Source organism: Scatophagus argus, chromosome 17, assembly GCF_020382885.2.
Source record: "Scatophagus argus isolate fScaArg1 chromosome 17, fScaArg1.pri, whole genome shotgun sequence".
In the NCBI taxonomy this organism is placed as follows: domain Eukaryota; kingdom Metazoa; phylum Chordata; class Actinopteri; family Scatophagidae; genus Scatophagus; species Scatophagus argus.
In genome coordinates, this window is record NC_058509.1 from 16,562,101 (window position 1) to 16,689,318 (window position 127,218).

At 40.5% G+C, this 127,218-nt stretch overlaps 6 protein-coding genes across 12 annotated transcripts; 2 read left to right on the forward strand and 4 right to left on the reverse strand.

Annotated features, from left to right (window-relative positions):
• Positions 1–19,407: 19,407 nt before the first annotated feature.
• e2f3 (E2F transcription factor 3) lies at positions 19,408–23,581 on the reverse strand. Of its 4 annotated transcripts, none has more exons than XM_046418572.1 (8): positions 23,165–23,579; positions 22,273–22,379; positions 21,740–21,851; positions 21,282–21,522; positions 20,915–21,046; positions 20,568–20,682; positions 20,261–20,447; positions 19,408–20,135 (listed from the first exon to the last, which is right to left on the reverse strand). In XM_046418572.1, exons 3-8 carry the CDS (start codon positions 21,768–21,770, stop codon positions 19,858–19,860), a joined length of 984 nt encoding a protein of 327 aa, XP_046274528.1. In that variant the 5' UTR covers positions 21,771–21,851; positions 22,273–22,379; positions 23,165–23,579; the 3' UTR covers positions 19,408–19,857. The 4 variants fall into 4 exon arrangements, with proteins under 4 accessions (XP_046274528.1, XP_046274529.1, XP_046274527.1 ...); XM_046418573.1 differs by lacking the exon at positions 23,165–23,579 and adding an exon at positions 22,742–22,766; XM_046418571.1 differs by lacking the exon at positions 22,273–22,379 and having other exon boundaries at positions 23,062–23,581.
• A 228-nt stretch (positions 23,582–23,809) lies between these two features.
• Positions 23,810–26,756, reverse strand: srfbp1 (serum response factor binding protein 1). 2 transcript variants are annotated; one of them, XM_046418569.1, is made up of 3 exons: positions 26,626–26,756; positions 25,680–26,129; positions 23,810–25,518 (listed from the first exon to the last, which is right to left on the reverse strand). In XM_046418569.1, the coding sequence occupies exons 1-3, from the start codon at positions 26,626–26,628 to the stop codon at positions 24,259–24,261; spliced, it is 1,713 nt and encodes a 570-aa protein (XP_046274525.1). In that variant the 5' UTR covers positions 26,629–26,756; the 3' UTR covers positions 23,810–24,258. The 2 variants fall into 2 exon arrangements, with proteins under 2 accessions (XP_046274525.1, XP_046274526.1); XM_046418570.1 differs by having other exon boundaries at positions 25,680–26,126; positions 26,626–26,752.
• Positions 26,757–26,777: 21 nt separating this feature from the next.
• maco1a (macoilin 1a) lies at positions 26,778–36,784 on the forward strand. The gene is made up of 11 exons (XM_046418568.1): positions 26,778–27,001; positions 28,010–28,151; positions 28,426–28,552; positions 28,702–28,825; positions 29,003–29,181; positions 30,344–30,881; positions 31,008–31,166; positions 32,948–33,130; positions 33,268–33,388; positions 33,710–33,884; positions 34,572–36,784. Exons 1-11 carry the CDS (start codon positions 26,922–26,924, stop codon positions 34,772–34,774), a joined length of 2,031 nt encoding a protein of 676 aa, XP_046274524.1. The 5' UTR covers positions 26,778–26,921; the 3' UTR covers positions 34,775–36,784.
• Positions 36,785–37,509: 725 nt separating this feature from the next.
• ldlrap1a (low density lipoprotein receptor adaptor protein 1a) lies at positions 37,510–49,636 on the forward strand. 2 transcript variants are annotated; one of them, XR_006845916.1, is made up of 10 exons: positions 37,510–37,722; positions 43,880–44,022; positions 44,573–44,685; positions 44,860–44,974; positions 45,602–45,674; positions 45,879–45,974; positions 46,583–46,710; positions 47,003–47,037; positions 48,259–48,412; positions 48,577–48,702. XR_006845916.1 is itself a non-coding variant. In XM_046418044.1 (9 exons), exons 1-9 carry the CDS (start codon positions 37,638–37,640, stop codon positions 48,851–48,853), a joined length of 933 nt encoding a protein of 310 aa, XP_046274000.1. In that variant the 5' UTR covers positions 37,511–37,637; the 3' UTR covers positions 48,854–49,636. The 2 variants fall into 2 exon arrangements, 1 of the variants encoding a protein (XP_046274000.1); XM_046418044.1 differs by lacking the exons at positions 48,259–48,412; positions 48,577–48,702 and adding an exon at positions 48,709–49,636 and having other exon boundaries at positions 37,511–37,722.
• Positions 49,637–57,172: 7,536 nt separating this feature from the next.
• On the reverse strand, positions 57,173–71,930 carry fndc5b (fibronectin type III domain containing 5b). Of its 2 annotated transcripts, XM_046418373.1 has the most exons (7): positions 71,683–71,930; positions 71,476–71,585; positions 68,486–68,604; positions 67,022–67,220; positions 63,061–63,150; positions 60,511–60,703; positions 57,173–59,593 (listed from the first exon to the last, which is right to left on the reverse strand). In XM_046418373.1, the coding sequence occupies exons 2-6, from the start codon at positions 71,552–71,554 to the stop codon at positions 60,564–60,566; spliced, it is 627 nt and encodes a 208-aa protein (XP_046274329.1). In that variant the 5' UTR covers positions 71,555–71,585; positions 71,683–71,930; the 3' UTR covers positions 57,173–59,593; positions 60,511–60,563. The 2 variants fall into 2 exon arrangements, with proteins under 2 accessions (XP_046274329.1, XP_046274328.1); XM_046418372.1 differs by having other exon boundaries at positions 71,476–71,930.
• A 15,590-nt stretch (positions 71,931–87,520) lies between these two features.
• On the reverse strand, positions 87,521–91,134 carry LOC124074674 (macrophage mannose receptor 1-like). The gene is made up of 6 exons (XM_046417840.1): positions 90,753–91,134; positions 90,529–90,560; positions 89,876–90,253; positions 88,822–89,252; positions 88,317–88,422; positions 87,521–88,076 (listed from the first exon to the last, which is right to left on the reverse strand). The coding sequence occupies exons 2-5, from the start codon at positions 90,557–90,559 to the stop codon at positions 88,321–88,323; spliced, it is 942 nt and encodes a 313-aa protein (XP_046273796.1). The 5' UTR covers position 90,560; positions 90,753–91,134; the 3' UTR covers positions 87,521–88,076; positions 88,317–88,320.
• Positions 91,135–127,218: the final 36,084 nt, after the last annotated feature.

Consider the following 127,218-nt stretch of genomic DNA (forward strand, 5'->3'; position numbering starts at 1 on the left):
GTGTGTGTGGGGAGGGGTGGACGCCTGCAGTTGTGCACACAAGCTACTTAAATACACACACACACACTTCCTTCCACATTTCAGACTTAAAAATGATGCTGTCTGCATCAGATATGATGATGTGTGCTTCACAGGCAGCGTTCATCTCTCTGTTGATACAAACTTCCAGTGCTTTCTCTCACTTTGTCTTGTCTCCGTCCCTTTGTCTGGGCCGACTGTGCATCGCATCTCTGTCGGAGTGAGTGAGTGAAAGCGCCTATTGTCTGGTGAGGCACACAAATGAACTGCCGCTCAACAGCCTCCTAGCAAGGCTAACTCTTTTAATTCCTCAAAGAAAAGGACAAGAGGCGAGAGATGGCATGAGGACTCGGGGTGAGAATGTGGTGAAAGTTATGCATTGTGAAATCTGTATGTACTGTGTGCTGAAGGCATTAAGAGAATTGAATGACTTTATATGCACACCAGACTTTTGAGGTATACCTTCATTAGTTTCCACATTTCTGAGGGACTTGAATCTGCTTGACAGAATTCTTGACTAGAAAGTGTGGTATGTAAACCCCTCATCCTCAAGGTCTCTGACTGTTCTCTGTCATGTACACAGGTGTTTCCTCAACTAGTTACAGTCAAGATTATGTGGCAAAACAAAGAAATCTGACAGAAGTCAAGCACAGGACGCACTGTACGATCTTGATTTCTAATGATATTAGAATGGCTGTATCATAGTAAAATGCAGTTTACATGTTGCTGTTTCATGCAAATAGCAGCACGTGCACAAAGACAAATTATCAAGGAGGATTAATTTACAAAATAAACCAAAAACAAGACAGAATGTGTAAAATTAACAAAAAATGTATGTGTATAAATGAATAAATGAATAAATGAAATCTATTTATCTACAACAGGGTAAGTGTAACTATGATTTGTTCCATAAACAGTAAGAATAAGAAGGATTTACAGTGTAAAATTGAAGTGCTTTAAGAACAAAGGCAAAACTACAAACTGGGATGCTTGAGTCCACGTGAATATACTAATTTATCATCAATAAGTAACATTGGCTCAGACGATTGCCTGATGGCAGTGGTTCCCAAACGCCTTGGCTTGTGACCGCATTAAAATGTGGCCAACTTATTCTCGTCACAGGTCATCAGATGCCAACATTTGTCACTCATTGTTTGCCTCACAAAGATGCACAAAATCTACTTGGTTATAAGATTAGAAAAACCTAACCAATACAGGGTGGGAAACCTCAAGTCTGTTTGGCTTTACACACAATGTGAAACCAAATTCCGATCTTCTGGTTTAAAGTCATATGTGTGACCCATCATTCAATCCCAACCTCCAACCCTTTTGGGAAGTTCTTTCTTTCTTTCTTGCTACATCGCGTCATGGAATTGCTCTGATTGATTTGATTGCTTTGGACGTACATTAAACCTGGTGTATCTCGTCCAGATGCAGAAGAGAACCTTCCGGGTCTTTTTGGCATGTCAAGGGATGTGCCAAAATGGCACCATTCGACACCCGTGGAATGAGACCGGCTTCTATGGCTTCTTGTATGAGTTAGTTTGTACCTCTAAGAAGTTCAATCAAATAATAATTTTCTTTCTTGGATTTGTTACATTTAAATGATAAAAGTGATCCTGCAGATTTTTTTTTCTTTTTTACAATTGCTAAAGTTATGTTAATATTGTCTTTCTTGCTAAAACTCACTGAGTGAAACCTTGAAGTCTAGCAAATATGCCGAAATGATTTTGCTTGAAAATATAAACTGAATTTTATATGACAGCAATGCTGTTCCTTAAGAATTATCTCAGGAGCCCTTACAGACATCAGGATCCCAGGATAGTTTGGAAATAATTGCTGTAGGGCACAAAACAAAAATAGGGAAATAAAAGTTAAGCTTTCAGCATTTGAAGCAATCAAAAACATAAAAAAGTCTGTCTTCACTTTAAATACATGCTCTCTAGAGAAATCCAATGTGATGCGACACCCAAGAGCGTGACAAGCAGCAACATGCTGAGGCAGCAACAGAGTTTTCTGGAAATGTGGTCATGAGATTAAGAAACACTTGCACTAACAGAGCCATTGTTGGAAATGAAGGCAACAGCGACAGCCCTGGTCTTACTTGGCCAAGATGCAGACATCTTTTCAATGAGGAAAAAAAAAATAATAATAAAACCACACCACACATTCTTGTCTCTGAGTTTTAGGCTGGTGATCATTTTGCCATTTGGTATCCTGGGGTGATGAAAGCCTTTGAAGATCAGACAAAAATAAAAGGAAAAAAGGCAGGGAGTGTGAGACAGATGACAGAAGTTGTCCATTAAGTGAGCGGAGCAGTCCTGGTGTGAATATTGCATTTCCATGTTTACCGCAATTACAGGCCTGTTCACCAGTCCACCTCCTACAGAGAGTAAAAATGGAGGAGAAAGACACTACTGTGGGATGATGAGAATAATGCCTGCCCAGTCAGGGATATGACCCATAACACAGGCTTGCTGTCATATCTCTAGTCTTTCCAAATGAGCCCAATCTGTGTCTGTGTACTACAGAGTGCTGCAAGTCATTTTGTTTGGTGTCAGCTTAAGATCTCGTTTCTCATCAAGAAAGTAGAAAATCTGCCACTGAGATTCCACAGGTTTTTAGCATTTTCTAATTTTTCTTTCTTGAATAAAGAAAGTCATTCTCTTAGCTGCAGTGACATCAGTTAAAGGTGAAACAAATAAAACCATATCTACAGATGAGATAGTTTTTGGAAACGTGGAAAACAGATTTTCAGACTCCGTCCGCATCTGTCTATCCACCGCACATAATCAGATTTCTTCCACTGCAGACAAGGACAGTCTTGCAAGGCTGACTCCTACACAAAGATTGCGTGCGGAGAGGCGGCGGAGTGAACACAATCAACATTTTTATTGTCACTGAAAAAGCAAGAAATTTGAGGACACTGACATGCAACATCCAACTAATAGGCCGTGGCCACGGGAGACTGCCGGGGTCAAAGGGCAGCCGGATGACAACTTTGAACCACGGGCCAAAAAAAATAACCTTTTCATTGCTGCTAATCTCATCTAATGATGTCCCCGTGGGCTGACATGCCTTATGCCAACCTTATTGTCATTAAAATGCTCCATTTTCCTTACTTTTACTCTTCTGTGTGACAGAATGAATGCTTCATGCCATTAGAGCTCTGTAACAGCTTCTGTTTTCCTCACATCTGCTCACAGCGATGTTTATTTCTCATTTCCACTGTGGAAAAAAGCATGACTTCACCTTCCATAGAAACACAAGGGCGATAATGTAATTAGACTTCTGTTGGCTATAGTTCAAGATTCTTATCTCCAGTTACTGTGCACAAAAAGATTAAAATCAGGGGGCGTTGGACTCTCTAACTTTAGATTGACCTATCTGAGGAGCTGAGCGTGTTAAACATGTACCATCATTTTAGATTAGTGCTCCGGCCCATTTTTATAAAGTAGCTTTCATGTAATTATCTTTTTAATTAGCCTAGCTTTGACCTTGCTTTCATGGCTGTTTCCTTACTTTTATCATTTCTACCTTGCTGTCACTGACTTTGAGCTACTGGTTTTTCAAGGTAATTTTCACTTTTGTGCTGCACAATGTGCTATGTAATCACAGCCCAGATTCCAAAAAAGGTGGGATGCTGTGTGAAACCCTGAATGCAAGGATGTGTCAATCTTTTTCAACCTACATACAATGGAATAAACTGTAAAACCAGACTATTTAATGATTAAACTTATTAACTCTACTTTGTTTTGTAAATAGACATTCATGATTGCAATAAAAAGGGGTACACCTACCACTATGTTCCTTCACCTTTTCGTCTAACACACCCTGGATATTAATTGCTGAAGTTTTTTCAGTAAAATTCTGGACTACAGGTGGGTTGGTCTAGTGTGATGTGGTGACTGTGAAGGTCATAGCATGTGAGTCTTGTACTTTCCTACTCATTGTATTCGTACTGCATTCTCACTTCTTTTACTCACTTTTTTCCCTCTAATTTTTTGCCTGTCAATATGGACATGTGTATGTGAGGATATCTGCTTTACACTGGATGTCAGTGTCCACATGATGTTTTGACTTCACATGTCAATAGGAAAGCTTGTGCATTTCATGTAGTTTGCCCCCTCAGGTCTAAAAGCAGAACATGAAGCAACAAAGTCGTAATGGTTCCGTCAAAACAACACAGAGGCGGATGTGGCAAACTCTGAGTAGTTCTTACTGTAAGATGTTTTCAGTTTGACATGACCAAAGCTGAAACCACACTTTGCCACTGGGAGCAACAAACAGGGCTTGTGCTGCGGTGATGTAGCCGGAGCTCGACCCAAGGGTGGAAGTAATAAATTTCAATTACTCTCCTTAACTGCAACTGACTGGCTTCTCTTTTTGTTTTCTGGACTTCAAGTTTGTAATTTTGCTCCTAGGTATGTTTTTGACCAAAGTATTTTTTCTTTGCTACATCTTAAAGTGACTGCAGACTCTTCATACACGCCATTAACTGTCCAGCTGCAATCATACTGAGTCAGTTGTGCTGATTCCAGTTTTGGTTGTTTATTTGGTATAGTTTGTGGTGTTGATGGAAAATCAGCCTTATGAAACTCAACCCAGAAGATAGTTCTTGTGTTGCCAAAATGCAGTCTTCTCAGAAACCAAACAGCAATGTTTGAAGATCGATAACAAGGCAGTTCTGAGCGTGTTCTAAACTTTACTATGGTGTTATCAAGCAACCGAAAAAACATCACATCCTTAAAATAAATTCAAAACATACAGATCAACACAGTCACACCATATCTCATGCTGAAGTGATAGAAATCAATGTTTATTTTGTGAAATGAGGACATTTAGATGGGAGGTCCACTGATTTTGCACATCAAAGGCTGTTTACAGGTGTTGAGGAGTAAAATTGCTCAAGTGGAAAAATGCTGTGGAAAGTCTTTTGTGGCTCCAGAGGGAGCTGTGAGAAGTCTGGGGGCTGAAGACAAAAAATATGTGGGGATAGATTAGTTAGATTAGTCTGTACGTGTGGATTGGGTTACATTTGTGCATGTTGAGAGTCTTTTCATATTTTCTCATCATGTTATGTTTAAATGCTTGTGGAAAACATACAGCTTTTTAACATATTCACTTGGAATTTCAAATTGGGGATATATACACTTTGATTCAAGTATAGTACTACTATGAACTTGGAAATACAGTATATACATCTATGTGAGGATGTATTTATTTGTAAAATTGTTTCACAAAAACAGGTTGGTTTGTTTGCATGTCACAGAATGCATTTCTGAACACAAAACTATTTGCAAATTTTCATCCGGATCATGAAACACTTGTGCTCAACAACTAAACATCCTGGTGTATACTGAAGCACATGACTTCAGTTCTAATCCCATATTATTTCACCAACGCATCACTTCAACACGAGTGGGATATTTTGGATGTGCTGCCGGTGCTCTTTCCACCCCTGCACACCAAATAACACTTGGAGGGTTCCAGCGTCACAGTGTGCTTCCAGTAAAGGAACTGGTGGTACCAGCCGCTTTCCAGTTCTCACACACACACACACAGTGTCAAACCACAACACACACATGTTGCCAGGAAGGGGTCAAATTAATGGCTGACTTTGCAACACTCGGGCAGACGCTCCAACACGCAAATACAGACTGCACTGCAGTCACACACACACACACACACACACACAATCATTTCCATTCCACTTCTCCGCCCTTCTGCTCATTGCCACCCTCTGCTTTTTTTCCTTGTTCTATCTCTAATTTGCATAATATACTCTCTGCTTGTGAAGCTCAAGATGCAAACACACACACACACACACACAGAAAGAAAGAGAGAGAGAGCTGACAGATGGCACCACTGGCTTCAGACACAGTGCAGAGCAGGAATGTGAGGGGAATGAAGGGAATAGGAGAATGTTCTGGTAAAATAAACACACACATACACACGCAATAATACCATAATTATCCTGGGCACTGGCCTTGGCACTAACCTGGGGAAAACCCTGATGTGCCAACTCACTGCACCCGATGACCTACCAAAACCAGCAGGGAAGGAACACACTGTCACACACACTCTCTTTCTCTCTCTCACACACACAGGGTTATTTATGCAAAGACATGTATGCACACACAGTCAGCAGAGGAGAAAGGAAATCTTGTGTACACAGACAAAATAAACTCATCTGCCTCATTCGTGCTGCTTAATCAATGTTTTTTCTCCTCTCTCCTCGCACTTTCAATCTATCTTTTTTTTGTTTGTTTGTTTGACAGGGTGGTGATGGTGGTTAGAGCGCGTCTATGCTGTCGGTCTGAGTTATCCTCATAAAGCTCTGGGCCTGATTATCCTGCAATGACTCATCCAGGGAGAGAGAGAGAGAGAGAGAGGTGAACTCAGTGCACAAGAACCCAACAACCAGGCCACTGGTTACATAGCTATAAACAGAGAGAGAGGGAACTGAGAGAAGTAGGCCTTGAAAGGCATCAAACAGCGCAGTGCTCAGTCTGGGTTTGTGAGAGGTCAACTAGAATGAAGAGAAGTCACACAAAAGTTCATCGCACCAGATGCACACGAACAAACAGACAGATGTCTATCATTTAACCTGTTTCCTTTCAGCTTGTTTATCCCAGCCGCGCAAGATGGCCTCTCTGGCTACCGAGTGTCGGCGTTCCCGACGCGATTCTCACCAAGCTGCACATGTCAGGTCATATAATTAACTTGCTAATGTAGTCAGTAATCACTGTGAGACAGGAAAATAACAAAAACAACAGGCTGTAGCGAACAGATCTGCAGGCCAGCAGGCTTTGTTGACATTGTGAGAGCAGCGTTCATCGGGATAAAGTTGCATAACATCGCCCGCGCCGTGCAAAGGGGTGGAGGGGGTGACATTTAGGATCGGTCAGACAGGGGGTCCGGAGCGACCACAAAGACATGTCGTCATGCACACACATATCTTCACACACACAATTTCCCACATAAGCATTTCAACTTTGTAATAAAGCTCCTCTAAGTAATTGTATTTGGATAGGCTTGCAGTATTTCTAATATTTCCGGAGAAGTTTTACTTTTGCACACATTTCCCATTCAGGTCCTATGACTGCATTACAAGTTTATAACTTGAGTGGGTTTTTGTGTACACTTCCTACTCAGGCACATGATACATTCACAGAATATATAGTGACAAACATATGCAAACACCCACAAGAATGTCAAGCCATTTTCAACAGTCAGAGTTTGTTTTATTTCACTTTACAGGCCTGTAGCGTTTCAAAAGTTCTCTGCTCTCCTTTCACGTCCTTGGAATTCTTTTGTTGTTTTACTTAAACATTAATTCCAACTTCTGGTCAACTTAAATTTTACCAGAGTAATGTTTGCTCTATTTGAGCTGAATATATCAGAGGGCCTGCCAATTTATGGACATGCACAAACTCACACATTTACACACATATCTGTTGAGCCTGATTGAACGGGACTAGGCAGCATTCTCACAGCACTAACTGTCACCACAGTGAGAGGTCAAACAGAAACACAGCTTATATAAGTCACAATAACAGGAGCTGGGGGGGTGTGTTTGTGTGTGCATGAGTGTGTGTAAAGTACTGAGAAACTGATTTTGTGTTTTTCTCAGTAATTGTCTCAGTAACTAAGTGCAGTAAACTATTTCATAATATTTAATTTTAAACACATTTTAGATTTAAAATCAAACCTAAATTGTGGAAAGAGCTTCTAAGCTTCAAGCCTTTGGGTTGGTGCTTCCTATAGCAGCAGCCAAATGACATTTGAGAAAAGGCATTGCTAAAACATTGTATAGTCTACAAACATTGATCAGAGTTGCCAAGTCTGTTTAGGATTTAATAGATTTATTTTATTTATTTATTTATTAAATTATTTATACACCAAACTTATCTGACCATGTCTGTACGGACTTTGCTTTGTGCACTGGGACACAGTCATGCTGGAATAGAAAAGGACCTTCACCAAACTGTTGCCACAAAGTAGGAAGCATAGCATTGTCCAAAATGTCTTGGTATGCTGAAGCATTAAGATTTCCCTTCAGTGGAAGTAAGGGGCTGAGCCCAAGTCCTGAAAATAGAGGTGTGTCTCAATACCTTTGTCTATACAGTGTGTCAGAAAAATCTGCATCATATCAATCATGTTGTAGCTTAACTAAGTTCAGAGTTTAGTTGAAACAGGGTGAAACGTTCTGAAATGTCGTGAAACGTCTTGACTGACAGCTGAGCACTGCTCACAATTGGGTCAGACCGGGTGGAAACCATCACCCAATCACTACAGCACAGACTGCGTCTCCATGACATCATCAGTGCAAGATGGCAGTACTGGTAGCTTTATATGTCAATGGTCAAAACTCTCAAGAACAGATATTGTGTGTAACCTCAGCGGTCATTAAGCAGCTGACATAGGGAGTTATGGAGTAGAGGAGGGAACATTTGCAGATGGGACTAATCAACAATTAAAGGCTGAGTGCTCAAACAGAACAGGGCCAGGTTTTTGTCACATCAGGCACACACACACAGACACAGACAGACTTCTGTCATTTAAAATGCTTTTTTTCATCTTTATCATAGCCATGCAAGACAGACTCTCTGGCTATCCATTGCTGGTGCTCCTGATGCACTTTCACCCAAGTGGTACATGTAAGGTTGTATAATTAGCTTGCTTATATAGATGGTAATAACACAGAGAGAGGAAAATCGAAGAAAAAAAAAATCATTAAACGTTGCTCATAAATTATGTAATTGCTGTTGACTGTGAAAGAAACTGAACAGGATAAACAGACAGGACATTCATAATCTCAGCATGACTTAAGAAAGCTACATTTAGGTTGAAAGGTGTTATGAAAGGAAGAGAAAAAAACCAAAACAGAATCTGGAAAGTCCAAGACTGATTTAGAAAGACAGTCTAGATGGGAGGGGCAGAGGGTGTAACGTCACATCACAAGGAGACTGAAGGCCAGCGGGGTGGGGTGGGGGGGATTTTCTATAAGCAGAAGCTAAAGAGGTCAGACTGTTAGTGTCTGGGTCAGAGCGCATTAAACAAGCAGCCGTACTGAGCCTTCGTCCACGGCCCTGTGGCGACACAGCAATGTCGACAGGCTTCTACCAACTGTGACCACACATTAGGCACTTACTGCAAGCCATACAGATACTGCTCAGGGCGTCAACACATAAAGTTGCCCTTTACAGTAATCCACCGCATAAAAAGGGACACACACACACACACACACACAGACCTACATCTAAGAAGCTGGCAGTGGGATGTGTGCACTGACTGACACGAATGTTCACCTTAACTCTCATCAGCGATGGTCCCAGGAACACCGCTGAGGGCGTAAACATTGGGAAGTAACACGTACAGGACATGGTATGGAATATATATGACATGAGAGTGATTTTCAACTGCCGCTGAGTTGTCAGCGGGGCATACTGTTTGAACCAGTTTATGTTCATGGCACATTCCTGAGGTTGGCTAGCCTGCGAGTCTTCTGAGAAGTATACTGGAATTTTGCCATTTGCGCTTTGATGGTAAAAATGTAGCCCAATCACAATTATACTCAGTGGAAGACAATCATACAGGAAAGAATGACACGTTTAAGGTCCTTTCTAAACTGTCCCCATTAAAAATGAAACATACCGAGGTTGATGTTTTAAAGGAGCATTCTAAAGAATCACATACACAGCTCTGTTGGACTACATAGAGGAGGATGCAACAGGCAACAAGGACTGATGTCCACACTTACCAAATGCAGTCCTGTGCATCACGCATGCTGACAAGCTGAGCCAACTTCTTGTTGGAAGGGTGGTTCAAAATAGAAATAAGAGCACGTAAATGTACAAGTACAGAAGGGAACCACTTTGGAAACATCTCCCAACGACACCTGTACACATTCAGTTGCATGCAACACAGAAGCATGCTGCACGCATCAGGTTATCATGCAGTAAGCAGCCTTCTGATCTTCTCAATCTGAATTCCTCTAATGTGGCATCTTTAGATTTTCATACCAAAGTGGATGGTGTGTGAGGACTCTGGAAATTGGAAATTTTTCTTGTTTCAGTTTTACAAAACAATTCCAACTTAAAGTTCACTAACAAGCTTCTACAGTAGATTTTACCCATATCTCAGCCTTCAGGATCACAAGATGACACACAAGCTTAGTAGCTGTTAAGCTTTCATTCATACCACTCTTAGGCCAAGTTGTCTTAAAGTCAAGTAAGTAAGTAAGTAAGTCAAAGTTAACACTTTTACTATTATTTTCATCAAAAGAAAGTGGCTTATTTGGGTTTGCGTTAGATTTGGGAAAATGAAACACATCTACTGGATCTACTGAGAAATGTGTCTTGTTGCAGTGTAATACAGTTTAACTCTTTTAAATCACTTTACTGCTAATACAGTTTACTGATTTACTGTTTATTTACTGTGATACTGATTTAATATGATTAAAATTTTAATGGCTCAACTACCTTTTGACTACTCATGGATAACATCTGTTCATTTGCTAACACAGGCCAAATGTAACGGCTGTTTGGATGGCAGCTACTGAACATGCCACTTTCACCTCTTCCATAATATAAGCTCTGAATAAAGAGCCAAAATATGACTTGGAAAAAAAGAAAAATAATCGCTCAAGGACAAATAATAGACCCAACTGAACTGAATGCAGCAATTAGACAAAAAAGACGAGAGAGCAAGAGAAAAAGGCAAATATCTTTCCAATTATCAGCTCTGGAGCATGTTCTTAAGAGCGAGCTGAAAGGACAGGTTATTAAGCTTTAATGCATCACAGCATAGGAACCATTCAAGGCCTTCTCCCTCATTATACCTACCACCAGCCTCACAGAGTGTGTGTGTACGTATGTGCATGTGCACGAGTACACACTCATGGCTAAGCACCTCACACAACACTAAACACTTAAACACTTGTAATGAGTGTGTGAGCACTGGCTAGTTCTCTTACAGAAGGAATAATTGCAGATTCAGCCAACAAGGGCATTTTCTTTTCCCTGTACAAATGGGATTAGCACACATACAGAAAACAGAGTCACATTTTCCTAATAAAATCAGTCAACAGGAGAGAAAATGCTGCTGGAATTGTGCCCAAAGAATGTACAGAATATGTATGAAAGCATATGATAAATCTAATGATGTTTTCTGGGTGTAACAATCTTCTCATGGAAAATACAGAGGTAGACCTGGAGGTAATGCTTATTGAAGAATTCTATTGAACATTGGCACAACAGTTCCTTATGGAATATACAGGCCTGATTTCTGACTTCCATTCCTTGCCTTTTGCTTTTCAGAGCAAACAAACATGATGAAATTTCTGTGGATGATATATTGCCCTGGTTCATGTCTGTGTATTAGTTTGTAGTGTGGGTTGATTCCACAAACAAAGCCAGAATTGATCTTCGTTATTGAAATCCACAAAGTAATATCTGAGGGAATCCATCCGCCCATAACGCTTTCTTTCTCTCTATAAGTAAAAGAACCAAGAGAAAACAACGGCACGGAAGTCGAGAAAGGAAGAGGGAAAACAGCAGCCTCTCTGGGAAAGGAGGCAAAACTTAAACGATCTGGCACGTGTGTGAAGCCACCCAGCATACTGGGATGTTTACGCAAGCTGGGGCAGCCATATGAACACATTAGCAGGACAAAACACCGTCTAACATCCAATCCAAGTCCCTAGGATCAATGAAGAAGTATTGGCTGTGGTGCTTCTGCTCAGTCAGCCACTAACTCTCCTTCTGTCCACTCCTGCATCCAGTGATCATCACCATGTGTGCACACTGTGGCCCCGAGTCTGATGAGGATGATTTTACGTAGATAGAATGATTAATGTGCCTGTTCTAAGATGCTGAGTGAGATTGATGCTGCCCGCTATCCCCTCCATGCCTAATCTTTCATCCTTACAGTAAATATGACACAATGTCCATATGCACTCGAAAACAGCCTGATTACAAACAGCTTGCAAACCCCTGTCCCTTTTTAATGATTACATCCAAAGGCACTCTCTCACTCAAACGGCTGTTTCCCTTAATGAAATTAGCCAGTCGCACTATCTTCCTCTTCTTCACACGAGGTAAAGAGTTTCCACAGGGGTCACCCGGCTAAGTAACCCTCGTTAAGCAACTCTAATGCAAATGAAATGCAAATCTGGCTAAAATGGAACACTGGTTAATTTGGCCTCCTGACACTGCAAACAGTCATGGGGGATCCAATGCAAATTACATGCAAATGACAACTGACGGTCTTTGTCTCTATTGGCTACAAGGTAAGAGCCTGTGGGTTTGGGTTCATGTCTGATTTTGTCTAGGCAAATATTTGATGTATCCAAGTGGAACTAAAGAAAGTAAATAGCCAGTGGAGAGAGGGGTGGAGGTTCACAACAGGTCAGGCTGTCACCACAACAGCTGAACCATTATACACCCACACCGAGCAGCCTGGTGCAAGAGAGGAAAAAAAATAGACCTCAAACCAGAGAACAAGAGGGAAGTAGATATTACATTTAAACCGCTCTACTTTTACCAAAGCCAGGACTCAGCTGTGTGTGATCCAGCCAACTCCTACATCATCTGGAGCCATGCCTCATATGTTCACTTCTGGGACAGTGCTGTACGGAGCCCACGTATAAATATGACAATCTGGTCAACATTGTTTTAAGACTTGACAGAGGGGGTATCTAAACCGTAAGCCCCCCCTGCAAAGAGGTCAAGGCCCATTGTATAGACAAGCCCCTAAAGCCCATGTGACAGCAGAAATCACTTTCTCTAATGCTCAGTCCATACCCTGACGGTACTGTATGGATTCTTGCAGACAGAGTACTTAATTGATCCTTCTCTGTCCTCACTCAACCATCAACAGGGGTGGAAAGAAACACGTGCCAGGTTCTGCTATGGACATTTTTAGAGGAACTACTGCTTTTACTGTTTTGTGTGTAGATTCAAATCCTTCACTTCCCTCATACTTTCTATACCTACTTATCTTTCCCATGTCAGGTTCCACCACCAAGGGAGGGGACATGCAGTGACATTATAGTGAATCCTCCCACTGGGGAGGAGGTGCTGTCTCAGCCTACTTCAGTTCTCTGAAGGCCAACCCCTGAAGTGGTAAAGCCGAAGAATGAATCATGTGGATGTCACCTTAGATAACTTGTACTGCCCTGAACTTGTTGTTTGTGTGTACTTAGAAAAGGAAAAATCCACAAACTTTGGCCTTAAGTGACCTCAGTTCCAGAGCATGAGAGTAAGAAGATGACAGGCTTTGAGAAGAAGATACAAAAAAAGGAGACTTTATGAGGTCCTTTCAGAACCATGTATTTTGTATTTGTGAATTACCTGATGCCAGCTCATGCTAGCATTTACACTGACAAAATGAAGCTGTGAAATAAATTTATTATCAGTGGAATCTCTAATTTTCTTGTCATGTTCACCTTTGGTAAACTTTACCATGAGAATCTGTGCCTTTGACCAACAGCACATTATCTTGACAGCACTGACCTTTGAGGAAATGAAGAACTCAAAATGGAGGAGCTTAGAGCTGAGTTGTACTATTCACTTCAAAGTGTTGGAGTATAAACTTATTCACGAAAGCTTGGCATAGCATAGTGACTCTTAAATGACATGGAATACAATCCTGTGAACTGAAGGCCAGAGGGATGTTAACAAACCAGTACAGAGAAAACAGAAGCTTGGATAGCTATTGTGACTAGCACAAGCATGTTCCCAGTTTGGGTATGTGTGAGTCATTAGCGCAACAATTTCAAAAGTTCACCAACTAACCCTGCAAATAGTCCCAGTCATCATCAACATGGATGGCACATGGATGCCACTTTCTGGTACAACTAGTCTTTAATGGAGCAACTTTTCTTCAGATTATTTTTAGACACATTGCCACAGTTAGGGTTTGACAGTAAAGAAAAACAAGAAGCTTAGTAAAAAAGCAAAGGGGATGAAAGCTCCAAAACAACCCAGCAGAGAGGGAGAGACTAACTCTATGCTCTTAAAACATGAACTGTTCTGAATGCGTACACTGGGTTTTGGCCCCAAAAAAAACTTAATGAAGACATTAAATCTAGAATAGTTTTGTGTATACTTTTCCTATATGTCAGCTCACATATAATAATATTACCTGTCTGGATGTTATATTGTCAGCTTGGAGTGATCTGTTTACAGACATTGTGTTAGACTCTTTCACTATGTCAGACATAGTAGATATATAAACCAACAGAGGTGCGTCTATTGTTTAGTATGTGCAAAGGTCATCTAGCCTGAGTCCTTTATTGGAGTACAAATCACTGGAAGTAAATGTATAGTACTACCTTTCTTTTGTACCTTTTGTATGTGAAGTCTTGAATATTTCTATTTATCACAATCTGTAAGAAGGGCTGTAACGTTTGTTACTACTTTAGTGGCAGCAACTTACATGTGATGTCAAATGGTTTGGGGTTATTTAGGTTGGAGGCTATGTATCAGAGGCAGTCTGAGGAAGCCTTGGGCTTAATTTGGAGTGATCGAAAAGAGCACTACCTTGTCTTATGTTTTGGGGGTCTAGAGGACAAGACAATGTCACAGAGGTTTTTGTCTGGAGGTCACAAGTTGCTCGCTTTTTTTTCTGGACAAAATTCAAGAACTGCTGTTGACACGACAGACTGGAAGCAGAATCATCTGATGGTATAATAACATGGGTATAAATACAGTATACTATTGCAACTGAAGAAGTGGTTCCTCTACATCCCCGTCCATCTGTGCTGAACAGGCCCCAGGTTTGTACTGAAATATTTACCATTTAGACCGAAATCACCCGCTTACTAAAGACAGATGGAGATGTGCCTGTAGGTGCTTTTCACATGTATGGTCCTAGTCATCTGTTGATCTCTCTCAATATATCCAGAGGCCATCTTAGTCAGACTGCAGAGTAAACAAGCGCACCTATCTCTGCACACCACAAGCTACGGGTGATGAATCAAACTATTCCTGTCCTGCTCTCTCACTATTCATTTCATTCATAAACCCAAAATATTGCTAAAGCAGCTGATTGGCTGGGAGCACGCAACACAAAAAGACGGCGTGCTCGATAGCCAATGAGAGGCGAGTAGTATGCTCTCTCCCTCTCTCTCATGCTCCCTCTTTAACCCTCTCTCATTTTTTGTTCTCTCTCTCTCTCCTCTCAGTGCATCACAGCAGTCAAAACAACACTCTGGCTGAAGAGAGCACAGTGTAGAAACAAGTACTATATTTTAGGGTAAGGGGACAGCTGGACAAGACTATCAGTCTTCTCTTCCAGAGTGGACTGCACTTGCTCCGAGTCACTCCTTAACTCCCTAAGGGACAGTGTCTTAAGCAGTGACTTAGTCCATCTCGCCCTTTAAGCCCAGCCATCTGTGTATTTTATTCTGCCCTTTGAAATCTCCAACTGTATGTCATTTGCTTGTAGGTGACAGGGAAAAGCACTAAAAATGAAACTTTATTGACTAATTGATCAGCTGATTGACAGCCATATTGACTGATCTTTAACAGTGCCCTCTTGAGATGGGAGCGGGCTGACGTCAGGCCTAAATCGATATGACCCAATTCAATATTCACTTTGTTTTTTTGTTTTTCATGTGCAAATCTTTGTGGCACAGTAAGGACAAAAAAAAAACAACAGAAACACACATGAATCAATAATAGCAGTGATCCAGTGACTCTCCATGAACTCAAAGTATGTGTGCCACAGTTTTGGTGAACTGGGTTGACAGGGTTCAAATGCAGCTCTGAGGTACAACACTGCCATCTATGGGTATGTCTGAGTGCTGCAGGCTCCTGATGGATTACATCATCACGTTAAGGGCACTGATGTGTTTTTCTCAGATGCTGTGGCTCAGACAAAGAGAAGCGGGGACAGTTCTTTTATACACTGGAAAGACACAGGAGAAAGTTTAAAAGTTCACATAAACGTATATGGAAAATTGCAGCCGTTCTGATGGCTCACATCTGCATGACCTCAGTTAAATCTGGTTTGGTCATCCGACAACAAGTAAGCTAATGCAGCTAATTTCTTAAAAACTACCAGTCTTGTGCTGACTAACTATGTATACCAGCCTACCTGACAACCAAACAAACAAGCCAGTCTTGTCACGTACAACAAACAGCCTAGATGGTTAGTAATCAGATCAGTAGAGGCAGTGATGTCAGTAAAGTCTGGGTTTTAAACATTTTTCAAGCATTCTTCTAATTAGTTTATCTAATACTGTTTAACCGGCGATATGTGTATTAACACAATGTCTTTAAGAAACTTTTATGAAAGCATTTTTCATTTAGTAGGTAAACCTAAACTTTTGCTTCAAAATGCAATTTATCACCAGTGATGCCTGAAAAGTTCAGACTTCAAAGGGAAGTCAAACTGCCATGTGACAACGTCAGTGTGTCTGTCCTGCCGCAGCCCTACGACCTCAGGAGGTGATGCTTTTTTGCTGTACAGATGGTAGTTCAATCTGAAGGGCCTATGTTCTTCGAAACTTTCTCCACCAACGAGTTTGTCATATTCTGTCATGGCAGCCAAACAGACCACCACTGAGTTTCACATCTGCACCTGAAGTGACATCTGTTCATGTAAACTCCAAGAAAGACACGGGCAACACAGTTTGAAAACATCCCAGCCCTGTTATTAAAACAGGGATTGTGTGGGATCACACTGCCTCCTAGTGTCTAAATATGTGTTATTACTGAATAGTGGATTGAGTGAACACACAAATGAAAAGTGTGATGACTGTTCCTTTCTTGTAGCAGGCCAGTGACAAAGGGAACTTCAAGCTGCTACATCTCACAGTTAGGGATCCAAAATAACCTAGCTAATATTGTTTATTAGCTAGACATATTAAGTCCTGGTCAACACATAGAAAAACAAATCGCTGAAACATTTCTTTTGCTAGGTGGAATAACTGATGTTCCTCTTTGTGTGAGGCCTAAGGAAGAATGTCCACATCTTAAAAACAAAGCAACCCCAAAACCTGGAACAACACTTGGATGAATTAACTTTGTGATTTGGTGATACCATATTATGTATGTATGTTTAGGAACTATTCATTAAAAACCTTAAGTTACTATTAAAATACCTTTATGCAAAATTATTCAAAAAAATATTCCTTTTGAATGCATAAAAAACCCAGAAATGATTAAAGAACTATGGATGTGGGAAAGACTACGTTAAGTGAACATGTAGCATATGAGCTCATGTAATCAGGCATGGCTGTATTTATTTCAGTATGTTACACCAAGAGGTTTGTCAAGTAAAGCAGAATGCTTCAGGTAAAGACAATACACTGAATACAACAAGGAATGCTATGATCTAAAGCTCTGAACAGATCTTAAAGACAATGCCATCAAAAGTCTTGATCAGGGTTCAATTTTGAAGAATGTTCATGGCAATCAGCCCCAGACTCCTCTCAACAGCAACAACAACAAAAAAGTTGTTGTTGAATGAAGGGAAACTTAAAAACCTTTGCATAACGCTACAACAAATTCTTTACACTTTGTGCCCTCTTGTAAATTAATGGTTTGGTTTGTATTTACACCTAACAAAGATTGAAACACAGCGTGAACCAGACCATTTCCAGATGGTAGAGCACATTCAGATCGACACATTTACACCTCTGTGTCCAAATACAATTTGCATTTTAATACCACATGTAAATGAAATCTAAATGGTACTTGGAATGCCAAGGTGTAAAACGTCTGAGCAGACTGCCCTGATTTGTGTTAAACAGGACCACACCGGGATGTTTAAAGATGCTGTTCAGTGCCTTGCAGTTGAATTTCACCGTGCAGCAAAAGAGAGCAAATGCAAAGTTTAAAGAAGAAATTGTAAGATAGACAAACAAGAGAGAAGAACAAAATTGTTGTCACTATTCATTTTTAAGTTTTAGGTTTATTTTCCACAGTAGTTTTAGTGCCGTCATAGTTTCAGTATTCACTTATTTGAGATACTCAAAGAGCATGTAAGTTTTCACACCACCACATCCTTAACACACACAGACCCAAACTGTCAGAAACCTGAGGGGTATACTGTAAAGCAAGTCCAACATAGCCTGGCTTTCTTGGTATAAGCTGGCTCAACAAAACCTAAAACCCAAATCAAAGACAACGAGTATCACAACGGTTGTTGTCAACCATCTTTCACAACGCAGGCTTTCTGATTCAAACTCTGCGATGTTAGAGGCAAAAAGGGGCCCACTTCAGTCGAGAAGAACCAGCTGTAATAATGGAGGGCAATGAGGACTATAAAATTTATGTTGTATATATCACAGCAAAAAAAACAACACTGTTGCTGCAAATAATGATGGCAGAAAAATGCTGGTCATATAAATTCATAAAATATTTTACCATCAAATGCACTCTTAATATCCTGTTTATTAACATCACAGCTGCACATAAACTTAAACTTTAAAGCGGATACAGCATATTTAAACATAATACCCCAAAAATAGCATTCAGCTCTTATAGAAATCACTTCGGTTTTGAGAATTAACTAAAGGTTAATGCTTATTTATTGCAGATTTTAATCGATAATCGATACCTCCTCCAAGTTAAGTGTGCAGCATAAGTTACCATGGTTAACTAACCATATTAGAAGAATTCCATCTTTGTGACACTGAAAACACTGGCTTCAGACTCAATACACCTCCCTAACTCATCAATGTTGCATTGTTGAACACTCCATAGAATGCCATTAAAGTTCTCTGCAATCAAGGATGGGTTTTTAGTATGGAAAAGTTAACATTTTCTAACTGTAAAGAAAGGGCAAGTCAGTGCTTTCATTGTGTTCAGTGTCAGTTCCAATGTTGATCGTCAGGAAGCTTAAACAGATGCACATAACATGATCATTTGAGAGTTGATTAATTTCCCTAATAATCAGTACTGCAACAATCTAGACAAACCATTCCCAACCACAGAGAAATTGAAGAAATGGAAAGCTTTGGGCAGGAGGGCAAGAAGAATCTATGACACCAAAACTGGATTCACCTAACCGGTCAAAAGAGATGATGTGCGAGTATCAATACTGGCCCAATACTGACCTTGATGCCATGGTGAGACCTGTGGCAGTAAATTCTACAATGACACCGTCAATATCATAAAATTCAGTATATCTAACTCAGTCATGTCTGGCCACCAAGTTTTATAGCTGCAGTAATCCCTGGCTTCATCTCTCCTCAAATAAAAATGGAAGTCAGAGAGGTAAGCAGATTTTATACTTTCAAACGCTACAGCTGAGGAATAAGATTGGTTCTTAGTTTCAGCAGACACCAGTGTAATGGTACTGTAATCAGTATCTCAGGGGCTCGCATCATTCCATAGCTCATAGCAGAAACAATACAACACATCTGGGTTCTTTATATTTTTAATGCCTTTAATCAAAACCTCTTAATGCAAACTAGGCATCTAAATTATTATGATACAAAAATGTTATCCACTATGGCTTTCAAGATTATCACTACAAGATGTTGTGACATAACTGCTCCAAAAATAAGCCCGGTGTATAGACTTTAGAGAAGGACACTTGAGAAGGCCACAGAGACATTAAAAGTCTGAAACAAACTGTTTTGTCTGACAACATGCAGGTCAAGTCAAGTCCAAGCACTCAAGATAATAAAGGAAGCCAAATACAAAGCTATTCCAAGACCACTCCAATGTGTTGTGTTTGGGGAAGTACCTGTCCGACATACCTGAGTGTCAGTAAATCCCAGTCACATCGGCCAGGACTGTCAAATGTAAATTATATATATACATATATAAAATACATATATATCCTCCAAAGCTGTTGTTTGTCCAAAACAGCTGTTCAGGCGGACACATCGAGAGGCAACTGGTCCAGGTCAGCAGAGGAGAAGAGGTCAGTGATGCCCTCATCCTCAGCCAGGCTCAGGAGATACTTGTCCCCCTCAAGAGAAAAGGCCAGAGGTGGAGTCAGGGTGACAAAACTCTGTTGATCTTCAGAGGAGATTTGGGGGGAAGTGGAAGTGGGTGAGACAGGGGTGGTGGTAGCTGCTGATGAGTGTTGTGTCGGCTCGGCCAGTGTGTTGGAAGTACTACTGATTCCAGAGGTATGGCTAGCATTATCTGGAAAGATAAAGGGAGTGGTGATAAAGAGACCAAAAGATAAGCGGTCAAAGTTAAAAACCAAAGTGGAGCCAACAGTCTAAAAGAAAAGTCAGAGCTAAATAACCTTACAAAGGAAGACTCACCTTTGGAATACCCCTGGCAGAAAGATGAGTGAGGCGAAGGGCGGGCAGAGTCGTTCTCTTTGGTGGACAAGTTTAAGCGGCTGCCACTTGCCGCACAGCTGTCTGTGGCGTCCATCGGGATGGGGTCATCAGAGCACAGGAACACCTCAATGGGCCCCTGTGTGCTACTGAGGTGGACCTGGAAGCTCTGAGCACAGAGGAAACACAAGATATCAGAAACAGTGTCTTCAGAGAATCTACCAAAAATTATGTAAATAAATAAATAAATAAAATACTGAAAAAAAATATATAATCGAAAAAAATGTACCTCTTCTGGGTGCGGCACCTCCAGCTTTGTCTCTGCAGGGGCTTTGATCACAATCACAGTCTGCTCTTTCAAGCTGGGAATCCTTTGGATATCATCATAAGTCAAATAGGCAAATGTAATCCTCATGGTTAAGGAACATGCTCAGCCTCAAATGATGTTGGTGTACACAGAGGAACACACTCAGGACCAAATTCAAATCATATGAGACATCTGTCCAATCCACACCTAAACAAAAAAATTGTTGGTTTGGACAAGCCTTTACACCAACCATCAATGATCATTTTCAATTAATATTTGGGGGTAAACCTATTTGAATTTGTTAGTCTGACACTGCAGTCAAAGGATATCTCTGATTATGCTGGTTCGCACAAATCTCATGAACCTGCCACAAACAGGTTTGAATCAACTCATCCAGCTTCCTCTCCTCCTCAATGAGAGCACTTAGCTCTTGATCTGCATGTTCATTCACAGGACGACCCCTGTGCACCAATAACATGACCACAATTAAACTTCAGACATCGAACTTTACCAGTCATGAGGAAATTAAGAAAAAGACAAATAGTAAGAACTAAGACAAACAATAACCCTAGCTATGAATGGAATAATCTACTCTGATGTTAACTGGTAGTCTTAAAAATATATACAGTAACATACAGATTCACCTACATTTGTTAAATACTTAATTATTCTCTTTTTCAAAATTCTAATACTTACAACCACTCGATGCAGTTTTTATACTTCTTTTTGATGAGCTGGATCCCTTCTAGGACATTGGTGACATCGTAGACACGTCTCTTAGGAGCGTTGAGCGCCTTGGCAACTAAGTTTAGGTCCAACACCCCATCAGTGGAGTGCTTCAGCAGATCAGCAAACTTCCGCGTCAATATACCAAGCGAGGTGTCATTGCGCGACTTCAAATACAAGGACTTGTGTGCTATGGGACTGGGGGCGAGAGCTGGAACAATGGGTCAGGGTTGAGAAATTCTCAATTTGAGGTTCCTTAAATGATACTTTAATTACATTAATCTGAGTATGTGTTTATTTGCTGTTTGAACATCATGGTTTGAGCATTTGACACAAAAAAAATGTAAAGGCTCAGGTAGGCATCTATCACTTCTACCACCTCACACCTGAAAACTAGCTATTGAAAAACCCACAGTACAAAGTCTTACTCGTTCTTCCAGTGTGGGACAGAGAGGCCATTGGCTTCTCAGCTTTGGAAGCCCCATCACCATCCTTAAGGTCCAGGGGGTCACCGGCTTCTTGCTCCAGCCTTCTCTTTGCCTGAGTAAAAAAAAGCAGCATGGCAGTTTAAAATGTTTAATATTACAATATCATGCAACTTAGACTTTTAGTTTGAAAACATCTCATTTAATACTGTAGTTCACAAGGCAGCCATTTTGGGAAGGAATACAGTATAAACTAGTCATGAATCCACTGTATTCACTTGTGACTGAAACTGCATGTAATTAGAAACAGTGAATATGTCTCTACCTGAAATGTTAAGTTCACCCTGTCAACTGAAGTAGGCTAAGTCTTTGAGGATCATGACCCTGGGGTTAGGGCAGAAGCTAGCTTTCCTACCAGTATGTTTAGCTAGTTGGAGCAACATCTCCCCATCCCCCTCTCATGCTTACCCCAGGCCTGAACACTAGTTCGGTTCAAGCAATAATGAACACCTAACAATTTAAAATCACATCCTTACCTGTGTATTCCTACAGAAACGCGGTTGTTAAAGAGCGCTTTCAGCGTATGCAGCACTCGAAGACCAAAGTCTGCGAAACTATGTTCCCACAAGGCGCGGTATGATGCCTGATCCAAAGGTAAAACAAGTGTAAAGTTGCCGGAAATACACAAACGTTGCCGAGACGCCACAATTGTGTCTTCAAAATAAAAGCATACTTGTCCTTTTTCGCTCAACAATGACAATCCACATCAGTAAATTGATAATATATTTGCATTCGTAGCACAAAATTCAAAGACAGTGTTATACAATGAGATACAGTGGTCAATGCTGTAATGTATCAATGAATATTTTTCTGTCCAAATTCCAGGTAGCATTTGATTGACATCTAAGACACGTGCTAGAGTTTCTTTTTATGTTAAAGAACACTATTTTGCCAGCTTTACATTCATTACTGTACATTGTGCCCAACAAAAACTACCACCTTTACCTTTGTTACGTGTACTGACAATTTGTCTTTGTTCAGAAGAAAAATTTAGCTTCCGTTAAGAACCATCGTAACCTTCGCGAACTTGACACAGCTGAGCAAAGTCGCATTCAGAGTTACCAACGGGTTTAATGTCACAGGAAATACATTGCTCCCGGGTATGTAGCTTATTTGACAAACCGCACAAGTAGCTAGGTATGTTAGCTGGTATAGTACACATTTTGAAAAAAAGAGAATATATCATGATCGACAAACCTAATCGTTAATACAGAGTAATCGCGTTGTTGTGTCTAAACAAACAGCAAACCAAACTACTCACGGACCGATGTGATATGGGAGTTCATCCAGCAATCACATGGCATATTGTCATCCCGTGTCCTATCCAACTTGACTCAGTTACTCCAGCATTTTGCGAGGTTAATGTACCTGAACTGTCCTGGTTATTGAGGCTTGTCCAGAGGGTGTGCCGTGCTTGAGGCGGTCACTTGACTCGGACTTCCACTTTTACGTGCTTCCCAGACAACGTGAGACAGATCGAGCTACTCCCGGAACACCACCCGTGAATATCATCAAAGCCCTTTGACACAGTGGAAAACTCTCTTCTAATCTTATGGTGTATTGACCGTGGCCACTCTGACAAAGTATTGTAACGTCCCTGCAAGAATGTTCAGTGCTGTTACCGCTTGTACAGTATAAACGGGGTGGACTGCATGTAATTTTATCTAATTAAATTAGGTCGATTAATAATACTGATAATTATCTTTCCAGGTGACGGACAGCCAGCCTGATATAAAACGACGATAACCTACGCACGAAACTCACCATTCCCCGCGACATTTTTAAACGAGATTTGCATGTTAACTATTATTGGCCAAAAGTCTGTGTACGCACAGCATTACGCGTGACGCAGCTGGAGCCGACCAATGGTTACAGAGCTCCGCAACAAAGTGGATTATTTTTCTTTTTAAACAGTCAAATTGTCAACTTTGTGTTTCAATTCTGATTTTATGATGAAATAACATTTTAGAATGCATTAAATTTTTTTCTTGGAATAAAGATAACACATCAAAGTACATTAAAATCCTAAGTATAATATAAACGTTATGTTGTTTGCATACAGTGAGGGTCACTTACTACACAACAACTGAACCACATTTACCATTTTGGACAAAGTGGTTAAACTGTATACAAGTGAATGCATAAAAAATATTACTTTTTTTAAAAAGTAAATTTCTTACAAAATTGCCATTCTTACAATTTCCTTTGTTCCTCAAACTGTTAACTGGTAAACCTCAAAAAAAAAATTATCATATTCAGAAATAAAACAATTTTGACATATTTTTCTACTGATGCTTTGTACAAACTATACTAAGATCACCACTGGTAATGAACATCCATCAGAATAAGAGACAACCTTTACACTTCACTGGTGCGCCAGATGACAAAAATCATGGCATGGATGAAACTTAACTGAAGGTATGCAACATTAATAAACACTAATGACAACAGAAACAACAGTTTCAGTCATCATCGTCAAACTTAATTTTCTTCCCCTGAAAGGCCAGGATCTGTCCCAGCTGCTCCTTCCTTTTCTTGCTGGCCTCCCAGGATGGATGGAGTGCCTGCTGTGGAGCCTGATGGGAGAACACACCTCCACCCCTGCGATCCTTCTGCCTAGTAACATCACCTCTGCCTCGCCCCCTTCCCCTGCCGCCAGATGGAAAGCTCTTTTCTGATGGCTCTGGCTTGCTGTACTTGGACCCTGAATTTATTTCTGTTCCTTTTTCCTGCTTTTGGAACTTGGATTGTTTACTGAAATCTCTTTTAATAGCACCTCCCCCCCTTGGTTTCCCATGGCCTCTAAATTTATCGCCACCTCCCCCCCTGCCCCCACGAGGCTTAGACCCAGAGAGGGAAGAACAAAAAACAGACTGTAGTGAGGTTGCTTTAGCCTTCAGTCTGGACTCAAGCTCATCGAGTTGACTCTGGACCTGGTCTGTTGAGTCCACTTTGACTTCATGCCCCTTCTCTTCTTCTGCACTTTTCGTCTTCTTCTTCTTCTTCTTGAATTTGCTCACTTTTCCAACAAAGAAGTCGTCATCGTCGTCGCTCTCTTCAGACTGGGAGGACTGCTTGTGGAAACGTTCCTCTGTGCTGTCATCAAAGTACACTTTCTCTTCATCTTCTGATGACTCTAAATCACTCTCTTCCTCATCTTTATTTTTCTCTAGCACTTCAGGTGCTGATTCCAAATAGGGTTTCTTCTCTGCATGTTTACTTTGAGGTCTATTTTTCACAATGTCCTTTACTTTACAATGTTTTAATGACTCTGGTCTTACATCCTTGGACTCTGGCATTTTTTTCCTTTGACAAACAGCATTATCAGATGAATCACTGGCTTTCCCTCTTTTGTTTTCAGGTTCTGCAATATTTGTATCTATAGTGTCTTTAAGGATACCATCTCCTTCCTCAGCATCTACGATTCCCCTTTCCTCCACTGTAATGTCCACTTCTTTCACACTCTTTTTTTCTCCCTTTTTGTCTGGTGCCGGTGGAGTAAACTTTACAGCTTTATTTTGAACATTTTCTTTCACTGCTTGCTTTCCACCCTTCATCCGCTCCTCTTTGAATGCTTTCACAGCAGTTTTGATGTCCTCAATCTTCTTGGAGAATTGAGGGTGGGTGGCGATGCGTGCTATGGCCCGGTTGGAAGCAGTGGACATGGGGTTTTTACACTCCTGTTCAAAGTTGAGATTCTTCTGTAAGGCTGTTTTGGTCACCTGGAAACAGGGAAAACAATTTTACATTTAACAAAATGTATCACATTAAAAAAAAAAAAGCATAATGATTCTTTTTTCTACAATTTTCATAACTACTACAAATACTGAGGAACAATATACTCCAAAAATGATGAATAAACAGACATTTTTATAAAACCTACCAGGTCTGGTGAGAGGGTCTTCATGACATGGATCTCCTCCAGCAGTCTGGAGACTCTCCTCTGATTCCTCTCAATTTCTGCCTCTTTCCCCTTCTTCTTCTTCAAGGTGCCAATCTGTCGTGTCAGCTTCCTGATGATCAAAGCCCTTACTCTCTTCACTTCTTTCCTCATCCTCACTACCTCATTGTTGAGGTTCAGACCTTCAGTCTGTTTTTTCTCTCTGGGTTGTACAGGCAATTGAATATTTTCCTTGATTTTATCTGCACCCTGTGGCATCACTTCTTCTTCATTTTCCTCCTTACCATGTCTATCTTCATCTCTATCTTCCTCTTCTTCCTCATCTCCACTGTCATCATCTTCTTCCTCAGTCTCTTCCTCCTCCTTCTCCACTTCTTCTTCCTCAGTAGATGGCACCATTTTCTTAACCTCGTCTTCCATAGCTATCACCTGCTGAAACATAAAACCACTGTACATTGATAACTGACGGTATTTATTCTTACGGGTAACGATCACATTAATTGACAAAAACAAACACAAAAACACAATGAATATATAGTTACATCTATATTGTGCATTTTCATTACCAGGAAAGCACAATTCTAAAATCTTCATTGATTTTCATCACTGCAGGATTGGGTCCATGCCTTTTTCACCACAAACTCCCCGAAATGCATTCGTATTACACCCCGAACTGCTTTGTTGTGAGATTGTTTAACAACTGAGTAACAGGATAGACTAGATACAAAATACATTTCTGCCGAGAGCAAAGAAAGTGGATTATTGCCTATCCAACGTTGCAAAACAAACGTGGAGTCGGCATGGATAACTTTTACCATGCAACGTCACGTGTTTGTAGGCTTACTTTACCCACCAGTTGCGTTAAGATAACAAACGGCAGTGTATAAAGTCAAGCAAATTGGCTATAGTCCGTCACCATCACACTTACCATTCAGAAACGAATATTAAACATTTAAAACCAAGAGAAAAGTCTCCACTTGTAGGGAGCAGCCATGTTTCTTACGCCTCCAACGACGGGATGACGTCAAACGTTAGCAAGGAGACGCAGCGTGTCGTGAAAAGGGGAGGGCCTTCCGCGGACTGTTTTTATTTATTTCTTTGTTTCATGTGCATAAAACAACAACAATGGTGGATAATTGAACAAGTGTGAATATTAGGATGAGCGAATGACATTTCCAGTTCCTTTTATCAGACCGCTATCACAAGTGAATCAACAGGGGGAGGATGAAGCGGCGCAATGCGGACTGCAGCAAACTCCGACGGCCGTTAAAACGGAACCGAATCACCGAGGGTATATATAGCAGGTACAAAAAAGGGGCTGGAGGGACGTTATTGTGTAACAATGGCGCCTCTCTGCATATGTCAAGAAGGGGCTGCCAGCCCCTGTTACATTCATATTTAAGCACGCTTTGTTTTCCGGCTGCAGAAGGAGCTAATTGAACATACCCGTGCATTGTTAAAATTATAGGCCTAACGTTACTTGTGTGGCATTTTGTACAAGATTTGTCCCTGACTGGCTAGTTATTTTCAAAATTTGACTAAATTAAAATGAAAGTTGACCTCGGAAGACTGTGGGCATTGAATAGGAATTGTAACGCATTCGGCTCAGTGGAAATCTTCTCTGCTAAAACAAAGGTAGCGTGAACTTGCGTTGATACTTAAGCTTTAGCTCGAGATGACAGCAGCAATGTCAGAGGCGCTCGTTTGATGCCGACGGCGGGGGTCTCACCTGTGCTTTGTGCTTTGTCTGGCAGAGGGCTAAAATACGCCAGTGAAACAATAATCACGAAAGTAATCAGGTCAACCTGGAACATGTATAGGACGCACATTATTTTATGAGATGCATTTTCAAAATTGCATGCCTTTTCCTATAGACTGATTGATGCAAAACAGCTGTGCTTTAAATAACATGTCCAGACATGACATTGTAAACATACAGGCTCTCTCTTTCTCGCATCCTACCAGGCTTCTTCTTCTTCTCCTCACTTCTTTGGATATCTCTCGTTATTATCACCGTTATTATCTAATTCAGTATCCTTGATAGTATAACGTTAGTGGGGATATCTAGAATTGTATTCACGCAGGGGTTTACACTGTTGAATTATTTTGCCTTCAAACCTAGTGGATCTAATCTTGAGGTAACCCTGTGTGCGGTCACTCTGGAGATGTTGTCCTTAAAAACATTAGTCTGTTGCATAAATCCGATGCCCAAATTCTTGTCATGATACCATCTAAATCCATGGTGAACCTTGTCTCTTTCGTGAGTCTTTCTTTTTAACATCTTTATTTGTGCATCTTGTCTTCTCCTGCAGCACATTCCTGTACCTGAAATTCCTGGTGGTGTGGGTGTTAGTTCTGCTGGCTGACTTTGTGCTGGAGTTCAGGTTCGAGTACCTGTGGCCCTTCTGGCTTTTCATTCGAAGTGTCTACGACTCCTTCAGATATCAGGGACTGGTAAGAGCTTTGTTTGTATGACCCTGACCAATACTTTCCACCTGGCATTAATGTGCGTGCTATTACCCAAGCTAGAGGGGGTCTGGAGCACATTTTGATAGATTAAGTAACAAAGCACAGCATAGAACCACTCAAATAGGATAAAGGTAGCTAAAGTAATATCATACTTGTAAAACTTGTTACTGGTGTTTGACAACCATCAGGACAATTTGAGTGGATTTCTGCACTGTTGTTATGGCATGTTTAACTGTCTGCCTGTTTCTCCCGCCTTTAGGCATTCTCTGTCTTCTTCGTATGTGTGGCGTTTACATCAGACATCATCTGCCTCCTCTTCATCCCTGTCCAATGGCTGTTTTTTGCTGCCAGCACCTACGTATGGGTCCAGTATGTCTGGCACACGGGTTAGTCCAAGTTTTCTGCTGACTGTTTTTACCTCTGCCAGCCAACAGCCACTTTCACCTCAAAGACTCGCCGCAAAAGAAATTCACAGCTGCCAAGTTTCTCCAAGAGTACAGATTTTTTTTTCCCTTCGTCTCTTACTTTCTTGCAGAGAGAGGAGTCTGTCTACCTACTGTGTCACTGTGGATCTTGTTTGTGTACATCGAAGCTGCCATACGGTTCAAAGATCTGAAGAACTTTCATGTAGACCTATGTCGACCCTTTGCTGCTCACTGGTAAACGTCATTTTAAAGTCTTTGGTCAATGCCTTATAATTTTATTTATTTTACTTTTTTCATTGTCAATGATGAATAGTAAACACCATGAAACATAGTAGATCTTTATGTACTGACTAAGTGTATCACGATACCCTTATTTTAAAAGCCGGCTCTCTGTCTGTCCTCACCTCCCAGTATCGGCTATCCAGTGGTGACTCTGGGCTTCGGTTTTAAGAGCTACGTTAGCTACAAGATGCGACTGAGGAAACAGAAGGAAGTGCAGAAGGAGAACGAATTCTACATGCAGCTTCTACAGCAGGCTTTACCTCCGGAGCAACAGATGCTGCAGAGACAAGAGAGGGAAGCAGAGGAGGGTGAGATGCTGCCACACACAGGAAACATAAAACTCATTCTAAAACTTATTACTAAAATTAAACACAATAGTTTGAACAAGCAAAAATGACAGTAGAAATGCTGAATCAAAATTGTACAGTCAGGACACCCATAAGCAGGGAGCAATGATGGCATTGTCCATTGTCAGCATTATGGGATGTTTATATTACCCAGTTGAAGTAATTTAAGTTCAAACCAAGAAGGTGGAATACGTGATATTTAAACTGTACTGGATTGTATTAGTCTGTATACAGTAGATGTACCTCATAAAGTGGCCACAGCATGAATATATTTGTCTAACTTTTATTTTTCAATGTAATTTTAAATTTAACGTGCTTTTACACCCGTATTTCCATCTATTTGGTGCAGACCAATGGGGGGATTAGGTAACAATTAGGGAATTAAGAGGAGTAATAAAGAAGTCACACTGACTGACAAGCATCTCGTGAACTGGTCAGTTTTGTTGATGTCATCTGGCATCAGTAGAGCTACGTGACCCAATATGCAGTGACTCGTGTTATAAAGTATAGAAATAATTGATTGTGAGCATTAATAGCACAGACCACAGCTGTGCCCCAAATAAAACATCATAAACTAAAGTGGAATGGCAGGAAGAAGAGCTGATTAGGAACGTCATAATTTGCGGAGGTTGTTACTGTACATTTTCTACATTTCACTAACTGCCAAAATACAGAAAGTCCGACATAGGTAATGTACACGTGATTACCAGGCTATATTTTATACTGATTATACTGATTGTCTTCTTAAAGATTGAGAATCAGCAGATGAAGTGAAAAGTAAATCTTTTTGATTCGTGCCACTTCTGTGACAGTCCTGTGGTAGGTCAACTGTGCTCTTCAGTGACGAACAAATAGATAAGACATAGATCTGCTTAGACCTAGACAACCTGAACCAAACAGGCAAATGCACCAAGCAGGTTAGGTGTGAAAGCACCCCCATAATTTTTCTGACTTTTGTTCTAGTTAATAGCAGATTTCTGGCACTGAGTCTGTTCACAATCTCAGTCAGTCTCAGTTCAGTCTATGTTTATGATCAGATATGTTTCCAGTTTGGTTTGGAATTTGGTTCGTCCAGTGTGTTTTTATTCAGCTTCTGACCCTGCCTGAATTTGTTGTCTTCCAGCGGCTATAGCTAAAGGGATCTCAGAGGTAGAACCCTCAGTAATATCCCAAAACGGAGCTCCTCCCGGAAAGAAAAGCACCACAGTCCTGTTACCAGAATTGGAGTACCGGGAAAAAGGGAAGGACAGTACAGGAAAAGAGCGTGAGGGCAAAAAACAAAACACAATTGGAATCAATAACAACAGTATTTTACACGCACTGGACTCCAAACTACAGGAGACAGAGTATATAGAGAACTACGCTGGGGCAAAGAGACTGAATAACGACCTGGCGGGAGAAAACACACACGCCGAAACCAACACACATTCAACTTCTAAAGAGGAAATGGGGGGCAAGAACTACAAAAATGCCAGCGGAGGCGGGGGCAACATTTCCAACTCGTCTCCACGGAATCACAGTTCTTCAAATGGCAGCGTGCCACAAGGTTCCTCAACCGGTAAGAATGAGAAGAAACAGAAGGGGTCAGGGAAGAGCCAGAAGGACCCAGTGGAGAACTGCATCCCCAACAACCAGCTGGGCAAACCAGATGCTCTTGTACGGTAAGACACACTTAGCCCCGCTTGTTTACAATACCCACTGTTGGTTTGCCCGTGTTGTCGTGATTTCCTGGGGCTGGCTGAGAACGATTTCATGGCCCTCTCCTCCTTTTTTTTCTTGTCTGAAAGACTGGAGCAGGATGTTAAGCGTCTGAAGGCAGACCTTCAGGCCAACAGGCAGTTGGAGTCAGAGCTGCGGAGTCAGCTTTCCTCTCTGAGCAGCCAGGACCGCAGCCTTCGCTCTGAACTGGGCCAACTCCGTCAGGACAACGAGCTGCTACAGAACAAGTGGGTGCATGTACAGCAACAACAACTACACTCAAGCTGTTAAACTATAAATACACTTTCCTTGATAGTATGTTGATGTCGGTAGCTGATTTTTTAAGGACTGTGTGGTGGACTTGAAACCGGAGTCAGGTACCAGGTTTGGGATAAATTTGTGGGTGTGTTGTTTTGGCAAAACCATGATCTCTACTTGACTAGAACAGGTGGAGTATTTTATTTCCCGCCTCTCTGTTTTTCTTTCATATGCCATCTGGAATTGGTCACTGCTGCTGGCCAACTTTTTAGGTAGATGACATTAAAATCTGAAATAATTACAGTGTCTCTAAGTGAATTGCAAGTATTTTATTTTCTTGGCACATTGAATCCAAGGCCTAAGTTGTGTGAGAACATTCATTTCTAGGATGGCTCTCTATTCTGACCAGAGCGCTTGTTGATTGGCCCGAACAGCACCTGACACCTCCTCCTCCCACACGTTTCCAGTCTCAGATATTTTCTGAAATTGACAGTGTGGTAAGCATGCTTACGTCATGCTTTGGCTGGCCAGTTGTGTGGATGGAAGAGAACAGGCAGTGTTTTAGTTCCCTGTTTTTCTTTCTTCACACAACAACTTCTGTTACTTCCTGTCTGTAAAACAATTCCAACACTCTGAATGCCTTCACAGAAAGACTGACAAAGTGTGCAGCAAATGTATGAACAAATCTTCAACACGGTACCTTCGAATCACCTGATATTCCAGGTGTCACCGGTTGAGCCCCCGCCCCCCCACAGGTGACTGAGCAGCATTGTCAACTCGGGCACGATTCACAGCTCGTCCTGAGAAGCTTTATCAAAGACCACAACATCCACAGAAATCATGACGTGTCTATTCTGACTGAGTTGTTAACCTCACAGCAGTGTTTGTACGGTCTAGTTTTATATTGAACAAGACAGAGTACAACAAGACTGAGGATTCATATCATAAGTCTGCCGCCTTTATCTCTTTCAGTGACTCATGAACAGAACTTGTCTCCTTCTGCAGAGGTCTCTGGCTAAGCCTTTATACATATACATATTATACATAAACATTACATTTTTCTGTTATTGTCATGTAATAGTGTGTTGTCGGTGACCAAACTTGAAGGTGAGCTGCAGTTGACACTAAAGGGGCAGAGAGGCTCTAGAAAAGGTACAGCACAGAGAGCTTTTAACAACCGTGGTCACGCCATTGACTGTAAGGTGGACAAGGTGTCTCCACTTCCTCCCACTGTTCAAAGGTGAAGCCAAATCTTGTGATGTCATTTGGAGCCAGTCTATGCAGTAGTGATAGGATGGTAGAGCCACAGGATCGGGTTCCAGGCCATATACCTGTCTGACTCACTCCTGTAAATTAGTAGAAAAATGAATACTTGAACACACACCAGCGTGACAAGAACTACCTAAAATAACAAAAGCCATCTTAGGAATAAAGTTGCTTTGATGTGTACTCAGTTTTTAGTTTTGTCCTATGTCCTGTCTGCTTACATGGAGGAGGAGGGGTTTATAACTTATACTGCAGCAAGCCAGTCCGTCAATGGGTCGCATGATTTCACTTCAACCCAGTCAGCAACAGTAGGCAGCGTCTGGCACTATAGTACAAATGTAAATGTTGTCATTATGACTACAACCACAACCACAGGGAAGACAGAGACTGTGAGAGAATTTGATCAATTTAAAAAAAGCGATTCTTAAAAGTTAATATTGTACAAAGAAACAACCCAAATGCTCACTATATCTTTTTCCACTCTATGTTCTTCTCCACACTTTAGGCTCCACAGTGCCGTCCAAGCCAAGCAGAAAGATAAGCAGACCATCTCCCAGCTAGAGAAGCGGCTAAAGGCTGAGCAGGAGGCCCGCGCCCTCGCTGAGAAACAGCTGGCTGAGGAGAGGAAGAGGAAGAAGATGGAGGAAGCCACTGCTGCCAGAGCCGTAGCATTAGCAGCTGCCACCAGGTACACGTTACATTAGTGTGTCTTGGCCAGCTTTGCGTCATCAAAATTAATTTGACTTCACATACACAAGCAATTAATATCGATAGAAGGTTGATTGATTCGCCTTTCCCATGCTGTGCTTCTATCCTGCCCAACAGAGTGGAGTCCACTGACTCTCTGCGTGGTCGTATCCGAGAGCTGGAGACAGAGTGTAAGAAGCTTAGCATGGACATGAAACTTAAGGAGGAGCAGATTAGGGATCTGGAGGGCAAGTGTCAGGTGAGACTTTAAAAGACTGTAAAATGCCTGATTTAAATGCTGTAAATGTAACTGGGAATAAGCTCTCATCTGCTGTTAACAAGCTGCTGCAGTACTTGAATTTGAAACAAATATGATCACTTTAGTAAAATTATGCACCATTTTGGTTTGGGTAATTGGTGTAATTAAATAATTAGACCCCCTGTGCCTTCTGAGTGCACCAACCATTTAGCACAGCAGAGGCTTTTTTCAGAAAATGAGTGTTAGAAAGGCACATTTCTGGCCTAACTACTTTTATCTCATTTCCAATTCATGTTTCTTTTACTATCCTGTCACATACAGGAGCTGCGGAAGTATAAAGAGAACGAGAAGGACACAGAGGTGTTGATGTCAGCGTTGTCAGCCATGCAGGAGAAGACCCAGCACCTGGAGAACAGCCTAAGTGCTGAGACCAGGATCAAACTGGACCTCTTCTCTGCACTGGGGGATGCCAAGAGGCAGCTGGAGATAGCACAAGGTAGCTACTGACTGTAGAGATACAGCAATTTACTGAAATTACAATGACAGTGCTATATATTGTTGTTTTGGTATCATTTATTACCATGACGACTGCAACACAAAGCCACAACCACTACAGCGCTGTTTGTGTTTCTGGTTAATAGCTTGCTAGCAGCATCTTACAGCAGTTTCTTCTTTATTCTTGGCAGCTCTGTGCTGACCAGGCTGGATTTATAATTTCTTTACCAGGTTATTATTATGGTAAAGTGGTACCGTGCATATTTATTGATTGATTTACTTACTTGTTTGTTTGTTTGTATTGATGTATTGAAGAAAATCTACTATTACCACAGGACTTAATGTTCTCAGTCACCAAAAACAAAACAATGTATAAACTCTACATTAACTTACAGAACAGTGTGGTGCTGTCTGTATCTGCAGAGACTCTGTCCTCTGCCTCTGTTTCCTTATTTTCTTAGTACTTTGCTGTGCTGGGACAATTCTGGGCAGCGCTATATAGCCAATAACAATGCGAGGTCATGACTCTATAAAAACGTAGCAACCAGGTTACAGCTGTCTCCGTTGCTCCATGGTCTGTCTCCTCTTTTCTCTCGCTCTGTCATAAAGAGCCGTGGAACGAATGTCCCCCTCTTCCCTGCTCTCCGCACTGTCATTTGAATTCCTCTGTTTCCTTCGTCTCATCCAGGCCAGATCCACCAGAGGGAGCAGGAGATCGCCGAGCTGAAGCAGAAGATAGCAGAGGTGATGGCAGTAATGCCCAGCCTGTCCTACTCATCAGACAGCAGCAACCTCAGCCCCGTCACCCCACACTACTCCTCCAAGTTCATGGACAATAGTCCCTCCTCCCTGGACCCCAACGCCTCAGTCTACCAGCCCCTCAAAAAGTGACTGTGACACCCACACTTTTGTCTGACAGAACTTTCTCTTTCTTTATCTTGATGAAGCTCTCAGTTCTGGTTTGAGTTATTTTGAGTTAACCAGCCCCTGACTGTTTTTGCACTCTTACCACATAACAACACACACACACACGCACAAAAACACAAACACACTGCACACAAACCCTCCATACATATGTGTATTTGGCTTTTTTTTTGGTTCTATTATGAGAACCATTATTTTGAAAGGGGTTGTGTATTATATGATTTTTTTGAAAGGGGGGTGGATTTAGCCATTAGTCAGTATGATGTATTTGAAGGGGCAGAAAGGAACACACAATTTGTTGGCCAAATGTTTAAGAAGAGCCATCATGCATTGCTTTATGTCAGTCTTCTTTTGGTGTCAGTATAAACCTCCCCACAGCCATATTTTCTGCTATACGGAGCTGACACCCAGGCTTATAGTTTTAAATACAATTGGCTTTTCTTGATGGTTTGTGTCAAGGCAGAAGACATGTTTTCAGTTCACATTTGAGACTGAAACTCACCTGTAAAGTAAAGCCCTGTGAGATACATGAATGTAAGACAATTCATGTTTTGTTATCACCACTAACTTAAATCAGTGATTGACTGTTTTGTAACGTATCGGTTCAGTTATATGTAACAACAGTTGTCATGGTTCAGTTTCTTCTAAAATAGTGATACTGAACCAACAAACAGTTGCTGCGTTCTTCAAATATTCCAATACAGTTTGTTCTCTTGGTGCTGAAATAGTGAAGCCTCCAGGATTATCATTAAATGGATGTTCTGTCCGTAAAAAAAAATAAAAAATAAAAAAAATAAATAAATGCTACTGCTAGATTCGACCTGGCACTGCCAAATATTAACGTTCACCTGTTTGCTGCAGACTCCTTTCCTCACCCTCTGGACCAAATTAGAAACTGCTGGGTCATAATGCTCACTGGATTTAATGATGTCGAGGTAACTAGTTGTTACCATTATTTGCAGATTTTACAGTGCCTTGCAGTTTGTCTTTTCGAGATGCAAAAACCACGTACTTTGCAATCCTGGGATCTAAAAGCATCAAGCCCCCAAGTCGTGTTTCTCTCTCTAGCTCTGATTTGCCTGGTTTTCATTCAAGAGTTCTTACATTTTTTCAATTCAGTATTCAGAGACTAAAAAGTGTCACCTCAGACACACACAGTCTTTATTCCCAGCAAATTGATCTCAATATTACAGACTTAAAGGGAAATTATTACAATGGACATGGTACATTCATTTCATAGTGACACAGTCTTGGTATGCCAAACACCAACCAAACTGATTGTCTATTATCATGCCCTAGAGTTGGCATTTAGTTGTTTACAACAATGTACATTAACATACTGAGGAATGTTTTCTTTGTTTATTTCATTTCACTTCTTAAGTGCCAAGTGTTGATGTTCAGTTTCCATCCATACTTTGATCGATGTAGCTAGCATAATGTTTGCAGAAGAGTGCTGTTATTTAATTCTCTCTGTCATTAGAGCATATTCAGATGGTGTTGTGTTTACAAGGTTCTGGGCTGATCATGATGAAACAGCAGCTGGTCGGTTGGACTGATTGTGTTATTCACGCATTTATTTATTTGTTACTTTTGTTGAGTGGCACCTTCTTGATATTTCTCATCATATTCAGTTGATTTCCTATATTTCATATCAGGAAGGACTCTGTGAATGTGTTGTGTTGGGGAAAAAGTTACCCCTGAACCATTTGACCATGTTGTGCTGTCATGTTGCCTACCTGGAAAAAGTATTTTTTGTGGATCGCTCTGGTGTTGTGAATTCAGTTCTCAAGTTGCTTTTATAAGTTTGTGTAGAAGGAAGAGAATGGTTTTTTTTAAAAAAATTGCTTTGTTTTATCTTTTCATTGTTCCACTATGTTTATTTTCTTTACCCAAAGTGATGGTGGTTGTGTCACACTTTTCACTTTGGCCATCACTATTAAAGAAAGTCTTGCTGGTGGCAATGCAGGCTGTTCAGTCTGTGTGTGTTTAATGTGTCTTTCTCTGGGTCTAGTTTTTCTTTTTATGACAATAGCAAGAGCCCAAAAGTTTTACCCAGAATGAATCACAAGATTGTGTTAGTGTGGTCCATAACATTTGGGATGTCAAAACAAAACAACCTAGTGTTAGATCATCCATTAAATTACACTTACTTGCAAAAAAACAAAGCAAACACAAAAAAAATGTTATTTGCCAAACTTTTCTCAGAAAACATAAAAATTATTGACTTTCTATATCTAAAATCTTGTTGCTCTAACAATGGTCACACTCAGAAAAAATATTATTTGTCTAAGACAAACTGGTATTTGATGCTGCCTTCAGTTACTTCTTTGTTTTCTTAGTAATCCATGCCTGCACTGTTCTTTTGTCCTCCAGGTTTAATGCATGTATGTGCATGTGCCTGTGTTGTAAGGGACTGACATAAATATTAAGTAATTGTTTTCAGTTGTTAAGTCGCCCAGTTCTGGGAATATAACACAAGTCATATTCATAAAATTTGATGACAGCTGAGATATTTGAAGTTTTCTAGACTTAACTTTCTTCTTTCTTTCTTCTTCTTTCTTCTCAATTCAAAATATAGTTCCTATTAAAAACCATGCACACGAGCCAACCACCTCGACCTCTACGGGCTCTAATCTCCCATTTGACCCAAATGCAGCGTTCCTTCTCTGTTGAGCTCGTTCACGTGCGCCGACATCGTAAATAGCGGTATTTCTGACAGCACCGGAATGCACCACAAGTCCATCCTCCCCATCAGCAGTCTGGTCAACAACATTTCGACTCAGGACCCACCAGCAAACTTCACCGACTCTCTGCTTTGTAGAACACCGACATGGATGCCCTCAAGTCGGCTGGGAGAGCTATTATCCGGAGCCCAAGTATGGCGAAACAGTCCTGGAATGCTGGCAGACACAGAAGTAAGAAATAATTGTAGAAATAAGGTTTTTAACCGATAGCTACATTTTCCAGTTTTACTGTGCCGAGTTGACTTTTGCCTGCCGCTGTTCCCAGTTTACCTTGATTACTTCAGTGACGCATAGTCAACATTACATTTTTAAAATACCTTCACCCAAGTTTAGCTCTCTGTTTCAAAAGCGAAAAATAGGGAGGGGGGGTTGTCGCAACAAAGTGACGTGGATAAAGTTTGACATCTTTTTAACTTAACAATGCGCGTCTCAGTTTGCTTGACAAAGGGGCAAAATCTACTACAGAAACTACTTAAAAATAATTTAAGAAGCGATTTTCCCCCTCGTTTTCGATTCAGTTTTGGGGAAAGCAAGTAATTATTACATCCTGTGGAGATGTCAAATCTGTTCGTGCGCAATGCTGTTTATCCATTTTCAGGAATTTTCCGGAAATAAATGTTATTGTGAAACTAGGCAGAATAAAGTGGACATCAGAAGCAGGTTGAGGAAATATCATGATTTTTTTTTTTTTTTATTGGAAATATTTGACAATATCTTGCATGTTTGTTTCAAGAAAGTATTTTAAAAGAATAATATTCTCAATAGGTTTTACTTGTGTGTGGAGTGCAGAACTTTACTTAATTGCCTTGTTATTTTACCCACTACAGCTACAGTGCTCTGGATTTGTGGATAATCCCAATCTTCCAGGACCGCCTTCTCTTTCCATCCGCACCACCAGAAAACATTTAGAGGTTAGGGTCAGTGCTAGAATTTATGATGACATTTCTGTCTTGCTCAAGGGCCCTCCAGTAGTTTAGGAGCTTGCCCAAACTGCAGCATTAACATGAAACTCTTCTAAGGCACTCTGGTGCCCATTGTAGGACTCAAGGGCCACTTTGTAAGATAAATCTCTCTTGATCCTGGCTGGGGGGGGGGGGACTGACCGGCTGGCTTAAGCAGTCTGAAAGCTCCCCTGCCTGTAACCATGAGGACAAACTGAGAATGCTACAAGTCAGTCAGTGTACAGCCTGTGTTGGCTTGAGTTCAAGAAGGCCTACTTTACATTCCATCAGAAAGCCTGTTTCGTCATTAGAAAATACAGGGTGAATTACATAAATATCCTCCATTACTGCATGTAACCTTATCAGCTCACCTGCAATATAGCAGTGCCTGAGGAATTTGAGATACACTCTTCCATGCAGTCACATATCTTGCTGGCATAGTTCTCTAGTAATGGATAAGGGTTAGATGTTAATTTAAGTCGGTGCCTGTGGTTACATGGGCCAATCTCTTTGTTGGTAAATGTAAGCAGTAAACTACTCCCTGGAAAATATTTACAGTACATAACAGTTAAAGAAAGTTGACAAAGTTCTACCATGTTCTGTTTAAATGTCCCAGAGTAAACAACCAGAAGCTTCGACATGCCTAGATGCCTAAACATCTGAAGACAGTCCTGTAATAACTATGCATTTAAGTGTTAAATTTCCACACTTTTTATTGTAAAAGGTTTAAACAAGCCCACATTTAAGATAGATAGATAGAGCGATAGATGCTTTATTGATCCCGAGGGAAATTCAAGCATCCAATAGCCCATTACAGCAGTGTAGCTTAGTCAAAAAGTAAGCAAACAACCAAACAAGGCCAAACTGTTAGTAGGAAAAATAGACTAAACATATACTAAATAAACTAACATATGCTACATAAAGTACAACAGAGGGCAAAGAAAGCAGATCGACCAGATTGACTGTGTGTATAAAACAAGAGACTAAAAGGTACAGTGTAAGCATATGTAAACGGATTGCTATCCAGAAATGAGTTATAAAGTGCAGGTTAATTGTGCAAAACATATAAGGTGCATAGTGAAATAAATGTCCTGATAAATAAATGTGATTTTTACGCCTGATGTGACTCGCAGGCACAGACTGTCGCAGTGCAATAATAAGTGCAATAAAATGCCCCCAAATGGAACAGTTTATTCTGACTCAGGTGTTTGCATGAGGTGTTTTGACTTTGATTGGGCTTCGACTCTGATTGTAAATGCAGCTAGTGTGCCACTTGTTATAGAAGTAGTGTATTGTTGTATAGATTAGCAGGTCTTCTCTAGGCTGCAGGGCACACATTCCTTACCAGCGCTGACCCATATCACCAGTGCCAGTCTTCCAGTTCTGACTCTGGCCTGTGGGACCAAGCTGGGATCAACCTACATTTCTCTCTTTTAAGGGACTTAGGTTTACTTGGAGTATCAGGTGAATGCCGTTAACTGACTGGACAGAAAACCAACAGAGCTGTTGCACCTGAGGACCAGCATTTCACACAGCATTTGCTGCAATTAATGGGGCCCCATAGGCTTAACCATTCATCTTCACATATTGCGAGTGAGTTAGTGTGAGGAGAAACCTATTCAGCTGCATGGAGACTGCCCTGCTTTTAAATGGCAAAGGCCTCTCTGCTCCTTCTCCTCTGCTCTTATTGCCCTGTGTTGGTCGCCCTAGACGACCCGCATCGGCATACTGCCAGTGTCAAGGACCAGCCAGAGTGCTTGTCTGCAGCAAAGAGCCTTTTTGTGGAAACCTCCTCAAATGCAAGTATGTGATTCTGCCAGCACACAGCGATGCTCAGTGTGGCAAATCATCACCAGGATGGGAATATTTCTATCTTATAAAGTAGTTATTTCACCCAGGCGTGGCTCTCCAGTTAGCTCCTCTACTTTGATGAGGAGTCTGCTCACGGAGCCTTTTATCCCTTATGTTCCCGCTGTTAGTCTCTGCCATTACTGTCAAGGCTTTGCCACTGCTCTCGCTGGTTTGTGATGACATTAGAGACGAGAACCATGTTCACTCACAAACTACTATCGGTCAGGTACTCTGCTGGCAAGATGGTTGAGCTGCCTGCATCATACCTGCCCAGAATCAAAGAGCCGTATAAGATCAATGAACTTTTCTCTGTTTGCAGGTACAGCAGTCAGCAGTCTCTGATGTGATAAATTGGATTCAGACTCAGCAGGTCAGAGAAGGGCAACTTTGTTTTTAGTTTAGAAGTGATGGAAGGCCACCAGCTGATACAATTGAAGAACCAGGATTGTAATCTGTAATGCAGAGGGCTGAAGTTCCATGTAGGATGTGTGTGCACCTCATTATTATGATGAGGACATACCGGCTGAGTGACGGCTCCTTGACAGGGCAGTGGTCTTTATTGACACAAAGCAAAAAGTGTTTCATTTGTTTTAGGAAAAATGCACAGAATCCATCACCTATCTACTAGCAATGAGAATACACTTGAACCAAATAACTTCTGTGGAAAAAAAGTTAGACTTTCCCACCTGACTGACAGATTTTTCTCTGTGTAAGAACCTACTAGACACTCCTAAGTCAAGTGACCAGGTAAGATGGGTCTGTTTCACATTGTAACAGCTGTTTTTCTTTGAATTATGCTCAATTTTATTCTATTTTTACAGCCTGATAACTGAAGGCTAAATTCCTCTGAAATGTTTGTTTAACTTTGCATTTACCATACCAACACATCAATCACCAGATTGTGGAGCCGTGCAAAACTAGACCAGTCAAGTTGAAAGAAAAGTTAAATGGTGGCAGAAGTTGTATGGACACATTTGGTGGTTACCATAGTGATTCAGTGTTTGGTGTAGACACACAAATCAGCCAGGATGTGAATTGCCTGTCGGTTGGTCCCTTTTGGATCAGCACATTTGTTGTCCGTGTACAACAGAGGCCTTTTTTGCTCTTTGGTCCATGAAATGCATACTCGTCCATTAGTGTTGTCTTTGATAAATGACTAAGGAGCTGAAGACCATGCTCTTCTTTCTGTTTTTTCTACCTCTGTCATGTAAGACACTTCCATTTACCCTGCTGTCAGAAAACCCTAATTTCTCACATCCTGTAAACCATCTCTTGACCTTAAAAGATGCTGAGGTTGACTGTTGTTTACTGCAGGGTCACCAGATTTTGCTGTCCGTACATCTCATTTCCCTTAAATTACATCCTCATTTCCTGCACTTGCATCTTTTCCTTGTGTCTTAGTCCTTCCTACCGAGGATGCATGGAAAGATGCAAGGAAACCATGTGAGGAGGTGTGTTTAGATACCTGAGGCAGCCTTTCCTCTGAAGCGTCATGTGACGCATTGTCTTCTTCTGTTGGCGGTGGCAGCTGGTCACACCCATCAGTCAGCTTTAACAGCTGTAGAGACTTTTGATGAAGTTTGTGTACACACACGTGTGCTGTGTTAATACTAACTAATAATTAGTTACCTGTTAAACAAACACCAAGTTGCACATTGTGTTTATGCTGTGTACTGTGTCCTGCTCAGAGGCACAGGAACCATTTCTGCAGGCAGAATGCGCTTGTATTATTTCTTCATTATTTTCATCTGTATATATGACAATTCTGATAGTGAATTATGGTGTATTTTGAATACTGGAAAGAGTGTATTAGACTAAATGTCTCAGAGAAAATTGAAATTATGTAATATATAGAATCTAACACTTTGAAATTGTCAGCTCCACATGTTACTGAGTGGAAATGACAATAAATGATATAAAAAGTGTTTCTTGCTGACAAACAGACTCTCCTACTCTGCCTTTAATTGTATCAGTAATAAAAGGTCGAAGATTTTTAACTTGATGTTGAATCATAAAACAAATAAAATGTAAAACGTGTGATACACTCCAGTTTAATCTGTAATCTGTCTTCACTTCTATATGAAACCCCAGTGATGCTGTGATCCATCTGATCAGTCTTGATCAGCTGCAGTGTCCAGACAGAAACTGATATCCAATAAGGTGTGCGGTTAAAAACACTTCTGTGACAGCTGCTCTAGTGTATCTTCATTCATGGCACCGCAGAGATCCCTCCTTGCCTCTTGGAGCAGAAATGAGAGGTTTGGATTGGCGTGTAAGATGTCAGACCAGAATGACTTTGAGTTCAATGGAGGAGCAAGCAAATATTAAATAAGGGAAACTGAGATGTACCCTCAGTCTCTGTTCACACACAGCTGTTTCCTTTCAGGTTACTGTTGCACATTCTCCAGCTGAGTGGTGCCTGGTACCTTCACTGGTGTGCTTTTCTAAGTATAGACAACATTGACAGCTGCTTCTCCCACTGTTTATTGCTCTTTCAAAGCTTTTAGGGAGACATTACACAGTCAAAAACATCAACACAGATTATCCCAGTTTGGATTTCCATGATCATCAGATCAAATGTTTAAGGGTAGGACCAAATGGCTGCAAAACTGACGACATAGTATTAGTGTTGTCAGTGTGAGCGAGTAACTGTCCCTCGAGGCTTTCCCAATAGAGGACATCTTGTGTGTGTTAAATTATTTGTCATGAATTTTGTTGTGGTTAAAGTTATTGGCATGGAAACTGTTAGATTTCAGCATAATGAACTGACCCATGGTCTTTCAGCTGCAGCCCTCCTTTATTTACTGTGTGTGTGTGTGTGTGTGTGTGTGTGTGCACATGTGAGAGAACATGTGTCTGTGGTATGCCGTATGTCTCAGAGGAGGTAAATGCTCAGAGGATGAGTTTCGAGGTAATAGTGATGTTATTCCACACTTGCCTTCCCCAAGCCCTCTCCCCTCCTTTATTTCTCAGAGGTAATCTGTGTAAACACAGCCAGAAGGTCAGGGCCAGCCAGCAGCACACCAGAACTGATAAGCAACCACATGGAGAGATAGCAGCCGTTCCTTCAGCACTTACTCCTCGTTCTTCTTCAGTTACCTGATCAGCATGCTAGCTCGCCTTTTAACCCAAAAGTCGAGTCGGTAATCACAGTATGCCAGTTCACACGTTCCTAACTCTTTGCCTTTTTATTGTGAAGCCCTATGAGTTGTTGTTGGAGTTGAGATATTTACTTTACATCAGCAGAACCTCTGACCTACATACCCTGTTTTGCTTTCCCACTTCAGGCAGTGAGCAGATGAAATGGCTTGACTTAAGTTCAACATAGGCTGTTTACATATCCACTGATTTGTGTTTTTCTCAAGCTCTTTGAATATTCTCACGACTAATGTTATTTACGTTGAAATGGAAGGGAAGCGCACAGCAAATCGTCTGTGAAGCCACTATTTGATGTTTTTTAACTTGATGAATGCGGGATGTTTCCTGTGGATCAAATTATTGACCCACTTTTTGCCTGAAAATGTGTTTTTCCGCAGAGCTTCCAGAGAACTGGACTGATACACGGGAGACCATCTTGGAGGGCATGACCTTTAACCTTCGTCACCTCGGCATGACACTAGTGGACCAGCCCAAAGGAGAGGACCTGTCCGCGGCTGCAGTAAAGAGGATTGTGGCCACGGTGAGAGCTGGAGTAACTATGACGATGTCAGTCAGGGTGTCGGCATCCTACAGTCAGCAGGATTACAGCTTGCTTGCTCTTTGTACATGCTTTGATTTCTAGCACCGAATCGCTGGGACACAGCGTCTCTAAAAGATCAGTAGAATTGGGGAACAGTTTGTATTAATCCTGTCAGTCACATTTGAAAGCTCATCCTGTGGGTTTTCAGATGTTAAATAAGAGTAAGGCTTGCAGAATTTCCTAACTCATTATGGATCATGTCATTCATTGCTGTTATCGATACAGCAGCTTTTGCTTTTTGATTTTTTTTTCCTGCATGTCAGCTCATATTTTTTTTAATGTGAAAGTTGAAAATCCCCTTTAAAAACAGGTTGGAATGCGCAAAACATCAGCTATCACTAAGATGTGGTATGCTTTGGTCAATGTGACAGCTGATCACATCCATTAAGACGGATTAAAACCTCCTATATGCACGTCACACTGTACGTGATCCCATAGTTCAACACACAAGCAAACTACTCAGCAAAGCTCTCTTTTGTTTCTGTAACAGGCTAAAGCCAGTGGGAAGAAGCCTCAGAAGGTTACTCTCAAGGTTTCCCCTCAGGGAATCGTCCTGCATGACAGCCTGACCAATAAACTCCTGGAAAACGTATCCATATACAGGCATGTGGTTTCACAGATAAATGCCCAGTTAACGGTGCTGCTGCGCTTCTGAAGCTGCTAAGTGCAAGTTCACAGCCTTCTAACACCACTGCCATGTGATTAATGTGGCATGTGGTTTATTCTGTGAATCTTTTTAGTGCTCTGTTTCTCTAACCTGTCACCTCTGACTCACAGAATATCCTACTGCACAGTGGACAAACTGCATGATAAAGTATTCGCCTATATTGCTCAAAACACCCTCAATGGGACCCTGGAATGTCACGCCTACCTCTGCTCCAAGAGGAAAGTGGTGAGTTGTCTGACTACACTATCACTGTTTTGTGTTTCTGTTTGATTTTACAAGTAAAATGATAAAGTGGTTTTTTGCATCTCTTTATTATGAACTACTGCCTCCAAGAGTTCAGGGTACCTTTTTCGTTTCCCTCTCTGTGTTGTAAACTGGATTGTCAAATCTTTAGTTTCTCTCGCTTGAGTTTCTCACATTCTGATCCACTAAGAAGCAATGCAGTTTTTGTTTGCACTCAATTGCTTTTAGGAATAGACACCATTCATCCTGCTTTTCTTCTGACACCGTAGCTCTGCTTTCTACTCATCCCCCATCCTTAAGAGGAAATCCTAGAATCTCACTTCTCAAGCTGTCTGTCATCTTCCTGCACTCCTGTGTGTGTGTGCTGAAAAACAGAAGGGCACTTTTCCTCTCGTCTTACCTGGGTCCACACTCACCCCCTTCTCTCTCTCAGGATAACATGATAATACCCTGCTTCCTTAGTACCTGCCTCTCCCTCATCGATGACCTTCTGTCCAACGCCATAGCAGCTCTTCAGTTGAAAAGACCTTGCTTTCGTTTTGATGCATGTTTAACGCTAATGCATCAGCCATGTTCTTTAACAAAGTGTGTTCTCCTCTTGTTTTCCAGGCACAGGCCGTAGCCTTGACAGTAGCCCAGGCTTTCACAGTAGCATTTGAACTGTGGCAAGTAGCTAAAGAAGGTAGGCACCACAATCCTTCCCCCATCCAAGTTCTGAACACACACACAAAAGCAAGCACTATCTATGGAGGAGTTGTTTTATCAGCAACTCAGACTGCCTGTGTTTGTACTGAATCAGCCTTGATGCTCCAAGGATGTAGCTATCTGCTGTCAGGTTGCAGTAAACAAGTTTTGACCTGCTTATGTTGCATCTCATCTCCTCTAGAGAAAGGGAAAAGAGCGAAGTCTGGTTCAGCCGGAGAGGCCAGCAGCAGTTCCCATTCAGAGAGATCCAACAGCTTGGGGAGCCTGAAGGGGACAGGTGTAACACACACACGCACACACACACACACACACACACAATGCTCCGCTGAATCAAGGTGCAGCTGAGCAGTGAACATTGAACTCTTACAATCTGACACTGAGCCTGACAAGTTGTGTCATGTGTTTTTATTATTTTTGCATGTTTGTTTTGGAGAGGTGAACAGGGACGTAATTAAAAAGAAACCGAAAAGCACAGATTGTGTATACTTAAAGATGCAGTTCTGTAGGACAATAGTTGATTGTTGAGTGTTATTCCCAGGGTCGCAGCACTGATCCATGGTAATGGTGTTTGACAGTCAGCTCAATCACTCGCATTCTATTAAAAACAGAGACAAAATGTGCCAGTATGTCTCTATAGGTTCTTTATAATATGGAAATAAAAACCTTGAATTGTAGGAAATTCTAATCACAAATACAGGCCCAAAGCCAAACCTACCACTAGCACAGTTAGTTGTTTGTGATCTAGTGAGCGTCACAGCCTCTCAGGACGGCTGGAGGCATGGCTGTAAGCGCTGTCTTAACGTTACATTTTAGCCTGTGTAGACTCAGATCACTTTTGTATGCTACAACACTAATGGTTTGTGCTTTGCTCTTCCTTTCAAGCAGATGTTGCCACAGACAACCTATTGAACTTTGATGACGGTGTGAACGTGGTAGTGGAGACCAATGGGAATGTAGAGGAGGATCATCTGGATAACCGCAGGCCCTCTGAGACCAATAATAACCCTACCTGGGTAAGATCCTCTTCTTCTCTGTTGTATGTTGTGTTGTACTCATGGACAAGTGAGGCTGTTGCAACTCTCCTGCATTTTCCTTAAGTTTCCCATGTGACTCACATCCTACATGTTTCAAATTAATTTATATCTGCAAATTCAGGAAAAGTCTTATACACAGTTGAAAATAACATGAGATTTCAAAGATTAAGTCTATAAATAGGTTACATAAAATCTCCTTTAACATACATCACTGCTACATATTTATGTAATTTTTACTGGGTGAATATGGAGCCAACTCTTCTTCTTCTAGGAAATAGAAGATGGTTTGGATGAAGCTTTCTCCAGGTGAGATATTTGTCTTAACATTTCTATTATTAAGTGAAATTAATCTGAGATAATTCGCTCTGCTGCTTGTTAAAGTGTAACAGCCCATCACCAAACTCTGCTTTGTCAAATCTTCCTGTATACTGTAGTTCTTTCTCATACTGCTTGGCTTACAGCGCCACTTACTGATGATTTCTGTGTACTGCACAATCCATACCCCGCAATCTCTGATTATATAAAAAGAAGGGACAATCTCAAGAGAATACTATGTATTCACTGAGAGATAATTTGATAGCTAAACTGCCCTCAATCTGTTGTGTGTTTGTGTCTCCAGCTGTGCTCTGGATAGCTATGGTTCAGTTCCAGGTAAAGTTGAGTACCACTGTTGACTGTTAGAAGCCGTAGTGTAGTAGTCCTAATTTTACTAACCTAACTTGAATCCATGCCATTCAGTCACCACCAAACCCCAAACCACTGCTCACCGGTCCGTAATGTTAGTCACTAGTGTGTAATATCTCCTCCCAGATGGAAAATTTGTCCACTGGGTTTAGAAAAGAAAGCTGATTCAAAGTACTGAGTTTCAGTCAAAATGAAAAATGTCATCGTCCCCATCTCATCATCACCAGATTTTTTTCTTCTGATAGCCTCTTTCTTTGTAGCCTTTTTGAGTTTGTCTTTCAATGAATGGTCTGCCTGGGAGGGAATAATGTGAATCCACTACACACGAGGGCTTCGTGGTGCAGCCTGTGGTCGCTGAAAGTGGAGAAGTGGGCCACTTAAATGAACAGATGAAACCATTTTATCCCACTGCTCGAGTGAACTGAATGTCTTGAAGTAATCCTGTTGACCCAGCTTTTGTGTATATTATTATCCTAATATCCTAGAGACAAAAGGCAGTTTGTGGCCAAAGTGAGCGGCCTTAACTAGAGGAGATCGAGGCTTTAGTTACTCCAGCACGTCTGGGAGGTTGAGTTGCTGTGGAGACAGCATTGAAATCACTGATTGACCCAAACCTTTAAAGGAGGAGCTAAGGAATAGCAGCTATTCTGTCCAAGTAACATTAGGCCTGAAGTCCATTAAAGAAGAAGAGATTGCAGCTTGATTACACAAGCTGATAGGACTGTTTTTATCTATAAAGCTAGTTAACCAACTTGCTGGAATTTAGTTTTTATTTTCTTCTATTGATTGAGGAATTTTTTTTTGTTTGATCTCACCTTTTCCTGAATCCTGCCTCCCCTGCAGCTCTTACTGTGGTTACCCAGGAGAGGAGAGCTCCTCTTACTGAATATCAACAACACCAATTAGCTGTTCATGTATTCTGTGAGGAAGGAGTACAGAACATACACCTATCACCAGTTATTCAGGGTACCAGAGGTAGCAGAACCAGAGCTCATAAATCTCAAGGAAATTCAATCGAATGCAACTGGACTTAGTTATTTGTCTTTGAAGACGTTTCACCTCTCATCCAAGAGGCTTCATCAGTTCATGTACATGAATGAATTTCCTTGAGATAACCATGACCTGGATGAATGAGAATATTCACAGGCTCAGAGCTCATAAATGTTCGCAACATATTGAAATATTCCAGCTCCTGCGCTCTGGAAAAAACACCTCTGAAGTCTCAAGTCCAACACAGAGATGCAGAAGAAGCTTTTCTATTCACCCATCAATCTTTTACTCCTGTCCCCTCAGCCTGGCAGTGTCACGTACTAACCCCCAGGTCCTGGACATTGGGGTGACCCCCCAGGAGTGGCTCACTGAACCTGACGGGAACTGCACCAATGGAAACTCTCTCACCTGTCTCAGACCTTTTGAGGACGACGTCTTCCGCTTCTGACCAGCACAACACCTGCAGAGTGACAACAACGAAGGCGAGGAGGGCTGCCTTTATGTCTTCCTGTGAATTGGCATCACTTTGTGTTTAAGACAAGGCTACAGTAAGTCCATAAGGGAAAGGTGTGAGAACTGTGAGATTGTGACGTTTGGCCTCTCTTCACCTTGTTGTTGCTGCTCTCTTCACATGGACAAATCCTTCTCCTCTTTGTGGAAACACACCAAAGCAATAATATCATCCTCTTATTACACTGCGTTACAAACACATGTTCACAAAGTCTTTTATGTAAACATTTGTTATCTTTTGTTTGATTACTTGTTTCTGTTTCAGCAGTTTCTACATCATAATCAGTGTTTTGTGTATGCGTTTAGTCATAATTTATAGTTGTATAATTATTTTTTTTATGGTTGAAGAGTAGGATCTAATGAAGAAAAAATACAGACCGTATCAGCAGGCCTCAATAACAGCAGGACAATCAGCTACACTGTATCTTAAAATTTAACAATATTCCAGGGGATTCTGTCCCTCCATCACCATGGATGTAAAATGAAAATTGTTTTATGTCTAAAATCTGAAAATCAATCCAGTTGTATTTATAAGAACTCTTTCTCGCAGTGGTTCACTCCAGACATGTTGTTACAGGCATTGACTTTTTCACTGCAGTGTGACAGTGTTGTTTTGACAGAAGCCCAGATGTGTTCAAGGTTATCAGATTCCATTATGGCCATTTATGCACACTGTAATCTACCGGCATCATACAGAATTAAATATATTCATGTGTAATAACTCCGCTCTTTGGTATATTAATGCAGCTTATCACCAGTACAGCGACTACATTCACACACCGGATGGATGTAGAATGGAAATAGGGAACATATTGTTTGAACAAAGAGGTTTAAAGTTCATTATTGACATTTTTGGCAGAAGGCCACCATGATCATTTCTGAAGTCAAGTATGAACTTTGAACCTCAGGTTTTAAGGCAACATGGAAGAAAAGTCCTTTGAAACTGCTACATGAGATTTAATTAAAGGTCATTCACTAATTGAAAGCAAATTGAAATGTCTCAAACAACTGAAAGTTTAGTAAAAATAGAACAGCTCACCTGTTGGAAGAACATTGAATTACCTAACACGTATGCAGGTACACACACATGAACACCGGATTGTTGTGTTAATTGTACAGGTTTGTTTGTGCACATCAGAGAACTGGTAACATTAAAAGTTAAACAAACCAAAGTATATCACTATGTGATTCCTTAACCCTCACACTGACAGTTTTAGTTTAGTTTAGTTTCTTCCCAACACACCTGCTGTTTGATGGATGTCAGTTTGCGTTTGTTTTCTATTTAGAATGAGTTCCTCGTGTCTGAATGGACTTGTGTCAACTTGTGGCAAAGATTTATATTGTTTATTTGGTCCTTTCTCTATGATTTCTCACTTTTGGCTTCAGCTCTGTGGAAAAAGTAACTATGTTCATTTATTTAAGCACAATTCTGATCTACTTTATATGAGTATATATTATATTATATATTATATATATTATATTTATATGAGTTTTTTGCTACTTTAAACTTTGACTCCACTACATATCATATCTTATGCATGTATTTGACAGCTATAGTTACTTTTCAGATTAAGATTTTTACATGCAAATAGGAGCTTATAAAATTCATGATGTTGTTAAAGATTAAACCAGTCAGGAACAAAAAAAAGCAGTGTCAAATCATGGCTCCATGTTGTGTTTCAGGTGAGTATGAGCTGTTAAAAATTGTACCAGACAAACGCTTTCCCTCTTAAATTCACATAGCTGTTTCCTAGCTGTTGTATTAGAAAAATAATAATAACAATAATGATACAAAACAGTGTAACAGAACTTCACTGTGTGATCTCTCAAATTTATCTTGTGACTCTTCAACTCTTGTGACTCTTGGATTCAAGGTATACCTTAAATTGATGGACACAAGTGCTCCTTCCCTCACTGTCCCTCCGGTCTGAAATGAGATTCTGACTGCTGATATTGTGGTCCTTAATAGTGAAGGTGCAGTTTCTGTTTACCAGCAGCAGGGGGCAGGCCTGTACTATCCAATCAAATGAAGGATACACAGTACAGCTGAGATGAATACTGTTTGAGTCAGTATCTGATGCTGGTCGCATCTTCAGCTGTGGACCTAGACGATGATGGTATCACATCTGATTCTGTCTAATGAGCCCGTCCTCTTTCTCCTCCATTGTCCCTAATTCCAATTGACAGAATACGTCAATAATTGGGACTTTATTAGCTCTGAGAGAGCTCGTCATAAGGAGGAAGCCAATGGATGTTTCGTGTCAGACTGAGCAAGAGTACACGATGGCAGGGAAAGAGCACCCTGGGATTTCAGTCTTGCCTTGCCACCTTCTGTATTTGACCTGTGTGTGTGTGTGTGTGTGAACAGGACTCTAGAGGGCTGAAAGTCATGCAGTCCTCCCCTGCTCAGTGAGGCAGGGCCTTTTTTTTTTCTTTTTTCTTTTTTTTTTTTATTCACAATTCATCCCGACAAGCTTACTTAACCACCTGCATTATTTAACAGTCTTTCCTCAAAGGGAGCTCCAACTCTCTGTCTCTCTATGAGTTTGATGAAAGCGTGCACACGGAGATGAAGCCAGGCAAAAGTGTCCTCTCTGTCAGAAAGGCACTGTAGGCACGTGCACACTTAAATGGTCATAAGGGCTAAAGACTCGGTGTGAGTTTTGAGCATCAAGGTCAAGTGATTCAGGATGGATAAAAGCATCAAAATATGAGGTATATTTAATAGATAGATTGATATCCTTTATTAATTGCAGCCTGGGAAATTTAATATGTTATTCAATTCAATTCAGTCTGTGGAAACTGAGTACACAATTCATGTTTTTCTGCTATTCTTTCTTTTTTTCCATCTGACCTGTTAAAAGAAACATTACAAGTGAATTAAAACTGTCTATGCTACAAACCTAAATGTATTTCCCATTTAGTACACAGATATTAAATATAAACCCCTATTTTTCTAATTAAGCTAGTTTCTATCCACACAGAACACAGTGTGCACCTACTCATGGACGAGAAGCTAGCTAACAATACAGCTATGGCATCAGGTCTCACACTGCAAACACACACACACACACACAAACAGGCCTACCTGTGTGTGTAGAACCAGACATGGACATGGCTAGAAGGGGTTCTGGGTTTCACTCACTGGCTCAGTCCCATGGCTAAACAGACTCAACAGCAGTCAAAAGGTGTACAATGGTTATGTCATTAAGGATGGAAAATGATAAGTTTATAACAATGCAACACATCAGCACAACTGTTTTATTATCTCTGAGAACAGCGTGGGAACAGAGTCAAAAACAGGCTTGCATTTGTGCAGAAGCTCCATTGTTTAAGTGCTGTTTAATTTGGAACTGGTTCTCAGCTGAAACCAGTTCTCGATTGCCATCCTTATATGCACCCAAAAAACAACATCACTGGCATGTGTTGGCTGTTTATTGTTTAGCTGAGTCAAATACTGCAGTAAAACTGGCTCAGCATCAAATGAACATGTGGGCCAACTAACCTATTAGCTTCAAAGAAGATTAATCTACAGAGGCTGCAATCAATGGAATTCTTAAACATATAATAAATTCCATGCATATGTGACTGGCCAGCTTCTCATATTGGAGCAGCTGGATGGAGAAATAGCCAACATTAATTTTGCATTGTTCCTCCACCTAGATATTCAGATAACAGCGGTGGCCACAGGGAAGCAGAGGTCAAGAGGACTATAAAGATGTGGACAGGGAATAGGACCGATTTTAAAGTTCTGTTGGTGCAGAGCCATGATCGTGTGTCTCTGTCTGTGCCATGCATGTGTCTGCATGTGCTTGTCTTCATTTTTGACGTCCATGTCACATTAGACATCCAAGGCTAGAACCAAGAACATAAGCGTTTGCATCATTAGGCTCCACCAGCCTCCTCTGGCAGTCTCCTGAGTCATCATGCATCATTTCTGTTTACCCCATTGATTATACAGCAAATATCACCATTTTATTAGACACAGCACCATTAGCTTGTGTGTGTGTGTGTGGGCCGAAGTGTGTGAACACCTGCGCTTGGACGCCCTCTGGAGCCCCAGTCTAATTTATGTTTTCCGTTCCAAAGGATGCCCAGGATGGGTGGGAGTGACGGAGTGTGTGTTTGTTAGGGGTTGTTATATTGATGCACGGTGGTTGCTGATCTGGTCTCATAAACCAGCCTTGAGTTTGACGGGTTGGACCACATCCATCGCAATTTAACCTTGTCACACCCCATATGCTGGAGGCCACGTTCAGCCAACCACGCTGTTCAATTCAAAGAGATATGATCCACTCCTGCTAAACAAGTGGCTGATACGCTGAAAGAAAATGGAGATTTGAACATTTACAACTCAATGATAGGTAAGAAAAGCCCATTTGCCGATAATCTTGTGATATGACTGTAGAACAGCTACTAACTGAGCATTTTGTTCTGATTATTTTCTCGACCAGTATAGAAAAAAATATCAAAGTTGTTGATAATTACTTTTCTGTTGATCAACCAATGCACAAATCTATTGATTGTTTTAGCAATTGCACCAATCGTTTTAACGTTATAATTATCGGAATGTTTCCATAGTACAGATTCAGCGTCTTACCATGGTTTACATGGAATAAATGGTATTTCTCTAACTGATATAATGTGCAGTGAACACCAAGACACATAAATGGTGCATTGAAAATATTTTATTTCTTTCCTGTGTTAATACATAATTAGACATTTATATTTTCATAGAAATAGTATATATACCATGGGTGTGAACGATAGCAGAGTCATGCTAGCCCTCATGAACAGGTTTTATCCCATGAACATCAAAATGGTCCAAACACAGACGTCATGATTGTACATAAAACACTGACTCCATTATTCTGCTGTAAATCCATGCTTCTTGGTTATTTGCTTCGACACAAAGTACAAATATATGCCATAAGGAAACGGCCCTACTTTTCACTATGCGTAGGACCTTGGGGTGATCATTCTCAATAGTCACTCATCGACAGTACAGGCAAACCAGTGTGAATGGAATGATTTTAACCACTTTTGTAATCCTCCATTGGCACATAATGATTAGATAAGCACAGATTTGGTTTAAGCCCAGATTTACTGAGATGCTCACGGTGTTGCAGAAGAACAAATAGTACTCATGGATAATTTATTATGTTAAGATTTCTTAGTTTTCTTTCTTTCTAGTTTTATAAGTACTAAGGGCCTAAAACATCCATACAAGTGAAATAATCTCACTTTGGAGCAATTTTAAAGGCAAACAAACACTTGATTGAAAAAGTCAAGGGGTGTGAGTTCACTAAAACCAACAAATTACAATACAGTTGCCTGTGGCAAAAAACCTGCAAGGGTGCACCTTAAAGCAGTGATTGATTAGCTATTATTTGGCCATTGCGATATATGCAATTTTTGTGGTTTGGTTGATGGTTTCCAAATGCATTTCTGTCTATTTGGACCTGGATTTTTCCACAACTCATGAACACCTGTGTTAATATTCAAACATGTCTGAACTTGGCACTTTGACACTGCAAATCCCACTGGGTGTAATGATCCTCTCTCTCCTTCTGTGTCTGTCACTCCCTGTTTTATACCCTCTGATTCTTTGACTTGTCTTCCCTTCTCTCTCTCTCTCTCTCTCTCTCTCTGTGTGTCTTTAGGTCTCTCTCCCGGTCTCAATCTCCATATTCACACATGCCTCATTGGATGTTCACCTTGAGCAGCTGTTGAGTCGCCTCCTGCAGCCTCAGATAGACAGAGACAGAGCTGTCTGGGCCAGACTTGCCTTCTGCTGCTTCCCCCAGTGTGTCAGTTTGGACCGAAGCCAGTCGGTGAATGGACTGTGTGTGTGTGTATGTGGGCTTACATTAGACCACTATAGGAAAATTGCCACTTCAGGTTCTATTGTATTACAGTTACTATGCACATACATACTTTTATCACCCACTATATCAGATTAATGTTCACCAATCCAGATATTAACCCATGAATTTGGTTCAATAATAAATTTAGTCAACAAGTACATCTCGTCATTTTGATGCCAAGAACAACAACAATAGCATTTGTTTCCTTGATCAAAGTTATTCTGACATACATACAACAACTCATGCAGCTGCATCAATCACATCCTTGCTTGTTGACATATGTCATGGATGGATATAGTTAGGTAGAGATCTATCTATGTAGAAAGATGACCTGTGTTAATCCCTCCAGAGATGCTGTTAGCCTGACACAGCAACAGACCTATTCAAATTATATCACAGATGTATGCAGTGATTCTGGGATCTGGATCCACAGCACAAACACTGGAAGCAAAGGTAAACTCTTAACCTCATTCACATCAGACAAGTTCAGATGATTTGTTGTCTGATCATGTTGGAAATCATGTAAAAAGTTGTCATGAAAGGCAGTACTTGGAGTGGATTGAAAAGCAAGCCGTTATAGAAGCTGGGAGACACAACATTGTTTAAACATGGAGATAATGGTGTACATTTTCAGATAGTCTCTCTTTCAAGACATTCATAGGGCTGAACTTTCAAATTCATGTAGCTATTCAACTATTCAACAAGCAGTTCTGATGTAGTATCCTGGCCCCTTAAGGAAGTACAAGCAACGGACTTTAAACCAATGCTGTAAATAATAGAGCTGCAGAATGGAATGGTGATGTCGGCCTTTACTTAAATCTGTGTTTTATGACAACATTTTTGGGAATCTGGTCCTTGTCATGATCTGTTGACAGACAGGGACTAAAAACATGACAATTAGGAAACAGGAAGGGGGATAGTTTTAGAAACACCAAATTTACTGAATCTTGGTCCACCCGTGCACAACAACCAAGCAACCAACAACTCAGACTGGAGCTTCTAAAATGCTTCATGCTCTACCAGATACACTCCATGTGGCCAAAGCCTGACATTCAATTCCCTAGTGTCTACTTTATTGGACTTACTTGGTCTTTAATCCTGCTGTGTTTCACAGTGAAGCCACGATGCTCCACTTCTGTTAACGCTTCAGGAATCACAATCTACTCTTTCAGTTTCTTTCTCTCTGTTTCTGTGCAGGTGCTTTCCTTCTCTCAGTCATACTGAATCTCTCTACGGCCAGCACGAGTTATTAGATCACCACTTGAGTCATTTATTCATTCTACACAGTCATTCATTCCTTTAATCTCTTCTCCCTGAATGCATTTGTCTTACACTCAGTCTTATGGTTTGGGAGATTTATGTGTGAATCTGTTGGTTATTTTCACCTCAGTCCCACATTTAGGAGTAACTTATCACCAGGCTGAAAAGCAGTGATAAGCTCAGAATGCAGCAATGGTGCCCATGCAAAATAGTGCTGGGGGGTGAACCCGTTTTGGAGGATCATTTGCACGTCGGCAGGCCCTGGCATTAAAATAGCTGAATTTGCTACAGCTGCTAATTGGTTTACTTTTTTACCATGAGCGGCCCGGTTATGGTAGAAAAGGTTATGCTTTATGTTATGGTTTAGATCAATTTGGATCAATTTAGATCATGGATTGTAGTAACGATTAATCAGAATGTGATATTTTTTAGTCCACCAAAATCCACAGGAACCATCGCAAACCATTCAACTCACATGTGCTTATTAATAGTTTAAAAAGTGCTTTCTCCTTACTGTCTCTCCTTTTCCTGTCAGCTCCCTTTTTTGTTGATTCTTTCATTCTCCCTCTCCCTCTAGTCTATTTTGCCTTACTTGTTTACCAGGTAGAGCAGCCATCCTGGCCAATCTGAGACAAAAAGGTGATAAATCAGCAGAAGAGCAAGGGATAGGCAGTGGACCGAATGAGACAGAGAGAAGAGCTGATGCGGAGAGGGAGAAGGCAGCTAACGGGAGTCTGAGAGTGGATATAATGAGAAACGGGGGAGAGGCAAGCTGGGGGGGAGAGACTGAGGACAAGACTGGTGGAGTGATATATGAGAAAGAGCACTGCGACAAAGGGATAGAAAAGGGAAAGTCATAAATGGGAGAACGAAGGCGGATGAGGGTGGCTGGAGATGGAGGAAGAAAGAGAGAGGCTGATGAAGGAGGGTGAGAAATGGATAGCAGGCTGAGCGTGTACTAGCAGGACTGATGATTGAGAAAGTAAGAGCTGTCCCTCTCAGCACTGGCCAGCATTTAAATCCAGCAAGTGTGTATATGTGGTGCTGATTAACAGTCATGTCAGCCTGGAAGGCATTCACATATTCCCTCATCTCTAATATGGTTGCAAGTTCAGCTACATAAGGTTTTTTTTTTTTTTTTTATTTTGACTTTTCAGTGAACTCAACTGTTGAGAGTCAGTATTCAGGGGTTTGCTCCAGTATATTTTCAGTTATGTGGGATAGCACATCATAATTGAGCAGGAAGCCTCAAAGGAAATAATGAATCTTTATCTTTAGCTGGATAATTCTGATGAATTCCTTTGCACCTTTGCAAAACTTGATGAAGTCGTAACTATGAAAGTGGTAAGGTTATAAATAAGTATGCAATGATCTATCCTTCAATAGTACACTGTTCAAGTGTGCATAATGAGGGCTGCAAATTGTCAGGATTTTCCTCACTGATTGATCCATTCATTTTGCTTTAAAGAATTAAGGATTACTGTTGTTATTTTATATTTCTCATTTTTGTCAGCAAATCCCATTAAAAGACCAAATCCAACCACTACGGTGGCCATGTTCATGCTTTGGCAACCCAGATAACATGGACAACTGTGACAGCTGGATAAATTCATTGTTGATTTTTGGTCTTCATGACAATTTTTTTCCCCAAGAAGGAAAGTGGAGAATATTGGCCATTTTTCTTATAAAAATAATGACAAATGCCATCACAGTTATCAGACCTTTTTAAATGACTGAAATGAAATGAAATTATCTCTCATCAATTCATTTTCACATTACAAAAAAAGGATTTCTTCTTCTATTACTTATTTGATTAATTATTTCAGCACAACTGAAGCATTCACTTGCAGATTAGAACTCCCGTAACAACTGTCCCACACAATGGCAAGCATCATACCATATATATGTGGACCAGGCTGAAGAACTACAGTTAACAGTTCCCCTAAAGTAACACCATGGATTTGGACACAAACCTTGATGATTAATGCACCTGGGTTATTTTCATGACAGCATTCTTAAACAAAAATGAACAAAATAAATGAAAAGATGAGAATGTTAGCCATCAGACAATAGATTACATATTCTTGTAAATTTTAATTATACTGCCAATCTTTGAAAATACGAGATTGTGCTGGCAGTTTGGATGATCAAATCTTTGGTGCATTGTTGGTGAATTTACACCTGGCTTTTATGCCTTGTTCTCTATAGCATTAGAGAGAATGGTGAGAAGCATATTAATGACAGTTACAAAGGGGGACTGAGAGAAGACAGTTTACATTTCAAAACAGGGCTCAGTCACACAGCGGAGTGGATCATCTGTGTGCTTTTACAGCCTGCCATCACTGCTAATCTTCAGCCAAACCAGAGAGTAAAGTCAGCCAAACTTTGCCCAGTGTATACATTTCATTAGGAATAATGCCCTGGATATCTCCATTCTTATTCCCTGCACATCCCGTTACAGACCACAGGCAGCATATGGTGATGAATATGCAGTGATGAACAGTAAACCTCAATCTGAACCCAAATCAGTCATTTTACAGCCATGCCAGTCTTTTAAAAGTTCGACTCTGAAGTTAACTTCTGCATTTCAAAGCTGTAAAATTTAAGAGTGAGACACTGTTCTGATGAGAGACTGCCTGGTCGATCAATCCTTGAACTTTGTCTGAATCATGGCTGCATTCAGCTGTGATTCAGCACCATCCAACTCATATAAAGAAAATATGAGGTACTGTAAAAAATGTGTCAAATTTTATCCCTGAACTGACAAGGCTGTTATGTTTCCAGTTCAGAGAGGAGAGAGAAACAGCTGCATCATTTAACTGATGACAGAGAGAGGGGAAAAAGTCAGGAGACAAGGCTCTGTGCTATATTTCTGACCCAAAAACAAAATGATAACCTACTTAAGATTAGGATTGTGAGGCCTCAAACAATCACAACAGGAGGAGCACCAAACGGCAATGTTATTAGAGGGACATCGACACAGAAAGACGGGGAGAGGCATGAGCTGCTACACAAAGGGCTGTAAAGACGGAGCGGAGTGAATGCTTATGGAGAAAAACTAGTAAGTCCTTGGTTTAAAACAGAGCTTAGCTTGTTTAGTCGTGTGCCTGGACTCGAAGGAGCAGCTATTCTTGTGAGCCAACCAACATATCCACCATCTCTGACCAGCAGTGCAAACCTGAAGTTGAGAAAACCATTCAGACATTCATGTTGGATGATCTACTCCTGGAATTCAGTGTGCCTCTGATAAAGACTAACCAGAACTTATGCATCAAGCGGTCAAGAAGAAATGCTGTCACCCCTGGTGTGTTGATAGACAGCCATTTTACATCTTGTCTCTATAGTGGCTGTGCACTGCAGTCCAGTTTTGGTTACAACAAAAGTGAATGTAGTTTAGTCCTCTTCTGTGTCCTGTTTTCTGCCTTTTGGCAAATTCAGATGTATGTCCATTACTTTTGAACAGTTCATCATGTAGAGAAGAGTTTCTGTAATGGTTTATCGGTTCCTCAGTACAATGGTGTCTGAGAATGGCTTTCTGTTGGTCTCAGGGTCTGGAAGAAACACATTTACTGTACTTGATGAGAGACAAAGGACACTAGCAGTTCAGATACTGCAGGAGAAACTGCACAAGGCAATACAACAGTAATAATGGTGATAGATGACTCAAAATTCTTAGTCATTTTTTTTAAACAAAGGGTTCTTGATTTCAGACAGAGGTAGAAAAAAGCAGGCTTCTCATTTCCAGGCTAGAAATTTGGTCTACAGAAATGACAGCTGTTGCCAGCAGATTGTATCATAGCTACAACTAAGAACTTGGCTGAGCTGACTTATTTCAAAATGAGAAGCTTAAGAAAGGTAACTCTTCATAGCTACATACATGATATCATGCTGATACACTGATGCTAAAACATGTTCCTGACAGGAAGAAGATATGAAGGTCTCAGTATACTCTGATATAGTAGCATCTTAGCTTCCGTACAGTAGATGTACACGTCTACACGGCCTGAACAGATTTATTTCTTACAGAAACTGTAACCACACAAAATAACATAATCATGTGCTTCTTTGCATTGAAAGTAACATTACTAGTTTAAATAGTCAGTTAGTTAGCCGGACATGCTACAGACTACATTTTTAGTTTACATTACAGCAGATAATCCATAATTGATTGGCTATGATTGGACCACGATGACAGTTTGGGGGATGGGCCTGATGAATAATCAGTTTGTCAACTGTTAAAATACATAGGAATCAGAGAGGAAACCCCAACTAATGAAAGGATAGTCGCTTGAGGATAAGATGAAACTTTTGATTTGTATGGGTAATTTAAGTCATTGCAGAAGAATAACAAAATGGAACAATGAAAAAAATAATTCTATAAAGACAAAAGTGAAGTATTTAGAAGCAATATTAGATAAGATGAAGGCCTTCTGGAGAGGACTGTCAATAAAGATTTCCTGTTCCTCACCTGTCCTGAGGTTCAAGGAGTAGGTTATTGCACAAGGCTAAGCAGGGCTGGTCTTAGACGTTGCTGCGCAGTAGCCCCCCCTGTGGGTGCTCCGGAGTACTGCATTCTGAGGAGTTCTTGGCTTTGTCCTTGTTGTTGTTGGGCTCATTGTCTTTGATGATGTCATACTGACGACAAAACAGGGCGATCACCCCTGGGAGTCAAATGGACATGATAATTATTTATTGAATTATAAATAGCAGTTAAGATCCTTTTCCTTTGAGTTATTTTGCTCTCCTCTCTGGTGAAGATGGTGGAGGTCTGCTATTAGCACAAAATCTGGGACTGGAACGAGTTTGCATTATGCTAGTATAAAAAATGGAAATGGGGACACAGCTTGTCATAACATGTTATATTAGTTTCCAATTTTTATGCCAAGTGTAATTTACTGGACAGATATACGAGTGGTATTGATCTTCTCATCTAACTCTCGGCAAGAAAGCAAATAACCGTATATCTGAAGATGTAAAGCTGTTCCTCGCAGGATCAGTAATACAGGAAGGCTATATAGTAGCATCTTATCTGTATCCTACTTGCAATGCATCACATATTTTTAAATTAAACTTTTGAAAAAACAGCAGCTTTTAGTATGGAAAAAAAAAAACCTAAAAGTGCTCAGCATAATAAAATATCTTCCATCTGATGTCTGAATGAAACATATCTGCTACACATGCGAGGACCATGTCATATGAATAAAAGCTACAGAACATGTATGTCTGACAGTAAGTGGACACCGAAAGCAAATTGCTTTATCAGTTTTTACACAGTTTCTGTATTTGAAATCCTGTCAGTAAGACTAAAGGAGTACTATATAAGTAAAGTCCATTTACCATTTACTGTCAAGTTGCTTAAAATAGTCAATCTAAAATAGTTAATCTGACCTGAAGTCCAAGAGAAGCTATTGAAGCTACTACACTGCTCTTTTTTCCCCAATAAGAGTTGGTGGAAGTGATGAAATGTACTAGTTATGCATCTCCATTCATCCAAATGTCTTTTGATGTGTCAATAAAGTTGAATAAATTGAAGCAAGCGAAACTGAAACATGAACATGGTGAGACATGCACACAGAAATATGAACTTGATGATAAGCCGTGCCTTCAGTCACAAAGATTAAAAACATGGCAGAGGAGAGATAGATGTGTAGAGAGCGATATAAGAACAAACACCAAAAAGAAGAAAGAGAATAATTCAAGGCGTGGAGGAGCGTAGACAGGGTTGAGGCAGGAGGAATCTGGCCTGAATGAGCTTCAGTCTTGCTTGTTCTGCTTATGTGAGCCTCTGCTGATCTGATCACTGCAATACCAAAGGGCAAGGCGGTATATCTGACTGTGATATCCCCCAGCAAGCCCCACAGGCCCAATTAAAAGCTGAAAAACACAATTCGCCTCCTTCATTTTCAGTGTTTTTCACCATTCTGCCCTCATAATTTCCTCTTCTTGAGACTCAGTTCTCAGTTTTTCACTCTTTCCCCTCACTGCCCCCTCTCCAGCACCCTTTAAAATCTGTCTCTCTCAGACTCGTGTCCTCTCACAGGTAATTACTGAGGGAGATCTTGCTGTGACTGTATATACCACATACAGTATTTGGGCCATATTTGCATCTCATTACACATGATGAAGTGGGTTAGGATGCGGTATTTATAACTAGGTGAATCTGTAAAACACTGCTGAGATGTACGCAACGATATGTTCTGAATGTAATGTATGAGTCAGAGTTTTTGCAGGTGGTAAATAAGTAAAAGCTGTCAGAGTTTCTTGAATTTATGGGAATAAACCAAGCATTTTAACAGAGTTTACTAACAGACCTAGCATTTCCAGGTTAGTGTGATTTAATTCTGTACAGACCTTCACGGCTCCCACAGGATGAAGCCAATGACTTTGGTGGATCCCTGACTTTTTGTCTACTGCCACCGTGAAATTTACATTTTTTAGTGAAATAACAACTAACTCAACAACTTTTAGACAGATTGCCATGAAATTTGGTGCAGATATCCATGGTGCTCAGAGGATGAATCCTAATAACTCAGGAGATTCTCTGGTATTTGCTCTAGTCCTACCAAAAGGTCAAAGTTTTCGCTTAAAAATAGTGGAAAAGTTGGAGAAGAAATAGTGGAATAGAAATAGTGGACAACCCGCTTTATCTCCTGAGCCACAACCTCCCCTCAAATCAACAAATGAATTCAAATCAATACTCCTACACAAACTGATCTCAAAATCTGAGGATTTTTTTTTCCTCACTATAACACATTCTGTCTTGACTAGCGTCTGGATGAGCAGACAGATTAATTTAAACCTGGATTTGATGTGTTCTGATCACCAAAAAGTGGCTTTTGGCCAACATCACGTCATCCAAAAAGACTGTAGGGCACATAATAGTCATTGCAGAGAGGTGACACCACCAGCAGTGTGTTTGTCTCCCCATGCTTCAGTCAGAGAGCTTATTTGCCCCAAAGAAAGTGGATCCCTATAAGGTCTGCAGTGATAAATGTGCGTTGCTGAAGAGGAATATTACCTGCCCACATGATGAGCACCACTACAATGATGATGAGTTCTCCGGCCCTCAGCTGGGCAGCCTGGCCCACCTCCTCCATTGTCACCTCATCTGAAGAGAGAAGATAGACACACACAGAGTCAACAATGCGTGCCTCTAAGGACACTGTGATTTGTGGTCCCAAAGAGAAGATGTGAAATTGCTATCACTCTGAACCTCTGCGGATAAAGAATAAAATAAAACAGGGTGACAGGAGAGCAGAGAGACCGCCTGGTATAGCTTCTCCTCTCTGGTCAGAGTAATTAAAGCTAAGTAAGAGCAGAGGTCTACAGAGACAGAGAGAGCTGGGTCCCAACCCAATCACTCACTGGGTTTCACTTGCTGACAGGACTCTGGCAACTGCAGTCTAACACCAATCAGAGGGTTAAAGGTTTGAATACAGTCTGGACTACATCCTCTCACTCTCTGTTGCCAACAGCATTTCCAATGGTCAAACTGGCTCCCTCTTCCCATTGGGAGGTGATTTCATTGGAACAGCAATATATAATATCTAAAAAGTTGCTCAGATGTCATCAAGACATCACTGTCACTTAACTGCCTTTCTCCAGAACCCACTAGTTGAAGGTGGTGGCCTTGAAGGTGTAGTACACAGTACATGAAGCCTTATTTAATATGTTTATGGAATGGATAAAGCCAATAAAATGCAATTCATTGCTAATTTTGTAGTATGTTTCTGATGATATACGATGGTATTACATTTAAGGTTCTTATTACATTTTAGGAGTGATGAAACTTGACTAAAATACTGTTGTTTACTCAACAATAAAATAATGTTTTATGGCCACATAGCGCATTAATTATGATTTGCATACTTGATCTGACCCTTTTGATAAACTGCACAATTAATTCTCTCATTTAACACCTGGAAAGTAGGTTAAAACATGAACTCGGCATCAAGGCTACAGCTTGCAAACAGCACCAACAAACCACTGACACATTTTAAAAGAAGCTAAATGTTTTGAAGTAGAACCATTAAGATGTGATCGATGGAGAGCCAAAGTGAAACCAGAACTTTCAGGCTTTTTTCCAGAAGGAAAGCTCATTAGAAATCACGCTGGCGTATCTACAAATGTCAGCATGATTTCTAATGAGGTTTCCTTCTTCAAACAGAGCCTTCCCCAACAGTGTATCATGCGTTTCATGTCTTATAAATAACAGCTTTCTTTTTTGTCTTGATGAGGAAAAGAAAAGAAAGAAAAAACATAACGTTGTTCAGTCGTTGCTTAGTCAATACAAGATTTTAGCAGCTTTTGAGAATGACGGTCTCTTGTTGCCATGGTGATCCCTCTGAGCTGAAGCTGAGGCCTCAGGCTTGACAGAGAGGAGGTACGGTCTTATAAAGTTGGTAACAGCAGATCATATGTTTCTGTTGCAAAGGCGGATCTGGACAGCTTGTGTTGGGTATAACAAGAGGACGGACGTTGAGGTCTACATGTCTTCCGTACAATGTTTATAATGAGTTGTGTTTGATAGACTTGTTAGACAATAGCAGAAAAAACTGACTTTGTTAGTGTATCATTTCGTGCATTCTAGGTAAAGCAAAATAATTCCAAGAATAATGCAAAACCGTTTTGGTATTACCATAAAAAACACATTTTATTTTACTTCAATCTCTTGCCATATAGTTATTATCAAAGTAGTTTTAATCAGGCAATAATCGTAATGATTGTAACAGGAACTATTTGCTCTGTGTTAAAAGATCAAGCCAAACTCCATAAAGAATAATGTAGCAATTCACTCAGGACTGTCTCATTCACATAAATAGGCCTACATGTTTTCACCATTCACAACTGAAAAAAGTGTTTGTTGAGAAGGCAGATACTGCAGCTGTACTGGGAAGAACAGAACATTGTGGTCGTACTGGTAAAATGTGTCTCTGTGTAAATGCAAAGCAGCCTGCCTCTGCACCACTGTTAGAGATAAATTAAAGGTTGAAACAGTTCTGACAGTAAGAAGGCTCTGTAGCATTTGGCTGCTGTAAAAGACTGATTTACAAAAGTGCAGATTTCGCAGCTCCTTGCATAATATAATAACCAACATTAAACCACTATCCCTCAAGACTGGCCACCAAAGATTTCACTACATTATAAAAACCTCAGTGCACTCAAGATTTGCAATATTTTGCTGTTACTGGATATTTTCTACAGACAGTTACAGTCAGGGAGAGAGACAGATATAGAGTGAGATGAAACAGACAAACAGAAACACAGACAGGTTGCGTGTTGTGTTGCATTGTACCTGCAGATACTAAATGGTGTCAGGCTGATTAATATCCACTTACAAGGGGAGGAGAGCAGTAAAGGCTAGGAGATTTAATCAGGACAGCTAATGAATGCTGCCATAAACACACGCACACACCCACACACACAAGGAACTTCCATCAAAGTCAGAGCAAACAAAATGAGTGGGCCCTTAAACATCAAGACAAATTGTCCTGCCAAAACACGTGTCACATGACCTCACATACACTACAAAATGTCACAGTTGCAACTATTATTTATCTGGTATTGAGTCTGAAAATATTAATTCTCTGAACTGAAACCATGAATACTATTTTTATTACCACATGCATGATTAAAATGAAAAAAAATGAGCGTGGTGATTTGACCCTGTTGTAATGTCATCATATTTTAAAGCATAGGCGAAGCCCTGTATAGGTAAAGAACCCCCTGTTGGAGCCTTCACACATGATGGTGGTGACGGAATGAAGATCTGGATGAGGAAAGGTCTGTGATGAGCTCAACCTGGGCACTGGATGTGATGAACTAGAGGTGGAGGAGAGTGGGAAGCTTGACAAGTGTGAATAGACTGACAGAAGAAAAGTTACACTTTACTGCAGAAAGTTTACCTTGAATGCTGCAGTAGAGACTAAATGCATTGTTAGTGTTAGCAGCTTTACAGTGTGTATCACACATGAGCACCTCCCCCCTCCCTGGGACCTTGATAAGCTCCCCCACAATGGCGTTTGGAGGGAATACACTGCTCCCTCGTGTCCGCTGTTTCCTCCCTTATCATTTTGCTGCCTTGCTGCTGATGAGCATTTAGCATTTGCTGTGTCCCTCTGAAGCAGCTGCTCTCAGCACTGTAACTGGGTCGGACATGATAAAATTGGAAGTACTGCAAACTGCTCCAGATAACAGCAGCCTCTACATTACAGAATTAGAACAATACATCGTATGGGAGGTGGGGAGGGGTTCTCACAAAGACACTGCATTTGTTTGTTTAGATTCAAGTGTCAAAAAACCATTTTCATTGTTGTGATGAAGCATGAAAGCACAAAGAGAACATTAGTACTCTGCTCTCTTACTGCCTCTGATTAAAAGCTGTGTGCATGCATGTATCTCGTGTGTGTGTGTATGTGTGTGACTTTGTGCATGTGCATTTGCATGTGTCAGCAAGGGAAAGACGGAGAAGCTTTTGCATGCACTGAATTTTAATTATCTACTCGATGTGTGTGTGTTCATGTGTGTGCAGTGTGTGCTGTGTAGAAGTGAAAATTCACACTGTCAGTTTTAGTTCAGGCTCATTGTCATTTTTTTCTTTTGACAATTTTCATTAAAAATGCAGTTAGTTTTCCCAAGGAATACATCGCTTTAAGGGTTTTGGCACAGATTTCATGTCCCCCTGGAACCAATAGGAAACTGATCACAGCAGTTTGGACTACTGAGCTCCTAGTAACAGTGATTGAAGCTAGAATTAGAGACAAATGAGCTTCTTATTAAGCACCAGTGTCCCTTTCAGTAAATAAAAAAAAAGTGTGTTTGTGCTGTGAATTTAAATATTCCTTTCATGACCAATTTGCATGGATTTTGTTTGCGTATCGGCTAGTCTCATACTAATATACTAATACATACTAATACTCAAAAACACATAGCTTCTGGTATAACCAAACAGAAACTGAAACTAATGTTATCATGCTCACCTGGGCTCTTGGACGCCATCTTCTCTGATTCTTTGGGCGTTCTGAAGAGGACCGGCTCACTGGGGGGGCTGCTGCCCCCCATGCTGATGCTCTGAACGTGAACGATGTACTCCGTGTCCTCATCCAGATCCCACAGTGCACAGGAGCGCGTGGTGGTGTTCACCTCCTGGATGAACCTCAGCATGCGCACATCCTTCTTCTGCAGACAAGTGAGGAACAGATGAGCAGAGGCCAGCAGGTTTGATCTAATAGGATACTTTATTTATCTCTGCAGGGGAATTCTGTTTTCTTTGGCGCCAACTCTTTTACAAAGTCACAGGTCAGGGTTAAACTATTTTGGAAACACTGATCATAGTGAGTTTTGCCTGCCAAGTACAAACCTCTGGGGAAACCGCTACTTGTGATTTTTTTGACATAAAAATGTTACATTTCAAGGTTGTTTTGTAGCAAAGTGTTCTCCAATCAAATCCCTGTATTACTTTAAAGTCAGAGGTTGAGCTTCACCCTGCTTCCTCAAGGTAATGTAAGGGTTTTCTTGTTGCAAACATTCCTTGGGTGCATCAAGTGTAGATTTCTGGTAGCAAAGTCAGATTTTCCTGCTGACGATCCGGCTTGTGAAAATTCATCAAACTGCCCTCTGGTTAGGGCTGATATGGTACATATGCACACATATCTCTCTTTTTCTCATGGTTCACAGCTGAGAAAAAAAGCTGAAATAAAGCCTCTGGGGGATTTCCTCCAGTGTAATTAAGCTTAAAGAAACCCAGTGTTTCTCTGGCAATGTACACCCTGCTTGAAATGTACATTATTAGCCAGCAAGGAGCCCTTGCTGAGGTCAGTTGGTTCCTGCTAGTGTCAGTGTCTTTAGGGGCTTATTTATTTCCTGGCAATTAAAGGAGGAAATTCTTAACCTGTTTTTACAGAACGTAAACTAAATGATAACAACAAACACAAAAGAGAGATGGTCAAAAAAATACTGATAATTGCAGTATGAAAAATATTGATGGACTCTGTCACTCCTGTAATTCTTTGTCTTACTTCTATTTGGACAGCAAGCCTATACTGGTTAGCATTTTGGAAAATTGGCATGATTAAATATGCTTAGTTATCAGGAACTGACAGGTCCTGATTGCATGGAATACTTTCAATGCACAGGAAACTATCACGGGATTACCTTGATACCCAAGAAAACTTAAAGCTCCGGAGCATCTTAAATCACACCTGTGTCCAGATTTGATTGAGCTACGAGAAGGAGGATGAACTTTTGTTCCATCAGGTGTGTGTCACAGTCATTTCTGTGTTGGACAGCCCACATGCCTACCAACTCCTGCCTTCTCTCACCCTGTGTCTTTCACCTCGTGTGGATTATTTGCTCCATGTGTCTCTCGCTCCTCACAGTTTGAAAACCTCTCATCTAAACTATGTCCCAAGTTCTCGCTTTCTCGTGACATACACTGGAGGTACCTGTTGGGTGATGGCAAATCCAATGACGGGGTCCCCCTCCAAGATTTCCCACGTGACCACGGCGGAGTTGACCTCAATCTCTCTGATGGTCACATTGAGCGGAGCTGACAGCAGGGTGTCTGACACACACACGCACATTCAGCACGAAAACAAATTAGACAAGACAGGTCATGATGTCATTACACCTTGTCATACTTACAATAGATGCTCTTGCTTTACTTGCTCTCTCACCACACATTCCATAAAAAACTTCCTTCTACAAATTCATCATTCTGCTTTCATTAAAACCAAGCTAAATTACCCACACACAGATCTCTCTGCGTTTCCCTTGAAAAGTTTCTCCTTCTCATTGGTCCTCGTCTTGGTGTTTCTCTCTCTCTTTCTCTCTCTCTCTCTCTCTCACACACACACACACACACAAACAGAATCCCATCTTCACCATCTTCTCTCCCACGCACATCTCATTAAAGCATGACTCATATGATATATTTCCTCTGTCATGTTGCCAATTAATTTTAATTTCTTAATTTAAAAAGAAGAATTCAATCCAATGTTTGTTGACTGGGACATTAAGTATGATGAATTAAATTACAGTCTTGCTCAACTTTCTTCCTTCTTTAACTGTAAGGGGGGCACAGAGAAGAAAAAAAACCACACTGATAAGGTGTGTGTGCTGGTCTCAGTCAGACCTTGACACTGTACTAGAACACACATGCAGGATGCTGGACCACACAGGCAATACATTTCTTCCAGTTTAACCTTCACCCCTGGTGTGTATCATGTTTTAAAGAACCTATAATCAACATTTTCATATCAGCAATGGATCACTTGACTGAAGTCGCGTGATGGTATTTTAATGAGGGGTTGGTGGAGATCAAACCAGAGCTAAATGGTATAGCAAATATTGGCCAGAATGATGGCTCCAAATCATTGCAAATGAATGAAAATGAAGCTCCACAAATGGCCGAAAAGCACATATTGAATGTTTAAAAGAAAAGTAGTAGAACGGTAGTCGTAACCTCCGCAAACTGAGTCAGTAATTCCACAATCTGGTAGAGAAAAAGGTTTCATTTCTAACTGTTCAGCACCGCTCAATAGTTTCCCCCATTTTGTCCTAAAGGAGAGAACAACAATTTGCATGATAGTTCAAATCTGTCTGCTAGCATTAGCTAATGTTAGCCACCAAAGGCTACCGCTGAGACAAGATGGACTCGGCTGTAGCAGCAAAATACCTGAGTGTGTTGACTTGTACATTTCATTGCTTAAGAGCGCTGCTTTTTACTTGTGAGAAAAAACATGCTATTATGTCATTCAAAAGTCTGTTCTGCTGTCATGTCCAGGCACTACCTTCTACATTCCATTTAAAAGTGTGTGTCTGTGTGATCTGATTATACACTGCTGCTCCTTCTTTCTCTCTGTTTACACACCAGATTATGAGTAGTAACTGCAGTCTGTCAGTTCTTGCAAATTAGATTGTCACATTGTCTCACACCTCTGCAAATATTGAACATCCGGCCTCCGACTTGCTCAAAGAGTCAAATAATGGAATTACAGGAAGAAGAATGCACTCTCTGTTTCTCTGTCTGCCTCCTTTCTGGCCATTACTAACACAATCACAACAATAGAGCTGAGAAAACTCGAGTGTTACAAAGTGTTGCTGAAATGAATTTTTGTTGGGGGCCAAACTCTGTCAGTGGCTCCCAGAGACTCTGTGTTTGCTGATGCAGAGGAGATGTGTGTTCAAGTCTGTGTGTGATATATTGCTATGACTCTCTGTTTGACTGGCTGCTTTCCCGCTGTTTATCTTCCAGCACTCACACAGAAATAATACAATAGCAGAGAGGGATTCACATCCATTCTTCAGCCGTTTGCTGCCAAAGAGCTAAAAGCCAGATGCACAATCACAAAACTCCCTCTTAAAACTACATTCATCTCCAGCCTCAGGAAGCCAAAAATCAAATCTCTGGAGGCAGAGATAAATCCCACATGATCTTATCACCAAGATTTCTGTTTTTCAAAGGACTGTCTGTCATCTCTCAGCTTATCATCGGGATGCAATGTAACCAAGATCTTACGCCTGAGATGAATGTTCCTCTTGAATATAAGCTGCTGCAGGTTAAATAAAATGCAATATCATACAAGATAGATGAGGTACGATATCGACGACTCAATTCCTGCTTTATTTAGGGCTTTGAATAGGAATACCCCATTCTTGTTTAATCTAATATTGTTTCATATGCCTTCAGGACAGTGATGTATGCTGAAGCTTTAAGTTTTCAGACTGGGTACACTTAAAGGTAGGAACAAACAATTAACTTAAGTATTAATAATAAAGCAATTATTGAGTAGTCAACATATTCACTAGAAAATGTCAGAAAAGGCAAGAAAAATGCAGCAAACATTTCACGTTTGTGAAGCTGGAAACAGCAAAAACTTGGCTTTGTTTCCCTTGAGAACTGATTCAGATGATCGATACTTTATCAAAATGATTGCAGATATTTTTTCCTGTTGATCAACAAATTGATTAATGAACTAATTATTTTATTTTTTTGGTCTTTCAAGGAGTTTTAAAATCTTATTGTTTTGAACTGAGTGCACATTGTGCAAACGAATTCACCAGAAAAATCAAGAACATTCTTAAACCAACCACAAGCACAACAAATATGATCTTTCTTCTTTCAAAATAACACTAGAACATTCTCCAAAACGAGAAGAAAAACTTGTCCTATGAAGCAGCACACATCAGTAGACCAACTTATGTCGGCCATTTTTGGCATTACAAAGCTTATTGTTTCTACCTGGCTGATGCAAATGTTGATGCCGATCCATCCATAATGTGTCATGCCATGCTTTTCCCAAGAGATCACTATAATGTACTACATGTATGACAGTAGACAGCTCTGGTCCAAACATACTAACACTACACAGCGTGTGTTGTGTGATGCCAGTGCACTCGTGATGTTCGCCCGTTAACCTGTGGTAAAACTCACCGGCATTGACGGAGGACACCGACAGGAAGCCCAGCAGGAGCAGCAGCAGCACCGCCGCAGACAAGCTTGGTTTAGCCATCCTCCTGCTTCTTCTAGCGAGGCTTCACATCCTGCGGGGCCCATTTATAACATCCCATTTAACGGGATGGAGCAAGCATCCCGGTCGGTACCGGAGAAAGGACTTGTTGTGCCGGCGACGAAGCTCACCTGAACTTGGACGCTGCAGCAGAAGCGCAACAACAGCCAGAGGAAGAGGATGAGGTGGAGGGTTAAGAGGACAGAAGGGGGTGGTGTTCGAAACCGTGTCCGTTGGAGAGTCAGCGACGTTCCCCAAGACCACCGGCAGACTGCGTGACGGCGTGGAGGGGCTTTACTACGCGGAGAGGTGAGCGCAGCGTAAAAGGCGTGCAAGTGCTGCAGAGTGCAACGTGCAACCACAGCTAATGACTCTCTCTCTCCCCCGCTCTCTCTCTCTCTCTCTCTCTCTCTCTCTCTCTCTCTCTCTCTCTCACACACACACACACACACACACACAAAAACACACACACACACACCTACCCGCAGTACTCCTTGATTAAAGAATTACCTGCCAAACCCCCAAAAATATATATAAATACAAAAACATATACAAAAACATCAGCGCATCAGTCGTATGTCAGTATAGCTAAGGCTTACTCAAAAATATACAGCGTGAATTATGTTAATAGTGCTAATATGATTATTTGATTAGTTAGTGTTAGAGTTTGGCGTGCATTTGACAAAATTTGAATTGGTCGATTAATCATTCATCATTGTGATTTGCTGCTTTTCTTTGTTTTACATGATAGTAAGCATCTTCCGGTTGTGCAGCAATATTCAAGTAATTTGAAAATGGACATAGAGAAGTTTTTTCTATTATCTTTCATTTCCAAATAATTCATTGTTTAATTGATAAAAGTCTCAACAGACTAATTAATAACAAGAATATTACTTGAAGCCCAAGTAGTTAGTTAAACATTTGTGTAATAGATATTTGTAGTGTTTGACAAATTTGTGATATTTACGATATAAGCATGGGTAAAAGATCAGTTTACTCATCTGAAAAACAATCTTGATCACATCACCATGGACGAAAAACTTTTCAGATTTAGGAGATTGTCCTCCCTTACGACAGCATCAGTTGTTTCAGCAAGTGACCTAAAAGACAGATCTGGGTGGATGAATGGCTCCCTAGCCATATATTTATTATTATTCCCCAACCTTAAAAACAAAGTAGTCATTTTAACTCAAGGCACAATGTTCCCCCAACCTTTGTTGTGCAGTACAGCTACAAAAGAACACTCATTTGGCACCTTATTTGCAAACTGGAATGATGGCAAAGCACCAGAGGAAAACCCTGCAACAAAACATTTAATCATTTTCCTACTTTCATTGAGCACATTCTGTCTGGCCTTGGCCAACAAATATGGAATTTAACCAGGATTCCTCATGTATAAGAATCAATGGCTCAGTATCTGTTCCATAAAACATGAAATATCAGCTGTGTAAAGAAAAATGACAAGGCTGTACCAAGTATAAACAGGAAATCAGTCCTGAGTGTGGCCTATAAGTACAATACAGTAGTATGCTTGGAATGGAATGGCCTACGGATCCCATGTGGTTAATAAAATAAAAAAAAACACCTGTTTAATATCTGATCTAAGTATGGAGTGTGTCTCCTATATGGTGTATTAAAAGAAGATAGAAGCAATAGGTATAGTCAATGAAAAGGAAACAGGGGTCGAACAGTACATATGCACCTTATTAAGGATGAAATAGGGCCGATGTTTCTCCTGCAGTGTGGAACAATGACATTCATTGCCCACACATATAGGGGCCCAGGGACAAGAGTTGACCATAGATTACGCAGATCGATATGAGATTAACATTCCTAACAGAAGCCTCTTAATGTCTCTTTCATTTCAATGAGAAGAGGCAGAGGTGCCACTCTCTCTCTCTCCCTCCCCTTCTTTGCTTTCCACCGTCTTCAGCTGAAGGTTATGAGAACGGTTTCAGACGACAACAGTCATATCTCTTTGCTCCGCCACTGACAGTTTTATCACTCAACTCAGGTCGAGATGAGTAAAATCTCCTCCAGTGACCTCTGGTTTCAGCAGTTCCAGCAAAATGACTTTGCCATTTCACCCATTGTAGGTCTCATCTGTTGTTTCCACGGGCCGTGATGGTGAGAGATTTATATGTTTTGGAGAACTTCTTTTAGAGGTTAACGTGTTTGGTGCAATGATAAGAAAGTGTATGCAGATTTGCTGCAGGTGTTAGGAGAGGAGAGCAGCATCTTATAAACCACTGAAGAGATGAGGATGTTGTTTGACCTCTACACAAACTCACTCCATTCACAGAAAAAAATCCATTATTCCCATACTGTGTCTGGTCTCAGAAGTGAGTTTTGAGGAAGGATTTGATATAAAATGTATTTTTGGTGTCTTTACAATCCACTTCAGTTTCCATTATAATTTTGATGATATCCAGTATTTTGTTGTCGTGGTGATTGTGATTAAATATAGTACATGAAAGTATGTGTGAAAAATTCTGTAGCACAACAAAAATGATTTTGACGTAAAATGAATTAGGGAAAAAATCGATATAATTTTAAATGCTGGAGCACCATCAAAAGATGACAAAGAAAAATAATAACACTTAAAGAAAAAAGAAATCTTAAGTCAAGAGTCACTTAATACTAACTCAACACTGACAAATGGGCAAACTCATATGCTGAGAAAGAACAGGAGATGCTATGGAAAAATTAAAATGGGTATCTGAAAAGAACATAACTGATTCAGTTTTGTGTTTTCATCGCTCAGCTTTGAGCTCATTATCATATTATGCCAGAAGCTGAGCAGAGCATTCAGACGCAGCAGCCGGAGACAGCAGACAAGTTGAATAGTAGGACTCACTTATCAAAATCAATAAAAACAATTAAATAATTAAAAAAAAAACATCACAGACACTGAACAGATGACCTAACAAAGACTGAACTCAAAACTGGACTAAAATACAAACTAAACTGAAGAGGGAATGAGGTGCAGGTGGAGAGATGGGCAGAGACACACAGGTGAGGCGAGGAAACAAGAGGAGCTGATTGGTCATATGAGGCTGATGTGGGACAGGTGTGCTGTAAGAACAGGTGTTGGAAAGAAGGCGAGTGAAGGGAGGAGACCTCACCCACACAAACAAACAGACTGAGAGACAGAGGAACACTGGGAAACACATGAACACACAAAGGAAATGAGTGAAGACATGAACATTACAGTGAGAGATTAACACTAAATCCTTTCCTGCTGGTTTGTTCAAGGATCCAAAGAGGTTTATTGCCATATACACAGTATCAACACAGGGTCATCTAAACAATGAAATACTTGTGACTAGGCAGGCAAGCAACTCCAAGTAGACTTATAAATAAATAAAACCAAAATAAATAAGTAAAACAGAATAAAATAAGAGAAAAAAAAACAAAGTCATGCAAGATATGGTCGAGATTAACTGAGCTGAAAATACAACTTGAGCAGAATAAAGAAAAGTATTTGATACATTAACCTCAAATTGGATTTAAAAAATACATTACATTACTTCACTATCAGTGTTTATGAATTCCCATTACTTAGTGTGAGTTTGCAGTGCCCACTTGTTCTCCTCGATGGGTTTCTTTTTCCATGGGGTGTTGAGAGTTTTAGAGCTTGCTGTGGTGGAACTGAATGGGGGCCCAAACAGGCCTGAAGTGGCCTTAATCCATCTGAAGCTGCAGGCGAATGAGCGAATCTGCAGCGGCTTTGAAGTGGTGTTATCGCTCACTTATTCCTCGCCTGCTCTCCCAGCTAACCCCTAGACAGCCCCTGGAACAGTTTAATTACACTGTATGTTTGTGTGCGTGCTGGGCAGAAGAATATTTATGGTTGAGTCATGCAAATGATGAAGGAGGTTCATGGCTGAAACGACTTGAGAAGAGCCTGCACAGAACAAAAAAAAAGACTGGAGAAAAAGTTGAATAATACAGAAGTGAAAGTAGACAGAGGGAGAAAGGACAAGACTTTCAGTTCTTCACAGACAGTTTAAGTCCAGAAGAGGGAATGATGTTGGAAGAGGTGAGGAGAAGAAAAAGTGTGAAAAGTATGATAAAGAGATAATGAAAAGAGTTTCACTCCATTACCTTACTGAAGTCCCTTTCGTGCCAAACTGAACCCATTCAACTCAGCACAGTGACACCTCCGCAATGTCACACACACACACACACACACACACACACACAGGCATGTGCACATGCTCATGCCTGATTCCATCCTGAAACTGTGCTCCACCAAAGAGCTGCTGACATCATCAGTTCGTCTCTCGTTCATGAATATCTGGTCCATTCGTCCTTGGAGGCGCAATTCAATTTTAAGGTCCTTCTCATGGGACTGAAGCTGCTCACCTTTCTCATGTGCCCACTGTGCACTACTGCAGGTGAGCAGTGCAGACCCTGCAACACATTTTCATCCTAATACAGTAGGTCGAAGTCACAGAAGCGAATAAGGTTAGTGACAAAAATTGTCACCTAACCAGGAAATAGTATAATCTTAAATGACATTATTGTGAGTCTACTGTTGTGTTGTGCAATTGATTAAACTCCAAGGCTGTAATGATCCATGACTTAACAAGGAGACGCAGGCACATTCAAAATGCAACAAACAGCACGCAGTGGCATCATTGTCAGTGCTGTTGTTGCCTGTGCAGAGAAGACAACGAATGAAAACCAAAGCAACCAAAACAAAACAAGGGAACAAGAATGTGTGATTAATGTGAGTTTGTGAAAATATTTTCAGTCACCTCTCGTGGGCAATAAAGACTTGTTATTAGCTCCCATACTGCCTACTGATAAAAGTCTTTAGATTTCCTTAGGTTACTTTTTGATAAACAGCGTGGGATCATGGGAATTGCTGTCTTCCTTGTTAAACAACCACCATGGTGATAAATATCTCTCTGACGTGACTCGGGCAGAAATGTACAGTGGTTGATAGTTTTATTCAAGTTGCGTTTAGTCACGTTCACTGACTTCCTTCCTCACTGTCTGAGGCTCTCCTGCAAGTTATAGCAACTAAATGAAACACACCATGACTTTAATAAAACTTCAGATTTCTTTGGATTTGAAACATTGTTGGAAACACTGTAATACCGTAATATAACAGCGTTCGAAACTTCGAAAACTGCACCCATCAATAAACTTCAATAACCATTCAGCCACTGTTTTGCTGTAGCAGGCAATTGTTTGGCATGAAAGCTCCAATCAAGCCACTGTACACTACCTGCCCAGTATGAAATATGTTACCAATATCTTTTTAAGCATGCAAGTGCTATTGATTCTCAGTAACTGGACAATTTTGAACTGACTCCATGTAGGACCAAAGCACCCTGCTTTCCAGCATCATATAGGTAGGTCATTTTCTTGTTTGAGGACACTGCTGACACTTTCTTAGGAGGTTTGACATCCTGTTTTCAGTGTGACTCTTTTAAGTGAAAACCTCTGATGTTACTAGTAGATTAACTCAGAGGCAAGTCACACATGGAAGAATATGAGGTAGAATTTTGTGACAGTGCAAAATCAGCTGATGGTCATATTCAATGAAGAACATGGGAATGTGCACAGTTGGTTGACTAGTTGATTAAATGTTGCCACCTGCCTTGCCTGTTGATTTAATTTTAAAGCGATCAAAATAGCACCTAACACTCTAAGTAACTGCAGGCTTTACTTTATATTGTCTGTATATTTGTGAATAATGATTTTTTTTTTTAATAATGTATTTTTGGAACTATTTTAGATGAATCACCATATGCATCTTCTACTGCATCCAAATGTACAAAATTTCACCTACCACCTAGATTATATACACCTTCTAATTTGGATGTTCTCAAAGCAGTTCTGCGCCAGCGTCCATGGTCAGGCTGCAGTGTGTGACGGAGGCAGCACAGAGCAGTGGATGAATGGCAGCAGCTTATTTCCTTAAGTGGTCCCGACTGAAGTGTTGGCATCAGGTGGAAGGACTGTCTTCAGAAGGAGGGACAGAAGGAGGGGAAACACGGGGTGAGAGATACAGAAAGTGTGTGCGTGAGCAGAAGAGAGATGGAGGTAAATGGCCACTGTTCTGACGTCAGCGTCTTTTCTTAGCATCCCTCTGTGTCTCTCCTCCTGCAAGGACATGTACAGGTGCCCAGTGCTGAGGGTGCAGACACCTCTGTTACCTAACAGGAAGCACTTATATTGCAGGCATGAGTGTGGCAGTGTGAGCATGTGTGTCCATGCATAGCAGAATTAAAGTCACTTTCATCCCTGCACTTTGGCAAATGAAACTATTAGTGATTCTGTATTTCCAGTTAAAATGTGAGATATGTGGCTCAGCTTAGACCCAACGGACTCATTTGATCACATTATTAACTGAATCCCCCACATCATAATGTTATGGATGATCATTTAACATTAAATTGTAAAACTGTTTTCTATGTATGAGGCAAGATAATGGCTATGATAACAATACCTATTATGAAATCATCCTCCCTAATTCATGCACTAATGGGACATGCTCTCATGTACAAATTATTATGAAATTAAACTCTCTCATTTTGCCTGGGAACCTCTTGAGGAATCCCCTCGGTGCTGGAATCCCTCGTTATCAAACACTGTAACACTCATCTCTCCGTCTCTTCAATCCTTAAGCCGTTATTAAAGTCAACGAGGCACAGCGGGCCTGTGTGCATATAGGGCTTTGTAAGAGTGATACTTCATATATGATTTTTTTTTCCAAACTCTTTTACAAAAACCAAACGTTTTAAGAATGGATTAAATGAAAAGTTATCTGCAAATGATATCCAGCTAACCCACTTTCAGTAACACAGTATTCAAGGCCAGCATTAAACTACATTATCTTGTAGAGTAACAACAGTTTGCATGAAAATAAAATTCTCTGTTCATGTACTAGCACATTCCTTGCAAAGTACACTATGTTTTGCAGACTGCTTCTACAAACGTGTGAAAGATTGGGCAGCTCTCAGGAGCTCAGTGAATTCCAGCGTGCTACCATGATAGGATGCCAACTGTGCAACAAGTCCAGTCGTGAAATTTCGTCGCTACTAAATATTCCACAGTCAACTGGCAGTATAACAACGGGGAAGTGATTGGGAACGACAGCAACTCAGCCACGAAGTGGTAGGCCACGTAAAATGACAGAATGGGGTCAGCGGGGCGCATAGGGTGCAGAGGTCGCCAACTTTCTGCAGAGTCAGTCGCTACAGACCTCCAAACTTCATGTGGCCTTCAGATTAGCTCAAGAAAAGTGCGCAGAGAGCTTCATGGAATGGGTTTTCAAGGCCCAGCAGCTGCATCCAAGCCATACATCATCAAGTGCAATGCAAAGCGTCGGATGCAGTGGTGTAAAGCACGCCACCACTGGACTCTAGAGCAGTGGAAACGCGTTCTCTGGAGTGACGAATTACGCTTCTCCATCTGGCAATCTGATGGACGAGTCTGGGTTTGGCAGGTGCCAGGAGAACAGTACTTGTCTGACTACATTGTGCCAAGTGTGAAGTTTGGTGGAGGGGGGATTATGGTGTGGGGCTGTTTTTCAGGGTGGGAACAGTTATGGATGACCCCTTCCTGTTCCAACATGACTGTGCACCAGTGCACAAAACAAGGTCCATAAAGACATGAATGAGTGAGTTTGGTGTGGAACAACTTGACTGGCCTGTCCTGACCTCAACCCGACAGAAAATCTTTGGGATGAATTAGAGTGAAGACTGTGAGCCAGGCCTTCTCGTCCAACATCAGTGTCTGACCTCACAAATGCACTTCTGGAAGAATCATTAAAAATTTCCATAAAAACACTCTAAACAAGGTTGGGGCTTAGCAAAAGTTCAGTCACAGAGTCGTGATTCTGCTGTATATCAGTCCAAGGTAAAATTACTCTTTTACCTCTAGTATCATTGGATTACACAGAAACCACTGGACTGTGGTTATGTTATATTTTCTATACCATTCATCAACATGACAGTTTCTGCACCATCATATATGAAACATGTGAGGATAGGCTGAAGAAATGGTAAAGAAGAAGAGCAGAGAAGATGAGGGGAGAGAAGAAAGGGAGGAGAAGCTTTGATGAATAACTGCGGTACTGATGCTGACAGCACACTTCAGAAACAGACCCGGTGTGTGTGTGTGTGTGTGTGTGTGTGTGTGTGTGACCATCTCAGCCTGTCACACATGAATCCAGTATCTGTCATTTCCATTTCTGTTCGGATTTTGTTATCACAGTGCAAAATAACAGTTTCTAAACAAATTTTCTAAATTGATCCCTGAGTTTGTGATGAATGGGATTCTGCCATCATTCTGACTCTGTTCCTCCCTCCCTTCCTCCCTCTCTCCCCCTCTTTCTTTGTCTCTCTACTTTTCTCCCTCTATACAATACAATGAGCAACATCTTGAGTGAAAAAGAACAATATAACAATATAATATGTTCACCATACAGGTCTGTTTTCCAATCTATAAGACTGAATCCCCTGAGAAACATACACACACACACACACTCTCCCTCTCTCTCTCTCTCTCTTGGCTTGAGGCTGTAACATTATTGCCAGTGTGCTCTCATTAGGGGGGAATGGGGACACATTTACCATCTTTGCTGGATTGAGCGGAGCAAATACCTCGCTTTACTTTCACCGTTTTTGGGTTTGTTTTTTTTTTTTGATCGAAGACTCGATTCGTATCAACAAAACATCCAGACGCCATCATCATCATCACCATCTTCGACAGACTCCTCTCTGAGAGTCTCTATTCCTCCTGCTGCACACAATGTTTAATGATCCTGCTGTTCACTAAGCGTTACCTTCATTAGCATTGCAATAACGGTGCAGCCAGTGGGAAAAGTGTATTGATGTGCAAGTCTTATATATCATATTAAGGTGCAGTTGGTATAATTTTTCTCCCCAGGAGTACAAACCATTACCATTATATCTGCAGGGGTTGTGTATTATTGCCAGCAACTCAGCAATTACTGGCAAAACTCACAAAACTCACTTTTCAAAAAACACTGATAGGATTTTTTGCATAACCTGCATTCTTCTGAAAGAAGCTGCACTCGAATGCTCCATATAGACTTGTCAGCTGACCATTGATATGGACCCACATGAAAATAAACCATCATTCAGTTTATATGCATCAAAAAGAGCACTGCAGCAAGCAAAGCAAACACGCTCACTAATGCGTCTATTTACATTGTCTTGTTCTGCTCAGCCATTTGAGAAGATGGCTGATGAGTTGCTTTTGGCACTCTTGAGCAAAACGAGCAAAAAACAAAACAAATCAAAGTGAAACATGAAGATAAAGAGAGAACAACCCTGGATGGATGAAAGCACTGACTCACATGACTGAACGTCAATTCACAGAGCGCCCTGTCACGGCTGCCTCCACTGCGGATTTGACTGTTGACTGTGTTATGTTCAATCAGATAAATGAAGACAAGACAATCAATGACGGCCCAGAGATGCCTGGCAGCTAACTGCACACTCAGTGTATCAAGGCCCAAAGACTTAAGTGTTCTTATAAGTTGTTTTGAATTTGAAGAATGTGCTGTCCTACTACAAGTATTAGATAAAGCATCCCCTCATATTGTAAGTTTTGGTTGTAAAGTAAATATTAAGATTAACGAAAGTTACTCGTCACCACCACCACCAGTGTCTTTGCTCCCAGGGGCGAAGTCCCCTTCATGTGGAAGCATCTTGTTCGTCAGAGACACTCATAGTGATAGACTTCCTTCCAGGGTCTAAGGGTCAAAGCCTGTTCACAATAAATTCCTTTTACTTGAATTATCGCATTCATTTTTCTTTATTATTAGTCTTTCCTAATTGAAATATTACCTGTGGTAAAATGTCAGTCAGGTAAAAGCAGTTATAAATTTAATTTTATGCAACTTTAAACTTCTTACAGATTAAAACAATTATTATTATTATTATGGCAATATTATTAATATTCATTGTTATAAATATTAGCTCCATCTCAAACAGCATTTTTTTTGCGTGTACTTTTACTTATTTTTAATACTTCATTTTGCTGATGGCCATTCTTTTACTGATATATCATTTTGAGTGTATAACTGTAATTTATAGCAAATGTAATAAAAACACACAGTCATAGATTGATAAGTTTTAAAATTAAAATGTCATACCTCAGGGACCATTTTACTGTGCCCATTGGATCTCACATTTGCAGCCATGGAAGTTTCTGTCTGTTGTGAACAAAATGAGTTTGTGAAGACTGTTCAGATCCATATGCTGACATTCAGGAACTTCAAAATGTTATGTTTTGTGGTGAAAATAATAAAAAAAAGTATGTCATGGTCAGTGTCAGGAAGATAACAGATGATGGAGGAAAGAGTGTATGACTGATGAGAGAGGAGGACAAAGGAAAGAAGACACATGACAATAGTTAGTGTCTGACTGGGTGGTGAGAGTGAATGCATGCATGGCTGGAGGCAGCAAAGCCAAACCTGCATAGCCAAATCTGATGTTTAATAGAAGATCAAAACAAGTGTAACCTCAGTTCACACTGTGCTGTACATACTGTACACTGGTGGACAATGTCCAGAGGTAGAGGTCAGTGCTTATGTAATAATCCTCTTCTTTCTGCTTCTGTGCCCAATGTCTCTATATTTGGCAGAAGGCATCAAAAAGGTAAGAGCTCTGGGACTCCAGCTGGAGCCATTACTTATTCACAACAATGGCTTTGTGAGCAGTGGGAGGCCTTTGCATGTGTGCTGTCGCAAGTCACCTGACAGACACACTCACATACATACACACACAAAGTCTCTGACAAGTTCTCTTTCTTTGTCTGTTTCTCTGCACCCCTAAGCTCCCAACCAGTTTTCATTTTAGCAGTATTTTAGTGTCTGGAGAGAGGGAAGAGAAGGGCTTACTGTTTCCCCCTCATAATATAATTGTTTGAGCATTTTAGCCGGCAGGGGGCGAAGTTAGGATGGATGTGGAATAACATGAACCAAAAATAGGAAATAAACTGAATATATTCAGATGTTCCAACATGACCTGACTTACACCAGCAACTTAACTTACATCTGTGAACTTCATCCGTTATGAGCAAAGATAAATGAGAAAATATAGTCCTCAATCAGTCACACTGACTCAGATCTTTGTAAAAGAACCAATGCAACAATCTAAAAATAAATGTTACATAAGTAAACGTACCAGGGTGTTTACTGTCATTGCTGGTCAAGTTAGTTTTCAGTACTTTAGTAGTAATCTTTAGTAGGGTTCAATCGCTTTCCAGGGGTCACGTGATAAATCTCAGTGGTTGTGAGATGATTAACAGGGTAGGGAAAAACAAAAGAAAAAAGAAAACAGTTCTGCCCCAGGAAATTAACCTTTATTTCTTTGTTTTGGTGAAATGGATAATGAGAGCTTTTTGAGTCACAAACTGTAATTTCATTCAGTCTTTTTTATTGATTTTTATTATCAGCCAAGCTAAGAGGGAAACGTTAAAGACTCATAGACATGAAAGATGACAGGCTATCCAACCTGGCATTGCTCTTTGGTAAGGAGTCACAAGCTGAAAAATCTTGAAAAATCTGAAAAGATTAAGATAATATTGAGAACTATAGATGTAAAAACATGCACCATTTTCCACTGAATTACAGTGGAGTAGAAGTGAAAAGTAGCAAGGTGGTAGTACCTCAAAACAAAGCAAGTGTAAATGTACTTATGGTTCATTCCATATTCTGTCTCTGTCTACAGAAGTATACCTAAAGTCTTCAAGTTTTCTATAGTGTCCTCAAGAAGGACACCGTTTGCTAATAGTGTTCAACTGTAGGAACACCTTTGAGCTGCCTCTGGATGGGATCTGCTGAGAAAATGCTGGAAGAAGCTGAAGAAACGGAGACCTGAAGTGACCTGCTGCCAATGCATGTCTGAAAGAGGCTTGAAAACTGATAGCTGGATTACTTTTAATTCATCAAAAGCATTTAAATAATCCTTCTGTAAATCACAGCCTATTTAGTCATGCTTTTGGAATTAAACTGAAAAATGAATTCAGACTTTAACAAGGGCAAACACAGGTGCTGTAACTGATATGCAAATGTGCACCTTTAATACAAGCTACAATGAAAATACTGATAAAAAAAGCGTTGTATGCTCCTATTTGTGCCTATAATCAGCACATAAAACTCAGGAAAGAAGAAAGGACATATTATTTCCCTTTAATATGCTTTAAATATCCTCTCTGCAGCTTAAAGTCAAAACTGTAATACCCATTTAGGGAAAAATAAAAAAAGCATTCCTCGGAAATACCCCACCACCACCACCAACCCCTTGATGGTCTTTTCTTCATCAAACAGCCGGTAACTGAAAGGTGACACTAAAGCAGACTGCACACCACTTACCCATCATCAAAAGGAGTCCACAGCCTGACTTACCAACTGATGACAGAGTAGCTTCTGAAGTGCCGAGGCTGAGTGGAGTGACAGCTTCAAATAGCACTCATCAGCTGTGATTGTGTGAAACGCTGTGAAATGAAGCTTAATTGCAGTGCAGCTAATGTTTGGTAATGAACCCGGCAGTACCTGAATTTGTTTTACAGGAATTTGTCTGCACAGATGAGAGCTGAGCTTACTTTTTGTGCACATGTGACAAAGACAGAGATGGTGCAAAAGGACTAATCAGTGTTCATTTTCATATTCCATGAAGTGAAACTCAATATTTGACAGGTGGTGTGTAATTTATTCTTTTCGTTTCATTAATAATACAAACTTGCATCACTGTGATAGCACTTAATTTGTCAAAATATGAATTTTGATAGTACCAAATGCTAATCAAACTCTGAATCAAGGCATATACTCATTTATATGTACTTTCTTTTTGGTTCATCATTATCATCATCATCATCATCACTAATTACTATGGAAGGTTGCATTCAACCACGCTGGAGTCGACGTGATTTGGCAGCCCAGCACTCCCATTTTTCCTTCGGCTGACACTAATGGGTGCCAACCGACTTTTGGCAAAGTTACTTTCCGATTTACACCTTATTAACTGAACTCACTAATGAGCATGTGTGCTGAGCCAGTATTCAATTAAAGTCATAATCGGCCTCAACAGTAATGACTGAAAGTGACAATAGCAAGCCTGAATGACAATTAAACATTGTCATTAAACACACATTATGAAACACAAATGAAACAGAGACAGGGGCTAGAGAACAGCGTTTATCTAATGGTGATTGAGCTGTTGTCAACTGGAATCCATTACTGGTCCCATTAAAGGCCTTCTATTGAACTGCTTCTTGGAAGAGGGAGAAAATAGATCTGTTAGAACTTCGGAAAAGAGGGCCTGAACAGAGTTATGGTGTAAACTGAGTTAAATAAAGGAACCTTTTTTCTCCACAATAAGGCTTTATGGGAGTAATCTCACTGTGGAATAAACTGTTTTATATCTGCTTCAAATGATCACGTCCTGAGGGTCTGCAGCGTCCTGATTCCTACCCCACAAACCACACCTACTGACCGCCCGCACACTGGGGATGGAGAGGGAGCATGTTGTGTATCATCATGAATATTTCTTGCCTTTTCCTCAGTGGTTCAAATAAGCTGTTAAATTTGTCACTAGTGGCTTTTTAGAGAGTCTGCGTAGCAAGAATACTGGGGACTAATTGAACGCTGCAGTTTTGTTTGCAGTTCAGGTCTTTTATTGCTCCTCATCAACCACCTACATAGTTACATATACACAGTTAACCATGTTATATCCTTTTTCTCCCATCGAACGTATAGCCGACAGGAGTGCAGGAGACAAACTGTGATTTAGTGCGAGTGTAAACGAGAAAGCAAAGGCCTGCGGGTCTGCTTTATCAGAGGTGCTCCATCTTGCCGCAGGGGACACGAGAACTCATTTAGGGTGTTGCCGGAGATGGTCTCGTACCAGCTGATAGCACGGTTGAATTACGATTGCACTGCTACTCTTTTATTTGTGTTGGTGCCTGAAGGTGCAGCAGCAGGTGGAGACGAGCAGTGTGAGAGTGACTGCCATTTTGAATACTCTGTGGCTGCGGTAGCACTTGCAGTTATACAAGCACATGCAGTTGTACACACGTGCGCACACGTACACACACACACACAGAAACAGCCCTGGTAATGAGAAACATAAGCTGCAGACACTTTGAGAGTTTAACAAATGAAATGATGATGAAAGGGGAATCCAATTTTGACTCAAGGAGATTATTTCTGGTTTGTGCGCATGTTTCAGCATGCAAGTGTGTCTGTGTGTTTGTGTGATGCCTCATAGAGTGCTACAGTGTTTTAGGGTCACAAGAGAGACTGGTGATGTGTGGTCAGTGGTTTTGGCTGCCTGGAGTGCTGAGGATGGGTGGATGAGTGTGTGTGTGTGTGTGTGTGTGTGTGTGTGGGGGGGGGGGGGTCTGTAAGTTCTTTCATTTTAAAGTTGATGCAACCAATAAAGGTAAAACTGGCTCCTGAAAAGTTAGTATTTGCAGTTGTGAACACTTGTGTAAGGTTACTCCTTCTGGGAAGAAGTAAAATATGTGTTAGGTTTTTAGTTTGCTTGTAATACATAACAGAAGAACTGAGCTATCAGCCTGAGCAATAGAAAAAGTTACTCAGGGAACCTTGGTACATCACAGTAATTCACAGTTTGATTGTCAGGTAATCTTTAATAAGTGCCTGCTTGCACCCTCTCTCCACAGATACAAACAGCAGGAATTGTTGTGCTGGCAAAAACTTTGCTACAATGTCAGAGAGGGCATTCATGCCCTGGGCCTGATATAAAACTCTGCACTGCAAAAAATGTACATCAGACTGACAACTTTTGACCCATCCAGATGATTTCTTTTGTGTCTAGTAGATGAAGCTGCACATGTAACTGATTAATCCCACTTCTCCCAATTTTAGAAAACCCCAGATGGGCTTTCATATGCATTTTACTGAGGAGTGGCTTCTGTCTGACCACTCTACCATACAAGAAGGTCCTCCCCTCTCTACAGAGCAACACTGGAGCTCTGTCAGAGTGACCACTGGGTTGTTGGTCACCTCCCTGACTAAAGCCCTTCTACCCCGATCACTCAGCCAGCTGTAGGAAGAGTCCTGGTGTTTTCAGACTTCTTCCACTTACAGATTATGGAGGCCACTGTGCTCTTTGGGACCTTTAATGCATCAGAAATCTTTCTGTACCCTCCCCCAGATCTGTGCCTCAACACAATCCTGTCTCAGAGGTCTACAGACAATACGTTTGACTTCATGGCTTGGTTTGTGCTCTGACACGCGCTGCCAACTGTGAGGGCTTATATAGACTGGTGTGTGCCTTTCCAAATCATGCCCAATCAACTGAATTTACCACAGGTGGACTCAGCTCAAGGTGCAGAAACCTCTGAAGGATGATCAGTGGAAACAGGATGCACCTGAGCTCAGTTCTGAGTGTCATGGCAAAGTGTGTGAATACTTCACATTTTTTCTGCTGCCAATTCAACATGTTCAATCAACCAAAAAGCCACAGACAGGAGTAAACTAGTGCCAAAAGTACACACCACAAAAAACGACCACAGAGGTTTGGAGCCCTGGTGTGTCAGGGTCCTCAGGAGGAGGCAGTTTTTTTTCTTTTTCTTACACAAAATCTTACCTGAATATTTTTTACAGTGTGCTTTCTGTGGCGAAAGATCAGGCCCACCACCAGCAACACAGCTTGTTAACGCTAGACAGGAGACATATGATCACAACACACACTGCACTGTTCAGTCAAGGACATCTGAAACACAGCACAGTTTCTGCTATCTATAAACCACAAATAATACTTACTTTGTTAACATCAGTACTGAACCTGAGAGACAGACTATAATCATTTTTTTTTTATTTTCCAAATACACAGACATCTCCATTAAATAAACTGGAACTTCTAATTCTTCATTTGCACAGTCAAATGTCTTCATCAAGCCAGAGTTAAGGCTAATATGAATTATTAGACTGGTTCCTTTCTTTTCCAAAAGACTTTATATTTCATAAAATATCACACAGGCCAAACAGACCTTTTCTAAAAACAAAAGCAAAAGTATTACAATTATTTATTACTAAGATGTACAGCTGATGGTGAACTGTGATGCTCATCGTTAAGAGGCCAACACATTTCAAAATGAGGAAAAGACTAACATCTGTTAAACATTGCAGATTAAAAGATCTTAAATTTCAAGGGACTTGACAAGCACTCATAAAACATTTAAATATGACAAACAAAAACATGTTTATTTTTTTACAACTCATTTCAAGCCTCACTTGAAATCAAATTTTTTGATTTTTTTTACACAAATTAAGGTCTGTATTAATATTTTTAAGTAATAAAAATCTTTTGTCACACAGTGCAACCAAATACATTAACACATTAAAGCCATTTATTACCACAGATGGTGTGAAAAATATGTGATAAACTGAAAATAGATTTGAAACACTGAGTTAGAATAGCAGTTCAATTCCTTTTCTTTCAGAATTGCAGAGTGTTCATTTGTAAGAGTGATGACCTCCGCACAACCACCACTTAGCTGCAGTCTGAAAAACACAGAAAATTAAGTCGTATTAGTAGGTTAAGTGACAGTTCCATTAATTTTTGTGTTTTTGAATTTTTTATACCATTGTATCGGCAGATTTACATATATTCATGACTAAATAAATGCACCTGACTTTTTAAGCTACACACACACACACACACACACACACACACATAAAAACATAAAACACATAAAAAAAATATCATTCTGTATTTGTTTTGTAAAACACAAAAGGGAATACCTTCCTATGTCTTTCTCTTTTGTTCCTTATGAAAAGTCCGCCCATCTGTCTCAATCCAGCGAAGTTGAAAATCTGGTAACCCATGTTTCTCAAGCTTAGCATGCAGCTATAGGGAAACAAAAAATGAAAAACTGAATATCACATCAGTACCCTTAACTTGTCTTCCTTTACTCTTCTTCCACTGGAAGAGAATTCTTAACTGTGATTTTTACTGATTCTGGAAATGTTCGCATGGTCACCTAGCTACTAGCTATCTGACAATTTAAATCAGAAATCAGAAATATTTTATTGATCCCTTGGGGAAATTTGGTAATTTACAGGAGTCATCTAGCATTACTTCCAAACCAAGGAGAATGCCATTGATTTATGGAGTTATGCACTACAAAATTAGAAAAATCCCTGTTCAGGACCAACAAATCCAATGAGCCAGTCCTGCAAGTGAAATTTCAACTAACATTAAACTCATTACAGAACTTATTATATATGTGAACTTAGGTAGGCCTACCTGCTCTAAAATCTGCTCCTGGACAGCAGGATCATTCAGGTCATCCTCAGACTGGAACTTTAACTTAAACGTCATTTTGTGCTCAATTTGAACTTTGTGACATACAAAATAGTGCTTTTCTGTACAGTCAACATCCCACCACGTTCCTGTGGTTGTGTTGACCACAGCACATGATGCCACAGTTTCCCCACTACTGCGGGGCTGCTCTTTGTTCCAGTTAGTAAAGGTTGAGGGTCTCTGATTGGACCAATAAGCCCAGTTCTTTCTGTGGAGACCGATCCAGGTTGTTTCTGACAGCAGTGAGGAGATGTGATTATTCTCAGACATGTTCCTCACACTGACAAGGTCTGTGTACTTGGACCTACAGTATGCCCTAGCCTCATGCCAGGACATCTCAGTTGTCACCAAAATGTACTGGGAAGGACCTTGCTCTGAAAGAAAAAAGAAAGACATTCAGGAGAATTGGTTGGACCATGTATCAGCATTTTTGCCTACAATGACACTGGTTGTAAACATAATGAAAGGTATGTTTACATCTAAAATGGTATCAATAGCTAAAGCACTGACAGAGTCAAACAAAGTGACTGGATACATTAACACAATATGTCAATAAAAGCAAAAGAAAAGACCAAAGTGACCAAGGTGTCTTCATTTTTAAACAACCACTATTCTAGTTGTTTCTTGATATTTCAATGCATACATTTTATCTATAAGTAAATGCTACACTAAAGATAAATTGTATATATATATATATATATATATATATATATATATATATATATATATATATGAGACCAATGATTGTTTGTGGAACATAGTGGACACTCATAATGAAGCTTTCATAAACAGTCATTAATTGACTATAAACCTTTTATTGTATGAACAATACCGATTTTACCCACAACACAGCTACATCACATCACATAACTACATCATTTCTATGGTATTAGAATGTTTTACATCATGTAATACATTTGCACCTGTTTTTGACTGTTGGCTATTTTATTATGTGAGGGAATAATGTAGAACTGATGCCGACAAAAATTATTCTTACCGTAATAGCAGACTGCGGGACGTTGTCTCCAGCAGAAAGAAACACTCCAAAGACCATTTGGTGCCATCACTGTGCAGCTGTTAATGGCAGATTTGGTGATGGGCTGACTTGTATTCCAGTTCCTGAAATCTATATCATTTCTGAGCAGTTCATTTCCCAGTGACCACTTCCATCTGGCCAGGTCATCATAAAGCCCTATCCATGCATATGTTCCATCGCCCTGCAATACACTCAGCAACATTTTGTTGTTATCTTGATTGTCTATAGTGGCAAGGTCAGTGAACGTCTCTCTGCAGTAACTCTGAGCTTCAGCCCAGGTCTTTAATGTCTTTACATAGTGGTACTCTCTGATGGTGGTTGAAGACAGGGGAGACAGCCCTGATGGATAAAGGACTGTTATTCATTTGCACTCATATTCTAATGTAACACAATAACCATGCAACAACCATTGATAAATGTATACAATGATCAGTTTTTGGAGGCTGTCAGAGAAAATTCAGTTCTGTAAAAAACTTGATGCTGATATTGCATTAGATTGCATTGTTCTGTAAAGTAAAGTATTCATGTTACTGCATCCTCTCATTGTAAATATGTGCGTCTACTCCACGTTCTATACATATACATATGTACATACACACAAACACTTCACTGACCTGAGAGAACAAGGATTAACAGCAGTGTCATCCTGGAAAGGTAAACATGCATATTGTATGACATTTTTATACATATGACAGCTGAATTTTGTTCTCTAAGTAGCGAGGTAAAGCCATCAAGCAGTTTCAGTGCTATAACTCTCTGATTTCTGAGGCAGAGGTCATGTTATGCTAGAAGAGGAAAGCAGATAACATGAACAATGGTACAAAGTCATTAGACCTACCTTGGAAAGTTCCAGGTTTTGTTTGTTGTTTTTGTTGTTTGTTCCAACACATCTAAAACCTTTAATATGTACCCACCTACTTTTATTCAGTTTCTCCACTCCTTCTCAAAGGTAATTATGCAAACCCTATGTCATTCATTTGCTCCCGATTTCAGAAAACAGAGTGTAGCGTGACCTTTACTAGATCAATGAGAAAAAATTCTACCTAAAGACATGAAAGCAACAGGTATTAGTCTACTGAATAGTTAACCCAAATTCAAAAGTTTAGAGACTGGAAAATGTCCATCTGTAGCACATGCTTATTCTGTTCAGGACAGTGGAGGACTGCAGCCTATCCCAACATGTACTTGGTGGGGAGGTAGACAGACAAATAACCATTCAATTCATGACTGAGCTACTGAAGTAAATTTAGTAATACTGCAATGTAAAAATTACACAAATAAATGTAAAAGCCCTGCATTTAAGACTGTTTTTGCATAAAAGTACAGAACTATTAAGAACAAAATAAAGTTAAAGTATGAAAAGTAAGTGGTCACTTAAAGCATTGCATCATATTTTATAAACTGATTAAAGATTTTCTGTGCAAAAATCTGAAACTATAAATAACAACTGACTATGGTTGTCAGATTACTGCATTAGATAAATTCTGAAAACAAAGTATTGAAAGTATAAAATTGGTGCTAGCTCCACATGGAGCTTTGGGATCTAAGATGTCATCGATTCATCATTTTATCCTATTTAATTTTGTCATAAATTTGTATTTAAATTGAGTTGTGGCTAAAATTGTGATTTCTTGTGTCACAGTGGCCTTTAACCACCTAATTCTAATCAGTTCATCTTTAAGTTCAAAGCATTTGAGTTCTTGAGTTACAAATATAGTTAATGTTCAAGAATATAGTTCAAGAATTTCCCTCCAGGGATTAATAAAGGAATTCTGAATGTACTAAATTTCACCACTGATGCATTTGCAGTGTAATGTTACATAAATATAAACATGTTCTTTTCTGACAACTGTTATTTCATCATAGCAAGTTTTGTTTTGTTTTTTCTCTCTAATCAGGACCCATATTAGATAGCTATTAGTGATTAAGGAAATTATGTAGTAATTATGTAAAACCAACCTCTTCATCTCACTGGCAGCAAGAACTGAGCTTGAACTCCAATTTTCATGCACTATCAGGTGGTGAAATGGAGCATGCAACCTTATGCTCAAGGGTCATTCATGCTATTAAGCAAACTAAAGGCATAGACTGTAAAATTAATAGCGGATGGAGCCACTGTGACATCAACTGTAGGTTTCTGAAGAGCCGTATGTAAAGCCTTGTAGGCAAGCTAAGCTTTGAGTAGACAGGCGTTTCCTGTGTATTTTGAAAAGATGATTGAGCGTTTCTTTTGGAGATTGTTCTTCTTTTTAAACTCCCATTGAAAATGAAAACTTATTAGTGTGGTCAAAGCCTTAAATAAAAGAAGCTTGCCCAACCTAGAGCCTCTAGTTGTCTTGTTTTTAGCTTTCTCCGTCAACATCCTCTTTGACTCTGTTTTGGTGGCAGTAGAGTCTGTTGAGCCTGGTTCTGTTGCACATTTAATCAACTCCAGTTCTGATGTCTGCTCTAACGCACTCCCCACTGACAGTCCAGGATGAAACAGGAGCGAATTAGAGAGATGAACATTATTTTCTGATTGTTTCACAGCAGTTCTATTCTAAAGCACAAATATACCCACATCTCCACGCAACCCTCCAGATTTTGTGTGAAAACAGTGTTTGAAATGCAGGTTATATCCTCTCTGTGTGCCTAAGCTCAGCCTGCCTGTCTGTGTGAAGCTCACATAAACGCACAAACCTGCATTTCTTTATGACAGACAGAGACATCAAACTTGGTAAAGAATGAAATCCCAATGTCACACTGTTGTTGGTTGGGGTTGACTCCCAGAAATGTCCCAACACAACAAAGTACAAGGAATATAAAAATAAACAGGCAGAGGACAAGGTCTGTGCAGATACAGACACCACCACACATGTACAGGTCATAAATTATGATTGAGAGAAATTATGTATGAATATATAAATTTTTTACTGGAAACTGCAGCATATTATACTTGAAAAAGTCACAAAATTAATTTGTTCCTACTTTCTACCTGCAGGTGACTTGCCAAAACTTGGCCCACAACATCACTATGAATGTATAATAGCTGCATTTGTTTGAAGTAGAAGTCATAAATAAAGAGTCATAAGCTTCTATATTACATTTATTGCAAGCAAGAGACATCTATTTACAGACAGGTTAGGAAGACATTTAGGATATTCTATAATGAATACAAATCTGACAGCATGGAGTAAATAAGGAACAAAATATTGAAAACTAATTTCTTTATTTTAAACAAAACAAAGACCACATAGTTCATTAGAACACTGTAAACACATTTAAAAACAATCCTGTAAGGATGCCAATAGATGTTTGGCTTAGAACATTTGACCTTGGTTTGGTCTAGTCCTTATACCATTCCTGTTTTTGTCATTGCAGAGCCATATTTTTACTGAAGTTTCCAAGCATGTTATTTTAACTCATTCATTAATAACGTTACGACCCAAAGACATGAAAGCAACAGGTACTAGCATCCAGAATAGTTAACTAATATGAAAAAATAAGTCTTTAATGTTTTTGTCAGTATTAAGAAATTTTGTAAAAAGTAGCAATGTTAATACTGCCTGTCCCCGTGGACACTCGACAAGTCTGCTCAGCCTAGCCCAGGCACGCTCTGTCAGAGAAAAGTGTCCCTGGAGGAGGTTGTTTGCTTTGCAAACCACTAGTGAACCACCATTTAAAATATGCCCCTCAGAGTGGGCTGATAACATGGCCTCTGGTATTGCAGCTTGCAGCTTTCTCTAGAACCACTAATCTGACCTACTTCACACTCTCCACGGACTGCATGGGGTTAGCTGATGTCTCATTAGGTTTAACCAGTGATGGAAGTTTTCAGATATTTTATTTAAGTAAATGTGTTTACATAATGTGTTTATGTAAACTGATGTGGCAGCACAGTGGTGCAGCGGTTAGCACTGTCGCCTCATAGCAAGAGGGTTCGAGGTTCGAATCCCGATCTGGGCCCTTCTATGTGGAGTTTGCATGTTCTCCCTGTGCCTGTGTGGGTTTTTTCCGGGTACTCCGGCTTCCTCCCACAATACCAAAAACATGCACATTAGGTTAATTGGCTACTCTAAATTGCCCCTAGGTGTGAGTGTGAGAGTGTGTGGTTGTCTGTCTTTGTGTGTTGGCCCTGTGATTGACTGGCGATCAGTCCAGGGTGTACCCCGCCTCTCGCCCGTAGTCAGCTGGGATAGGCTCCAGCTCCCCCGCGACCCTGACGGATAAGTGGTATAGAAAATGGATGGATAAATGTACTGATACCGCTCTGTGAATGTACTCCACTGCAGATCAAAGCCAAACATTCAAAACTTTACTTAAAGTATAACAGTAAAAGTACTTTTCTGTCAGTGTTATACTATTATATCTTATGTTTTTGGATTAATATCACTTTGCATTAATGTGAATGCTGCATTTTATTGCTGAGTTCCTTTTAACTACTTCATATACTATTGGGTAATTTAATGTTCAACAATGCATCATATTCTATAAGCTCATATGTTTGTCCTCTGACAACCATGATTTTAAACAGTTTATGTACCCTAAGATGCAAATGATTTTCCTAACATATAAAGCAACACTTCATCCTTCAGTTTATCATAAACATTCAACATGAACAGATCAGGAGATCCATGTGTTCCGTCTCACAACTCACAACCACACAAATATAGTGGGGTAAAAAGTATAATATTTGCCTCTGAGATGTAGTGCAGTACATGTATGAAGTATTTTCAATTTACACTAAGGTACAGTACTTGAGCAAATGTGCTTACAGTGAAATTCCACCACTGTTGTGTTTGCAGTGTAACGATGAATTATGTTCTTTCATCATCATCATCACTGAAAAAAAAGATTTTGACTAGTCATTTTCCTTTTTTCTCAGAGTGGAACCCATATTTGGCTTAGGAGATCCGAAAGTAATTATGTAAAACCTAACTCTTCGTCTCATTACTACTGAGAACAAAGCTTGAACTAATTTTCATGCACTATCAGGTGGTGAAATGAAGCATGCGACCTTCTGCTCAAGGGTCATTCACGCCATTATGTAAGCAAACTAAAGGTGACAGTTTAGATCCATTGCGAGCACTGTACCAGCACCAGCCCTGATAATCCTCTACGTGTGGTAAAACTCACATCTAACTCAATATATTTGATCCTATTAAACATCTAAAAGTATATGCAAAATGTATTTTAGTTTCTTAAATCTTTTCTCCTACCCAACCTTTGATTGGTGTTTATTTCACACAGGTCCAGAGTAACACTAACCTGATCTATGTCACTGTGTCATACAGACCTGTAATATCTGTAGTTGAGCAGATGGTGAATTTCAGGGTATGACCTTTAATTCCTGGGTGTTCTCATCCATGCATCCAGTGAGTTAAAGCTGACTGATTCCAGCTATGGGTGGTCTCAATCTCAATGCTGAAGGGCATTAAACAGATCTCTCTACGGAGGAGTGGGCATCTCAGCGTGGGTGTCATTTCTGGACTGATTGTCTGACTTAGAGCTCCCTCTATTGGTCTGTTTGTGGCTCTGCTATCTTCTGACTGTCTCAGCAAATAGATTTAGCTTGAAACTTTAAAGATATTTTTGTTGCATTGAGCAGAATTATTTACCTGTTACCAAGTCAAGGACTTTTTTTCCACTTTCGTATATACTGCAATACAATGGTACCAAAGCAAGGACGTATTATTGCTTTATTAGTGCTTTGAGTTTTCATTAAACAATTGCAACATGTCCCTCTACGAGCACAAACCAGCTACTCGTGATTGCTTGTTTCTTTTTGATTTCATTTTGCTCATTTACTAGGACATGCAGCTGGTCCAAAATTATGTTCAAGGGTGTCACTGGGAATTGCAGTATGGTCAGTTACAGATCCTATTAATATATTTCTTTGGCTGGTTTCCAGACTTTTGAGTCCCTGCCAACAACAGCACTTCAGTTTGATCACCCTCCTAATGTCTCTTCTAATTCCATAAATCATTTTACAACCTTTAGATGAGACCTTTCCCCTCGGCTGGTCAGGCTCAAAATCTGTTTGTCTGTTTGTTGTCTTTGTTTTTCTGAAAGGCACATACAAGAACATACTTTTTAATTTGTCATATCTTTATTCAAGAACATTCCATCAAACAGAGCTTGACTGGACAGACAGCCCAAAAAGGCACAGAGAGACTTGCGGGTGTTAACAGTGATATATCAAGTCAGTGGAGTGAAGCGGATATGTGCTCTATATCATCTGCTCCACTGTTGACATGGAAATCTGCCATTCCTACGAATGACCGAAGCTTGTCCTGCATCCTCAGTTGTGTTTGGTTGTCCGCCTGAATGCTGATGAAGGAATGTGTGCGCGTTTATGTGTGCATGTGTGTGAAATGCAGTTGGATATAAAGGTAATGATATATTTTAAGGTGTATAATATTTTTCCATTAGTGTATCCATGTGTTCACCATTTGAATCCTTTACATTCAATACGCTTTTTATGTACGTCTTCAATTTTAATCAGACACCAGATGGTGCTGTTGCCTTTAAGATTCATGACCATTCCCAAGCCACATTCACCACCTCCTCCTCCTCCTCCAGCTTGGTGGATCCGGCGCGACAGTCGGATCCTCTCGCCATGCCAGTCACGCCCCACGCAGATATCAGCCTGTTTTTCCAACACACTCACACACACTATCACGTCTCTCATAAACACTGACACACACGCTGCACGTGCACACATGCACATTGTCTATCACACACAGACATCTCGAAGATTTGCACACTATCCTGCATTTTAACCCACAAATTCAATTCATGTCCAATGCCTATGCCAAGCTGCAGCGTTCTTACATCCATTTTCATTAAAGTTAAGAGTCTCCCATCATTTCGTGGTGTTTCCAAGCCAAATGGTAAGACATCAGCCCACTCTGTCCTATTTTTAAACATTATTACAGTCATCAGAGTGTGAAAGGCAGGATGGCAGCAAAACAGAGCTCAGGTGGAAAATGATTCATTGCACTTGATTAGCCAGTTGAGACCAAACTGAAAATTAAGCCAACTTGGTAAATGCTGATTGGGTTTGGTGGCTGTCTGTGAGCACAAAATGCATTCGGACACATGGGTTTTGATTCACTTATATTGATGATTTCATTGCCCCAAATGCAGCATTCCTCAGTGGGGTTACAGCAAATTAATACACAAGATTAAGCACAGATGGGTTTTTCAATTGCAATTGAATTGGCAAAATTTATCCCAGCGGAGCCTAAAATGCAACACCAGGATAGTAAGACCTCGTGACGGGCACAAGGACCTCTCCCCCGAGGCAAGACTAGACGTGAAGGCTGCCCTTGTTTCAAATTAGCCGCTGGTTTGTGTGGCTTCTGTATTCTAAAAAGCATCTTTCACTTAACCAAAGGAAACAAGGGTATGCAGTATGCTACACTGTTAAGCCTGGAAGCATACTGGGATCATTCATAGCTGTGCTTTACTGTAGTACTTTACTGTAGTACCTTGTCAATAAAATGCCCACTATGCCAACAACAAGAGGTTGGTTATTTATTGACAAAAAATACCATTACACACACACACAAATGCAGAATTACACACACACACACACACACACACACATTAAAGCACCATCTCCCTACGTGTGGGAGACAGAGAGACCATCACCATGGAAACAAACGTCATGTAGCCTAGTCTCCCACCATCCACCACCACCCCCCTCCCCAATATGAACTCACCCCCACTTCTCCCTCTCTGTTGCTGCCTGTCTACATGCTTATCCATTCTTCCTCCTCTGTTTCCCATTCCCAACATCATCCATCTTCCCAAAAATACTGCACTCTCTCTTTCTTCTGTCTTCATGTCTCTCTGAATGTGTTTTACATCAAATTTCAGCAAATCTATCTATTTATACAATATATATATATCTATATATATATATATATAGATATATATATATCTGTTACTACACCACATTTAAATTTTTCACTTAAGAGGATGTGAGTGAGAGACAGAAAGTGAGAGTTAAAATCCAAGAGAGGGGGAGTATATGGGGGATGGGCTGCCAAGACTAAATATCACACATTCACCAAAGACCAAATCACCTCTCCCTCTTTCCTCTCTTTCTACCTTTCTTTCTCTTTTACTCTATTAACTTTATTGATGCTTACCAAACAACGCAATGTTCCATTCATAATCAGAAGATAATTGATGAGGTTTGAAAGTGTAGCACTAACAGAACATCATGATGAGTGTCTTCTTTTCCCCAGCAGCTTTCTTCAGCTCCCTTTGCTCATCCTCATGTGCCCAAAGGGATGCGGTTTCCTGCCCACTACTGTATATTGTTTCTTCAAAGACACACTTACATGTGCACCTCAACTGGCTCATTTTAAGCCAAGTCCTCAGAGAGCTCCCGCCACTCAAATCTTTTTTTTTTTGTCTGCTTGTTGTCAATTACCACTAACCTGCCTGTGAAATAACGGACCCAAGATTGACCAGTAACATAAATGTACCTGGAAATTAAACCCATATATCTTGACTCTTGTGACTAATGGGAAGGAAGGAAACTCAAAAATACCCAAACTCATCCATTTTGAGCTTTTCATTTCTTTACAGAGACAACCATGAGATGAGATATGCTGATCCCTGCTCTATCTCATCAGAAAGCGCTCACCATCAGCAAAAAGGAGCATCATAATTTTCAAGATGCACCAAACTCCGCTTTTTCCTAGACCTTAGTGGTACCTTGATTTCTGGCCTAACATAGACCAGTGGAGCCACCTCACAGATGACAGTTTAGTATGTCACAGGAAAAGCACAGGTGTAAATTACAAAGTGATTGATGGCTGAATTCCATTTGACTGCTTAAGTTTCACACTCTGGCTTTGTAGGACCCAGGAAGAGCACTCAGCTGCTGTCACTGACATGAGCTAAATGTGAAAAGTGATTAGTGTGTAAGTTAACCTTAACGATGGCTTTGTCCTATATGAATGATCAATCTCTTAAAAAGTCAAAATGATGATGGCAACACCTCACATTTAGACTACAACTAAAAGGTCCAAGACATCCCATCAGGTGTTTAAGGTGGGTGAAGCTATGGTGGAAATTATGTGATATATTGGTCATATTATGTGTATATCACCACACTCCACATACAAATTAAAGTCAGTAGTCCACACTCTGTACGCATCCACACAGTCTGGAGATGAGGCTAAAGTACTTGTTGTTATCAGGTGATAGTGATTTGACTGGATCCCTTTCATTCACCGACATGAGAAACTTCCTGATGTTTATGGTTTTTATTGTTTTTATTTGCATAGCAGCACATCATTCGGTTGTACTCTGAATTAGACTTCTGTGTTGCTGCTCGGCCTTCACTATAGCACAAGTAAGAGTTACTGTAGTTCATACCCTGCAACACTACCCCCTCTGCAGTGATGCTTTGAGAAGAAGAAGAAGAAGAAGAAGAATCAGCTTTATTGACAGTATATATATTTTTACATACACACACGGAATTCGTCTTCTGCATTTGACCCATCCTTAGTTGAACACACACATGCAACACCCGGCAAATTACATGCAGTGAAACACACACAGGAGCAGTGGGCAGCATCAAGCACCCAGGGAGCAATGTTGGAGGTTAAGTGCCTTGCTCAAGGGCACATCAGCCAGCTAATGGAGGAGGGGGGGGGGGGGGGGGGGGGGGGGGGGGGGAATCGAACCGGTGACCCTCCGATCACAATCCGCTTCTCCAACCTCTAGGCCACGGCTGCCCCGTGAACTGTGTCATTTTATTATAAAGTAACTTGTCTCTAATATAACATTTTATCAAAAGACATCATCTCTCTTCTTGTGTTAGCAGCTCAGACAGGTTTCACTACACACTGACACACCTAAAGCTATTGCAAAAATCATCCTCACCTTCATTAAATGGGGTAAACACTGACAAGGTGATAAGTGATAACATCATTACCATAACAAAATGTGGCTCAATAACCTTATACTGGCTGAATGTGAGTACATTTTCACTCCATTATAGAAACATGTTGCATTTGGCTAAATGTTACACCAACTGATAGTTAGTGTTGGCCGCTACAATCCACTGGAGCGAAGATATTGTGATAAAGCTGCCTCCAAGGACAACGCTAGTCATCTCAGATACTACAAGATACCATCCTGCCTCTCCTCTTTCCCTCTCCTCTCCCCTGCTCCCCCCTGACCTGTTCATCTTACTGCATAGGTTCAAGCTTCCTGATCCATCACAGTTCATGGTAAAGGCCATCGATACCCTCTGGCACCCCCCTTTCATCTGTGTTTTCACCTTCTCTCTCCATCGCACCTTGCTTTCATCTCTCCTTCCTGAAGGTTAGAACGAATCAGACAGTGGAAGGCAGGCAGCATTGTAACACTCCATACTTTTTCACTCCCTCATCACACAGCTGAATATGTCCATCTTAATTTTACTATCATCAGCCTGGACATTTAAAGAAAATTATCTAAAGTTATCATTCGGATTATCATCACAGTTTTGTCCATCTAGAGAATTGAAATCCATCAGAAGACACTAAAACTCACTGCAGGTATGGCCCGATATCTGACTACATCATACAGCTCCTGGATCAGGATGGCTAAAGTTGCAATTTCATTCTCATGCAAAGGTACACAACATGATACAAAAAGTCCCAAAGTCATGTAGTGAGTTTTTTTTTTTACTGGTTGTACAGAAAATCCTTTACTGGGCTTGTTGAATGGATTAGCTCATTAGGAATGTGTGACATGCCACCAGAGGACACGCAAATGATTCTGAGATTGATTAGCTCTGTCTGGACAGCATAGCCAGAAGACTAATAGTCTATCATCCATTAGTGAGGTCTTTTACCTTGCCAGCTCACTGCTCCATCTTCTACTTTAATGTCTTTTTTGTTCTCTCCTTTATAATGTGATATTTTACTTTTTACTTAGTTTACTTACTTTGCTTACAGGCTTTTTCTTTACGAATAAGGTTCTCTTTTGATTTATTGACTTGGCGTGATTCTATGTTAAAGCTGCAGAAACAAACATGTTTATATTAACTAGACATGTACGAGTCCTGAGTCAGTCAGTTAATTCACTTGACTTCCAAAAGTAACCAAGATTCATAAATCCTTCTCTTCATTAACCTGGATCTGTCGAATCCTGGGCTACATTTGCTGCTAACAACCCATATAAATACCAAATTATAAATTATCGTTTTAAGTAGTGGTTAGCAAGAAACTGTTGCAACAAATAGCATAAATTACATGGACTGGCAGTGGTTGCTGCCTTATTCTTTATCAGGGGACTCGGGAAGCTGATGTAGTCGGATTAGAAAAACTCCCTCTCAAAAATTAATGGTAAATGATGGGCCCTCCACAAGTGTGTTCTCGTAGTGGTGGGAAGTAAATTTAAATAATCAATTAATGCTGAAATCAGCATTAACATCACATTATCACCAGCAACGGACAATGTTTTCTTGCTGTTATCCAGTTTAATTGAAAGACCCTTGAACTGTCCTAATATAAGGAAACCAGCACATCTCAGCACAGCACTCACCTTAAAATTGCAACAATCTAAGAAAGACTTTAATTCTAACCCTGATCATCACCTTTGACATCAAATGCCAATAAGCCAATATATTCCCCAAGGCGAGAGGAAAACAGAGTTATTTTTCACATTGATCTGCTGCTCCACTGACTTGTTGATTGCCAGCAGTCCATCCTTAATCAGGTTACGTGGCTGGGTTGGGCAGTGGGACAACAATCTTGGGTTGGGAAGAATATGACATCCAAGTATCTGACGGTGTGAAACATGACGCAACGTGAATTTCAAACCAATCTGGGTCACAGGAAAAGCGAATGTGCATCTGTGTGTGTGTGTGTGTGTGTGTGTGTGTGTGTGTGTGTGTGTGTGTGTGTGTGTGTGTGGGCCATCTGTCCTGACAAGATTACTGGAGTCAGACAAGAAGTCCGACTGGACCAGATTAGAGTATGAATATAGGGCAGGAGAAACAAAGTGAAAAGGAGGAAGAGGATGGAGAAAGAACAAGAAGGATGACAAAGAGGGTTGGATGAGAGAAAACAAATAGATAGAGGGAGTGGAGAAATAGTGGAAGGAAGCTGTAGAGACAATAGCTTAATAATTTTTTCTGAGTGACAAAGACTGTAGAGTTTTTCAGAAGATCCATTCATGAAATACAAGATTTTAAGTACAATGTGAAAATAAAATGAGACTAAATGAGACTTACTTTTTAAGGTGGAATGTGTATGGAGTCAGATCTGTTTCTACTGATGTGTGAGAAGTGATGACCATAAATCAAATATTTTCCTGTTTTTCTCTTGCTACTTTAGATGTTTATCTCCGCGTGTCAGCACAGAGATATGTGTATTTGTGTATATGTGTTTGTTATGCAGGTGAGATCGAACGCTGACATCAACCAGGAGACGATCGCTTCGACTGAAAGCTGATTGCATCACCATGGCAACTGGGTCCTTCTCTCTCTTTCCCTCATCCCATGTCTACGTCAATTTGAGTGGCGGCTGGTTTAATATGAGAGCCTCCCATCTCGATCACACACACATAACCACAAGCACATGCACACAGTGAGTTCAAACTCTTTCTCTGCACATGCACATATTCCAACACACATGAAGGCATAAATGGAATCCTAAAACTGTACACTGCTGTGTCAGTGTAGGTGTGTGCTTCACTCAGAAAATATAATTAAACATGAAATCCTTGTTCTTCCTATTTCACCGTGGTTACTTTTCATCTCTAACATCCACCCATCCGCTTGTTCCCTCATTATTAGTCACTGCAGTTGTACTGTATTACTGTCACTCAGGTTCTTCACACACACACACGTAGCCATAAAAAACACATATAATCGTCATATAATCATCTGGCATTCAAATGAGTGACATGTTGCCAAGCTGTTGTCTGGACAACGATGAATAATATTCCCTGGTGGCCATGACAACCGATGATGCACATCCGGTGTGGTTGGTGGATTTTTATTTAGACGCCTAGCAGGGGGCCATGTGTCGGCATTTGTGTGTTTATGGATGGGTTTTTGTCTATGTGTATGCAAATGTGTGTGTGTTTGTGCATGTAACAGTATTCATCCTGTATGCCTGTGAACTGTGTTTGAGTATAGTGTGCTGTGTGTGCGTTCTGTTGTGTGTTCTGTTTTGCGCACAGAGGTGTTCATATATGCTTACTTATAGGGATTTTAGCTCGATATCTTCATGTTGTAGACCGGAAGATCTTTGCATGATATGATGATAACATAGCGGAAATTCAGATGCTCTATACCTTTTTCTTTCTGGCATATACATAACTGTAAATACTGTAAGTTCACTTTTATTAACAAAAACACTTCAAATTTGAAGGACATGCATAAACCTAACCTAACCTTAATCAAATTACTATTTGTGGATGAAAGGCTAGCTAACTAAGCTATCTAAGCTAGCTAACATTACTGCTCAGCCAGAGAATTTCTAAAAGGATGAAAATTCCCACTCCAAGAACTTCCTGTTATGTAGGGGCCACTTGTGATGTAGTCCAGAATTAATGGGGACCCATGGAACATTAGCCCCCAAATGTCACTTTTTTGAGGTTTTTTTGTTTGTTTGTTTGTTTGTTTTAACAATATTCATTGTGTTTTCGGTATAAGCAGTAGAGACAGTACATATAATTCCATTAGATCAGATTTTAGCTGCTTTTTTGTGGCATTTGTGGCATTACACCGCAGTTTATGGCATTTACCATTTTGGTTTCACTCATCAATCAAGCACTGCTGCTGGAACATATGACGTCTGATACAGCACATGTAAGTTTTTGTTTTGTTTTAACCACGCTTCTGACGTCTGCTGTAGCTATTATTAGGAAAATACATAAGGACCATAATATACACAAAAACTGAAACCATATTACTGTGGTTATGTTCACGTAATGATAATTGAACTTAGCCAGCTGTAACCTGAAGTTGCTAATTGTAAATCCTTAACCGACCAATCAGCATACATTATTATTCATGGGTAAAATTCCCTTGTAAGAAAACAATTGGGCATAAGTATATTTTCTTTTCAGTTCTGATATATAAACAATGCTGTGTTTGCAAAAACAAAATAAAACTAAATAAAGCGTGTTGGGTTTTTTTGGGTAGAAGTAGGTCTACATAATTATTTTAACAAGTGAATTGCAGCCAATTTCGTGGACAGGCTATCCATAGAAGGGCTGTGGCAGCCAAGAAGGACACCATTAATGTTTACATCTTGCCCTGTCACAAACACTAGCCTCACGCCAGAGGCTAAATACATGTTTTCTTCTTTGCAGTGATACTGTATTGTTCTGTAAAAGGAAAATAGTTCCTACATGAATCTGCTCACAACAAGGTCTGAGGTCTAAGTCACTATGTGCCTGTTAATGGTTCCAACAGGACCCAGTCAATAAGATCTCTCTATATAAAAATCTATACAGTGCATTAGCGATGGGTGTGGAGGTGAGTGACCATACAATCAGCTTTGTGGGGTAAATAAATTCTATACTGTATGAGCTATAAGAAGAGTGACTGTTTGAGTAAGCAAAACGCTTCAGGGTTGATGGATGGAAACTGACGGCGAGAAAGTCGACCTTTTCAGCAACACCTGTGTTTATGTGGAGTGTGTATGTCTGTCTGTGTGTGTGTGTGTGTGTGTGTGCGTGTGAAGACCACATGCTGCGTCTACAGGGCTTGTCAGTACACATATCACTTAATGATAAGCTACAGACAGCGTTTGCTGCAAGTGAAGGTGGAGATTTGAAGAAACATCTGAGGATGGTTTTTCTCTCCTCTCTGCTCTCTGTCACACACACATATTCCCGCTACAGTCCCTCTGTGTGTGATGCTGAGAGTCCCTGACATCCATATAAATAATCTACAAGTTCAGACTCCCACTGTCGTGCGTATTTTCACCAAAATCTCCTTAAAGTGACCTTACATCATGTGTCAAGCTCTAGAGAGCAACATGCATCAGCATGGATACCTCGCACTTCTGTGCAGTTCATCAATTCTCTATTGACTTGTGATGGATGAGAGAAAACAAAGTAAGTCATGAAAGATATTGATAGGAGAGGAGAGATTTCATATCCTGCATGTAGGAAAAAACAAAACACCAAACTCTAAAGGGCAAACTGAATTAAATGTCATAGCAGGAAGGTGTGGAGAGGGAACAACTGCTGGGTTTGATGAAGTGATGGCAGTGAGAGTCTTCTGAGTTTAGTATCAATAGGTCTGCGACATTTTCATAAATGTCTGATCATAATTCATTTTTACTTTTGTAACCAGTATCTGAAGGTGACAGACTTCAGACTGGTTGCAAAAGCAAAAGTAAGACAGCCCCACATCGTTGACACCTTCCACCATGAACTACCACTAGGCAAATCAATCTTCCTGTCAATGCAATTCACTGTTTCCTTTCATTGATGTAGTTTAGTTTAACAAATAATGCAGAAACTACTAAATTATTCCTTTTTTTAAGGAACATTTTTGACTACAGTTTTCTATTCTCTTTTTTCAAATCAAATACATGACAGTTCTTAGGAGTTAATTTTTAGTGAGAAAATTTCCCTCAAAACCTGGGATTAAGGATATAAAGATTCAGCAGTATTTTAACTCATCAGAATGAACTGCAGCACATGAAGAAGAGTCTAAAATTGTATTTAATATGAATCGATATACTCATTCCATTTTGGTCAGTATCCAAGCTGATGCCAATCTGACAGATCTGACTGGGGCAGCGGTCACTAAAACCTTGTGCTGATGCCTTCAGAATAATCCCATTTTTTGGCAAATGTTTTTGTTAACATTTCATAAAAAAGCACTGAGAGATTTGCTGAGATTTCAGTTTCTGGGAGTGTGGAAAAGCCTCACAAACAGTATTTCCTGTAGACTCCAACCTTTGCTACACCTTTACCCTGGACTACTGAATTATTTGAGTGAGTGTATTTGAGCCTGGCGATTCAGTCCAAATGTTTTCCTCTTTTAGCCACTCAGTGATGGTATGAGGTGAGGTGTGTGAAGTGAGTGCCTGGCCTTATCTTATCTGAAGTGCCTTTGCTCAAGGTGTTTAATTATGGCAGTTTGACAGGAAGTAGCAATTATATTTTTGGTGTGGAGAATGAATGAGGTGGATGAATGGAGAAACACAGGTGGAAGAAAGAAAAAAGGAAGGAAGAATGACTGATCAAAGGAGGAAAATTCCCAAATGATTAGAAGAAGAGAGAGGAAGAGGTGGAGTGTCGATGAAGAAATAAGTTGAGACAGAGAGACGGTGCAGCTCTCCGCTCCAGCAAGCGATGCCTCGTTGCCATGGCAGCACCGTATCTCTGGTCTCCGTGGGAACGGCTGAATCCTGTTGCAGCTCGACTTTGCCCCTGGGCGAGAGGGAGAGAAAGAGAGAATGAGAGGGTGGTGGTGATGGGTGGAGAAAAACAGTAACAGAACGGCGAGTTTAGCCCGGGGAGTTTGGGCTGACCTGGAAAATGTTGGGTGTGTGCTTATCGCTCTCTCTCTTTTATTCCCTCACTTTATCTCTCTCTCAACTTGTCAATAGACCGCTGAGTGTTTTTTGCAGGGACTGTCGGACAGTTAAAGGTGAATGTTAATGCTCATTCTGTGGCCCTGTCTATCCAACCATGCCTTCACATGGATGCATGCACACTCACTCTGAGTTTTAAGCCTCTATTCATTGGTGAAAAACACACACACACACACACACACACACTGCTGTAACACACACCCACACCAGCCCGCTTGTTTGTTTGTGTGTTTATTTGTCCATTTGTTTCTGACCTGCCTACAGCCCATTCACACAGCATAAGTAGCCCTATTAACGGGCCAACTTGCCAAGAAAATAGATGATCCCCTTTGACAGAGCTTCTATTGTTACAATCAGCGGCAAACAATGCAGGCCTGTCTGTACACCACAGTGGTCGATTCACCCCTGCTTTCAGCCGCCGGTCACCACTCTATCAGCTGTAGCCATGGGGAGCGGCAAGTGCTCAGAAGCCGTATTGTACATGTCGGATTGGTGGGGCATGGTTGAATTATGAGGATGTTATTGCGTAGGGTTATGACATGTTCAAAGGTTGGGTTCCATGGAATTTTATAACTTATTCACAACCATTACCGCAGTTTCATGATTTTATGATCAGGGAATGTTCTGTGTTTTTAACTTCACTGTAGTTTATAAAAGTAGAGTCAACTTGTCTGACATGTGTAATCTAGTGTTATGTGACAGAATCATAAGAAAAGCCAGTCAGATATGCTAAAAAAAATTTTATCAAATTTTTGTTTTGGGGAGTCTTGACCCCATCTGAAACCATAACAATTTGTTGCTGGGAAAACTTATTACGCACCAGTTTATATTCCAGGGTTTTACAGGGATGTAGAACCGCACTTACAGAACAAAAAGCTTGAGTGAAACTATTCAAGCTTTCCTGGAACTGTTCTAGTTGTATAAAGCAACAAAACGCTCAGCACTTCATCATTCCTCTAACGTATTCCTGCATCGTCCGCTCAAACACAAACTCATTTCTCATTCATGTCTTGTGTTGACAGTATTTGACTGATGAGTCATTTTCAGCTCAGGGTGTAAAAATGGTTAATTATTTAAAACATTTAACCACTCTGAACAAAGAAAGCACTGATCGTTTTTAATGAAGACTCACTATGGTGTTTTTTAGAAGCCAAACTGAAATTAAAATGCATTTTCGTGCTTTTGCACTTAAATTTGTCAGTACTGGTTATTTAATTGGTGCAATATTTGTGTGGGTGGGCACAAAAATAGTCCACTACATCCCTTTAATTACAGTAGTCACACAGACAGTTAAGCAGCTGAAGGGGCATTTCTTAGTCCACAAATATGTCTGAAAATGATTCTAGAGATATTTGTAAGACGGAAAAATGTGCACAATAGCTGCACTACTACTAAAGTGTCTGTGAGAAACACACACACACACACACACACACACACTGCAGGTATGGGTGAGTATGTGTGCTCATAGCATGATAAGTGTGTTATGTGTATTTAAACATTCATTGTGATCCATCGTGTGTGTTTGTTGCTGTATGTGAGCACACACACATCCAATTTACCATATGGACTGTTTTCCGTGCAGTGTAACAGTGTGTGTGTGTGTGTGTGTGTGTGTGTGTACGAATAGGATCATCTTGTCAGGATGTCCCTCAGTGCAGCCACATATCACAGTGAATGTTTATCCACTGTTTTACACCTGTATGAGATTAAACTCTGAAGGCTAATCTTAATTCCCAGTAATCTGAGACTATTCGGCAGCTCATGTGACGTCAGAATTTAATACGGCGCTGATAAATAGCACCAGCTCGCTAATAGATTACCCAATTCTCTCATGTCAAATCAAATCCCACAACCTACAAATATATAAGCTTTGCCTGCTTTTACTTCTCTCTGACCTTTAGTCAGCCTGTTTTCTTTTTATTGAGTCAGACTGGTATAAAAAAATAGGAGGTACTTTTTATAACTGTGACATTCAAAATATCTTGTAGGTTTTTATTACACTGATAAGCAGATCATAATTGTAGTGTATGTTATTACTACCTTTAATGTGCCAGATCTTCCAATGGTTCAGCCTTTGTGACTGTTTCTCAGAGAGCAAAACATCCCCCTCAATATTCAAATATACCAAAAATACCCCTCCCTCAGTATATTGAAATAAAACTATACATGAAACAAATTGCTGTGCTGCAACAGGCAACCACTCACCACTGTCCAAATTAATCATTTGCCATTGTAAACGTGAGTAGTAATAATGATAATTTCATTATTACTACCTGTTCTAGTATTACGGTTTACTGCAGTTCTGTGTGTGGTTTGTCCAAGTGATGCTTCCGTACCCCAGCAGAAGCGATTGGTCGACTGCAATCCGGCAGGTACAGTCAATGTTAAGCACCGTAGGTCACTGTCTCTGTGTTTTGTTACTTTCACTGTATTAGAATGTGTAAAACTAGAATGTAATATGAGACTACATAGGCTATCACAGGATATTAGTTTTCAATTTTTTCAATTTCTAAAGCAAAATTCAGAACCAGTACAAGTGTAACAGCGCTGTGAGTGCAGGGACAGGTGTTACGGTATATTAAGTGTGTGCCTCCCTGTGTCATCCATGCATCAACTGCTGTTTAAAGGATGTGAAAGCAAATTCAAGCTCTCTTTGGTTCTCCATGTCCCCTTTGCGCTGTCTCACCAGAGCTGGCAAAGCTGAGGGCGGTTCTCTCCTCTCACAGTCCTGCTTGTCTTTTTAACTCAGTCACCATCTCGCCATTTCCCTGCCGAACTCCCTTTTTATCAACCTATTTTTCCACTCTGTTTCACTGTTTCTTCTTTCTGTGCACACTGTCCACACACACACACACACCAATTTAAGCAGAGCCTTATTTAAGGAAAAACATGCTTCTCAATAACAAGAGAGGGAAAAAGTAGCACACACACACACAGAGAGAGAGACACACACACACTGTGGGAGAGAGACCACTTCAGCTTCCATTTTCAGAGATGAAATCTGAATGTTTAATCATTCCCAGCTCTTTGCTGGGAAGATGCATGAATTTTTCACAGTGTGGATAAGGGAGGCTGATGGGAAGCCTGTGCAAAAGCAGGCCAACCCATACAGTCATGACATGGCCCGCACATAAAGATCTGCAATTCCCTCTGAGTGACTCCTACTGCAGTTTGTAGGATTTGTAGGATTTTTTTTTTTTTTTTTTTTTTTGTGCCACAGATAACATTTCTGAATTTCTATTTTCTGTGAAAAGAGATAACAGCCTTCATATTCGTTGCGACATTGCCGTGAGCCATTTACCCCATGCAATCTTTAGACTACAGTTAGCAGCATCAAAACAGCTGTCACAGTATTTCCTCAGCACGCCTATACACTGTAAAGCTGGTCTAGGTTCAGTTTGAGATAGGGGAACTTCCATCACTGCACTGACGACATTTTGCAAGTGACATTGAGCATATTTTTTTGAATGTCGAATTAAAAAATGCATGCATGTAGCATGTGGACAAATATGCAGTCATACACATGCATGCTTATAGTCGTAGAATTATACATATGGGGGCCCTGAGAGCTCAACACACTGAATCTTAAAAAAACAGATGAAAATAGACAAAATACAAGCAAATTAAGCAAACATTTTCATCAAAATGTGCACAATTTCTGCTTTCGTTTTGTCTATCTGCATGTGCTTCTTGCAGTGTGTTGAGCTCTTGGGGCCACCATACACACCTGTACAAACATTCAACCAGAAGAGAATTTATATGTGCATTTATATACATGTTATGCATAAATAAATTCAGTCATGTGTATGCTTACTTACACAAAATCCACACAATGCACTTACTCATACATGACACACACACATACACACACAGAGTGCTGTAACCCATACGCATAAAAGGTCATAATGATCGAGTCTGAGTAGGATTTCATGAATAAATTGTTGCTACCGTACATGCTGCATAGTTGTAAACATTAATAAATCATTATCATAAGTTAAATGCAGTTTATATATTAGACTTACTTCAGTGTGTGTAATGTACTTGTGAATTTGGAATGGAATGTCACTGGCATCACACAACAAGAGACCATACTGTACCTCATCACTACAAGCGATAATGCGTGAGCAGATGTGGTGACACTGGTGTTCTTCACCCCTGAGTCATTTTATATATACTAACTCATTTTAGTGCATTATCATGCCTAGATCATACTGTTTATATCATTTGTATCATACTGAGTTACATCAATTTGACAGTTTACTTATCATGAGACATTTCATATTAATTTTTGTATATAATATGTGTAAACCAATATGCATAAATAGCTGCTTTTAAAGACAGCTTGTCTGCATTAACCTTACATTAATGCATCACGGCACCAGATGGAAGCTTTTTTTTAATCCAAGCATTTTTTTTCTTCCATCCCCTTTGTTTTTCATCATTTACTCTCGTCTTCACTGCTTCATATAGCAGGGCACACTCATACGTCCTTTGTCTTTCTGTCCTGTTAACATCCACAGAGACATTTGGGCTATTGCCAATTCATTTGGTGCCATCTCGTCTGTTCTGAGCTTTAGCCGACCATCCTTTTTCTCTCCTGCTCTGTCTCTTTCTCTCTCTCCTCTAATCTCAGTGGGAAGCCCAGGAATTAACCGCCAGTTTCAATCAAGTCCAGCCAGATTCTCCCTCTACTGTGGCCAGTGACCTGCATATCTCACACACACACACACACACACACACACACGCACCACACACACAGCAATCCCACTGTCACTTAGTCAGAGGTCAGGAGGTGGACATCACTGTGCGACGATGTTGACCGTGTCACACGCCCTTCTGACACCAACGAAGGGAAAAATTAGATTTTAATCCTGAGTGTGTATATGTGTACGCCTATGCTTGTGTAAATGCTTGCATACAAGTACGTCTTTATGTGTGCTCACGTCTGTGTTTATGTGTGTGTTTGAGACCAGAATTATCTTCCCCTCGTGGAGATCAATTAAATGATAGACATGCTTGGAGTCAATCTTTCCAACAGCCTGAGCAATGGATATCTACTACACTGAACACACAAATTTGTTGAAACCCGTGTTCTTGAGCAATTATCCTTTGCTAAAATAATCCATCCACCTGACACGTGTGGCAAATCAAGAGACTGATTAAACAACATGATTGCTTTGGGCTGGGCACAATAAAAGGCAACTCTAAGGGTGTAATGTACTCTAAGGGGGCAGCCGTGGCCTAGAGGTTGGGGAAGCGGCTTGTGATTGGAGGGTCACCGGTTCGATTCCCCCCACTGGATGGGCAGAAAAAATTTGGGTGTGGTGGAGTGATTAATGCGAAAAATGCTCCCCCTCTCCATTAGCCGGCTAATGGGCCCTTGAGCAAGGCACTTAATCCCCCAATATGCTCCCCGGGGACTTGATGCAGCCCACTGCTCCTGTGTGTGTTTTACTGCATGTAATTTGCCGGGTGTTGCATGTGTGTGTTCAACTAAGGATGGATCAAATGCAGAAGACGATTCAGTGTGTGTATGTAAAAATATATATACTGCCAATAAAGCTGATTCTTCTTCTACTACTAAAATGTTTTATCTTGAGTTTAGACTTCACATGATGAATGGTTACACAGGTGTGTTTACTGTTAACAGAACCAGATGGATCAGAAAACCAGTTGCCAGCAAATTAGGTCCATCATTTGGCTTATGGAGTGTGGCACATCTTTTCTGCATAGGGTTGATCAGGTTGTGGCAAGTTGGTCCACTCCTCCTCAGTTACCATGTGAAGTTGGTGGACACTGGCAAGAACTAGAAGACACTGTCATACATATTGATCCAGAGCATCCCAAGAATGCTCAGTAGGTGATGTCTGTCAGGCCATGCCAAGAACTGGGATGTTTTTGGCTTTCAGGACTTGTGTGCAGACCCTTGTCACATGGGGCTGTGCATTATCCTGCTGCAACATGAGGTGATGGCACAACAATGGGCCTCAGGATCTCATCACAGTATCTCCGTGCATTTGAATTGCAATCAATAAAATGCATTTCTGTTCGCTGTCCATAGCTTATGCCTGCCAATATCATAACCCTAATGACAGCATACACTTTGGCGGTCATCCTCCCAATACAAGTAAATGGTAAAATGCAGTAAACCGGGATTCATCTGTGAACAGAACACCTCTCCAATGTGCCAGACACCATTGTAGTGGAGCATTTGCCCACACAAGTCAGTTACAAAAACAAACTGCAGTCAGGCCAAGAACCCAGTGAAGATGATGAGGAGAAACCATCAACCCTTATCCTCATTTGAAGGCTTCATTACATCCAAACTACAGGGACACATGAAGGCACGTTTAACCTGTTTCAAGCGTACTGAACTGTTTAGACCAGACTTTTTGCTTGGAGGGCCAAAACTGAAACTTAATGAGGGGCTGTGGGCCCTTGTATTGTATTGCTCAGAAATGGTTTGAGGATCCCAACTCACCTGCACAAAGTGTCTCTACCTGCTGTGTTCATATAATGAGAAGTTGTAAGTAATAGGTTTTACCACACAAAAATAAGACAGCCTATATATAATTATATTATACAGTATAAATAATATATACAATATTATTTTTTAATTAGTACTATTTTTCACACACATGCCAGACCAACTTTGCCCTGTGTGTTCCACTTTGAGCAACCTTGCTTTGGACTCTTCTTTCCTGGAAAATGGCCACATTGAATGACATCAGCAGGGTTATCTTTTCAGATCTGACAAAGCTCCTCTAGAGCCACAGAGGACTTTGTACAACAACACATTTCTGAATAGAACTCCCCATGACAACAACTGAGCAGCTTTGCTGTTGGGGCCAAAGTGGCTCAGTAACAGCTGCTGAAAATGCATGTTTCCAAGTTGAATGATTCCAACCTTGTGTCCTCAAACATTCTTCTCTAAAGGTTTAACTTCAATCAGAGAGAACCACAGATCTCCTAAAAAGCTCAAACAGAAACAGAGGTCTGTTGCTTTTAGTTTAGATGTGGTACTGACTCCTCACACCAAAGCTCATCGCACAGTTCACTTCACAGAAATTTATTCAATAAAAAGTTGTCCAGCATGAGGAACTGATCCACATTTCTCCACCAAAATCTGAGGGAAAAAGATGAAAAGCATCGCTGTAGGGAGGCAGTAACAGTGAATTAGCAACACTTTGAGCGTATTTTATTATCCGTCCTGCATACAATAGAACATGCCGCTTTCTTATTGCAGTGTATTTGCTGAGATGAGGAGGTAATAGCTGTGTCAACACTGCGGTTGCCATGGAGACAGTGGGGTTTCCATAGCTGTGCTCTTTTTCACCGTGACCCAGTTTGTGCATGTCGTCGTGGCATTGAAGCCCTCCAAGAGCTCTCAGTGCTCCACTCCCCTGCCTTTTACCTAGCCATTGAATCCAGCTGATTGAGGTATGATTTAAATGAGAGCTATGTGTGTCACAGGCTTCGAGTCGGCACACTGCAAGCAGGAGCTCTGCAGCTCAGCAACAAGACATTTGGGCGGCACCATTCGGTTGAGTGCATATGTACCTTTTCTGCTTGACTGAGAGAAGAGCACAAATTTGTCCTGTTTTTGATGCTTACGCTCACAACTCTTCAGTAGAAAGCTCTTTTTAATTCACTGTCTTCTAGTCCAGTAAACTTCTAAGGGTATGATAAGTACAAATTTAAAAAACCTAAATTGAGTGAAGAGAAAAATTTTGTCATGGCTATTTTCTATAAAAGCTCAAATTCATTTTTAACACTTGCTGTGTGCAGGAAACAGGCTGGAGTAAAGATGAAAGACTGTGTGTGTTGTTTTGCATTCAGTGGTCTGTCTTATTCGGGGAACTCTACATCATTTACAGCCAAAATCCTGCAGAATTTGAACTGATTTTAGGGAGAGAAAGTAAGTCAGTGACCAACAGGCAACAACATATTTGGTTAATGTGATTAATTATCAAAGGCACATATTTAGGTCATGGCTGTGTTGAATGTTCTATGATATGGTAATGGTGATTTTGCACAATAAGGTCTCCAAGAAATCATGCTTAATATCTGCTTTCCATTATAATGAATACAGAACGATCACATTTTGACTCAGTAGAAAGTATGGAACGTTAGACTTTACTCAGCCATGTATTCCAAGCAGATTTGAGTTGCATATCTTCCATTGGACCCAGATGAAGGTTATAATGCAGAAGATTTTCATGATATCGTGAAAATACATGGATTCATGACCATGTTTCTTAAGACACATCTGCTGCCCCAGTGGTTGATAGGCATCATTTCAAAAGAATTTTTTGGACATATGTATGTTTAGGGCTGGGTTACGTAGCTAAAAGATTTATCACAGTGAAATGTTTCAATTCAGTCAATATCTATAATTACTGTTTTAAATTTAACCACCTCATTGTGAATTTAATCACTTTTTTCTTTTATTGTTTGAGCTTTATACATACACAATTTTCTTATTGCTATTGATCAAGTGTTTATTGTTAATCATGTTATGGCCCAGTAAAGTTGTACGTGGGGAAGGTCATGGAAAAGTAGTGATGACGGTGACTGAAAAGACGAAGGTCAAATGCAGATCTGTGACAGCCCAACTACATATAAACAACATGGTCTCCTCAGGCGGCACTGAACGTTAGCTTTGAATGTAAATCATGAAGGGCTGAATTGTCCCATATAGCCACCATTCTTAGGCTGCTTAAGGCTTATTATTAAAATGCCTGTTGCCACCAGTAGGCTACCCTCAGGTCTGGTTTTAAAATGGTCCCAAATCCTAAGGATTATAACTTGTCTTCCTGTCATAATGTTATGTCCTTGATATTTTTGAAAGAAGGACTATCTCTCTGCCCCAAATTCATGATGTGGCAACTCCCACCGAAACCTGCAGTTGAGTGGTTTTGCAACATTTTTCTTGTCCCTGGCTCCCTGGCCCATGAACCATTGGACATAAACATGCTTGGCCCTGTGATTTTTATCAGTCACAAACAAACAGGCTGCTGACTTACTGCCACATGCTTGCCAGAGCTGATTTATAAACATACAAACAGCATCGCTCACACATTATGGCAGCAAATGCTTGACTCATCCAACATCTTTAGATTTGATAAACATCTCAATCAGCTAGAGTCAGAAGACCATTTCCCTTTTGTCCACTCAATCAGAACAAAGGTCGCTGTCTTAACACATGCTCAGACATGTTTCTACAAATCGCCTGTTAAGAAATTTGTCAAAAACATAAACATCGGATCAGTGTGATGAGAGTGATGATATGTTCAGCGGATTTTCGTCTCCAAAATGTCATGAGTAAAAGGAGCGCATGTCACAAGAACCATGCATTTTCCCCCTGGACATTTGTAAGTTTCAAAGATCATCTGACTGACATCATTGTGCTGTTAGGTTGTTTTTCTCCCTAATGTCTTCACTGAATTTTATTTAGCCCCAGTATTTCTCCCTATGACTCAGCTTTCTTTGAAACTAAACATATAAAGCTACTTTTGTTTCTTTGAACTTTATTTGATCCCATATTTAAGACAAACTAGTACAAGGTAACTTGCAAATAATGTGCAGAAGACGTACACCAAAAATGGGACAAAAATGCATTGTTCACAGATTTCAAACTGCAAAAAATACTTTAAAACAAAAAGCCGCTTTCATATATGATAAATATGAAGCTGAACATAGTTTAGCTTAATATAAAGACTGGAAAGCTTCTGAATGTGCTAATGAGGTTACCTTGTTTAATTCATAAAAAAAAAAAAAAACCCAAAGGATAAAAGCAACATGTTCCTGTTGTGCAGGAGGTCAGGGGATTATTTTTTGACAGGGCAGTGGTGACTTCCAGAAGCAGTGTATTGAGGTTTACAGACAACCAGCAGAGAATTCAGGTCCATAAATAGTCTGACTAGCTTTAGCCAGGTTAGTTTACCTGTTTTCAGTTTAGATTCATCAGCTAAAATGTCATAACATGTCATAACATTTCTTGTCCTTGTGGTCTTGACATTTGTCCCAACTCTGATGCTCACTTTAGAGTAGATTTTTACAGTTGGCCATTGGTTACAGTTATCCTTTGATTTTGCTTGTCTTTCCTATTGTTATCAGTTTCCACCTTTGATTTCAATGTGGTAAGAAAAAAAAAGGTTAGGAGAAACAGGTCAGAATTTACTAATCTCCAACAAAACAATTATTTATTTCTGATGAAACAAAGACATCTCTGACTAGACTATGAGTACAAATAACTCAAAAGAGGTTCAGTAGAACTATTTTTCTCAGATTTATTTATTCTTTAGCTCCTTTCTTTTCCTAGGGGGAGTTCAGGAGAAACAGGTCAGAACTCAATAATGTACAAATAAGAAGATGGGTTATTTCTGATGAGACAAATGAAAGACTATAGTGAGCAGCAAAATTTTCCTGTTCATATCAGAAGGAGACCAACAGAGTGTTTCTGGGGTCATGGCCTCACCGATTACAGAACAAAATACAATGTTATTCAATGATTTGGATGAAACTGGGTTATACTTTATGGAGAAAATATCTTCCATTTTATCCGTTGATGTCCTTGTTGTCCTTTTATTGATTTACAGAACTTCTCGCTGAAAAGTTCGGGTTCATGAACTTCTCAATGTAGACGGGAGGCCAAACACATGAACTGAGGCCAGTTTGATGACAAGAAACCCACTCTGATAGTGGATGATGAAATTTTCTGATGGACAGTAAGTTGCTGTTAGACTCTTACTGCTACTACTTAGCCATGCAGCTAACAAACATCCGTTTGGTGTTGGTGTCTATCGTTGGGTGTTCTGTTTGCTCTTGCTTGGTCACATTTGGCAAATCCATAGTTAATCAGCCATGTTCACTGGGAGTTGAACAAATGTTACAAACAAATGAAAAATGTTATTCAGACAATATGGTCTACTTTCACATTTTTAAGACACAACTTTTACATTATCAGAATGTCAAAATCTGTCACTCTTTCAAACCTTATATCACACACACATACTATCTGTTGTGGTTCCATCACTTCAGAGGATATTACATTGACTTGCATTCATTTCCTGGAGACTTGCCCTTACTGTAACCATAAGCACTACCTGTTTAAGCCATAATCAATCCCTAACACTGACCCAAATTTCCCCCCCTAAATTTAACAGTTTATGTTATAGGAATTGTGTTTCACCTCCAAAAGGAAAGCAAGTCACCACTCTGTGGGTATAGGTTTTGGCATTGGAAACCACTAGACACATATTGTGTTTGTCTGTTTTTGTGCAGTTTCCTTGCATTTATTGTGTGGTCTTCTTTTGGAAGGAAGCAGTGGGTGGAGAAAAAATCAGAGAAATAAACAACATAACTGAGATTCTTCTTCACTGAAAATCAAATATATTTGTAGTAGAGAACACAGGCGTGGCTTTTTTATACGAAGGTGACCTGCATGGAAATGGGACCACAGTCAGACAGTGAATGAGGACACCAAGCTGCGGCTCAGCACTGCTTGTCAGCTATGCTGAGATGCTATTACTGGTGTAATTGCAGAGTGTTTTTGATAGCAATGACATTTACACATAGTCACTACTGTCCTTTAATGCTATTCGTATCACTGTGTGTGGCAATATGACACTGTTAGCACCACAGCACGTGACATCCAGAAATGCCTTCTACCCTGTGAGCATGCATATAGTTAACTTGTACATCTATCTCTTTAGAGCTAAACCAGCACAAATGGTCTTCAATGTTCACATAGAAAAAAGTCAAGAATACACAGAAACAAAAAAAGACACACACTCCTCAGGCATCTTTCCTCTCACAGATGGTATACAGGTCCTCAGGCTGTCTTTTGCCAAAGGGGTCTTCCATTCTTCTGCCTTTTCTTAGTATGACACAAATGATTTCATTTAGTAAATAAATGGTGTGTGATCCAGATATGAATTGTATACAATCCAGTCATTGCTCGGAAACTTTAGCTAGGTATAGCAAAACTGTTAAGCATTGGATTTCTCGACCTTGCAACGGAGTGCACGGGGCTGTAGACGATGCTTGACCGTGTTTTGGGAGTAGTGACTTGGTATTTTTGGTTTTATTTACACTTTACGCAGTGTCCCAGTTTTTTGGAATCAGGGTTGCAAATAGGTGATATTAGTTTGTGAGGTTAGGCTACTTTAAAAATGATTAGCACAAGTTAAGTAGAATTAAGTAGAGTGAACAATGAAAGTAAGTGAAGCAGGAGGGAAGAGGACTACAGATCAAGTGAGGGATAAAGGGCAGCGATTAAACCCAAATTACACAGAACACCCCTGTGGAAAAGACTTTGTTCAGATTTTGTCCAAACTAATCAGATGATGAGTTGGCAAGTCCAGTATCATAGCTTTGCTCAGAGGGTTGTTCTTTTCTGACCTAGGAAATTAAGCTGGGATGGCAAATTTCAAGAAATCTCTTCGAAATCTGAGTGGTTATTCCGTTGTTGGCACCTTTAGAGGTGCCAGTCCTCCTGTGCACTGATCCCTGATCCCTGTTCCCTGATACTCACTAGGCTCTCTGAATGGAAATAAGGAAACAATAGAAGCTTTTTGTGCACAATAACACTAACTTGGCAGAAAAAGCAACAGGACATGGACAAGTAAAGAGGATCATGATATTTGTAAGATATGCCACAGACCACAACACACAACCGTTGGCTGTTGCTCATGCAATGTGAGAGGAGTGTCATTGTGAGTTTGGGTGCATCGTACAAATTTTGCACAAATTACTAAATCTGATTTATCACATTCCAAAATCAGGACTCTTGTGCTTTTCTTTAAGGTAATTTAATTAGTAATGCTTTTCAGGAATGGAAAGACTAAAGGAATGAGGAGTGACTAATGAATCGTAATGACTTATTTAGCTCCAAATTGATGACTATATAGTAGATAATCATGAGTTGAAGAGAAGAGACATTTTTTTCTTTACGTTACCATTACTTCCCCTTATTGAGACTCTTCAGATAAAGTGATACATCATACTGAGTTGTAGCTAAGCACTTTATTCACCATTCACCATCAACATTCCAGAGGAGCGGGGAGGAAGGAAAGATGTCCCGGTTCATAATGCTTCAACATGCATTGTAGACAATATTGTCCTTCCAGCCTTGTGCTAGCAGTTTGTGTTTGGCCCTTTCTTGTTTCAGTGCCCTCAAACACAAAGAGTAATCCATGTACTCTGAGTTTGGTGGAAGACCTTGATGGGCCAGCACAGAGCTCTCAACCCCCATTCAGCACCTTTGGAATAAACTGAAACACTGACTGTAGAGCCAGACCTAATCACCCAACATCAGTGCTCGGCCTCACTAACACACTTATGGACGAATGGGAGCAAATCCCTGCAACCAGGTTTCAGGTGCAAAGCCTGAAAGATGAAGTTGTGAAGAGTGAAAGCTGCCTGTGGTTTTGGGAGGAGACGTTCAACATTTATATGCACTGTATGTCTTGCATGGACACAAAGATTGGATGTCCACATACTTTTGCCCTTGTAAAATATGTCAGTCATCAGCAGTGCGGAACGAGGACAAGAAAAAAAATAACAGTTCCACCAGTGAGCTAAGATATCTAGCTTCAAGCTGACAAACAAATTCAACAAGAAAAACTGTGCAAAACTTCAAAGACAAGAAAAGAAAAATACTTTTAAATTCACCATTCGTACTACAAATATATGAACTAAGATTCCAAGTATAAGGAGTGTGTGCATATGTGAGTGCTTTTCTCTACTTTGTCCAAACTTCCTCAGCCTTGACTGATACTTGCAGGGTCTATTCCCTCCAGCTTTAAAAAACACATTCCACTTTAATGTAGCAGCCGCTCACAAGGTCATTCGTCACTTGATAATGACAAAGCAAACCCAGAGGCATTTCACTGTCAAGTGTGTGTATGTGTGCGTGAAGGAAGTCTGCGAGGTGAGAGGGGTGGCAGCGTCCTTGTGAGCTCATAGAAATGTTTGAAGTTTGAAGACGTGATCAGACACTCCTGTCACTGAGATGGGGATGGAGTGTGTATGTGTGTGTATGTGTGTGTGTGTGTGTGTGTGTCCTAAGCTCATGCAAACATGATAAAAACAAAAATATTCTGTTAAATACGTCCAGGGGTTTATGAGGCATCTAATCACTGAAGCACTCAGTGTACGAGGACATCAAACTTCCACACATGAAGCTTACATATACAATCTGCTAATAAGTATATGCTGTGAAAATCACATGTTGCAAAGGCCTGTTGCACATGACATGCATGAGCCTGCGTGAATCTGGCCTTACAAACCACAGAAAAGTGAGAGATAAAATCAACATGTCATTGCCTGCTTTGTGTGTAATTCTGTGCGTATCAACATCATACCGTATCTTGATGACTTACATAACAATGTTGAGGAGAGTGATGTTTATATTTAGAGTATGAGGCCTCCAACCTTCAAACTCTATCCTCTAATTCCTCAGGCACCCAATGTTGCAAAACTGTGTGAATTTGTGTGGATGGGTGTTTGTGTATGATCATGATTGAGCCTGGGAAAACAGGCATGTATGAATTCCTGGTGTATTGGTGCTACCATTAGTTTGTGTGTGTGTGAGTGTGTTGGTGTGAGTGTATTAATCCTTGCCAGACCTATTTGCTGGCCTTGCTGGTAAAAGGGGCATGTGGATGGGGTGGCTCACAAAGTGCCCTGGTTGGCAGGACTGGCATAAAGACAGATTACAGTAAAGCAGCACAGTGGTCACACAGTCTGAGCTCTGAATATGGCTACTGTCTAGAGAGACTAACTGGTCTGTACTGGTGTATACTGGTCTGAAAGTGTCTGCACTTTTGTTCCTTGCAACGTTGGCCTGATTTGCTTGAGTATATGCTGGACAGATTTGGTTCTGTGCCTAGTTTTCCAAGGGCTGATGCAAAAATGTTAATATCTGCCTCCACAGTCTTTACACTGTGTCTGATAAAAATCTTTCAGATATTTTAAATGTGTGTAATGATGGAACACAATTCAATATGCTTCACCCAGACTGAGTCATACCAGGTATCATGGTGCCACATCAGACAGAAAAATAGTTTTCAATGCTTCTGAATAACTAGACAAGAGGCCACCATTCACAGATATGAGCAAGATTGTCAAGAGGAAGTTTCACAGCCCAGGAGTGCTTTTCATTCTTGCATTTTGAACACATTTTGTTAAATATAAACCTGATTTTTGCACCAACATTCCTGTCTGACCATAAGGTAGAGATTGGGGCTTCGCTATTTTCTGATCTGATCTTTTTTCCTATGTTTTCTGACAGCTGTGATGAAGGCAAATTCTTCCCTATAGTGTTTTCACTGGGTCTGTCAAAAAGAAGTCATTTTTCAAGATTTTCTCCATATCCAAAGCAGGAACGCAGCTCCTGCGTTAGACAGAGCCTGTAAATGTGGAGAACAATCTCAGAGATGTTTCTTGCAACTAACTATAGTACACTGTTGTGCAGCTAGTGTGTTGTAAGAAGTTGTGAACAGAGAAGCTTTGCCTGCTTTATCTTCTGAGTACGTGTGACCTGTCCCTGCAGAGCAATTGTTGCTTCTTGAAATGTACAAAAACGACACAGTCCACCCATCTCTGATGTCACAGTATGGTTTTCAGTATGTTCTAAGTAACACTTTTTTGAATCATAAAGAGCTTTAAGCCACACTTAACTTGCTGTTTTTCCGTCAGTATCTTCAGGTATAAATTGTCAACCAATTTGTACCTGAAGATACTGTGATATGTATTTAGATTTCACTTTTCATTTTTTGTGTGTTCAACTGGCGTGGTGGACGGACAACATTCATCCCTCACAGCCATATGTGACATGGGTTTATTTGGGATTGTGACAAAGACACTTTTACTCTGATCTTATGATACATGAATATGCAAACACGCATACACATGTTTACACACAGCATCTAAAAAGAGAAAGAAAAGTCTAAATCTACACTAAACCCCCCTGAGAGTTTCATTCCCTGGATACGTGAGCGCCATTTGAAGCACTGCATCCACACAGACTCACATCCGCCTGGATACGTGAGCGCCATGTCGAATTCATGACGGTTGTCATGGAGCCCACATAGCAACCGGCTATACATGTAGCGGCTGCTGCCTCCGGTCGACTCAGCGATGGGGGAGAGGGAGGGAGAGGAATGGGAAAGGGATAAGAAGGGGGTAGAAGGGCAGAGAGTGGAAGGGTGGGAGGTCGAGGGAAACAGGGCTGGGAAATTGGGTGGTGCATGTCAATTTGTGTTATTTTTTTGTGTGTGTGCATGTTTGTGTGAGTTGGAAATGAAGAGAGGGTGGAATCTGGGCAAGGAAAAAAAAGACAGAGATGGATAAAGAAAAAAGGGATCAGCTGGTCTGTAAACCTTAGAGGATGGAGACACGGGGCAAAGACCGAGGAGAAAAGACTCAACTCACGGTTGACAGCTCTTTGAAAAGCCATGTGGGTCATGGAGACACTAAAGGCAATGAAAGATAAAGGCATTTCTCATTGGAAATGCTGTGTTTTCTACAGACAGCAAAAAAATGATTAAATGAATGTGAATTATGTCCAGAATTAATGCATTATTCATATTTTCTTTGCAAACCATCTTAGAAGACACTTAATCTAGTCTAGACTTTTAAAATCGCATTTATCTTGAAGGAGAAATCTGCAAAAAGGATCGCGTCCTGCCTTGTTTTGATAAATAACCACGTGCTTCAGAAAACTGATTCAACTGCTGGCTTTAAATTTAGGTTTTAATACCAAACGTGGGGCTAAAAATGCAACATTTTTGAGCTGTATGCACTGCAAATCATTACGGCGAATAAAAGAGACATGTTCTGCTAATTCCTCCTTCTCGGTTGGTCGCGTGAGCGCGTGCAGAGCAGTTCATGGGTAATTGATGTGCAGAGTCTTATTTTGGGAGCGAAATCAAACGACAGGGCTTCATGCATCACCTGGCAAAAAACGCAACACACTCACACTCGCGCACAGAAGTACACATATCAACATGCAGACCCCTTTACAGGCAGCTGTACACTTCATACTACAGACATAAATAAACACACATATGTATACAAAAACCAAGGAGGGGTACACGTGAAGGCGCTCTCACACAGCGACACAGGCACACATACATGAATATTTCAGTTTGCTTGAAAACGTGCAAACCAACCATCGCCCATCCCCCCTCCATCCCCCCAGCCAACCAAGCCTCAGCCAAAGCCTGGGTAGCAGCACAGGAATAGGCCATAAATGATAGAGAAAGAGTAGGAACGAGGGAGAAAAACGAGACGCTGAGTGGAGATAGAGGATCTGACACACTGGAAATTTATCAGGCTGAATGAATGGAGATGGTGGGAGAGGATGTGGAGGAAAATTTAGACATCAAGGTGGAATGACATCCCTGACAGCTCATTGAGAACGGTGGGGAAAATGACAGACCATGATTTAGATTCTGCAGCCTCACCGGCAAAGAAATACAACTGTTTTTTGGGGGGGTTGTCTTGTTGGCCAACTGAGCTGTTAAATAATAACAAGTCATAAACGGCTGATGTACTGAGGGTTTATTTTTGGAACAGTTTCAGGTGAGGGACCATGTGTTCATCCACTGTACCGTGATTTAGCTGATCCCATATGAGCAGGCAACCAATAGCATTTGTCTCCTGTGGAAACAAGGGCAAACAACTTACAAAGTCTATTTTTTGTACCTTCTTAAAGGACTGTTACATATGTTTGTGTGTGTGTGTGTGTGTGTGTGTTATGGCCATTATTTATAACAGTTATGACAACACTGAGGTAATCCAAACTCTGGGGAGAAAAGGGAATAAAAAACATGTCCACAAAATGTGTTAACAAAAACTACTAGAGGCTTTGAAAGTGTGACCATTATTCTATGAAGACATGATTTAATCCGTCTTTGAATATGGCCATTTGGAACAGTCATAAACATTTGGCTCCAGGCTGGTTCATGCAACAGCCTTTGACATGTATAAAGATGGACGACAAGTTTCCACTTACCCCCGTATGCCGCATCGGAGCGCTGCCATCTCGCTCAAACCCATGCGCAGTAGTGATCAGGCGGTGGAGCCATGGCATCGAGTTACTGCCCATACACCTATCTAATCCAAACACGAGCAGCATTCAGCTGTCAATCATGATGTTTCACCCCTGTCTTACAGTATCAAATAACTAATTAAAACCAAACTTATCAGGAAAATGAACACTTTAACATACATCAGAGTGATAATAGAGGGGGAAAAATGTATTTGACATGTACTTTGACTTTATAGATTGGACCATGTCCCATCTGAGGGGGTGGGGGTTATGACCACTGCCGCAGCCTGCCACCAGGAGACGATCGTGATGTATCGGTTTAACTTTTGTCACGTTGTGCATCTTTACTTCCAGTCGATGGATGATACTTTGTATGAACCAGCTAAATCTGTCAGTTCCTCCAGAGCCTGAGCACAGTCATGTGCAATATCATTCAGCCCCAGCAGGCTTGTCATACCAGAAACGTCCATAAACAATCGCTCAGTTCCATTAACTATTCCAGTAAGCTGTGCCAGTACGCAATACAAGGACCTACAGTCATTATGAATGTCACCTGTGCTTTCTTGTTATGCTGTGTATTATTTCACTGCACAATCTTGGGTTGAAAAATGACAAAAAAATGACCTTGATTCCTTGATTGATGGTATGCCAAAATGTCTGTTGGACTGATACATCCAGCTACTTGGGAGATGACAAGATTAAGTACAAAACTGGGCCATTAATACACATCACCAATGAAAAGAACGCTACGACGTTCAGGGCATTGGTGGGTCCAGGTATAATATACTAGGACCTTTGACTCTGGTGACTACACTCTTAATTAACAGGGAAGTGGATTCAATTTTGTGAAAACCTGTTGTTTTTCTTTAAGACACTCAGCAACGGCAAGGGAGATTTTTCATTTGAAGAGGAGTGAGTGTAGTCCTGCATGTGTGGGCGTTCATGATGCAAGCTTGTGAAAGCACTTGGCTGTATGGCCGAATGATAAAAGCGAGCAGGCTCCACTGTGCACAAAGCTGTAGTGGCAATTAAATGACACAGTGTGGGGTCAAGTGGATGGAAGTGAACTTGTGACATGAACGGAACAACTTGTTATTCGCACATGTTTATGGACAGCTGAAATTAAGATGGAGCACACTGTCAAGAGGAAAATACTAAATTGTGTTCAGTCCATTTGGGAAGCCAGACACGCAATTACACATCCACAGACACACTCCTTCACTCTCTGGGGTCAGCGTGTCTTCCTGTGGGATGCTCAGCAGGCGGAGGAGGTCAAGGTTTGAGGGGAAGTGGGGTTGGTGAAAGGTGGGAATGACAAACACATGCATACATAACCCTTTTTTGCCTGCCCTCCTTCCCCACAGTCTTCCACACAGTAGATGTAGCGACCTCCTACAATACTCACTCATACGCACATGTGCCGGTGAACCCACACCTCATTTTCCCTGTTGCGTCAGTGTTAATCTCTCGCTCCATTTGCACTCGTCAGGAGATAACGACATCATTAGCACACATTAACATGTCTTTGTTATCATTCCCTCAGTGTCCCAGAGTCCCTGTGTGTGTGTGTGTGTGCTCTATGTGAGTCTGTGTGTGTGAAAAGGAAGAGCTGTGAATGTGGCTGAAGTGTGAATATAGATTTTTCAACAAAATGAGTCAATCATAGTCTGTCACAGCGGTGTGTGAGTGTGTGTGTGTGTAAGCCAATGTACCCATTTACACATCAGCCAAGATATTCCACAGCAAAATACTTGTTAATTACACTCATTATCTGGATTTCTAACACAAGCCGTTATGTGACAAAGTTGGAAGTAGAGTAGTGCTGCAGGTTAAGTTTGAAGATCATACCTCTTGAAAAAAAAGTAGATCTTAGTGTTAAAGTTCATAATTAGCATTTTTGTATTAGTGATTTTTGATTCATGTCACCCAATTACAAGCCAAGGCTTCGGACTAGTCCCATCCTAGTCAAGCGAGCATGAACTGATGAAGCCTCTTGGATGAGAGGTGAAACGTCTTCAAAGACAAATAACTAAGTCCAGTTGCATTCGATTGAATTTCCTTGAGATAACCATGACCTGGATGAATGAGAATATTCACAGGCTTGTTGTAAAAGTTTGAAATTTAATCAGTTTAAAGATTATTTTGACAGTATTTGTTGCTCAAATATTATAAGTCTAACAACATGATTCATGATCATTTTCCATCCCAAACCACCAGTCTCCACATCTCCACTGGATACGTGCAGAGAACCCGGGCTCAGTATTTATATTTGTATCTGTACTTGATTAGATATAGAAATAGGCTGTAACAACCCTTTTGACTTGCAGGGATAGAACATGGCTGTTCTGTTGATGTGGCACTCGTGGGGGGATTGGGTGGATACCAGGGCCTGGGTAGGATTTTTGAAATGCAACTGATCCTGGTTTGATCTGTACTGAATGAGAAGTGCTGCCAGACAGGGCTAGAGTGAGCTCAGCAGCATGCACCTTTACCTCAATGTCATTTTCCAAATCCATGTTGGAGGATGGAGTAGTGGTTAGGGCACAGTAAGAGTGGTTGAAATCTGTCTGCTAACTGTGGAAGCAACTTAACTAAGAAATACAGCCAACAATACAGGCTAAGTTACAGGGCAAACAGGTGAACACTAACCTGATCCCCCCTGTGTAAATTGAAAGTGCAGT

Excerpts from the sequence above, each read along its gene's own strand:
- e2f3 (XM_046418571.1), bottom strand. The coding sequence starts at position 23,100 with ATGCCATGTGATTGCTGGATGAACTCCCATATCACATCG. Across the intron at positions 21,047-21,281 it reads AAAAACTGCATCGAGTGGTT|GGGTCGTCCTGTGAATGAAC; the intron begins GTAAGTATTAGA and ends ATTGGTGCACAG. Across the intron at positions 20,683-20,914 it reads GCGAACCAGCATAATCAGAG|ATTTGCCTATTTGACTTATG; the intron begins ATATCCTTTGAC and ends CATGAGGATTAC.
- srfbp1 (XM_046418569.1), bottom strand. Across the intron at positions 25,519-25,679 it reads AGACCCTCTCACCAGACCTG|GTGACCAAAACAGCCTTACA; the intron begins GTAGGTTTTATA and ends CCCTGTTTCCAG.
- maco1a (XM_046418568.1), top strand. The coding sequence starts at position 26,922 with ATGAAGCGGCGCAATGCGGACTGCAGCAAACTCCGACGGCCGTTAAAA. Across the intron at positions 28,826-29,002 it reads CGACCCTTTGCTGCTCACTG|TATCGGCTATCCAGTGGTGA; the intron begins GTAAACGTCATT and ends CTCACCTCCCAG. Across the intron at positions 30,882-31,007 it reads AAACCAGATGCTCTTGTACG|ACTGGAGCAGGATGTTAAGC; the intron begins GTAAGACACACT and ends CTTGTCTGAAAG.
- ldlrap1a (XM_046418044.1), top strand. The coding sequence starts at position 37,638 with ATGGATGCCCTCAAGTCGGCTGGGAGAGCTATTATCCGGAGCCCAAGT. Across the intron at positions 37,723-43,879 it reads GAATGCTGGCAGACACAGAA|AGCTTCCAGAGAACTGGACT; the intron begins GTAAGAAATAAT and ends GTTTTTCCGCAG. Across the intron at positions 44,023-44,572 it reads TAAAGAGGATTGTGGCCACG|GCTAAAGCCAGTGGGAAGAA; the intron begins GTGAGAGCTGGA and ends TTTCTGTAACAG.
- fndc5b (XM_046418373.1), bottom strand. The coding sequence starts at position 71,554 with ATGGCTAAACCAAGCTTGTCTGCGGCGGTGCTGCTGCTGCTCCTGCTG. Across the intron at positions 68,605-71,475 it reads GGTGTCCTCCGTCAATGCCG|ACACCCTGCTGTCAGCTCCG; the intron begins GTGAGTTTTACC and ends TGTGTGTGTCAG. Across the intron at positions 63,151-67,021 it reads GATGGCGTCCAAGAGCCCAG|ATGAGGTGACAATGGAGGAG; the intron begins GTGAGCATGATA and ends TTCTCTCTTCAG.
- LOC124074674 (XM_046417840.1), bottom strand. The coding sequence starts at position 90,559 with ATGACACTGCTGTTAATCCTTGTTCTCTCAG. Across the intron at positions 90,254-90,528 it reads GTTAATCCTTGTTCTCTCAG|GGCTGTCTCCCCTGTCTTCA; the intron begins GTCAGTGAAGTG and ends TTTATCCATCAG. Across the intron at positions 88,423-88,821 it reads AGGAGCAGATTTTAGAGCAG|CTGCATGCTAAGCTTGAGAA; the intron begins GTAGGCCTACCT and ends GTTTCCCTATAG.